The 124,146-nt window shown below is 39.3% G+C and overlaps 3 protein-coding genes and 1 long non-coding RNA gene across 8 annotated transcripts in view; 2 read left to right on the forward strand and 2 right to left on the reverse strand.

Annotated features, from left to right (window-relative positions):
* emp2 (epithelial membrane protein 2) overlaps positions 1–6,277 on the forward strand; it is a 6,797-nt gene extending 520 nt beyond the window's left edge. Inside the window, exons 1-5 of one of the 4 annotated variants that reach the window (XM_085934669.1) lie at positions 1,973–2,359; positions 4,628–4,833; positions 4,919–5,027; positions 5,111–5,251; positions 5,321–6,277. In XM_085934669.1, coding sequence (XP_085790795.1) covers positions 4,756–4,833; positions 4,919–5,027; positions 5,111–5,251; positions 5,321–5,490 — 498 coding nt within the window. In that variant the 5' untranslated portion in view covers positions 1,973–2,359; positions 4,628–4,755 and the 3' untranslated portion in view covers positions 5,491–6,277. Of the gene's footprint in view, positions 1–1,972; positions 2,442–2,485; positions 2,501–4,627; positions 4,834–4,918; positions 5,028–5,110; positions 5,252–5,320 lie in introns of those variants that run through there. The other 3 variants (XM_085934668.1, XM_085934670.1, XM_085934667.1) reach the window with 3 other exon arrangements.
* A 1,019-nt stretch (positions 6,278–7,296) lies between these two features.
* On the forward strand, positions 7,297–9,635 carry atf7ip2 (activating transcription factor 7 interacting protein 2). 2 transcript variants are annotated; one of them, XM_085934129.1, is made up of 12 exons: positions 7,297–7,375; positions 7,561–7,640; positions 7,866–7,934; positions 8,011–8,076; positions 8,157–8,200; positions 8,292–8,323; positions 8,403–8,455; positions 8,572–8,617; positions 8,743–8,789; positions 8,897–8,974; positions 9,087–9,274; positions 9,359–9,635. In XM_085934129.1, the coding sequence occupies exons 2-12, from the start codon at positions 7,569–7,571 to the stop codon at positions 9,567–9,569; spliced, it is 906 nt and encodes a 301-aa protein (XP_085790255.1). In that variant the 5' UTR covers positions 7,297–7,375; positions 7,561–7,568; the 3' UTR covers positions 9,570–9,635. The 2 variants fall into 2 exon arrangements, with proteins under 2 accessions (XP_085790255.1, XP_085790254.1); XM_085934128.1 differs by having other exon boundaries at positions 7,316–7,640.
* A 7,274-nt stretch (positions 9,636–16,909) lies between these two features.
* Positions 16,910–49,320, reverse strand: LOC147044458 (uncharacterized). Its single transcript, XR_015068432.1, has 3 exons — positions 48,905–49,320; positions 18,686–18,750; positions 16,910–17,312 (listed from the first exon to the last, which is right to left on the reverse strand). It is a non-coding gene; the product is annotated as an uncharacterized LOC147044458 (long non-coding RNA).
* A 6,837-nt stretch (positions 49,321–56,157) lies between these two features.
* On the reverse strand, positions 56,158–121,619 carry grin2aa (glutamate receptor, ionotropic, N-methyl D-aspartate 2A, a). Its single transcript, XM_085933801.1, has 15 exons — positions 121,469–121,619; positions 112,436–112,940; positions 81,159–81,325; positions 78,539–78,967; positions 75,440–75,554; positions 71,321–71,523; positions 69,644–69,815; positions 69,163–69,316; positions 67,874–67,999; positions 67,397–67,626; positions 66,044–66,204; positions 63,075–63,164; positions 62,088–62,185; positions 60,712–60,950; positions 56,158–60,141 (listed from the first exon to the last, which is right to left on the reverse strand). Exons 2-15 carry the CDS (start codon positions 112,916–112,918, stop codon positions 58,177–58,179), a joined length of 4,632 nt encoding a protein of 1,543 aa, XP_085789927.1. The 5' UTR covers positions 112,919–112,940; positions 121,469–121,619; the 3' UTR covers positions 56,158–58,176.
* Between the last annotated feature and the right edge of the window lie 2,527 nt (positions 121,620–124,146).

Here is a 124,146-nt window from a genome sequence, read left to right on the forward strand (position 1 = left end):
TTCTTTTGTTAACATTCCAGCTATTTTTTTTTTTGCCTTCTTCCATATGGCAACTCCATGTTCAACATGACATGTTCCCATTTTAAACTGGATAAAAGAAATCCCTTAAAAACCATAATGATTTACTTATCTATTTATTTGTTTATTTATTCAGTCAAATGAAAGTTTATAACGTGATTTAAATTTCCTAAAGGATTTACGTTTGACGAGACTGCGCCCTCTATTGGTGCAAATAATTCTATGGAGGCTAATGAATGGAAATTATTTTTTGGAGTTTGCAAATTGATTAACCTTGTGCCAATTAATTGAATTGAAAATACTGAAATAGGAGTGTAGTGTTTTTATTTCGACCCCAATAAATGAGAAATTAATTCTAAATGTCTAACAAATACACACCATTCTGATTACAACATATATAAAATAATTAATTGTTCAAAAGGGAATAACTATATTTCAATGTATTTTATCAAATGAATGAAACATTATTATATAGACTGGACAATTAGTATAGCTGATCTAAAGAAGGTTATTTCAAACTTTAGTATCCTGTAACATGATCTGGTCGGTCACTGCAGAATTGGCAGACTGTCCCCAGTTTGCCGGCAAGTCAATGTTAGTTTTTCCCATATTTTCTGTCATCATGAACTCAGCACGAGTGGAAAAGTGTGTAATATTTCTTACCGAGTTAGCTTTTGAAAGGTGCTGACTGATAAAGTTGATGAAGAAAATATAGAAAGTGTGCAGTGTGTGGATGGATGCTAAACAGAGATGGAGAGAATTTAGGGACTGGTCCCCTAAACCATGTGGGGGTCATTACTCAAGGCTGTCACTTCAGGAATGTCTATGAACAACACGTGTTGACTCAAACACATAGTAAAAACACGTCGGTGTCCAACACGAAAGAGTTCCAATGTCAGAGGCATCTTTTTCAACCCTGCAGGGAAAACAGTGGTGTACATGCGTGTGTGTGTGTGTGTTTATGTGGGCATTTGTCCAGTTTACAAGGTTCTAATTAGTGTGGACTACACACACACACACACACACTCACATGCACAACATCATTACTATATTTACTGTTAACATAAATTTTGCTCAGTGGATATTTTGTGAGCCTGTGATCCTGAAAGTTGATCCACAGATGCTTTTACATGGCCACTTTAATAATAATAATAATAATAATAAAGTAGTTCAAGGTTGGATATACACATTTTGTTTGCTCTTCCCTAAACAAAGCCTTGTATCGACTCAATGACGGAGAAGATGTACCTTTTGTGTTTTCACTAAAAATAGACCTTGCATTTGGTTGCTGCGTATAAACACCAACCACCTCAACTGACCCAACCCAACAAAAGATAAATGAATCATTCTGATTCTTCTTGGAAACAGTCCCAGTGTACAATGCAAAGTCCATAAATCATACATTTCAAACTGGATTTCAAGAGCACTCATTACTTGGGGTTGATAGTTTTTAATGACAAAAATATATTAAAAACCCAATTTAAATTGGTGCAGTCCAAATGTTATTCTTGGACAATACATTAAAGAAACAAAATACTCTAGAATGAATATTTTCTTGGAGTTACCCTACAATAAGTGCTTCTGAAAGAAGATTTTTTGCAAGGAATGTCACATTATTTTCAGTAGTATAACTTAATTTAGAGCTAGAGGGCCCCACTGGAAGATTTCATATCCACTTCCCCTTTTCTGTTCATCAGTTTTTCCCCAAATGCCAACTAGAGAAGAATTGGGAGAGCGGAAGAGTGAGAGAGTCGGGGGAGTGAGATCCAGAGGCCCAGTTAAGTCTGTGGCTTTGTGTTTTATGAAAGAAAAGGACATTAAATGTCAGCATTTTCCAGCAGTCGCACAGCGCACTCGTACGTGCACACACACACACACACACACACACACACACACACACACACACACACACACACACACACACACACACACACACACACACACACACACACACACACACACACACACACACACACACACACACACACACACACACACACACACACATGCAGAGTCCTCTAGCTTCCTATTATAAGGGTGAGTGGAACGGAGGAATGGTTGTATTCTGTTTCTCTTTGTCTGTGTGCGTCTGTGGAGGTGGCTGCAATAAGCGAACAATGGAAGAAGAGCTGCTTTAGTTCCTCGATTGTAAATGTAATCTAGAACTGACCCTGAGTGGCACAAATGGCATTCTGACTAAATTCGATATTGAAGTCTTTTATTTGTTTGTTGATTGACACAGAACAGCTGGCGCTTTGTGAGCACACGTCTACTATGACAGATAGATACACCATGAGATTTGTGAAAACAATGTTACGCATTCCAAACCGGCAAGGCCAATGTATGTGGCATGCGGACATCATTATGAGTGCTTATGTTTGTGTGTAAGCGAGTGTGTGTGCAGCTGCTAGATGGCGTCTGAGGTGAGTATTAGCGAATTCACACCTGAAATGTATGTTGAGTGATAGTCAAGGAAGTGGAGGTAAGTGCACAGTGTTTTTGGGTCAAGTGTCAAAGTAGCCCAACTATATCGAGAACATTTGCAGTTCATAATCGTTTTTTTTTTTTTGGTATTAATATTGGAATTTATATGCACAGTTTACATGTCTTATTTGTCAGCCTTAAAAAATTTTATTAATTTTTTTTAACTAAAGTTTGACATAACACCATTTTTTTTTTTACCATGGTCTTAATAGTTTTGGATTTTTTTTATTTTATTTTTTTATTTCAGTTCGAGTTTTGTTTTATGAATTCTAAAAATAAAAAAAATAAAAAATGTTTTTAGAGTAGGTTTGTTAGTAGTTTTTATTTTTCAAAACATGTTCAGTTTTTTGTAGTTTAATAGGAGTTTTAGTGTTTTTAAATAGATTTTATTTTGTTGGCTTTTGTCAACTACCATAACCTTGGTTTCTACATGTGTGTATCTGCATACCAGTGTATGGTATTTTCCCTCCCATGTTACCCAATTCTGTTTTCGTCCTTCTTTTTGCTAACGTTATCAGCAGACATGATTACATTGGTGTAAATGTGCACGTGTGCGCATGTGGGAATTCTCCTGCTGTTCCAAAACATAATTTCAGCAGGAAGGAATTAAAATCAAAGAGTCGCGACGCAATAAATCCTACTCTATCGAGTCAGCTTTGCTCGGAGAGGCATTTATTACTTTGAGATTTATTATTGTGCTTATAGTTAGCATTGGTATTTAAAATTATGATGGTTTAATATTGTGGTTTGTTGTTTGGAAGAGGGGAAAACTTGGCTTGACTATATTATGTACATATCGTGCAAAATGAATACGCCTTCATGAACCGGTGGTAATTTATTCCTTTTTTTTTTTTCTCAGTCCACCGCGCTGTCCTGTTTACTTCTCAGAGTTCAGTGATGACGAGCATTTACCAAAAGCACTTGGTGTTTACATTCCTATCTGAATCCTCAAGCCAGTGTCACATGATTCAAAGCCACTTTTGAGATTTCGTCTGTCTTTTCCTGTCCTCGCCACCTCAAACAAGGCCAGTCCCATCTTTTGGCAAAACCCCCATAGCCACATGTGCTCACACAAATTGTGGCCTGCTTCCTGTCGGCGGGAGGAGTCTGTTTTTACTACGATTCCATTTTGGCGGCGAGGGCTAATTCCTTTGCTGTCTGGCTTGTGTGTGTGTGGAGAACTTTGGTTTTGCCAACTCTGCTCTTTTTTAATGTTCGCTTTGGGTGGCAGTTACCAAAATCGAAATGATGTAGTATGTGCATATCAAGGTTCAAATTCAATCCAAGTTGATTTTTTTTTAAGCATTACAACAATTAAATAACACTAAAGAGGTTCACATAAAACGCAAGATCGGTCAATTAATACAATTAACACACAAATGTTGAACCGGCTGTCAAATTTCAGGTTGGAGTAATTCACATCTGCTGTGGCATTTTTAGGAGTCCCACCCAAAAACCTTATGTTGGCATTACAAATTAGGTAATTTTGGGTCCTGCTCACATAATAAAAGTAGAAAAATCCACATCTCCAGAGGAGGGACCAAAGTGGAAGCAAGGAAAAAGAAAAGGGGACCTACAACAGAGCCCTGTGGGAAACCACACAGGAGGAAACACAATCGTTGAGGCTGACACAGAGGTCTTGTCAGCCAATTATGGCTTGTAGAAATTTAAAATTGGATTGGGGAAAAACCTCAAGAATGCTGTTTTCACTAGCTAATCAAAATACATTCGCTAAGAATATACTATCTTCCTGACCAGAGAGGAACTTGATAGAATAAACTGCAACAGAGTAGAACAAAATAATTTAACAAATATTTCCTCTTTTATATATTATTATATTCTCTATATTATTGCAATTGTGTTGTGAGGTTATCCACAGTGACACAACACACACCAATTATATTTTCTATAATTTGAGGGGTGACTTTGAGGCGCCGCGTATTTGACAGCGTCTCATCAACAATTCTATAAAAAGCTGTTTGTATAATTGGTCGCAGATGAGGCAATTTCAACATTTCCACATTGGTTCACTTAAAAGATCTTCAATTGCTACACTAAATTTAGAATTTAACACACTTTAAGAGCTTAATCTTGTTTTTTCTTTGTTTCATGTTTATTGCTTCAGACTGACTTCCTTTATTGCCAGAGGCCCAGCAAACTATCAGCCTACAAACTTGACTTCCATTCATAGAGGGGGAGAAAAAATATATATCAACTACGAGAAGACGACCCAACTGAAGAGAGGAAGCAGCCATGTTGATCATCTTAGTCCTCATCATCCTTTTCCATTTGGCTGCAGCCGTTCTCCTCTTTGTTGCAACCATACATAATGTGAGTTCTTGCAAGATGTTTCACAAACACACACAAAAAAAATATATCATTACAGACCAGGACGTTTACACTGCATATGTTACAGGCATGGTGGTTGGTATCAACACCTGGACGGGATGTGCTCTATTCGGACCTGTGGTATTCTTGCAATGCCACTTGCTTTCCTATCGCCAAGAGCCACACTACTGATGCAGGTTAGGAACGTTTACCATTCGTTGATGGTGCAAGCGATGTATAATTTTCTAACATCTGTCGGTTCCTTTTTCCCCCTCTCCAGCCTACCTGCAAACGGTCCAGGCTACCATGATCCTGGCCACCATTTTATGCTGTATTAGCTTCTTCATCTTCATTCTTCAGCTCTTCAGGCTCAAGCAAGGGGAGAGATTTGTCTTCACTGCAATTATTCAACTGTTAGCTTGTGAGTGACACAAACACACTCAAATGGTTAACAAAATGTAAACCATTTGTAATTCTTTCCTCTTTTCAGCTGTGTGCGTGATGATGGCGGCGTCCATTTACACGGCTCAGAACAAGTCCTTCCATCATAGCAGTCTCCACGACGGCTCGTACGGCTCCTCCTATATTTTGGCTTGGGTCAGTTTCCCAATGACTCTAATTAGTGGTCTGATGTATCTGGTGCTTAGAAAACGCAAGTAAATGTCAATTTATGGGGGATAGAGTATATAAATTGAAATCCTTGGATGTACAGCAACCCCGAGAAGACATTTACGTGCCGTTATTTTTGCAAATAAAACAACACTCAAGATAGATCAAGCATTGCCTATCACTCTTGTAATGGTGAATACAGTTAAGGATGCATTTGATGGCACTTCCTATATACACACACACTGATAAATGGTTGTCATTTAAGGAAAGCTCACTGGATTTCCAACAATATTCAGCGTATATTTTAAAACGTAAATGAATGGCTGGAAGGGAGAGCCATGTTTGTTTAATTTGCATTTCAAGTTGGACAAGTATCACGCGACAGGTTCATTTGAATGAAGTCAAAGTGTATTTAAATTCTCATGAAAAATTTAAAAGAGGAAGAACTTTTACAGTAACCAATGATTCTTTGTGTATTTAATGAGAACGTATCTCGTAATTTGTGTATGAGCTGGTCATCCAAGTTAGAAAGATCCACAAAACCTCTTATTTGTTGTTAAAGGATTTAAAAAAAACAACAACAAGAACACACTTGTGACTCTCTCTTTTACTTCTTTTTATGGCTCATTGTCATGCAAGCCCATGTGGGAAATGTGTGTGGGTTAAGTTTAACAAAAAAAAAAAAAATATATATATGGGAGATTTTCTTTCTGGGTCCACATTTGTTTTTGAGAAGCTATTAACAAATAAAACATGTTGTACAGATTTGCTGTGTATGTATAGTTAAACCTATTGTTGACTGAAATACTAATGTGGTTAATAACAAAAAAGTCGAAAATATGATGTTAATCTTAGCTTCAAGAAATGTAGTGGTATAAATTGTGAGATATTATAAATTGTCTTTTGCATCTGTTGGTGACATGGTGAAATACACAAACCAATGATGTGCTGTGATGTTTGGGATTCAAATGACAACATAAACTTGAAGTAGGAATGTTTTGTTATTTCTGTCATGTTATTGGGTTATTTTGCTCTTTTTTTTCCCCAACAAAAACTGGGACAAAGGCTATTTATTAAACCAACTATAACATGTTCAAAAATCACAAATGAGAATGAAATGGGTCATTTTATTCTATTGCCATGATCTTATGCTTCATATGGAAGATTATTCCTGGCTAATACTTGCTCATAAAAAAAAACACAACTTTTAAAATCACTATTTCTTGGCGTTGGTGTGGTTTTTATAGCAAAAAAAAATGCAATGGCCTCTTTCAGTTTCATTTATGGGGACAAAGAATGTAGTCTTTCTCTAAAATGTGCTTCATTATCAAAATATAAAATATGAACGTGAACATTAAGGTGGCCTATCTTTTATAGTCTAGCGCCATCAAGTGGACTACTAGTCAACTACACTTTGGAAAAGTACTTCACACTCATTCAGGAGTTGCATCCACACTTGTTTTAGCCTCAAACAATTACGGTCCTTTACCTCAAACCTTGAAGTTAACTTCCGTAATTGTTTCATGAAACATTTTCCTTTGTTTGTGACAACTATTTTCTTTCTTTATTAAACATTTAAAAGTTTGTTTCACTATATTGTTAATTCATTTTATGTGCACAAATCTCGATAATTATGTTGATTATTATTGTTCTTAAAAAATAATTTCGGAATAATTGTAGTCATACCACTTCAAATGGAATTGCAAACTTTAATCTGACACTGATTGCAAAACTGTCTGTATGCATTACCAAAATTCTCCAGAGGATGGTAGTAAACAACTAAGTTGGTTGGTAAACGGTAGAAAAATAACGAGAGCGAGAAAAATGTCACGGGTCGGAAGTGTTTCCACCCGGAATAAATATGAAGTAACACAAAACAAAACACACACGACTTCACAAAGAGCTTTTGCTGGTTAACTGTTGTTGTTTTCTCGATGTGAGTTTTATGCATAATAAATTCGGTTAAATTGAATCTCAGTTAGATGTTGAAAATTGCATATTTTGTAAAACGCCAGAATTGGTAACAACACAATCTGAAAGTTTTTTTTGGGCACTCTGTGAGTGTAAAGCTGCTATTTCTTTTCTTCCTGCACTTTTTTAATATATATATTTTTATATAAGATTGAAAGATGAAGCGATCGGGTTCACCTTTAGAGTCTTCTGGAAGCTGTAGAAAAAATATACAATTATCCCAATCTGAAGTAAGTGAAACCCTTCCGTTGTACCAAAAGTCAACGATTCAGACACGATGATGATGATGATGATGATGATGATGAGGTGTCTTCAATTTTTGCCTGAGATGGTGGTTATTTTTCTACACATGCAATTTTAAAAGTTAAAATTTCACCTGCATTAATATACAGATTCAGATACTACTGAAAGACGAAATCCAAAAAGCAGTGCAAAAGAATAATACCATTTTGCAGGTTTTAGCCAAAACTTTTCAACATCTTCAACATGACATGGATTATGAAAGAGCCATCCAAAAACTTGAGGTTGGTCAACATTAAACTTTGAGCTGGCTCATGTACTTTTTATCTACAGATGTTAATGTGAATTTTTTCCCCCCAGAAACGCTTTGAGAAGATTACAAAGAGAGCAGAAAGAGCACTCACTGCCCTGAGGTCAAATGAAAAGGTTCGAATGACATTTTGCCAGCACATTTTTCTAATTCAATATCATTTCTGTGTATATGACAAAAATGTGAATCTCAATAGTTTCAGAGTTTGCTGCTGTCTCATGATGATGACGAAGTCATTATGTACGTAGGACAAAAGTCTTATTATTCAATATCAGTTTGCATTTATGATGAAATTTTGCAAGTTTTTACAATGTCATGTTTTCCTCACCAGGATAGATTGCGATGATGAATCGGTGGCACAGAGTAAGAGCTCAGTACTATTACAACTAGCTGTTGAGAATTTGAAAATGGCTATTTGTTTCACATATGTATTTATCTGCAGAAAAAAGCAGCAGAAAGGAGGAAAGAGAAGAAAATGGGAACAACAATGTCATGGTGAGTCTAAAGTAGTTTTCATTCCAATCTGATTATTTGCATCCAGCCAAGACACTGAGTGATAGAAACTCTACAATCTTTTGTACAAATAAAGCAACTCAAATCTTTCTTTTCAGGATACCACCGAAAATATTCCAAAGGACTTGAATCGAACAAAAGAAGGTATGGTTATTATTGCTGAGTGAGTTTTTATTTTTCTTTCTCTGACTCGTTCCTATGCCTAATCCAGCGATATGGCCTAAAAACAAAATATCAAATTTTTGAAAAAAATTCCATATATCGTCTAGATCTACCACATATCACCGAGCAGTCTGCTCCTCCTCCTAAGAGTGAGGTAAGATGCTTTCCATGTTCATATCCAAACATGACATGCATATTTTGACTAAATATGACTTTTGCTTGACATTTTCTTGCTTGCAAATTCATCCCTTCTGCGTGAAGCTACAGACGACGCCGATGAATGAAAAATCCATCTCTGGCTGCCATGGCAACAACATCCAGCACACAAACCCACAGCAGGTAATTTATTAACACAATAAAGCCAGATTTACACTGAAGATCCAAATATTAATTTTCAGTTTAATTCCTTAATATTCAAACTTATCACTCTCCTTCCTCCGCTTTCCCTTAGAACGAATCTGGGTATCCTCCTTTGCTCATTAACTCTTTCCCGGCTAATTTGACCGTGGAGGCTTTGTCGTACAACATCCCCCATAAAGTGAGCGTCCAACTGGCTCTTATCGAAAATCCCGCCAGCCTCTCAGTGATGTGGACTGCAGAGGAAATTGAACTTTCTCTACCACAAATGCAGAGCTACAGGTAAAACAAAAGTATCATGGAAGGCAATCGTATCGTGTTTTGAATTGACATTCCATGTTGTCCTTTTCTCTTTCTCAACACTAGTATCTACTTCACCATGGAAAAACTCAAGGGGAGCGGAATTTTGCCAGACTGGAAATTGTTGGGCAACGTGCCGGCTAAATCTCTGCCCATGTGGGTGACCATCACTAAATACAAAAAGGGGCACAAGTTGTGTGTCGTCGTGGTAGGCAAGGACATTTTTGGCCGCTACGGACCCTATAGTGACGTCGTGGCTGCAGTCGTGCCCGAGTAGCCCCAGAAGACCTCATGGAATCAAATCTGAAGTACACGTATATGTTCTGCTTTTGCTACACATTAAATAGAGTTTCTTTTTAAATGGTCTATTGTGGTTCAATCCTACGTAGAAGGTAGCAGTACTTTTGGCCATCTTTTTTTGTGGTTATTATTAGAAAAAGAAACGATCAATACATTCAACATTTTGTCAACGAGCGAAAGTTCACACACGGAGAGAGAAACCGTCCTGCCGCAATACCTGCGGGACCGCTTTCCCAGCCAAGACGGCGCTAAAAAGCCACGTGAGGATTCAAACTAGCCATAAACCGTACACCTTCTCAACAAAAGACGGCGCTGAAGCTTCACTTGAGGAGTTCTCGGAAAGTCTTTTTTTTTCTGTTTCCCGACAATCTCCAATAAAGACAAGGTGATGGTGGCTTATGAATGGGACATTTGTCCCTGCAATAAAATGCTAGGTTAGCTAACCAATATGGCTTCCCCGTTTATTAGGAGACTCGCTGAACTTCTGCACAAGAAGCCTGATTATTATGCTGCGTATGACTGACAGTAAAATGAACCACAGTGGATGTCTGTCCGACCTTAGCGTCAGCGATTGCGCGTCCCCCCACCGGACCAGTAGGTCCGGTGTAATAGCGGAGCAGAATGATCGGCCCCTCGAGACCACTTAAAACAGTCTTCCACACTGACACACAAACACACTGTGGCCTAATCGGAGCTGACAGGGCTTATGGCTGAAGAAGATGGGCGCCGAAAAATAGTGCCGAGTAGCCAGATAGAAAAAAAGCAGAGGTGGAGTGATTAAGGAACAAATGTGCTCTTTAAAGTTTTAAAGTCAAGCGCTTGGCAGAATGGCAGACTCCCTCTTTAGTCCCTTCCCTCCTGTAAAATGGATGATGTCCATGGAATATTAGACTTTGCATGAATGTGCGCTTTAAGAGGTTTAGACTTGTCATCTTAATCTTATGCGACTCACCACTGAACTCTGCACCCTTAAAATTGTAGAATTACAAAACTAAAAAAAAAAAAGAAAAAACATTGATCAACCAAAATGTGACCACTACTTTTTGCAACAATACATTGTTGGTCATTTTAGGTCATAGAGTTCTAATTTTTTTTTTTTTTAGTGTATGCTAAAAGCCAACATAGATACACAGGAAAATGAATTCTGTTATGCAGTGAAAAGTAAATGGGTCATCTAAAAGTGAAGATCCTCACAGCGCAATGTGACGTCACACGCAATTCTCTCATTTACCACTAGATGGCGGTGTTTAACAGGGTATCTCACCGTGACAAGCTTGAATGAAATTCATCATGGGGAAAATATGATGCCTTTATGTGTAAATAACATTTCACAGCATTCTCTCACCATAATTGCCTATTGATCACCAGAAAACAAAAAAACCCAAAAAATAAATAAACAATCCAGCCTCCATTTCAATTCATCCGTGAATTAAAGCCGACATCAAAATAACCTGAATGCTAAAAATATTTTATAAATAACATTTGTCATTCTTATTGTCTGTATGTGCAAAGGACCTTGAAACAAATGAACACACACAAGCACACACACACATGTATGATGCAAGTACACAAATAAACGCATACACACACTGACAAGAGCTAAACATCCTCTTGAGAAGACAGGCTTAAGTCCTTTTACGGATGACTCACCTCCGGTTTGAGTTATGCAAATTATTTATTCATAGCCACATCTTCACTCACTTTTGCTAACCATATGTTTTAAAGGTCAGGGAGTATTAAGTGTCCAGAAGTTTTGGAAGGTTCAGGGTGGGGGATCATCAAAGTCACTGAGATTAATCCACTTGAGGGCATACACAAGCATCAGGAATCACACTAATCCTCCTCCATAAAGGTCTACATTTTGAATTTAAAAAAAAAAAAAAAACATGTTACTGTAGTCCTCACTGGATAACTTCATCTTTGACCTTTATTGTAAAAACACTCTACACCATCCCTGCTTTCAAATGTGACCCAAAATATAAAATATGGAATAAATGAAATTTTGCATTTCCAATGAATGAATCTTTATCAATTTTTTGAGGGAAAATTTCAGAGTCTATAAAAACACATTTTCTGTTTATTTTGCAGACCCCGCTAAATATACTTGGCCCCCCTCACATGACCTCACTAAGAAGAATTCTTCCTCCGTCAGTGAACAGGTGAGAAACCCAAACGCCATTTTTATTTTTATGTAACTAAGTGAGAAAGACACTGCAGCTTTGTCATATTTTGACAAGTTTGGTTGAAAGCAAGGCATGAAATTTTGATGAAAACCACATGTGCCGTATACGCTTTTATGGCTGATTGTTTCGAACATAGACATATTTCCCTTTATTAAGATGTCGCTTTCAATTTTTAAAACATATTGGCTAATGCGTTGCCCAACGAGCACCGCGCTTCAAGAGAGACGACTTCTTGCAGCCGAATTAGCAACACATCAATCTTTCATGACTCGTGTTTTTAAGTCGCATCTATCTCTCTCGCCCGCCCGCCCGCCTTCCATTTGATGCGACTACTTTTGCCACATTTCACATTCACCGAGACAAACAAGCACCATCTCCTTCCATATTCATTTTTATCCTGTTCTTTCGTTTCATGTCAAACTTTTCCAGCGTGGGAATTGAACATGGGCATACTTGAATGCCACAGCAAATATAATTACATCACTGGTCAGAGTTTAGGACAAGAGGGGAATACGTTTTATAATAGCTTTTAAAATCTTTTTTCAAACATAACTTCAGCATTAATAGAATTACAAACTCCTTAAAAGTAACTGTATACCCTTCACTGTTTGTATCCAGTGAAGTGGGCTCACAGTTTGAATTTTTTTTTCCTTTCTTTACCATCATAAATATTTTATTTTGAGTTCCAGAAGGGTTGATCCAATTGAAAGTGCAACAGCAGCAACAACCACAAAAGCATGCTCCAAAAGAAACAGCTTCTGACATGTGTCATTAAGTAGAATTAAAATTTTAAACTGATTAGATTGACATCTACTGCTCTTAACTATGCCTTTCTTTTATTCCCGCTCGGCTGAAATTTGTCAAGTGTCAATTAAAGTGGTTGATTTAGCTCATAGTGTGAAAAGCACCTGAATGTGACTCCATTTTATAAATGAGATGTTGACTGTTCCCGAAGGCTTTCCAAAAAAAAAAAAATGTATTATGAATGTAGCCAAATGAGGATGTCAACTTTATGGACACTCATTTTTTTTTTTCTCCCCCTTCGGAAACCAAAACAAGAAACATCAAATGGCACATTTCAATGCATATTAGATTAGTCAGGTTGATTTGAATATGCTGACTGTGTGTCTGTGCGTGTGGTGTCCTGGTTTTTGCCTTGCACTCTTTGAGGTCAAATAAGGAGCGAACATTCGGGGAAGGAAGAATCGTAGCCACGGGCACACATAATTAAAGCGCATACACACACACATCACAGCGCAATTAATTCGTGTTCTAAAAATCACATTGGTTATGCTGTCAGGACACATTTTCATAGATGCAATTAAAACAACACATAATCAATGACAGCCAACAAAGCAAAGTGCCCGCCAGGCTGGTGTGAAAACAGTCCGCACGCACACCAAGACCGGGAAAAAAAACTAGCCGGAGAAAACGTAAGCGCGGCCACTACGTTTTGGAATGAGTGTCCATGTCACTTTGAGAAAAGAGCAAACATGAGGGCAGCGGAGAGAGGCGTGTCACATACCATCACTGCAGAGAGGTCAGTGTGTGATGACATCGCCAAGATGGACACGACTGCCAGCAGGTTTGTACGCACACGCGTGTACGCTGGCACGCACGCTTTGGGAAGGCCAGATATCATGGGACCTGACGTGGGCTCGGGGTTTACGTCTGATTGGCTGTCAGATGCACTCTGGTTGTCCTGACAACGCTTGTCCCTGCGGGACACCGGCGGCCTGAGCTCGGCAGACGCTGCTGAGCGAGTGGGGAAACTTCTAAAGCGCCGTTTTCTTTGTCGCGGCAGTGATTTTTTATTATTATTTTGGCTTCATCTATGATCAAGATTGGACAGCATGTCATCATGATGTTTTGGTATTATTAGCAAGAGAATACAAAGAAATTGGATATTTTAATAGATGTGCAAATTCGCAATAATTTTTCTTTATAGTCATAATTATTTAAAAAAAAAAATCTAAAGCAACTCACTACCATTGACGGATATAGACGTCAAAGATGAATTTGAACTGAGTTAAGATTTCCAATCACCAAAATACCCAATGGTCATATATATATATAGTTTGTCAGTCGATCTTGGGTCATAAAAGGTCGTACTCTCCTGGGCTATAGTTTGGAAACCTAAGTGGCATTTGCCTCGATGTGATATCATCAAAGCGTCTGACTGCTATTGATTGATGTTGCTGCTCCTCCTCGGTGAACATGCACCCATTTGCGCATCAGCACAGTGTGACTATCTATTATTGTGTTGCAGGATTGTAGGAGTCATATTCACGCCAACTTTATTGCAAATTAGGAATAACCACTCATTGATTGGTTAGCCACATCATCACATTCAGGTAAGAAAGTCTCATAAAAACAATAGTCAGGATTACTCCTGAAAAATGGACTATTTGGGCGGAAAATGTGTTTACTTTTGTGTGTACGCAATGTCTTCTTCTCTCATATCTTTTCATTTGGCTGGAAATAGCCCTATTAAAACGGGATTCTGCTGCCTCAGTGTGTTATTTTCAGGCTTGGATAATGAAGCCGCAGGAGAGCCCCATTCACAGCCGAATTCAATCATTTTTCTCTCACATGTGTACGCATGCACACTTTCAATCATTTAACCTATAACCTCTCATATTGTACCAATGAGAACATGCTTGATGGCTAGAAATAGCACCAGAGAACACGAGTTGATTGGGCATCACAAAGATAAATGACTCCACTCAACATGTATTTTACACATTTTTGTTCCTATAATCTTTATTCTGTATTTAGACAATTCATGTTTTTGCTATTGCTAACTGTTTTTCTCAAGCGTTTTTTTTTTTTTCTTCTCAACCGGGCGGCGACGGCAATAACAGCCGGTCAATTTTGCTGTTCCCATATCGCCACACTTTATGGATACTCATATTGGAGAAAAAGACCTCCAAAACATCATAACTCACTTTTACAGACTGACCTTTTGTGATTTTGTCTTCTCCAGGTCTCAGTTCACATTTTTGGGTGGTTCCATGCCGTCAAGTCTGGAATTTTGTTGTCTATTTATATATGTAATGGTCTCATTATTCATCCAAACTTTTTTTTATTAGATTTTTGTTAAAGCAGTTTATCCTCCTGATAAAAATGAATGCAGACAATATTTGGATTCCCGTTTTGATCACCCGGCAGTTATTTGACATGAGACTTTCTGCTCCTTATGTGTGGGAGAATTGTGCAATATCCTCATGGTGTTTCCATTATTGTCTCTTCTCCCCTCATTCTTACAAATAGTTGGATGACTGCTGAGTAAACACATTTCATGGTTTAATTTTTAAAATTTCATTCCTCCAAGCTCAGGATTGCTGAGCGTGCACAGCATACAACATCGCAGGCACACAAAAGAACACCTGCACCTTTCAGTTAGCAAACAAACATCTCAGCTGGCAAGTGCTTCACTTAAAACAACTTCTAAACATGCAAGAGAAGGACCGCAGATGCTTGCCTCCACACAAAATTGTCAACCAGGCGAGCCTCAAGCGACTTTTATTTTGCCCAATTTCACCGCTTAGGGATTAACAGTGCTCTTATCATAAAAAGGAGAACATTCAGAAACGACATTTGTCACCTGTGACTTTTTCGAATAAACAGCTCGTCTAAGATCTTAATAGCTAGTAATTCGTTCTTTTTTTTAATAACCAAAGGAACAACATAAATAGTAAAGCAGCTATGACAACTCTCGCCTCTTCTCATAATCAGCTATCTCACATTAATAAAATAAATACAATTCTAAATGAATTCAAATGTACATTTCTGCATAAAATCAGATTTTTAAAATAGTTTCTGACCTTGCATGCACATAACATATATTATTTGTACAGTAATATATTTATTGTCCATTGACTCAATGTTGTACAATGTGTCAGTTATGTGACTTTTTTTTTTTTTGCACCTTTTCTTTTTGTAGCACCAGCCAAGAAATTGACAGCATTTATTGTCCATGACAGCTCAACTTGAAATTGCAAGAGCAGCTCCAACAACACATCATTTTTTTGTTGAAAATCCCTTGAAAAATTAATGACATACATTGCAGCCTATTTTTTTTTTTTTTTTTGCGATATGCAGCAGTTGGATTAGATTCCTTTTCCCTCCTCTTTAATCTCCTGCATTTACATAGAGTAAAATTCTTTGGACAATTTACATTTAGCAAAGATCTACATCTACACAAAAAGATAATGTCTCTGCGTAAATTGTAAACTTTGCACAACACTTGAGAAAACGTGTGTTTGTAAAACGTACCCTAACATATTGTCACCATGCATTATTCACTATGTCTCCACAATTACGGAAACATGCTTGAAATCAATTATATAACGTGAGAGGCATTTTGTGCTCAGGTGACGAACGGGCTATGTGTAAATAGTTAAAATCATGGCAGGAAGGAGAATCACTCAATTGCATACGCTTGAAATCAGAGCTAAGAGCAGAATTTGTTTGCAAATCATCTAGGAGAGAGGAAAGGTTGCATGTTAGGAGAAAAGGAGGCAAACAGGAAACAAAGGGAGATGTACATATTTGTGTGTGTGTGTGTGTGTGTGATCCATATATAGGGGCCATAAGGGTACGCTAGTTATAGCATAAGAGAAGGTTATGTCAACATTGATTTCTTCTTCAGTGGAGTTCTCTTTCTCTTTAACCTTTTAATGTTCAACCTTTGTAGCCTCAATCATTTTCCGTCATTTCTTATTGCAATGTCATTCCTTAATAGGGACTGTTGGATGGAAAGTCGTTTTCGCTAATCAAAAGTAGAAGAGTTTAGTAGTTGTGTCATCCAATGGAGGAAAAAATATGGAAATTCTCGTAGGGAAGGGCTTTGTTGATATTATTTCTTTATTATGCAAACAACTGCTGTGGCAAATAATTAAGCAGTTTTTGTTGGTGACTAAGCATGCATTTTTTTTTAAAATTGATTTATTATTATTATTTTTAACAATATAAAAAAGGAAAGAAAATAAAATTAAAGAAAATAAATTAAAACAATAAGAAAATAAAAACAAGACACATTGTTTGAAAAAGGAGTGGGAAGAAGTATAATTCTAGTTAACAATAGTTATTATAATAAACAATATTTGCTTTGTTTATTCATCACTTTTTACCAGGTATATGTATATGCTGGCCAAAACTTCATTTTTTTCCGATGTGTGCGAGCTCAGATGAACATTGGAAAAAGTAATGGATATGAAAAGGTGTGCATGCTTCTCAACAACTCATCAGTGAGCCTTGAAAATATTTTCATTTTGTCTTTGGATCTATGGAAAGAGCAACGCAAGAACGATCAACTCGGGAACTGAAAAGTATTTCCTAAAAATACAGTCGAGAGAGCGATGCCAGTATTTGATGGACAAGATAGCGATGGAAGAATAAAATTGATTGGGATGTGAATCCTAATAATGTTCTTGAAGCATTCCGGGATCTCTAGATCTCACCTCCTTCCATCCCTCCCTACTTGTCCTCTTTTTTTCAATTCCCACCTTCATTTCTCTGCTGCTCTTATCTCTCTGCAGAAACAAACACATTAGCAGAGATCAGGGAGGGAATCACGTCATCTTTAAGTCCTCCGCACCCCTGCTGTTGCCCAACAGAGCGTTACGCAGTGCAACATCAATGTGTATGAGTCTCGGCTTTTTTTTTTTTTGCGTTAACACATGATTAAGCATGCGCATGCTTATTCGTGCCCAAAATGCACAAGTTGGAATCTGTGTGTGTGTGTGTGTGTGTGTGCCCGCGAGAAGAAGCTATACAGCCCTCTCCCATGCTGCAGGCATTGAGTGGGGGAATGTGCTTGCCACTGCAGTAAATGGGGGGAAAAGGAGGGGGGGGGTTGTAAAACTTGCTGAGGCAAACAAAAGAAAGGAGGGAGACAGTAGGAGTCTCTCATCCTTAATTAGACTTTCCACTCTTCCATCGTTTTTTTTTTTTTTGGGGGGGTAGAACTAAAGCATGAACTTTTTTTTTGTCTCCTCTATCTTCTCCAAACATTTGTTGTTTCCCGTCTGCACTCATCACACACCTTTCTCACACTGCAAGAAGGAAAAAAAAGTGTTCTCTCTGGAGGTTGCAAGGAAAGAACATCATTTCTTTTCTTCCAAAATTCTTCCAAAATTTCTTTTTGTTTTCTTGTACGGCACCTGACAGCTATTGTGTTATTGGTCAAATATTTGGAAAAACAAAAATGTTTTTCTCGCTTTTATACAGATTTGATAGTTGCATACAAAACTAATTCTTGCCACCTTGACAAAACATGTTTTCTGTCACTTAATAAAATTCACCAGCAAAATCTAAGATGACGGTTCTCAAAGTTTGGTATGACAAAATCACTAAATAAATAAAAACTTTTAAAATATAAATGTGAGGGGCTCCTTCCATTAGCTAAGCAAGTCAGCTATGATCACACCCCCAACGGCGCAGATGCCCATCTATGAAAATATCAAATTAAAAAAAACAACCTCCAGTTAGACTGCCCGCTTGATACTTTAGTTGTGCAAAAATGTTTCCACCTATTAAAGCACCACTATCACTCACAAGAAGACTATTAATATCCGAGCTCATTGGACACGTAAATATTTGATCGTTTAAAATCCTCAGGCTATTTCATGTCATTGGGCTAATAACTGATTTTAGTCAGAGTCAGTCCCTTTAAACCTTTATGTGAGCGATATATCCCTCGGAAGCAATTAAAAAGTTTGACGTCTTATTAAATGTTTCTGTTTTTCTCCAGGATTTCTAATTAGAGTGCATAGTTTTTTTTTTTTTTTTTAATCCCACACAAACAAAATGTTTTAAGGTCCCTCTCAGGATGTAAGAAATCCCTTCAGAAGAGGTTAGTCATCAAAGACAAACAAAATATATAAATAAATGATGAAAATATGACCTTGCTGTTGGCGGCATCATGCCTGACAGAGCTACTTGACCAAATGCTGTGATCACTTCTGCACTCTGGAAAAAAAAAAAGAAAAAAAAAAAGGTATGTTTGTGAGACCGAGCCCGGAGCATTAATGGCAATGCTGAATGGTTCAAACAAGGTTACGAAAACAAATACAAAACTATTTTCTCCACCTCAAAGTTAAAAATAGTAATAAAAAAATATATTAAAAAAAATATCAAATATATAAATTAAATTGGAATATTTTATTAGATTTTCTTTAAGTTCTTGTCACAGTTGCCATAACACCATGTTCCATTATTCCGAAAATAAACAACAAAAATACTGTAACACATACATGTGCCTTTAAGGGGCGTGGCCTAGTTAGTTACATCCAGAAGTCGATGACCCATTATGACTATTATTATAAAGCCACAATAATGAAGCAGATGAAGTCTTAATAGAAGTTACGTAACTTTTTCAGATTTATTTTCTTCGAACATAATGAACTCAGGGCACATAAAGAAAGTGTAGCGAGCCGACAGGTAACATTGCAGCCACAGACAGCCAGGAGACGATGTGAGTTAATAACATGTCAAGTGAAATATGCCTGCTAGTGCTGGAGGCCTTTGTCAAAATCATATTTCTCAATTGAGGTCCTTCCAGCAATTACTGATCATCCATTAGCAGTGTGAATCACTTTTAGTCTGAACATGAAGGCTTTCATGAACATGTGATTCGATTTGCCCGGTTCCTCTCCATCTGATTGACGGTCGACTATCATCTCAACGTTATGCAGCGACCACTCGACTAATATACAGTTCTGATATGACTGACTTCATTTCAGATTCACAGCATCCCCCCCCTCCAACTGGTAAATCCCGATAAGTGTGTGGAAGGACACACGTTCATAAAGCTAAAAGCTAAAAAAAAAAAAAAAGCGTAATGATTGAAAAATATTGTCAGGTTTGAATTCCACTTGAGATAGATTTGAAATCAGAAATGTCATGATTAGACCTCAAGGCAAGAAAACATGCGGCCGAATGCGACTGAAATGAACAATCGCTATGCAATTACAGTCGGTGACTCCCGGCCGGCGTGTCTAGCGCATAATAGAAAAACTGCAATCTCTGCTGTTCTTATCGGTTAACAATGTTTTGAGGCCCCTCATTTACTGGACTGTATTATTTTTATTGAAGGATAAATAACATAGCACGATTGTCAAGTGAGAAGCTGCTTGCCATTACCACTTATAATAAACCATAGATGAAAAATATAAGAATAAAAGAGATGGTGGAGATACTTTTGAGTAAATCATAAGTAATTAAACACATTGGTGCGTTTCAGCAACAGAGACTCTCCACGCTTTGCTTTATTTGCCAGCTTTCCTATATGCAGATTCTTTAGCAAATGACAGGAACATACAATTAGGGACAGATTATATATTGTATTTTTACAAACACAGGTAATGATCAAACCTTACAGAATTTTAAAATGGCTTAAACTTTTTAAAGACAATTCTACTCAATACATTTATTATATACTGTACAGTGCATTTATTTGAAATACAATCCATTGCTTTTAGTCTCTAAGAGCTTTTTTGTTTTCAAACATTTAAATAGATAATCTAAGGATCTTTTAAGACAAATTATTTGGCTTTATTTAAAATGCTGGCGCACGTATTTGTTTTTAGGTTGTAAAATGCTTGCGTACCACACCACTCAAAAAGAGACAAGAGTGTCGCAATTGTATCAGCACCAATTTACTGCTTAACACACATTTTGCTGCACTTTCTGCAAGTGGTCCGAGCAAATATTGCTATACTCAATCTGATGAGAGGATTTTTTTTAATAAAATAAATGAGACATGGGTACAATTATCTTGTAAATTGCAAAGGAAAAAAAACACAATCACTAGAATAGTGTCGGAACACTTAAAGTTTTCTTATCCTATTCTCACAATGAGTCCCATTCTGCTCTTTAATTTGCCACGGGGGGGTCAGTAAAGTCTATCTAGGGTATATATCCATTTTATAGTGTTTGGAGGAGCAGTAGAACCGCACTGGACCATAGGATAAGGTATTTCCATTTTCTTTGTGATCTTAGTCTGCAACTTGAGAGGAGCAAAATATTAGAAACAGCTTAGACACATGGTTAAAATAATACCTCTCTGTTTGCCAATGAAAACGGAGCATGATTAAGTTTATTATTAATTCAAATTAATTTACGATACAATTGACCAAACTAAGCCATAAATTAAGTTTTTCTCATTCAAGGATGAAATGTGTCAATAATCTCAAGAAACTTTTTGGATGACTGTTGACTTATTCCGAGGATTGAATAAAATATTGATGATTAAACCATCAATATTTATTGATCGTTAAAAGGCTCAACTTCAAGGTTGATGAAATTTTAATCCCCCAAATCAAAGACTTGGGCTCCATTTTCTACTCCAGCGCACGTTTTTCTTTCATTGAATTTAATAGCCACCTGTGTTCACACCCACAACGGCGCAAGTGCCCTTTTCGAACTGCAGTCATCTGCAAAACATTTGTACTTCATTTCCTTGCGCTGCCTCGCTACAATTTATGCAAGAAAATGTGCAAATGAATAAAAACATCGAAAAATTCATAAAAACAGACGAAACAAGAAACCACTGGCGTACAGTTTAAAATACACACGTGTACACGGTGGGGGACGTCTCTCCACCTACAGCTGAATTTTGGATGAAACTTGCATTTACCCTTGAGGCTGCCTCCACACCCTGTTAATATTCTCCCCGCCATTAAGATGTGATTACACTCCCCAAATCCCCCCCCTCTTCCCTTCTCGACATCCCAGTGTTCCCGTCCTCCTTATTTAAATAAGTGTTTCAGGTAATAACTCTGGGTTCTGCATAGACTGGCTCTTTTTGTCATCAGAGAGTAATTACCGGCGCTATTTTGTGCGTTGTTCACATTGCGTGTATGCGAGGCTTTATTGCTCCCAGCTCTAATTACATGCTCTTGCTCCACCGGTGGCCTTGTTGGGGATACTTTCCATCCTGATTAGCTTGGACGTTGGTCAACTATAGCTCAACCTCGGTCTGACATGGACTCCCACGCTTATTTACAGTCCCAGAACAAAGTATCTGACAGCCGCAGCAGTCCCAAGCAGCGGCAGTAATAATCAGGGTCAGAGGAAAAGGTGGTTATAATTGACCCAACCTGTGCCTCACTGGGCCGTCCAATGAAATTATTCACTGTCTTCTCCTTGGTCCCCCTGCCCCATCCCGCACTCATTTCCTGCCCTCGGAACCGCCAATCCAGCACTTTGAGACTGTTCGCTAAAGTTTGCCACAAGCTCTTGTCCGCACCTACACGGTTTGACATCACCCCAGGGACCGCTGCTCGAGTAAACTGAAAATTGCATTTAGGCACTTCTTTCATGCCTGACATAAAAGTTGCAAATCGCACTGAAATCCGAGTGTGGGCTGTAAGAGTCATCTTAAAGACGCTTCAAAATACAAGTGAGATGAAATTAATCTGATTAAATGAAAAGTAATGCACAGTCCATCATAACACTTCTATCTTGTCTATATGTCTATGTTTGTCTATGTTTATCTACGTCGTGCTCTCCATCTATATCTAGTATATCTATCTCTCAGTCCATGTCTATATTTAAATCTTAATATGTATATCTACTAGATCTAGAATCTTTATTTACCGTATTTTTCGGACTATAAGTCGCTACTTTTTGCATAAGCTTTGAAACCCAGTGCGCCTTATTTAGGGATTTGGAAATTACAGAAAAAAATTAAACATTAGACCAACTGCGGCTTATAGTCCAGTGCGGCTTATATATGAACAAAACAGGATTTCCCCCGAATTTTAGCTAGGTGCAGTTTACATTGGGGTGCAGTTTTTGGTCCAGAAATTACACTATCTATATCTGGCTGCACCATCCAACCTTGAGTTTTTGGGGCTTTTGCGCAAGGGATTTGTCGTGCTCTTCTGGCATTAGTTGAGATACTTGTGCATTTTCTAACAAGGAATAAGAGTGGGCACATTCCATAGAGACTCCCCCATGCTCCTAAGTGCTGTATAGCCAAAATCAACTCATTTCACTTTTCCTTACGGACCTCTTGCAACTCGGTGGCTTTTTATTTTTTTTTATTTTACAAAATCTTTATTATCTGTGATTAAACTCCTAGCTTTTGAGAGTTTGCTATTTTACCAAAGTTTGTTGGAACTTTCCTGTTTCACTGTCATAAGCACGTCCCCTTCACATTTTTCTTTGTTTGCTGATGTTGCACCTTTGTTTACCACCTAATTATCAGTGACTATAATTTTTTTTTTATGATAACAGTGATTGGCTTACAATTCATGGCATGCGCACACACATACAATGCACACAAACTCACGCAAAAAGCAATGTTGTTAACCGTCATTGTTTTTATTATGACTTATTCGAGCATTAATTCAACGATGAATAAAAACAACGGGGACTCTGCACAGAGAGATGATCCTATAATGTCACATGGATATTTATCTTTCTTAGATGAAATAAAAATGAAATATAGCTTAATGAAGGAAGGTAGTGGAAGACTTCCTCACACTTTTTACAACCAATAATAATGTAACTTTTAGTCTCATAGCAGGAAAACAAATATTTACACATTTTGTATAACCGACGCACTGTTTCCTTAATTAAGAAAGCAGTTGTCATCCAAAATGAAATACAATTATTATTAGAATGACTTGAATGTATTGAGAGAAAATATAAGTAAAATAAAGTGTATTATGATTGATTCCATTTGCATGTCAAATCTTTTCTGGTGTAACACAACATCATTTTACTCCCCGTTGCGCACATCTCTCTTGCTCATGTGTGTGTGTGTCTCCGCCACACAGTCTGACAGCAAGTTGACACCAGATGGGTCGAGACAGACTGAGGTGTGAAGAAAAGAAAGTCAGATGTGATGAAAGCTGATTGAGCTTATTCCCAGACTGCTTACTGGAGACCTGCCAACATTTGCTCAAATGTGTGTGACGTTTTACAAAATGCTGCAAAAATAATCCGTTAATTTTGATACATTTCATATCAATGTTTCAGAAAAATGGGAACCTAGTGGATTCTACGTGTGCCTCACAGCTGACAGGTTCTGGGTTTAAATCTCAGCTGTGTGGATTTTGATTCACTATTTGATTTCATGCTGAATTCCACTGTGATTCTCTCAAACCTTGTTGACATCTTGTATACAGCAATTTTGCAACCTTGGGACAGGAAAAAAATGCCTCACAAATGCTTCGTATTTCCACAACGTTGGCCTATTTTACTCCTGGGGAAGAAAAAAAACAAACAATCCCCATCTTGCATTGTATTGCACATACAGTTTTTAGAAAGGAACTACTGAGTATGTGCTGACCAGGTACAGTTCGCGCATATCTTCACTTATCCCTCATTATTGTCTGCAGGGGATCTTATTTCATTTATTCACATCAGTAGACCTCTTGTAATGACGTTTTATTGTTTTTATATATATATATGTAAATATCTATTGTACACTAGACTACACAACACACACAGGATAAAAAAAAACACACATTTGCATCAGTGAGCAGGGAGGACATGATGCGTGTGAAACATGTTTGTTCTGGAATGCACGAATACATTTGGGACTTTGTGTTAATTTGTGAAATGTATGTGTTTTTCCAGCGGGTATACTTGTTATGTCATGCTGACACTTTTTTTTTTTTGTTCTCTGATGTCCAGACCTTTATGTCACCCCGTTTCCTGTTTTTTTTTCCTTTCTTTTTTTTGTGTGCATGCATTTGTGTTTACTGAGTAGATGCTGCTGAGTACCACTAATGGCGTTTTAAGGGCAATCCAGAAGCAACTAGGCCATGTGTCTAAATTATTAGTATTCTTTCAAGTCTGTCAATATTTAATGTCAGATTTCAGAGTTTTTCTTATCCTAATGAATTCCCTCTATAAATTGTACATTCTCCTTTGCTTGACTCTCTGAAGACGATTTTTGGATTGTTGGAAACAAAATGGAGACTAGCAGAAAAAATAAATCCCATTTAAAAAAAAAAAATATTTTCAGTTCAGTTCTTCGTTTTCTGCATAGCTAATAGAAGCACTCCATCTCTCCTGTCCTGCATTATTTTTTCAGGAGCTGGAGGTATACAAACAAATGAGAAAAGCATGTATTTGCTTTAGTTGTCTCTTGTCTGGTAATGTCAGTTATGTACACATATAAGCTTTTACTTGACTCACATTTAAAAACCTCCCTGGAGAGTTTGTGCTGAATAAGTGGACTATAAATGCAAAATAATATCCAAAAAGATGTGAGGAGGAAGAGGAGGGTCAACCATGCGTGAGTAACTGCCACTCTTCCATTTCATTTCCCAAATTTGACTCATTTGGATATTTCCTTCATCTTAAGTGTGTTTGTATTGCTGCAGAGGTAATGTGTATTTGATCAATTATGCTTCGTGCACATCAAAAGGTTACACGTGCAATTTCCAATAGACAAAAAAATGAAGACTGACACGTCACATTTGTTTTGATATTTTGAGTAAGCATGATTACTCCAGTCATCAAAACATGGAACAAGTTATACAATTAGAAAATAATCAATGCTTATGTCCAAACAAAAACCCATTACCTTGACCTTCTCCAATAAAATTCTGCTGCTCAGACATCCCTAATGGCGACACTTTCAATCGCATTAACTCATTAAAGAGCTCATGAATTAGAAAGAAAAAAAAAAAAAGACTTTGGCAGATGTTTACCCCGGTGAACCGGTGAAGCTAAGTCAATGTCAAAGCCAACAGCTGTGTCTCGTCTCTTCTTTGCTTGAGGCGACGATCTATTCGTCTTCGTCCCTCTGATAATGCCGAGATCTAAAGTGTTCTTTGAGCGTAATGTTGAACCTGGACGTAATCTGATGATGTTATTTAATACAAGACAGACTAGCAATACTGTTTTATAGTCAAGCTTCATGAAGCTTCAAACCTAGTGGTCAAAAGATGAAAGGGGTGGGCTGAAGTAGTGGATTTTGAACAGTAGAGGGCACTTGTTGTCACTGGTTGTGTGACTAGTGGGGAGCGAGAGGGAGACTGGCTGAGGAGTCAGCAATGGGAGAGAAGGGTGATGTTTGTTTAATTGCTAACTAACCCTAACTCTTGAATCGTATGTTAAAATATAGCAGGAAGGAGCTACAATGAATACAATTTTGACATTTTTATTCTGTGTAGCCTTTCGCCATCTTTTGCGGTGTTCCTCAAGGGTCAATGTTAGGGCCATTCTTTTTTTTTGCATTCCAAATGTTTCCTTCCAGAAGCTTTGTCAGCAAATTAGAGGGGATTTTACACCACTTGTGTGCAAATGCCTCCAGATTGGTTTTTCTTCTAACCCTGATAGTACTGATGAGGTAGCTAATGACCGCAATTAAGGGGCTGCGGCCAAAACTCAAGCATTAATTGTTGTCCCCGACAGCTTAGCTCCTCAAGTTACCACGTGTTGAGAGACGCTTTCAAAAATGGAGTCAACAAAAAAAAAAAAAAAATCAGATGGTCTCCATTTTATTCAGAATACCACCGCTAGGAATTTGTCTCAATCTCAGATTTACCGATCTGTGTTCATTTTAGGATTCAGTGGAACATTTTAACAGACCCAGAATCTTTAGCAGTCATTCTCCATACTCAGTGACTCTGACATCATTTTAATATCTCATTCCTTTATTATATTTTATTGGACTTTTTTTCCCCACTTTCTACTACTACTACTTTCGAATGATTCATATCCGATATCACTGTGCTCGTATTTACGGGACAGTTACTAACCTCTGCATCACTCCACTGGCCGACGGCCACCGTTTTCCCCTTTTAATAGTCTCTGCACAGTTGCACACCAGACCTTTGCTGCAGTTTTCATTCATCATTTCATCTTCCAACACTGCATATTAAAACTGTGCAAACATTGGGAGAGTAAATCAAAATTTGTCACATGAACAATGGAGTGTAAATTATTGACGTCGGGCTCAAAAGGGTGGAAACAAAGCACAAATCAAGCATGGTTGAAAAAACAAACAAACTGTGCAGTGCTTATGCAAGATCAGTAGAAAATATCTGGAAGAGGAGTTAAGATTGAAAGGAAATCAGTAAAAAGTCTTAACCTAATTTGGATTGAAATGCGGAAGGTTTGGAAAAATCTCTCGTTAACAAAACGACTCTTTTCTCCCGCTGTCTCTCCCTGTGTTGATCATGATTTCACGCTCAGCGATTGGAAAATAACCCAATCATTGCTGTATGAAATGAAGACAATTGCCATTCCATCTGCCTCCTTCTTGTTACCATAGACGGGCCAAAATTAACAATACAAATCAAACACATTTGTTACATTTACATTTAAAATATATTTCACAGGCTAAACATAGTCATATTTAATAACAGGCTATATTTTAGCTATCAAAGAAACCGGTTAGTTGACTCGTGTAGCCAAATGTTGAAAGATTAGCTTTAAAAATTTCAATTTGAAAAATGAAATGTTACATGGGAAATAATTAGACTCAAACAAAAATAAGCTCAATGTGCAAGAAGTGGGTACTTGACTCATCTTCACCTCCATCCACCATAAACCAGGAGGTCACTTTTCCAGTTGGTTTGTCCCAGTCACTTTTCCATCAGGTCGCTGATGTATGAGCCACCTGCATGCGCATGTGTATGTGTGAGTAGAAGATGGACAGGTTCATTTGTCACTTTTATTCCTCTCTTGTCCTTTTTGTGCTATTCTGTTGTGACCCAAGACGACACTGACAGACAGAAGAATGATATTTAAGACATTCCGTCTCTCTTGCACACAAACATGAACAAGCACACACAACTACAGGAAAAATAAAAAGTTGTTAATAGCCTCTTCTGTATGCGTGAAATTTACAAGACATTACATTTACTTTACACAGTTGTATAAAATACTAAAAAAAAAAACTACATGCATAATTGGCTGACATAATACAGTGTATATAAATATGCAATTTACCATGCCTTAATGTGTTGAAATAGCCACGAGCGCTTCTTTTCATATAAATCATCACGGGCGAGCTGCGTTGGCACACCCAATTTAGACTACACCAATATGTGTCCAGTGCAGATTTAATATGAAAGTTATCAGGAGTTATTATCTGGCCGTGGAAGAGCAGGAGTTGCAGCAGGAGCTGAGAGGCTCTATAAAGAAAGTAATCCAGTGTCCATAATGTTATCTCCCTGCCGCTGAGGAGCAGCAGGTAGTGGGAGGTGAATATGTGCTTGTTAAAAAAAAAAAAAATAGAAGCGCTCATTTCTCTTGTGTGAGAACGAGCACCGAATTAAATGTCAGAACTCTTGATAAGTAAAGATTTCATCAAAAAAGATGGGACTAGACAAATCTAGATTCACTAAATTTACCCTTTGTGGACTTGATTTGTAGGTCTGAGGGAATAATATTTTCAACACATTTATTTACAACTAAGACATTTATTTAGGTTACAGAAGAGGAAAAATAAACTGGACCCAACAGATATTGTTCCAGGAGTGAAGTCATCTGACATTTAAGAATTAGCCAGTATGTATTTGTATATGTGTGTTTGGGAGTGCAGTGTGTTTACGTGTAGGGTCGGAAGAGCCCAGGAGGCATGCAGCTCAGACAGTCATTATTTAGTGCCACACAAACACAACCTTAGCGGGAAGGGACACACACGCGCACACACAAATTCAAACACGCATAGGCAGATATACTATAAGTTGTGTGCAGGCTTAAACGTGTTACATAGGTAAAATCCACAAATTCAAACATGAACTATAGTTATTTTTTTTATTTTATTATTTATTTTATTTTAATTACAATTATTTTAATTTATTTTAATTACAGATTTTGAATGCACTGAAGTGCAACGATCACCTCCAAAATACCACGCGAATAGAAAAAAAAAAATACTCCGTGTCCGTTCAAAAAAATAATCCTCCCATTTGTATTGCTACACAGCAAATATATATATTTTTTGATCATCACCTCAAAATAGACCACAATTTCTACCGCCTCTAAAGGTCAAAGATCATCGATGTGTTGAGAGTTGAATTTCGAATCCATTCAGCACTCATATCACAAGCATGATGTGAACCCTTCATGACCAGACCCTGGGAGAAGCGACATGGTAAACACACAAGCAAAACAGACTTTGCTGAGGGCAGAGGTTGACGTAAAGCACCCTCGTGATCATAAGCCGTCGGCGTAGACGAGAGAAGTGGCGATCCCCGTCGAGTCAGCATAGCTAAAATTACAACCATGTCACATTCGTTCAGTGTTGATGACCTCGTGTGCATTTGCACACTTGTAAGCAAGTGCAAGCAAAAGTCTCCAGTTTGGCTTTGCCCAAAGACATTGGAAGAAAAGTAAACAAACATTAATACACACATTCACTTCAGACTGGACACACAAGGCTTGCCATAATGGTGCCATCCGGTCATTAGTAGATTTGTGATTTGGACCAGAGAGTTTAAAAAAAAAATCGACAACAAAAGCCCGACGGCTTTAAAACAATTCCAGCGTCTGTACAAAAGTGGCTTTTACTAACTGAAGAAAGGAGTCATATTTTATTAATCCGGCATGATGTAAACATTGATTCCCACTTTCACCGCCGGATTGTCCAACTGTGTCTTTTTTTTTTTTTTTTTTTTAAAGACAGCATTTGCCAAAAAGATGCTCCAACTTTCCACTTTGCTGCTTCCACAACTTTATTTCTAACATCTGTCTGATGGTCTCTTCCACTTTGTCCTCTGTCTCGAATTCCACTTCTGTGTTACCATTTGACAATTACACACGCACCAGAGAACCAATTTCGGGGGGATAATGTGAAACCATTCGAGCTGAATTTTCTGACGACGTGTGTTGCCAAAAAAAAAAAAAAAAGCCAGCACATAATCCGCCCCAAAACACATTTTTGGAGTACAAACACATTATGTTTGATTGAAACCCCAGATAGGAAAACATAAATGAACGGAATGAGAATTGAACACATTGGAGGTGCATCTGGAAAGCTTTAAACACTGTCACACCAAATTGCAGTTCAGTGAGGATCAAAATATGTGTTTTGCTTCAAAGAGACATCGTCAACAATAAATGATCAAATATGTCATCAGCAGTAAAATGATGCATTTGAGTAACATTAAATCTGTCTTCTCTTTTTGGCAAAAGCAGCCGCCAATAACGAAGGCCTTCAAGTAGAATGAAGCACGGAATTGACATTTCCTCTTTACGGCTTCACAAATCGCCAGCCTTGTGTGTACCTGCCGCTCACCCTCGTTTCATTTATGAAGTTTTACATAATCGATTGCGATGGAAAATTGCCCGCAAATACTTTTTCAGCCAGAGGCTCCAAGTAGACGCTCTACCCAAGACAATGTATTTCCTTCTCTCTTGCGTTTGACCTACACGCTGTCCGTCCTCAGCCTGCTCGTATAAAATAAAGAGCGCTGACAGTAATGAGTTTAAGAAAGCTCCCTCTACCAACGAGGTTATACGATTGGTTCGCTTATATGGCTGAAAAGAAACTTAAGGTTATTTGAGTTGAGTCGCAGGCAGTGGCGGAGCTAGAGTGGGGGCAGCAGGGGCACGGCCTCCCCCCCACTGAAAAATGCTCGTGCCAGGCCAGATAATTGACTTTTGCGTATTTTCAGATTTTTCTGGGATTCTTTTCCCGCCTCGATAAGTTCAGACAATAAATCTTTATCAGCATTTTTCTGAAGATTTTTTTGGGGCTTTGTAATTTTCTTATTGTATTTTTTGAATCACCTGAGATATCCAAGAAGGAAAACAAAAAATCCTAACTCCACCAATGCTTGCAGCCCTATAAATCAGATTTTGATTCTTATTAAAGTGGCTGCTGAGTGCGTGTGTGTTTCTTGACAGTTTCCTATTGCAGCACAATGGACAATCACTCAGCAAAAAGATCTTGTGTGTGAATCTGTGGCGGTATTTGTGTGTGTGTGTTACGTGATAAGTAGATGAGAATGAGAATGGATAGCCTAATTTACTTTGCAGCTCAAGCTCTGCTGTTAGCTCCTTATGATTATTACACCGCCGCCACGTCTCATTAAATGAGCTCTTAAGTGACAATTTGATTGGGCAATATTTATTCATTGTAGATATTCACATTGACACTCATCGCTTCACCCGAGCTCGGATATGAAAAAGAATACGAAGCTCCAATATCTGTCATTTAAAAACAACTCCCTTTTGTTTTCCTCATTTTCCTCATGTAATTGCTCATGACATCAATAAATCAAAGTTGAACGTAGAGGTGATGAGAATTTTTTTATCATTGACATTCAGTCCTCGCGCAGCGCGAGTGGAAAGTGCACGACCTTGCGAGAGCGAGTCGAAAGAACAAAGGCATGATGATGAACTTTGAAGAAGATGCCAGTGATGCAGATACTGTTGGCGTGAACTCATTCTCATCGATTTGCCCCTTCAAACAATTAACTGTCTTTTAAAAGATCAGCCATAATATAATAAAGGAAACAAATTCGTAGTGTTTTTTATTTCTCTTTTGTAGATTTAATTTTAATATTTGATTAATTGATAGAATTTTCACCAAGATTTTTGGATACAAAAAATATTCACTAGCTCTCGTAAATGTTTTATTTTTAACATTATTTTTTATTTAAATTTATTAAAAAATATTTTCATAATATTTCTCAATACAAAAAATATTCAATCGCTCTCGTAATGTTTTATTGCTTAATTAAACCCTTCAGGTCCCTTGGGTTAACTTGCACAAAAAAAAAAAAAAAAAAAAGCTTCTCAAAATTAAAAAGCACTTTCTATTCTTCAGACTTCACTTGACAGCTGCATGTGATCCGTTTGCAGTTCTGTCAGCAGAAATCCCAAAAGAAATGGCTTTTGCGTGTCTGTCAACAGTGACGCTGCTTTCCAGTAATGGTAAAACAACAGCGGATTGTGTTCTCTGCCTCAGCAAGTGTTCAAATCACACACACACATGTTCCAAATCTCCACTTTCACCCTTATCTTGGAGTCATGAAGCTTTGTAATGCTCATCACCTTTACTCGCTTCAGCCTTTTGTTATTCTTAAATGGCTGCCCCATTGCCTCCCGTGATGTCACATTGACCTATCATGTGTTTGTCATCCCTCATCTGCTCTGGGTTTCTCTACCTCTCAGCATTGTTCCCACCGCTTGCTCCCCCCCCCCCTTACTCTTGTCTCATCCTTTCATCTCTGTTGATCTTCCACCTCATCCATCGCCTCATTTACGTCTTTCCCTTTGGCCAACCGCTGCTCAAACAAAGTTCCTCCAGAAAGTTGAAGAAGCGAGGCCTCGCACCAAAATATCCAGAGATACAAAAAAGCTTTCCGCTTCACTTCCCATCCCGAAAAACCGAATTATATCCGGAGGCCGGGAGATGTGTCTGTTATCATTACGATGGAACACAAATATGTACGATTTTAAATACGTTCCGAGGTTCTTCTAGTGAGTGAACACGGGAACGACGCAAGGACGTAACTGTCTTATTCCAATAATTGTAACATACGAGTTTGCTATTCCTTGATCGAGTACAACAAAAAAAAACAAAGATATTTTGCGGTGAGACAAAAAGGAAACATTTCGTCAACAATCCAGCTTCCCTTTATTCCCAGCCTCCATGTTTTCTTCTCTTCCCTTCCCTTCCTTCTCCTTGACTCGATTCCTGATGAGATCTTTTGTGACACTGCCACTGGCTGCCGGTTTCTCAAGCCATGTACGACGCACACACACCGGAATGCTTCTTCACAACACAAACTCCAACATGTATCCCGCATTAGGTGAAAACAAGTCAGCTGCATCACTGAAACATTTTCTTCGCCCTAACATTAGTGCTGAAGCCGTTTTATCATGGGCGGGTAGCAGGTCAGCCTCGCACTTTTCTGGTCGGGGTTTGAATCCTGGCTTACTGATTCCATAAATGTATAGAATTTAGTTTTTATGTACACTTATCAAAGATTGGAGCTTTTGTTATGATTACACAACTTAAAGCTGAGGCTGCCAATATAGCCATAAACATTTTGGACAAACATCATCTTGACATGTTCAAAACGTGTCATCACACTTCATTTCACGCAAAGGCATAAATCGATCGACCAAGCGACCTTCTTGCTTTTTTTTCGTCTCTACTACGAAGAATGTGCAGGTTGAAGCATATCGCTCCTGCATGTGTGACCACGCCAGATGGAAGACAGCTCAAATCATCTTGTCAGCATCTGCTTCTGGGAAATTTAGTCGATGTGCCGACCCAAAGCAGATGTTCTATTTATCTATGTCTATCTTGTGATTGGACCATAAGATGGATCGATATTAAGTAAAACAAAAAAAAAGAATAATAACATCTGGAAATTACTTCAAATGTACCTTGTATTTCAAGCTGTCCTCAGCCTTGGGGGGGGGGGGGGGATACTCTCTAGGAACAATTAACTGGCATTTAATGTAATGTAATTTCATGTAATTTAATTTAAACATGTGACATATGGCCAAATGAAAATGATGCACTCTTATTGAATTTGTAATGATGCCAGCAGCAGATACTCATAATTGTGTGCACACACACACACACCAAACCCGATGCACGCATCAAAGTGTTGATGGCATCTTGTAAAACATTGACATTCAATTTCTAAGGATGAATGTTCAGCTTAATATCAGAGAAGTCAACCTCATCCTTGCTAGGTGCACATTTTGTGTTTATGTGTTGCAAAGTGAGTGTTTATATGCACCCCCCCCCCTCTCTCTATCTTGTATCCAGTGAATGATTTTGCTGACTCTTGTGTTGTGTCTATAATCGCCGTGTCTATGTGTAGCTGCAACCTTTCCAACATACGCTTTGGATATCTTAAGTGTTTCTACTTTACGCAGATCTACTACGTGCATGCAAATCTTCCTCCACCTGCACATTTAAGAACACCATTCCCCCATTCCGGCACTTAACTTAGTGGCCCGATTAAAAATGTACTGCTTGGAGTGACAGTTAATCCATTGCTTCGGAAAATGCAACATTTCAATGTCTTTAGGCAAAATGAGCTTCTGTAACAGTGTTGGTAGATGGCGTCGGATGCGAGAAGAGCAAATTCTCGGGAGTGGTGCGATGAGTCATCGCTACAACTCACTTAAAGTGGAACGATTTACTTTCATTCACATTCTAAAAGGAGATTATATTGCAGTTAAGGTTGCTGCTAATAAACAGGACTACTATAAACCATTTTTTTTTGGCACACTGTCTTAAAGTAAATGTCCATAATTTGTCTTTATAGCTTCTAGTGTTTTACACAATATTATGAACTCATCCCAGCATATTTTATATTTCTTTTATATCAACCTAAAAAAAAATTTACACATGTACAATTGAACCATTTGTACATATAAATACAGAAATATGAATATTTGCTAAAGAGATCCTCTAACCAAAGAATATAGGAGCACAACGTGTCCAATTGAATGAGGCTCAATGAAACGGGAATTATTTCTCTTATATGTTTTAAACGCAGCAGTGCTTCGGTCAAACCAGACGCGGCCGATCTTCACACATATATCCTGAGATGGAAAATTACGATATGACACAGCTGACATGGCAAGCATCAACACAGCTGCACAGTCACCGACCGTATAAACTAACTTCAAAAGAAACACTTAGCACATAACACATATTGCATAATAGCCCCAGAAAGCTTTTATTTTGAAGGAGGCCCCACAGTGGTTGATTTTTCTTGCCGACATTTCGACTTTCAAAACAGCAGAGTATTCGGTCAGAACTGGTCATATTCTTCAAATGGCAATTGATGATTATTATTCAACGTCCCCCCCCCCTTGATTCTACAACTAAGACCAAAATTTATTTCTTAGATATATAAAAATAAATATGAAAGCCAGCAAATACATATTGCAATCACATACAATAATTGCAGTATTTTTTGTTATTATTTATTATATCATAAATATTCATTAATTATAATACAATTACAAATATTAAATATAAATATTAAAACATATGAATATTTATTAGCCTTCTTTTGTTCAGACAAATTATGTAGGTCATACCTTAAAACTTTTTTAAGATTATTTATTATTTATTTTAATGTTTTAATTAGTTACCTTTTTTTCTGTTTGGCATAGTTGTATTGACTAAAGTGTTCTCGTTCTATATTAAACGCTTTTTTAATTTGTGTGACTAATTGTTAGTTTTTAAGACATACAAGGTGTGAAATTAGATTATTTATTCCACCAAAGAGTGCAACATTTGGGAAAACATACCATACATCCATAAATACTCCTCCAGGGCTTGAACTTAATGTGAACTTCAAACTCTCTGATGACCTTTACAGAAACACATTTACAAAAGGGCTTTGGAAAGCCAGATTGGGATTAAAACCAAAACAGGGAGAACAACGAGCACTGCATTTTTCAGACTGGTCCACAAAAGTCGACTGTGATAAGAAAACGAGTAAGCAAAAGTGTGCGGGGAAGGAGGAAGGGTGTGTAAAGGGGTTGACAAAAGGTTTTGGGAGAAAGGAGGGGCAAAGTGTTGATGGCAATCGGGAGCGTGAGGAGGATAAATGTTGCCCCCAGATGGAAACAAAGGCATGACGAGTATGGAGGAGGCAGCCAATGCAGGATGTATTAAAGTCAATGTGTGCTGGGGATGGGCTGAACGGAGCAGATAAAAGCTACAGGACAAAGGCAAAGTGAAACCCAAAAGAATGCAGCATGCATGTGTGTGTGTGTGTGTTCTTGATAAAAACACCTGCATACCCTAATAGGCTTGTGCATCATTGTAAATCTCTGTCAGCACACATATACTTTTATTTGTGCTTCATCGAATGTGTGTGAGGGTGTGCGTGATGGCCTAGAATAGTAATGTATGCCTTCTCCTCAGCTGGGTTGATCTCATTGTGTCAAACTCAGTGCTTTGACTAATCACTCTGAAACAAGAGGACTCAGCAAACAGACATGCACAGCCCCTCAATCGTGAATCTATCTTGGTATTTTCCCCTACCAGTCTTTTCTTTTGTGTTGTCTTGTGTGGTTGAAGCTTTCCTGTGACTCGGTAAATGTTTGCCAGATGTTTATTTTGCTTTGTTGTTGCCTCTTGGCACTTTTTGTCTTATTAGTTTTAATATGATGGATGCATGGGTTCGTATGTCAGCCTCATAGATTTTCTTCTATCCTGTAACTTGTTGGTTTTGCATTTTCTTCAAATAAAATCATGGCTATTAAAGTCGATAAAATCACTCACACTGGATTTCATCTATATATGCTAAAATTACACTTTCGTGGGAAAATTTCAAATTTCCTATGCTCATACTTTGTCACACCCTGTAAACAGTTCATTATTCAGCTCTGCCCACAGAAATCTCCCATCATAAATCAAACAGATCATAACTCCAAATGTTCTCACAAGGTTCAAATTGTCTTTGAAAACAAATAATTAAGATTAAGAAGAAACCGAGCCCGTATTCATCAGCTAAGTAAAGTAACCCTTTATATGCTGCTGTGTGTAAATGATTGCATACAGCCAATGGGAAATTAATAGTCAATTACTTTGCCTGTCAAGTTTTGCAGACATCTTTCAATAACGTGTGAAGCAGGTGCATGACAGCTCCTATGTGTGTGTGTTTGGGTGGAGGGGGGTTGCCTAATGAATGATTGCAGTTCGACCTTTGCTGTTGGCAGCCTCTACTGGATTGTGTTCAGATCAAGATGGTGGAGTGTGTGTGTGTGTGTGTGTTTTGATGGATCATGTCTGTTTGCTTTGTGGTAAGCTAACACAGCCAAGTCATATCACATTAACACGGTTCCCGCCCTCCCCCTTTCTCCCAACGAGTGAATGACATGCTGATAAAGAGCGATTGGAAAGAATCCTGCTGGTGGTTAATTTCATTTCATTTCATCTTGCAACTTTACAGCAGCTTTGCCCGCAATGAAATGTGAGAGCATAAACTCTCTGCGCAAATACAATATTGAATAATGTAATAGTCGGAACAGTTTATCTGGTGTGTGTCTGTCAGAAGTGGTAAAAGTACTCAGACTGAAGTGGAAGTAGGAACACCACTAGAGCTTTACGTCATTCCACAGTGGGGAAGTCACGAGTGTTGCTTTTGCTGCTGCGGCTGGCAGAAGCAGGCTGAATTGCAATTCTTCCCCAAACCCGATTGGGGCAGTGTGAGCCACACATTAGTGCTGTCCAAGTGGAGCAATCAGCAGCTTTGGCAGTGCAAAAGTCGATTTTTTTTTTTTTTATGCGTTGGATGTTGTTTGTGTGAGAGTGCTTGGATTCAGCATCGAGGGGGCCATTCACACTCAAGTGGCCACAAGTGATAATTAGTCATTCACACCACTTATCGCCAATCAGCATCCTCCTTAGCATTAATTTAATGAAGACAACCAATCTGCAATCAGTCACAAATTCAATTTTGATTCACACTGACAAATCTTTGTTATTGTAGCTTGTACTGTCACTGTATCATCCCTGTAGCCATGATACCCATTTCACTTATACGTGTTATAATTATCTACATAGAAGGGGGGAAAACTATTAGAAACCCTCCACATCGAGGACACGGGTATTAATTGTGTAGAAAAACAAAATTTGCATGCGACTTTGTAGAAAGGCAGTCAAAGGCTTTTATTCAATTCCAGAGGGAAAATTAAGATTCACAAAGAAAGTGAAACCTATTTGGAACAAATTGTTACTCAGGAAGAGACTAAGAAAAAGAGGCTAACAAAGAAACACACACACACACACACACACACACACACACACACACACACACACACACACACACACACACACACACACACACACACACACACACACACACACACACACACACACACACACACACACACACACACACACACACACACACACACACACAACAACATGCTCATTTGGGAGTTGGGGCCTGGTCATCTCTTTCCAGGTCAGTGTCTCCACAAGCAATCACTGAAGGCCATCAGCAGTGAGCATGTGCACTTGCATCCATGATGGGGAAATAAATAGCCATGCATGAGAAAACTATGGCGGTCGAGGAAACATCACCCCTCCCTTTCCAGCTTTATTTGTGTAGTTTTACTTCTTTCTTTTCGTCTTTGCTGCTCTTACACCCACACACTAATACGTCCTATGTCATCAGGCATCAAGAGCAGTTTGTCACATTAGCTCCTCGCTCTCTTCTGAAGTGAGAGGGTGGGTGGAGGGGGGGGGGACAAGCGGTGTGACCTTGCTGAAGACCAAGCTTTCCGCATCTTAAACAGCCAACGTTTGGGCTAAGCCGAGTTTGCAGATGGTTGCGCTCCGCTTAGGCGGTAAGACAATTATCATGTTAGGAGCCGATGTCACTGCGGTCGGTCAGCGCTCGTCTCAGGTGTACGTGCGTATGCGTAGGTTCATTAATATTGAGATTTTCAAAGAGGAGAGCGTTTTCAGACAAGATGTCATTTGCATACATAATTACGGAAGACAAGATGCGGAAAAAAAAAAAAAATCAGCCGGGTGCAAACCTCTGCCAACGATGAATAAACTAAACGTGTCAATCTGACTCTTAAGCAAAAAAAAAAATAAAAAAATAATAATCTAACAACAATACATGTATTTACAGTATAGCTCAACTGAGAACACAGAGCTGAATATCATAAAGGAATCCATTTTTCAGGATTATCAATCAGAATAAATTCCTCAGCAAACATTTAAGTTCATTTGAGGTTCAACAAAACTAATCGAGCACGGGTTCGTGTCTAATAGAGGTAGGTTAAATAAGTCCATAAATTAAAAACGCTAACATCTGTTAGGAAGTGTGAACATCAATCGAGGAGTAAAATTAATTGAAGGACTGCAACAGATGCTTTGACGCTCGAGTGTTTCCGCACACCCGCTTTAGCATTCAGTTTGTGTGTATTTGTTTCCCGACAGGGTATGACAATGCTGATTGAACCAAAATCGGACAATGAATACCAATCTCTGCACTCCAAATTAGTTTCTCCTTTTTGTCCTTTTTTTTTGTGATGAGACTTTTAGTAGCGGCGGATCGACAGAAATTCCAAATATGCTTTAGGTGCCCTTCAAGGACAAAGCCTGCATCAAAACTTTGTAAATGCATTATTTGTTGCACAATAAATGTAAACTATAAATGAATATAAATTAGAATAAAATAAATTCTAAGTTAGGATGTGAAACCAGATGCTTCAAAAATACTATTTGGTTATATGATGCTTTTACATTTACGCTACAATTACATTTAGCAAATTAACAATACATTCCGGCGCATTCTCAAGACAGATACACGCATGTTAATTTTTTACTTGTCACTGTCCATGTTTGAGTTGACGCTGATACTTTTACAAGAATGTTATATGGACTTATAAAATGTACTGGTGGAGCTCACTATTTTACGACTGTTTGCTTTTGAATCTTTAATGGCATCTTGTTAAAGCTCTCTCTCCTACATTCCCTTCCATACCTTTTAACTTGTCAGCCTTTAGCCGTACTTGTTTTTGGTCCCTTGGATGTCAGAGCCACTATGGACACCGTGATGTATACATAAATGCAATGGGTAGAAACGTTTGGGGTAAAAATAGACGATATATAGGGTAGTGCTATTTGGATAGCAAGATTCAAATCATCCACGTTCTCATTTTTTTTTTTTTTTTTTTTTTTTTTTTAAACGACAGAGTACAAAGGACTTTTATGCATCGTTTTTACCCTGCGGGGAAGGAATACAGATGGTAAGATGCTCCACTCCTCTTTCATCCTTCACTTGCCCATCCAGTACCCTCTTTGTTTCTCCATCCCAAATTAATAAAGAAGATTAATTAGGAATGAAGATTTTAGATGAGTGCGGGAAAATGAGGAAATAAAAGGAGGGGGCAGAGAGTGACATACAGTAGTTTTTTTCAGACTGGCTGCAACAAATGTAAACCTCAGATGAGCATAAAAAAATATATTGTCTGCAGCCTACAACTACAATGTTCTGATTCATGTTCCATTTGTGGAATATGAATTAAACAGACAAAAGCCAACAGTTTTTATAGATATCAGAGGACGGCCATTTACCACTTACTGTCGACTGAAAATGACATCACAGTTGCCAAGTCTCTGGTCACAACCAATCACAACTCACCAGTTTAATTCATCATTTAATTAATTTGGATTTAGATGTCTGTTTTGCATGTCAGTCTCTTATCGCCCCCCCCCGTCCCCCCTCGGCATCTCTCTCTCTCTCCCTCGGTTGCTGTCAGTCTGCTGCTGTCTGTCGTGCTCCCCGAGGAGATACAGTACAAGTGTTTTTGATTTGGAGCCAACAAAAAGATGCATCCGACAGCAGCCGCTGTGTGTCTGTCACTCTTTCTTTCTTCCTTTCACACACACACAAACAAAACTCATGCACACTCACACACAAGGACACGTAGGTGGTGAGTTGTTTACTGCTGTTTCACAGCAGGTAAAATAAGTGTATTCCTACAAGCACTTCCAAATATTCAAAATTTATGCCTCTTGAACTTTTAATACATTTTGTGACCTTGCAATAAATACATGTATTTTTAAAAAAAATATATTTGATGTGAAGTGGAACAAAAACGATTTACCGTTTTCAAAATTTGAAGCAATTTTAAGCAGCTCTTTGTAATCTAACAAACCTAAATATGATATAATTCAATGCACCTCAGAACATTGATGTCCGAAAGAAAGAAACAAAGAAACATCTGAGCTCAAAGGAAAATAAAGGGGAAGATCACATAATAACGTTACTGCCGATTAACAGACTTTGATTCAGAATTCAAGAGGACTATTAGAAGATAATTTCTTCAAACATGCATTTCAATTCTGGCAGAAGAGCAAAAATTGATTAGGTCTAATTAAATAAGGGGGTGAAAATGGGAAAGCAATTTGAGCAAATTAGAGCAAGATGGAACAAAAAAGAAAGTGCACATTAATGGGCAAGTCAGTGAAGTTAGATCCTGTTTTATAATGCTATATTATGGAAATGTAGGCAAATAAACATTAGCGTGATTGGCAATTATATTCCAAACTGTAAAAGCTAACATTTCAAAGAGTGTATCGCTTTTAAGCTTAACGTGTGAAAAGAACATTACTCTGTAATAAAGATAAACAGGCCAAAATAGACACATTTAACTTACTCTTTGTAATATTATAGCAACCCGATTTTTTTTTTTCAATAAAATTTTTCATCGATTCATTCCTCAATATTTGACTATTCGCTTTAATTTGAGTTTCTCAATATTAAAACATGATTCCCCAAGCAAGGTTGACAATGAGTGCGGCATTTGAAGTAAAACTAGCTATTTTCAATTTACACAGCGGTGATACTTCCCACCTCGCACAACACCTCGGGCCGCCATATGCAAATATGACCCTGTTTCAGTTTTACACCTTTCAATACATATTCCACATTAAAAGTAGTCCAGAAGAGTCAAAAACAACCTTGGATTATTTGTCGATTGCATGTGTGCTTATAGGTGCTGTTTACAACTCATGGATGTACAATATGCGTGAGGCCGTATGTACTTTATGCCTTGAAATCTGTCACATCATCTCCATACCATATAAGGTCACGCATCACGACTCCGCCAGTTCCCCACGGCTTAACGTGCCGTTGGTAATTACATCATACAAACAACGATACGCAAAGAGACAGCGTAGCACGCGTGCACGTACGTATTACACGCACGCACATCAAACAATGTCATAATGTTATCGCCAGCTTGAGTGTGCGTGCACTGTTATATTTACATCCTGTTGATTCTTTGCCACAAAATCTTGAAATCTGGATTGATTATTCAAATCACATAGGACCAGGGGTGTCAAACGGATTTATTTTGCGGGTCTCATTGTAGTCATAGGTTCTTTTGGAGGGCCATTATGACTGTCAACCCAAATAAATGTATGAGCACCTCATTTTATACAGTAAAAGCTACAAAACAAACTGACAAATAACTCGTTTTCAAATCAGACGAGTATAAACTGGTCAACTATTAAAATATATATATATATATATATTATTAAAAGTGAAGACAATTTGCAATTCTAGTAATGACACGAATTTGATGCATAATTTGTCTTCGCGGGCCACATAAAATGATGTGGCGGGCCGTATCTGGCCCCAGGGCCTTGAGTTTGACACCCGTGACAGACTATTAGAAGTGATTTTCTCGACAGCTTTTATGTTCCCAAACTTCAAATCAATTAAAATTGCACATTTCTATCCTATTTTACATGAACAAGCCCCTGCAGTCGATCAAGTAAGCTAAAAAGGAGGAAATGACATTTGGGCTTTTTAATAGTGTCATTATACTTTGTTGTCTTGTTATTGCTCATGGGGGAAAACCAAAACAAAAAACTGATAAGCCGCTGTGTGTTTTGCGTGGATGCAGATGAATGTTTGCGTGTGTGCAAAGCTCTTGCATGTGCATCATAACGAGTGACACTGCTGTTTTGTTGCACAGTGATAAAAGCCAACACTTGCCCTGCTCCCGTATCTCTTAAAGGTATTCGCCTCAGTGCTTTTTACTTTCTCCTCGATTGTTTCCAATTATCTTTCTTCTTGGCTCGCACACATTACAGACTTTTAAAAGGGAAACGGCAGACTGCGGACATATTCGCTGCAGTCTTGAGGGAAAGTCGAAAAGCAACGATGCAATGTTGTAGCGACTGTAGCGCAGGCAGGGATTTTTTTTTTTGGTTAGGTTTGCATGCGATTCCTGATGAGTGACTCAGTCATTGGAGCAAAATGCACAAAAGTTGAAATTTTTTTTTTGTGTCGTCAAAACAAACCTTGGCATCAGCTAGTTTTGCCAGCCTCTCAAAAGCAGGGATACAATATTCAGGGTCGCTGTGTATTCAAATCCTCACAAGGCGTTCGAATAATTTTTACACAAACTTAGCCGAAAGGATGTAGCCAGCAGGGTTTATTCTTTACTGGAGGACATTTCATACCCCACAGTGCTATTCTGCAGTTGTTGTTTAGAGTTTTTATAAGCTTGCAATTCCCAGAAACACATTTGCACTGAACAATAGTGGTAATGTTTTTCTTTTTAAAAAAAAAATATTTGTTATTGACTGCTACAACCAGTCACAGCTCAGCTTCAGAAAACTGGTGAGCTGTGATTGACTTGTTATGACTTGAGACTTGACAATTGTGATGTCATTTTTGGTCAACAGCGAGTGGCATAAAAACAGGTGGCTTTTGCCCGTTTTATTAATATTCCACAAACATAACCTTAATCAGAACATATTTCAGCTAGTCGGGCTACACAAAACATATTTCAAAGAAAATAATTTGGGGGTTGATGTCTGCTTTAATAAAAATGCAAAAAACAAAAACAAAATCACAAGCAACGGTTATGACCTTTGACCCATGATGTGGAGTCAGACCCAGGTGCTGAAAAGTGCTTTGTTGTAATAGGCAGCAGGTGTGACTGCTTCCTCTTGCTCGAACTTTCCGTGCACCCGCCTTTACTCGGGCATTCGCTGGCATATATGTGATAAACGTACCATTTGGTATAGCTTGACTTGATGCCATCTGCTGCTGCTGCTGCGGTGTGACAGCAAAATAACTGGAACAGCATATGTGGTGTCGACATCTTCATAAAAGTCTTTCCAACCTCTAATTTTTAATCTCTTGAGAAGTGTACACAAAAACACTCCATCAGTTAATAGTGTTGTGCTTTCTTCGAAGTCTTCAAGTGTGACTAATAGGTTTGCTCTTGAAAATGCAATTAAACATCCGGCTTGATGAAGGGTGAATTATGTAGAACAAAAAAAGTGCAACAAAAAATCCATAATGAATCATCATTAGTACAAAATAGATAAAGACGGAAGAAGGGGGGCATTCCAACTTGAACGGGGACATTTACTGGGAAGTTAATTTACAAGGAGTCACTGGACCTCAAAACATGGATAGTAAATAGAAGGAGGGAAGACTTTGCCGCAAAGAATGAGCGCCCGTGTAATTAGTCACAAATAATAAAGATTTAGTTATCTTCGCCCCCTTTTGGCTCATGTTGCGGCACACACACTGATGCATCGTTGCTTCAGCAAGCCCACAGAGAGTCATGATGCGCTTGTCGGTATTGACTGCGCACGGACAAAGAGGTGTGACGATCAAGACATAATGAGAGACTGTGTGAAAAACAAATGACACCAAAATCGATTTGCAAGTGAAGATTTGGTCATTTATCTCCTGACATTCTCTCCAGCTTTCGGCAGTGGAGAAAGACTGATAAGCTAAGCTGGGAGGGGGAGGAGGTGGGGGGGCAGGTTGAGAGGGGAGAGGGGGGCATTACTTCTTCCACAGGCAGACCTGGCTAATTGAATCCAGAATCAACACTTCTCCGCACTGCTTACACATTACACATTTTAAGTAGCTCCATTAAAGAGAAAGCCAGCATTGAGGAAGTGAGTGCAGCAAAAAAAAAAAAAAAGCCATTTATTCCCATTAAGTGTTTAATATTTAAATGCATTTAAATTGTCCACATAATGCATAAGAATAATTGAGATTGAGTCAATATTTCTAAAGTTCAACGCTTTGGAGGTTTTAATAATCATCACAAGGAGACAGATATTGAAGGTCAAAGGTCATGCTCACTGTGACTCTACAAAACACATAATTGCCCTAATTATTATTATTATTATCAGTCACACTCGCTAAAATAAATATGACTAATACATCTGCAAACATTCTCAACTGCAACCGGGCATGCAGAGGTGACGATGCAATTACCAAATGTTTGGCGCTTACCACGTCGTGTTTTGTTTTGGTTCTCAGATGAGAAATGTATTTGATGAATAGAAATAAACGGAATGGTCTCCTAGCGACTGCTTGATGTTACTTTCATATCGAGTCAAGCCAGAGTAACATGTTTGAATGAGATACTGTTGGATGCGAGTCCAACAATGCTCAGCCCTACTTTGGTCTGCCAAGTACTTAGAAAAATATCTGGGTCTATTTAGTTGGCAAGCTGTTTGTCTTTGTTACGCAGCCACTTGCTCATTTTGGCTTTGTGCCTTGTTGCTGGCCAGGTATGGCGCAATGGACTTGAATGAGCTGGCGACCTGCTGCTGCTGCCGCCCACAGTTTAGGATGAGCTGGTGTTCTCTCATGGATACATTTGCCGTGGCAAAAAAATAAAAAATCAGAAGGAAAATTCGCACTGACTGGCTGGCACGACTTATCGACGACGTTACACACGGTCACGGATTTTTACACTTGACTTGGCCTAATTTGCATAAAACAACAAAATATCCCTTTCTATGACCTGCTCTTTTCCAAATAGTCTATGAAAAATTAAATATCAATTAAGGTAATCCACTTGAAACCACCTACACTAGAGTGTGTGTTCTTTTTGTTTAATGTATGTTGGCGAATATTGTTGTCACATACCAGGTCATATCCCAGACATTATTGATCACCTTATCGAGTAAATAATCATTAAACAACTCATTATTGATCTCCCCCAGCTAAGTGACATACTGAATAACAAACACCCCTCTAGTTCCTGTCCATCAATATCAGTCTTCCCTTTTATAAGCTGACATTTTCCAGTTGCTCCTAATCACTCTTCAATGTTCCATTGAGCCTTCCAATGTGATGCCATTTCAAATTTGTGTTTATCAATGAAATGACAAAAAAAAAAAAATATCTAAGGTTAGTGCATGCCAATATAACCTCCATCCATATATGTGACTTCAAGGTTACAAACGTGCAGGTGACAATGAAGACAGGTAGAGGACACAGATCTGAAGCAGCAGCTGTACGAAAACGACACTAAACGGGCGACACGTCAAGGTGACTTTTCGTTGGGTTGTCTCGAGCGCTTAAGAGCACAATGTGAGCAGGAAAGTCGCAGAGAAATAGTCAAGTCTTACTGGTGAAAGAAAAAGAACATGGTTGAAAAGGGGCTTTTGCGCTGTTGTGGGTGTGAACACAGCTGGATTACTTCCTGGTCAATAAATCTGTCCTAGTTCAATTAATTTCCCACGCATTCTTTTCAATCTAAAACATTAAATGATAATTCCCGCTATGGTGTCTAATGACACAACACATTAATTGTCATCATGACCAATCACAATGATTGACGTACGTGTCTAGTGACTGAAAAGCCAGCCACTGTCGGAACATTCAGACCACTGGCAGAAGTGGTAATTACAGAAACACAACGAGGTGGAACATTACATGTCAATTGAGTTAATGGAATTCTGGATGATTTTTTTTTATTTATTTTTATTTTTTTTTTTAAATCAGAATTGATCGTTTGGATTCTAACATGTGGTCACCATTGCACCACGTGCTACTGAAACTGAACAAAGTCTTGACTTGACTTGAAAGGGAGCAAGAAGAGAATGATGAAAAGTTAAAATGAGAAGACTGTAATGGTTTGAATATCTGTTTATGTGTGTGTGTGTTTCTTCTTGTCAGAGTATATCCACTCACTTGTCATCTTGTTTCTGTCACAGTGCTAAGAAAAGCTCTCAACAAGATGGCTACCTGTATTACTTGACTAAGAAGTGACATCTTCATATTATGTAAAACCGTGCCAGTGTTTAGAAATATAAATCAAATCATCTCAAGAGTCAATTGAAACGGCAGCGAAGATGAAGCGTTTGGCTGCTCATATCTCCAACGACCGAATCAAGCCTGAGGGAGCATTTCAACAAACGCAGCAATCTGTTCGCCCAATGGCATGTTTGAAGATGCGAGAATCTACGAGAGGCTTTGTTTCTTTCTAAGGTGAGAAATTGAACGTCGGTGGACGACGGTGACATTTTAATTTCATGTGACATTGATGATGCGTCACATGTGACCTCCAGGAGCGACACGGCGTGCTTCATCATGTCGTCCATGTTGGGAAAATATTAATGGAGCTATTGTGCACACAATACAACTATTTTTCTTCATGCTGTCTGGGATTATTGTTTTATTTTCTAAAGGAGGAATCCTGATCATTTTACATTTCTATACACTGGGTTCAAAGATCTTACAGTATTTCAATGCTCTACTTTCCCTTTTCAATATTTTTTTGTTCTCTTCTGGCACTCACTTGTGCTTTAACTCATCTTCTCTCCAACCTTCTTCCACCTTATGCTTTTCATTTTATATTTTGCATCTAATCCCATCTTGTTTCTGGTCTCTCCTGACATGACCCACTTTCCATCCAGCAGCAACCATCACTTAATTCATTCTGTTCTTTACAAGAAATAACTTACATTTGAAATATAATGAATAGCTCTGTTTGGATCTCATGTTAGTATTTGAATGTATTTATCAATTTGTTGGGTCAAAGGTATCAAAATAAATAAATTCATACATTTGAGGTCCTGAAAGACTTTACCTGTCATACTTTTCAATTGCACTCTTGTTCTTTTTTATTCTTTTACTCCTTCACCTCCGTTGTCCTTTCACATATCCCTTTTACCATATTTTATCTTTGAATAATTTCCTTTGACAGCGCTCAGCCCTTTTTATTTCTGTTAATCACCTGTCACTTCTTCATCATTTAGCAATCTCTCATTTTTGCAGTTTTAGCTTCCAATGTAATTCGACTCTTAGATAGTTGGTACAAAAAATTAAACGAGGGCGAATGAACTTTGAGAAAAAAGTTGCTCAAAAATAAGTCACATTTGTTCCTTCCGTTAAGGTCACATTGTTGCGTTCTTTGTCGACAACCTTGCCGTCTTAACAATCCCAGTCAGCGTGCCTGATTTTACGAAGGTCGGTTGTCCAAATTGAAGAGAGGAGTTGATAACGAGGATGCTTTGTAAATGACCTCCAAACAGTGTCACCTCTGTCAGCAAAAAAAAAAACACGTCTTGGCCCTATTTAGCTTCTCCATATCTGCAGCTTGGATCTATTTGCCCTTGCCCGAGTCAATAATGTGATTTTTTTCTAATTGATTTTTGTCATCAACAAATTACACGCATTATAAATACAAGCACATTAGGAATGAGACAAGAGTACAAATCAGATTCCATAGACAAAATTCAACAGCAGGACGAGTTGAGTTACGTAAGTAAGAGGAAATATTCTGATTGGCAGTTTGTCTGACTCTGCAATGTCTCTTTTGGTTATTCCTTGTGAGTGTGTCTGAGCATATTGCCAAACAAGTTGCCCTTGATAGCGTGCGATGGTGATATTTGAATCTCTTTGTTGCTTGATGATCATGCCAGACTCTTAAGTGCACAACAAGAATTAATGTCTTACTTCTTTCCTAACCAAAATGGACATACTGTGTTGATTTTTTATGGCAAACAAAAACATCTTTTAAAAAGGTGACAGTGCATATTTTTTTGCATTCAATTAAATGAGTTCCCTGGCAATCTCAGAGGAAGAAGAAAGAAAGAGTTTTTGGATTTGCACAATTAAAATCCATCCACACTGTCTTTTCCCTCACTCATTTTTTTCTTTTCTTTCAACTAACATCCTCCCACCATACAGGCACACGCACGCTCGTTCTGCTGAAAATTTATATTTGGTTCTTTTAAAATATTCATGTCACAGTCATAGTGGTGGAACCATGAATCATACATCTGAAAAAAAAAAAAGACTGGAGGAACAAGAAAAGGGAAGTCGGAGACAAGGGAAGGCATGAAATAAATGCGAATGCAATGATGGGAGGGATGTGAAGGTGGGCCCATCATGCAGTGACGAGGGCTGAAGTGCAAAAACTGCAAGATTACAAAAATGAAAAGAGATTTACAGTTAGAGCGAGTCCAAGGTAAAAAAGATTAGCGCTAGACATGGCGCAGGAGGAGCCGAAAAACAAAGGTCCAAAGAGATGGAAGGGGGAAAAAAAAAAAGGACAAGCCTGTCGAGTTAGGAAACAACAGATATAAATAGTGCATGAAGCTGAATGTGCACAGTGTGAAGAAATGGAATGTGAAATCACACTTTGAAGTTTAGAGCAGATCTATAGGTAAGAAAATTTGATGCCCTGTGATAAACACATTGTATTTTTATGTAGCTTTTTTTTTTTTTTTTACTCACAAATTAAAAAGAGTGGGCTCTGGGTTCTATCAATGTCTGCTTAATAATATATATATTATTTAATCTCAAAGTTGCAATGCTCCGGAAAGTGGAGATCAAAAACTTCACACAGCGAGTAAAATCAAATGAAAAACTAACTTGAGCAAGATGAATCGCAGTCTTACCTGCGGCCCAGAGCCTCTTGTCATCCTCGCTTCCAGTTGAAATCAGCTCAGCGCTTACAGTCACAGCTCCAATTCCACTCCTAGGACCGAGGTCCACGGTTAAGCACGAACTCCTTGCCATTGTCTCCAGCGTTGCCGGAGGTCCTTTGAGAGCTTCCCGATGGTTCTGAATGCCATTCTCTACAAGCTCCTATGTCCTGCTGAGTTAAAGAACGGCAGCCTGTAGTTTAGGGAACTCATTTTTGTCACGGCCTGCATCATCGTTTCCTTTGGCGGGCTATTATCACTGGCAATATCAATAAATGTATGTATGTCTAAATATTATATACAGCAGGGGTGCCCAAGTCCGGTCTTCGAGAGCCCTGATCCAGTCTGTTTGAGGTGCAGCTCTACTAGAGAACACCTGATTATTATCAGCTCATCAGCAAGCTTGAGAAAAGGACCTTGAGCTTGAGTTTTGAGGACCAGACTTGGGGACCCCAATATACAGTCAAGTCTACACAACAAACTGATGAATAACGAAAATTTCTAAAAATGCCCAATTTATTTTTAAAAAGATGAATGGTAATAAATCTTGCTTGCAACGTCTCTATAAGTGAAGACGATTTGTAATTTTAATATTGACACAGATTCAATGCAGAATTTGTCTTGGCGGGCCAAATATAATTACACAGCGGGCCAAATTTGGCCCACGGGCCACAGTTTGACATTAACAAATCAAGCTGAACTGTACTCACTCGGTAGAAAATACGAGTCAGTGTTTTGTGTTTGCATTGAAAATCTCTCGCTGATCAGGGTGGGAGCAAACGCGACAGTAAAACCCCAAGTGGAAGCAAGACTTCCTCAAGTGTTACAAAAGATCAGCGTAAGCTCATCCGTGGAAGAATGAGCAAGAAGTGAAAGGCCAGGTGAAACCAGGTCATCTTCTACAGATTCTTATAAAGCTTGATTATCTTCAAGCCATACTCACAGCGTACATCTGAGCATAGGTATGTTTCCCTCCCTCGCTCTTCTACCGCAGTCTTATTAATGCTGACATTCAGTAGCTGGCGGCTATGTGCTTACACTGCCCTCTTTCTAACTCTTTAAGTGAAGGCGGATCACAGACAAGGATAGCAAACACACACACACAGGCAAAAAGCAACATTAAAGATATCTGTCCCGTGAGCGTTGTTAAAGACAAACATTGTCTGATAAGCAATTCTCACACACCTCAACAGTGTTTATTGTGTACATCTATAGCAGTGCGTCTTCTTTGCTAAAGGCTGTGTGCTGTGTGCCTACCTGGAGTTTGCCTCTTTTGTACAATAAACAGTTTGTGTAACTAAAAGTCGACTCCAAAGCACTGAGCGGAAGATTTCATGGTCATATAAAAGTTAATAAAATGAAAACACTCAAGGGCTTTTTTTTTTTTTTACTGATGCCACAGAGGAATTCAGATTGGGGGATCTGCAAGAGGGAGGTCTGCGTGGTTGTGGGAGTGGTCACAGTTTTCTAACTTTAGTACAGAAGATGGAATGAAAAGGTGATCTATCTTGCGGATGTGACTCATGGATGACTTTTATGGAATGAAAAGGTGATCTATCTTGCGGATGTGACTCATGCATGACTTTTTTTTTTTTTAATCCTTAACTTTTTGATGTTGAAGCTCCTTGCAGCGTCAAGTGACCTTACATAACATTCACTGTATTGTACGTTTTCTCTTTGTAATGAAAATCTTTGGTTGGATTTTAAATTAGCGCAATAATGAACATTCTACTTTAGAGATTCCACAATTATAAATTACTAGATATAAATATGGCCTCTGGGCAACATTGGCATGACATCAGAAGAATCTGTGATCAAGTGCGTGCTTTGATCTTCATGCGTGTCATGGCATAACTGCTTTTCTGAATATGATTCTGCTTTAGATCTTTTAACAACCATCATTTTGGACCATCAAATGATGTGGAAAAAATGCTCACCTGCATATTTTGTTTTCTTTTTGGAGGCATTACGAGATGGCAATTCTTTAACTGCTGTGAAAATATTTATTATTGAGCAAGGCTTGCTACAGAGACAGGATGTGAGTGTGAATGCCTGCACGGCTCAGTCAGCATAAAAAAAAAAAAAATAGATATTTTCTAGTCACGTCACGTCACACAGTAGGACTGCCCACCATCCAGCTGCAACCATTTTTTTTGGAAGGGGGGGGGGCAAAAAAAGTACAGAAAATAAAATGATTACTGATTATGATTTACATCCAAACAAATAACCAAATGAAACTGTCAAGAACTTTTTTTGTTCACATTTTAACTGCAACATTTACAATTAAATGATACATTTCATACAACCTCCCCGTTCACAATATGAAAGCATCCCCAGACATCTTAATAAAAGGTGTGTGACATTCTTCTGTCAGAAATCACAACGGGGAAATGACTATAGCACTTTAATATCAATTTTGTATGGGTACAGTTCTCTTATTCAAATGCTGAAGTGCAAAATAAGGGTTACTCAATATAGCCAACATATTGTCAGTGCTGCAAATAATTGATGCTTCAGTAGAACCGCTAAACAGTAAAAAGTCAGGGGCCCACTCTAACAACTTTTATAACACTTCTACGAACCATTTTACATAAAAGCAATTTGCAAAATAGCTCGTCTCTCTTTGCGCTGAGTTCCGGAGACTCCCTCCAGAGCAGGAGATGACAAATTATATATTAGCTAAATTGCTTCACAAATTTCAGAAAGGCTCGCTCACAGACAGGCAGATACTCCAGAGAACAAACTTGGACTTCTTTATAGCTTTCATTTGTATCCTAAAAATCACAGTTTTTGTTTTTTTTCCACCATAATGCACAATGGACCTCCGTCAGCACCATGGACAGCGCTATACCAAATTCTCGACTCTCCTCCCAACTTTGAACCAATTGCCCCCACCCAGAAGAGCAGAAGGGTGTCCTCCCCTCCAAAAAAAAAAGTCTTCACCGGAGAGCTCTCTGATGTGAAGTGACGAATGAAAGGAATGATGCGCAAAAACGGAACAGAGCCCAGCTGAGAGAGCCGAGGTTTCATCAAAGTTGTCCCATGTGGCCTTAACTTGTGCAGTCGCTTGAAAAATCTTCCAGCAGACTCAGGGAACTCAGACAGAACTAAAAATGAAACACGTCGGTCGCTCCAGACTGAGGCTTTCAGCCCACTTACCTTTCCAGCTCACCATCTTTCAGAAAAGAAAGAAATCGCATGACACAGTCTATATTTGTGTGTGAATCACAGTTTAAACTTTAAAATATGATTCTACAACCTAGGTCATGACATCATATAAGGAAAGAGGATTTTGAAGACTTTTGGCATGACTGCTGTGGAGAAGGTTGATGCTTTGGGGGAATTTCAATATCTTTTTTTTTTTTTTTATGTAATCTTTTCATCCTCTTCACAAGAAGGTCAGCGGCCCCTTGAGGTGATTTGATGTTTTTAAAGGACTTGTTCTGTGAAAAGTGATGTGTCCCCCAAAAACACACACACACACGCACACGCACACGCACACACACACACACACACACACACACACACACACACACACACACACACACACACACACACACACACACACACACACACACACACAATGAGCCTCGGGTTGTATATAATGATACATAGGGTCATGATGTAGTTGTGGCTTGGAATTCAAAAGGATAAAGTGAAGTCAAATTCTATTTCACTACACAACACAGATGAGGTCAAAGAACAAATACCCCTGCTCCATCCGAAGAAAAAAAAATAGCCCCCGCTGAAAACAGATGTAGCTCGCTTCATTCAAATCTGCATTGACAGAGTACATGCAGATGCTCAACTGCATTGGGCTTTTGTTGCGCAGTTTTGTTGCCTTGTGGCCTTGAGCTTTTTTTTTTTTTTTTTTTTGTCCGTCTGTTCTCTTCATTGCCAGTGGTGGGTGGGGGCGGGATAATACGTTTAGGTTGAAGAGAAACTCACTGTGTCCATTATGTCTGCATGAAAAATGTCACTGACCAAAAGACTACATTTGCAAAGAAACACTTTTTGTTTTTTTTCAAAATGAGCCCAATTTGTACAAATAACAATTTTTATCTGAGTTCCTCCTCTCTCTCTCTTTCTCTCTCTCGCTCCGAGTGAAAGTGAAGCAGGTAGCGTCGCTGCGGCATGTTGCTCAAGGACGTGTTAAGCAGGACACATGACTTCCAGGTGGTAGAAACAACATCCATGTCCCCCAGGCAACATTATGCCACTATTTATGGTCTCAGTCAGGTAATATGTTATGTTCAGCAACTTTTCAAGATATCACTTTGTTAAACAAGCAGTTAGAATCCTGGTTATCAGCGATCCATTCCAGGCCTTACGTAAGCAAATTATATAACCACAAAATCTTGAATTATGTATCGAATAACTCTGGATTGCTTTTTTGGTGCCAAATTGAACACCAGTGTCTTAATCATATTTTGGAAAGCTCGAGCTCGAATTTTTTTTTTTTTTTAAAAGGTCTTCAAATTACTTACATTATCTGAATAAAGTAGAATAAATTACGATAATGAAACAAACTTGGTCTATTATTTGCGAATACGTCTTCAAATATAAAGGTCTGTGAATGCGTCAGACGTTGAATGCTAAGAGCCTTAAATTCAATCTTGTGTGACTTGAACATGCCCGAAGGTCGCACACACACAGCAAGGCAGAGCAATACCAATATTTTTTTTTTTTAAACTCTCTGCTCAGTGACACCTGCTATAATATGCACACACAACTGTCTAAGTAGTAATAAAAATAAAAGTGAAAGATGACACAGAAAAGAAAAATGATTGTCCCATGAGCTGAAGTGTCTCAAGCTTGACACTGCAGCAGCAATTCATTGAACTTTTGAAAGGTCGCAAGAAAAAGGCACAAAGTAGCAAATGTAATTTAAACATTTCTATACAACACAGGGATGTGAATCAAGTATCTATCTTTTTTTTACTGTGATTAAAAAAAAAAGACCCATGCTGACATTTAGGTCAGAATTGGGGTAATGCGAGTAGAAATCATTGATGTTTTATTATTTTGACATTTCATGAGATGCGGTTGGACTCAGAGTTGAAGTGGAAGGAATCAATGATTGGAAAGTCAATATGGATTATTACAGTGCAATTGTGTTTGTTAAAGAGCAAAATGCTTCCTGGGTGAGCAAGAGCAGATGGATTTAACAATTTTATGGAGCGGGAGATAGGCATCCAAGTCCCATGGAAAGGAAAGGAACAAATGAGGCAGATGGTAAATGTAGCTTTAGCTCAAATGGCAACATGATGCTCAGTTAAACTGACACGCATAAAAAAATAACGCATACAATAAGGACCCACATGTGGAAGAAAAGGTTGGAACAAGGCCACGGTGGAATGGAACACGTTCACAACTCTTGTCATTTTTTTTTTTTTTGCATCTTATTTGGGTTCAGGTCACAAAAGCAACCATGACCTCGGCAGCCCTATTCTTCTAATTCCCACAAAGGTACGTCGAGATGTTTCCAAGCCAGCAGCATCCCTACAGCATGTCCTAGTTGTGCCTCAAGGTCTCCTCACATTTTTCCCTGGAGGCAAGGTAAGGTAAGACGATAAGAAGATGCTCAAAGCACAGAAGCAGACGACGCTCAATGTGGAGGATCAGCAAGTCAACTCCAGTCCCTTCCCCGGATGACTGAACTCCTCACCTTATCTCCAAAGGGTGAGCCCAGAGGAATAAGCTCATTTCAGTCTCTGGGATCCACGATCTTGTCCTTTTTGGTTATTACCCAAAATTTGTCGGAGTGGAAACGTAAAGCAAGCGGGAAATTGAAAGCTTTGCTTTCGGACTCGGCTCGACAATCCGGTAAAGCGACTGCATCTACATGTCAATCTTACAATCCGTCGGTCGAAAACCCAACAAAACCCAGGGATGCTTGGAATGTCGAATAAAAAAAAAAATCCCTCTAAAATCGATTATTAATGTTGGTGTCGATTAAATTGATTAGGCTTCAATCAATCGATTACATTTCTCTGAAGCATCTGCTGAGCTTTTCTTGTTTCATACATTTCTCAAAGCTTTTTGATGTATCCAATATTTTGATTATTTAAATTTGCCACATTTCAAACTATTTTGGAAGCGGTTGCATATATTTGACATTTTTCTAATATAAGCAAGGATGCCAAAAATGGATGAAATGTGAATTATTAAAGCAGTAAAAAAAAAACAAAAAAAACCCAGATACAAATAAAAGCCGGTTGGCACGTGTATTTAGAATTCTGACAGGACAGCGGATCTTGTGAATGGTGACGTTTTATTCTAGTCGCTCTACATAAAGAGAGAGATAGCAAGAGAGAGAGAAAGAGAGAGATAAAGAGAGACAGTGCACAGAAGAGCTCCTGTGAAATTCACACAAAAAATATTGTTTTTACTCTTTATCATTTATAATTCTCCATGATAATGTATTCCAGTATGAATTTACAAGTGATGTTTACAGGTGTCATTTTCTAAGTATATTCAAAATAGTTCCTTAAAAGTCTTTTTGAGTTTACCCAAATGAACAATTTTTAAAAAAAGCTTTTCTTACAGCAAACCATAAAGAAAGAGGTCTCGTATCTTTGGAGGGTGAGCGGACTCAAAGGTCAAGGGTTGCTTTTTTTTTTTTTTTTTTTTCCTTTTGTCTTCTTCACAGTTGAAGTCCTGACTATACATGAAGGAGTGGGAAGAGAGAAGGAGAGCTGGTGATACATTTTCAATTCTCACCTGCCATGGAGGAAGAGCAAAGATGTCCCACCATGCCAAATTAAGACCTGACCTCTGACCTGTAATCCCATTGGGCAAAACGGGGCCTGATAATGACCCCTCACACCAATGAGTGAGTCGGAATACACCTCCTCCCCCAAAAGAGCAGCAGCGTCTTCATTAACATAGATAAGAATTCCCCCTCAATCTCTCTCAAATATGTATATACGCACGCCTGGTTACAAAGCATTAGTGATCATAACAATCATGACAAAATGAAACTAAACAGAAAACATTATTACATCTGGGGTTGCATGCCATCACCTCATTATTTATCATTAAATGTAATTAAAATACATTTTTTTTGCCATTAAAAAGAGCAGGGTTGTCATCACGAGGGTGTGTTTGGGTGCCTTCCAACATAAAACGGCATCAGTTTACATGACAGTTCTGCAAAAGTAGAAAGAATGAAAAATATCGCCATGAGTCCATCATAAAATGCAAAAATGCAAGGGTTCATTATATATATATATATATATATATATATATATATATATATATATATATAAAAATAGCATTTTTTACATTTGAACATTGTTCACTCATCAGCTCATACAAGCAGCATGTGGAGATATATATGTTAATAATAAATATGCATATAAGAAAAAAATAATCAGCAGTCATTGGGTTACGCTGAAGCAATAGAAGGTAGTATTACAAGAGTAAGAAAGGGTGATATGATGTGGTCATTGAGTTTCAACTGAATTCCAGTCAAATACCATCATAAAAAAAAGAAAAATCAACAACAAAAAAATGCATTTTCACAAAAGGGTGGCTCATTTTTTGGACATTTAAGTAACATCTTTCTTTTTTTTTTTTTATAGTGCACATTTTGGCCCCGAGGTGAAACAGCAAAGCCGCGTCCTACTCCATGAACCCAATCCCGTTTTCCCTCCTCAACTGGAAGACCTTGACACGTCAAAAGGAGCCACTACGAACATTTTGGGTTCGTTTTGGACAAAATAGCCACTTTGACGCTCCCTCAAAATGCTCATCATCCTGAGGTATATTTCATTTGGTACAATTTCTCTGTGTGAAGCCAATCAAGCAAATCAATGTCAGATAAAAATGTTTTTTTTTTTTCCAACTGTACTTGTTGAACAGTACAAAAATGGGCAGTCAATTGTACAATGGGTCAAAATGACACATGACTTGCACCATACCATCTTGCCTGGCTCACATCATCCATCCATCCTAATTCATGACGGGGAAAAATAAAGACATAACCCTGCTTGACTGTTTATGAAAATCAATTGATGACCAGCTTCTACATTGTTGAATGAAGGTAAAGAATTAAGGAAGGGGGAGGTTTGATCGAGTCACCTGTTTTTCAAAAAGAACTAGTACCCTGTAAGTCATCTGCAAGGAGGTCATAGAACAATAAAACATCTTCATCCAACCAACAATTCCAATTGATTTCATCATTTTTTTCTTCTTTGTTCTTGTTTACCATTCTTTCTCTATTGCAGCAGTAGCAGAAGCCTCTAAACATGACACTGATATACTAAGGTCAAAGGTTCGATTGTACAAACGTCCATCCACCAAATATGACGGGAAAGGGAGCCCCTTTGTCGTATAAACAACAAAAATATATTTTGCAGAATGTGTGTTTTTCTCACCTACAAAAAAAAAAAAAAAATCCCATGCAAAAGAAATCTACCGCTTTTCAGAAAGCACTGCTTTTTAAAAACAATTGAAAACTAACCATTACTGTGCTAACAATTAAGCAAACACTCAAAGCCTACAGGTGAATTCCAGTGGCAGAATCTCTAAAACTATTTGAATAGAATAAAAAAAATATAGCACTTTGCTTCAGTCTTCTGCTTGTCTACCATGTTGTCATTTTTTTTTAATCAGTCTGTAAACATTATTCATCGGTAGCACCTACACTACTCCCGCCACAGCTTCAGCTTGAAAATGGTCGTCAATCCTCTCATGTCCATTTGATCTCACCCACGTTGTGCTCTGCCAGGCATCACAATAGCCACATTTGTCAGTTTAATAAGCAGCAGACTGTTAGACTGGCTTATTGTGGCATCCTGCCCTCCTGAGATGGCCCTAATTCAGGTCGACACGTCTAACGTGCCAAATATAGTCTCCCTGTAAAGAATCCCTACAACAGCAAGTTGGAGGAATATGGATCGGGAGGATCTTCTGATGTTTCTCCATTCATACAATCACGACAAATCTTTTCTATTCTGAAACCACCTAAAGTGATGGAGCCCGATTTTTTTTCTCCTACCAGGTATGGCACAACACATTATGGCAAAGTACTCGCTTCGAAGTACTCAAGTGATCAGTACATGGTAGAAAATAAATGATGATATTAACCTGCAAAGACAGAAGCTGTACATTTACACCCAAACGGCTGAAGGTTCGTTCGGAATAGAATGTGGAGAAAACAAACGTGTGGCTATGACATCCCTCGGTGTTGAACAAATTATAATACAAATTTCAGGGATGAGAACATATCTGATTTGTGACTAAACATCTGACTCCAGACTGGGGATTTTTTTATACACTCGTCTATTGCTGAGCTGAGCTGAGTTAAGGACGCCGCGTGAGGCTGGGTACGCACAAGTCTTATTGGCAGCGTAAGGCATGACATGCTCCTTTTTATACATGTCGTTAGCTATCCGCCCATCCCGTGAGCAATATGAGGTGGTGGATTTAACGGAAGAACGGAGATTGTTCGCGTCGTTGCATGTTTTGATGGGAGCTGCTCCAAGAATCGCTGCCGGCGAAGCCACGGCCAGCTGTTTGTAAATATCGGAGGAGCTACGCCCGTGGATCAGTCTGCTGCTGGTGTCGTCCCTCAGCGAGTGGCCGAGGAAAGGGTTTTCCGAGCCATGGGCCGGGTACAGGGACTTGCTCCTTTTGCTCTCCTCCAGGTTGTGATTAAACATCATCGATTGGGATCCGCTGCCAAACAGTCTGCCGGAGTAGGGACGCATGCTGAAGAGGTTGGCGTAGTGCGAGTCAGCCGTAGAGTCCAGAAAGCGATCTTTCTCCTTGAGGCTGACGCTGCGCGCTGGTCGGCCCTGATCTGAATCCTTGGGCTTTTCTAGCAATATGTTGTCAAAGGAGTGCTGACGATTAAGCCTCAAGCGGTTTCTCTTCTGGACATGCGGTCCGTCCGTTTGCGGCCAGTATAGACCAAACATTTCATCGGGTTGCTGCTGCTGTTGCTGCTGCTGCTGCATGGTGGGGCTAACCAAGGTATCGGCGAGAAGCTGGTCCTCACTAATGTCGTACAGGTTGGCCGTGTGGAGACACGCTTCGCATCGATTATACGGGGAACGGGTAGAAGAAGCCGAGGCGGATCCCGTAGGGGTGAAAGTCCCTCCTGGAGGGTAGCCGGCAGTCGTAACCTTTGACAAACAGGAACGGCAGTGTGTCTGTTTGTAGCGATCCATTGATTCGTGTGGGGAAAGGTTTTTCTCTTTCATGCTGTAGTGTTTGCCGTACGTCGGGTCTGGCAGAAGGTCGGAATCCGTGTGGTGCAGCGGTGAGGAGTTTAGACGGATGATGGGTTGATCACATTTTCGATAATTATCACTGTGGTCAGAGTATATTTCAGGGTATTCCAATTCGTCGGCGGCTAGGCCCCGACTCTCCCGGTAGTGGACGGGGTCCGAGTGCAAGCTCATTTCTCGGTCGGAGTCGATCGTGTAGATTTTCTCTCCGGCACCTCTGACAAGTTGGTTGGTTCCGCCAGTGACCTGCTTCGTTTTTAGGTAAGAGAGCTCCACCTCACTACAGTCTCTTGGGTATTTGGAAGTCACGGGTCTTTTTTTTAAATTGTCCTTGGGTTTCAGGTGCTTGTTGTTTTCTGGGTCCTTGTAGGAAGCTGCTCTGCTGGAGCAGTCAGAAATGTCAGAGTGGGCCGCATCCTCGGGTAGGTAACGTTGAGTCTTCATTGACATTCGAGGGTCCGGCATTAGCATGTCGGGCATGGGCGAAGTTCCCGGCGGCACAGAGCGGAGCGTGTCGACCGATTTTTTCCACAGGGTCCGAGGCGGTTTGGCGTTGGTCTGGACCGTGTCCGCGCTAACCGCCACTTCCACCGAGTTGGGATTGGCATCATTCAAAGTGAGAGGATGCTGGCCTCCCTGGAAGATGTAATTGTTCAGGTGGTCTTTGTGGCGGGTAGCAAGATACGACTGCAAGTCCCCCGTGTCACCGTACATCACGTCTTTGGGATTATAGCTTCGGTTGTCAGCGTAAATGAAGTTGCCCTTCTCCGCCATCATGTCCATGATCATTGGGCCGGCCGAGTGCATGAACTCACGTTTGGGTGAGTTCATGTGAGAGCCGGCCAGGTTTGACATGTTGGTCATGTGCTTGGCTGACTTAATCAGCTTCAGCATCTTGTCTTGCGGGCTAAAGTCCAGATCGGTTTTTTTCTTCATGTCGATGTGAACTCCGTGGATGCAACTCCAGATGCCCTGCATGGTGGCAACAGATTGATGAATACGTGGCACGGATATTGTTAAAACGATGAGTCATAAAAACACAATAACAGAAGACACAGAGGTGAAGATATCAAAAGATAACATGAAATGAAAAAAGCACAAATTGAACATAAAAAAAAAAAACAAGGATTCAGGCAAAATGAGGAGAGATGAGAAGAAACATCATTATTTTGTTTCAAGCCAAACCTGCTGTGTACAGTTCATACAGTTGGCAGTGACTCAGCAAGTCACTTTGTATTGAACTACTACTGACTTTTACACAAAGAACATTCATCTTTCTCCACAGATTTATTTTTTCCAGCGTTTGGAGGAAAATCAATCTTAAATACTGAAAACAAAAAAATAATAATGCTGTTTCATTGGGGTCATAGCTTAAATATTAATCGAGTCTCCGGCCCACCGGGGCATGAAACGTTTATTTCCTCGCAAATATGTATACAAAACGATTTAATGCTTCAGAACCTTGGCAAGTAAGACATTTTGTATTGAAAGCTGAGCAACTGAGGGTGATAACCTCAACCTCCCGCCTCAGAATTCTCTTACCCGACTAATGCTGAAGAGAAGACCCGGTCTGCCAGTGCAGACCCCGGTGAAGCAGTATCTGAGCCTCCAATAGAAGAGATGCTCAGAGACAAAGGTGATGAGGGACAGTCCCATGGCAGTGGCTAGCATGTAGAAGACCCCCGCCATGTTGTCCACATCCAGCTGGCTTGACATCACCTCATTCTTCTCGTTGTGGCAAATGCCCGTTAACCACTGAGCCTCCAATTCTTCCATTTCACCTGAGAACCAAAAAAAAAAAAGAATCAATTGATTTTTGAAATGCTTCGGCTCCGAGGTGCTCAGGGGTCCTTGATGGTCTTTCATGAAGTTCTCAGCAAACACTTAATTTGAAAGGTCCAACAAAAGGAGAAATCTGACAAAAACCAAAGATGAATAGTATTTGACACTTGTCAATGGCCGCTCTCCATTATTTTGTTTCCCCTGTTCCCGACTTGAAACTTCTCAAGCTTGTTTCACAAAGACCTTAATTCTCTCTCTGGAGTGCGGCAATAATTAAATAAATGCAAGCTGTAAAACGAAAGCTGCAACATGGTGCTCAGCGGTAGACCACTTAAATGTTTGATAAAGTTTTTAAGCCTAGAAAAAAAAAGAACAAACTCAAGATATCATTTAATCAAAGAAAGTGCTTTCATGCTCACATTATGATAAAAGGTTTAGGGCATTCACTTATTGCTTGCCTTGGAGCTTTTTTTTTGTGTGTGTGTAGAGGAGCCGAGGAAGCTGCTCAGAATTTATCGCCATTCAGTTCTTCACTCTGTAGCGTGTGATGAATTGTTGACCGTCTTAAGAGTCAAGTTAAACATAAGCACATAAGGTAGAAGATGCAACCATTGCTTGCATCATAATTTCGATTGTAATCCCGAGATTAGTACCTTCAACCTTTACCGTTCCATATTTAATTACCATCAGCTAAAGTACGAATGCAAATTAAATGCTTTACTCGAATGATGTGTACGGGAGCATTGTTGATGCTGTCTTAAGGCCAAGGTTTTATATATATATATTTTTTCATATAATAATACAATATATAATATAATAATACATATAAAAATATATATCTTATATATTTTTTTAAAAAAAGAAGAGAGATTCAGTTAAATTACATAACACAGACTTAATAGTGCAGAGAAAGCAATACTGCATTGGAAACATTGCACACTCTTAAAAGCAGCCTTCTGTGTCCAGAATAACATCAAACGACTATTTATACTTCACCGCTTCTCCTTTGTGTTGTCAGCAGACAAGAATTTTAAATGTGTGTGTCAAGGAATTACATTGCTGGCAAGAAACAGGAGCAAGAATCCCCCCATAGCGTTGGGTTGAGTGTGAAAATGGGGCTAGTGAATGTTTCTCACCATCTCCAATGATGGCCAGAATAGCCAAATCCACCTGGCGTTTCCAGTAAGAGCCTTTTTGGAGAGCGATACCATATCCAGTGGTGGCAAAGATGTACCTGAATGCAGCAAGGTCCAAACGAACGCACACAAACACAAATACCATTTTTTTTTTAATAGTCATGTTGAACTTGACTTAGACCAGATGCTTTCAATCGATACAAGTGAATTGTGATGACATCAACATGCACGGGAAATCAAATTACATACTGTACTGTTTTGCTCCAGAGCTCCCCCTACAGTTGTACAAATCAACAACAGTAAATGTACATTTGTTAAGAGGTGTCAGGCCTACTCGACTATGATTATAGATCGGAATGGCAGCAATCTTTTTTTTTTACAAGCTTCCAGAATGATCTTGTTATTTACTCCATATTGCTGCTTTAGAGTGAACATCCAACATGGTGTTTACTTCCTGTCAGAGCCAAGGATAATTGTAGTTTATCAAAGCGTTAAATCCCTCCGTGTCAGATATGTTGACAATGAAGCGGCTGCTCAGCTAACTTGCAATTCGTCTGACACCAGTGGTGCTGTGTCATTGCATTGAAAGAGAAGTAAAAGGCAGGTCACATAATTCCTCTGTGAACTACCAAAGAGAGGGAAAAAAATAAATACAAATACTGCTCCGAGGCTGGAGAATTCGCATCCTGGTACATGTCAGTGAAATTTAAAAGCTCTCTTCTTCTCCATTATTTTACGACACATTAAATACAGATGTTAATTTTTGTTTTGCCTCATAAAGAAGAGATTATATCTTTATTAAGATGATTAAAAAAACAACTGTTGGGATGCATAAAAGCGAAGCTCAAGCAAGAACGTAATATTGAATGAGGAAAAATATAAAATTATCCTAGCATGTAATTACAATTGAGAAACAAAATATAATTGAGTTTTACTGTCAATAAAGTCGGGCTCAGTGAAACAAAACATAAATAAAGTTTCAGTTACCCGCTGCCAATGGTCACCAGCTTACATCCCTCATCTCTGCCAGCCATGTAGTTCAACACTGCGGCATCATAGATGAAGGCATCCAGTTTACTGCAAGGAAGGAGCATCAGAAAAAAAGGGAGGGCATAAAGACAACATGTGAAGGAGTCAAATTGTTTTTAGAGAGAGAAAGAGTGAGAGAGAGACACCCTCCAGAATGTTCTGTTGGCGTGCGGATCAATTCACTTCTCTGATAATAGGGCCTTGGAGGCACATGGGCAAAAAAACTTTCGATAAACATTCACACATCTTTTTTTCTCTCTTTGCCTTTGACCTCTCGCTCACACATAAATGCACACACATCCTCAGCCTTGACATTTTCAGTGTAACTCATACCATCACGCACAAACAGACCTGCTAATAGTGTGGCGACCGCCTGGCATTTACGGATTGTCAGATCAGCCCTTTAACAAAAGCTCACAGGCATATAGTTAAGCTTTGTAATTAGCTTAAGCCACCGGTGGCTCTATCCACACCAAGATTGTGAGTCTGCAGTCTAGGATGGGAAAGTAAATGCGAGATTGTGTTTGACTATAAAAAAAAAAAGAATACTGTTTAGTTTATACAAGTAAATTTTTCGTGGGTTTCATAATAATAATAATAATAATATCAATATAAATAATAATAATAATAATAATGATGATAATTATTATTGAGACCCATTATTATTATTATTATTATTATTTTGAGACCCACAAAAATAAATAATAATTCTTATATTTTATATAATATATATTATATATATTTATGAATATTATAATAATAATTATTATTCATGCTAACAGAGCCTCTCAGAACCCCCTAGGGACAGCATATAGAGAACTAAATAAGAAATAATATTCAAAACGTACAGCTAAAAATTACACGTAAAGTGGATTTTCATTATAGCAGTGGACCTGGATGACAGAGGAGATAGTTGATGAGGCCGAGGACAGAGCCTTGGTGAGCACTCGATGTGCGGAAGTGTGAAGCGTGCTGGAAATAATTTGAGTTGTAGGAAATGAGTACATTCAGGCATGCAACATTAATGGAATAAATTTGGGCAATTAGGAACAGAACGACATAAAAAAATGCTTGTTATTTCAGCTTTAGGATGAATGAATATGAAGATCCTGTGTTGATCCACAGCCATGGAACATCCTTCTACGGTGTAGCTGATATAACCACATCAGTTCAGGATTACTGTAAAAAGAGAAGCTCTGTAAACATATTTGGCCACAGGGCCATGTGAGGATGAACCTTCTTCACACTGTAATTGCATGGAACTGTGCTCCATTGTTTCAGGCCAGGAGCTGAGAGAAAGAAAAAAAAAAAGACCATCTAGGCTGCTATTATGATGTCCAGGTTGGGTTAGCAAAATAAGTGTAGACACGCATAATAATGTATCAAGCAGCAAAATGTATTCCCCCTGAAAGAATCCTAACTTTCCTAAATATTAAGCGATTTATATTTCAAAGTATACGATCAAATGATTTGAAACTCCCCCTGCGTGTAGTTTTACTTCCGACGGCTGTAGCAGATTGCGCGTGTAAAGCCTGTCAGCATTATGTGTGATCAGCGCTAATCCAGCCATCGAGCCTCAAACAGCTGAATGCTGCAGCATTGCTCATCTGCTAATGCCGCCAAATAGAATTATCAATGAGGGAATTAGTGCAGACGCAGACCCGCCAGTTCGCACACCAGCATATACACGTTTGCTTTGTTAAGGCTTTTTTTTTTTTTTTTGGCTTGGAGCTTTGCAAATGTATATTTGAGAGAGGCTACTTATGTATTCTCACAGATTGATTTAGGGCTGATTTGAGTAGTACCGTATTTTTCGGACTATAAGGCGCACCTTCAATGAATGGCCCATTTTAAAACTTTGTCCTTATATAAGGCGCACCGGACTATGAGGCACACCATTAATGCATTCTCCATTTTATCTTTTTTATTTCAACTTCAGACGCAACAAATTACTTTATAATCACAAAATAAAGAGCCATTGTCTTCAGCGGGCCACTTATGATCGATTTCATGACACAATGCTTCGGGCCAGTTTAAATTGAGGAATTTGGTCCATATATCGACTATTTTAGGTTTTCAGGTGCGCCTTATAGTCCGGAAAATACGATAGTACCTCATGTAACTTTGCTACTGTTCACAATTTGCCTACACTTGGTGAAAACACACCCAGGAAGACAGAAAAAATAAATTGATGCGGCCATGAATGGCTGTCAGGCCCTACCGGGAAAAAAACCAAACATCTTGCTCAAGGACTCTTGGACATGATCACCAGACGTGAGGATTGAACACACCACTTTTTTTTTTTTTTTCAGCCTTGACTTTAAGCACCCCACTTTCCTCTTCTTCCCATGAAATGGTAGGATGAGTTTCCAGCTGTATTTTTCCTCTTTTCCCCTTCACCATCTTTCCCTCTAATCATCTGGCCATTCAAGCACGCCACTCTTCCAATATGTCCTTGATTCGCTATGTTCTAACCCTTTCTCTCCCTCCCACCCTTTAACACACACCAAGTGCAGCCAGTCTCATTTTAGAGACCAGGCACTAAAAATAGATCCTGCTGTTCCCAGTGAGGAGCCTCATTCATCCTCAGTCTCACAGGAGCTGTCACATACGTAAGAGCAAGCACACTGGTAGACATGCAATTACGCACGCACACACTCACACACACACACACACACACACACGCTTTGTATGTGAGAAACCTGTGCATTCACATTTGAGCATGTTCTTGATCATTTGGGTTGGCTTTTGTACAAATATAGAAATAAAAAAGAAAAGAAAATTAATTTTATTGAATAAAAAAATATGATAATGACCGAGCCTTTTTGTGTGGGTTCATTAATTTGCTGGTAGTAATGAGAAGCATAACAAAACATGCGAGAATCACCTTGCAGTCACACAAAAACACACACACTGTGTCTCCATACCCAGATTTTAAGCTGACAAGAGCATCCTGAACTCCTGTTTGGTGATACTTGACCATGTACTGGTGCATGGAAGGGTAGTTCTTCCTGATGTTCCTCTCTGTAGATCCGTTTGGAACCGTGCCAAAGCGGAATGGCGGTGAGTAGGCATACGGGTTCTGAAACTGTAAATATAATGAGGAAAAAAAAGCCAAAGAAGAAATTGGTTTATGTTTCAGGCAAGAAGTGGAAGAGCTGTCTCATATTTGAACCTTTTTATTCCATGACTAATTTTGCCCTGGTAATTAAGAAAGTGAGACATGAGCACTTTGCTTTTGTAATGAATACAGCTTCTCGACTCATTTTACACAACATTTCTTCAATGGATTTTTTTTCATTTGGCCTCGCTCTACTTTCTGTTTTGCTGTTACGCAAGCAAATGACACCCCACATGAATGCTAAGTTTGTCTGTGTCTTTGTTTAAGTTGAGACTTTCTGTTATCTCCTGTGCCAATTTCAAACATTTAATGTCTGCAACATGATACAGTTAACACATTCCAATACCGGGGATGTTTTTATTTAAAAATAATTTTAGACTTCTGTTGTAATTAATAATGTTAGTCCATAAAAACCCAATTCTATATGTAGTCTGGAAAAGAAAAAAAATAATTCATCACTAGACTTGCACAAGATTTGGCTATGCAAAAGAACTTAAAAAAAAAAAGGACACTTTCACTGTAGCGAAAAGAGACATGAATCCATTCAGGTGTAACCTTTGTAAGTCTTAAAAAACGTATGAGGCTTCTTTTCTGTTAAGTAGATATGTGACCTTCCATCCCCTAGTGGTTAACACTAAAAGCCTTTTTTTTGTGTGCATGATGGGGGGTCACTGACCAGGAGCTTAGTAGTGAATTTTGCTTGTGTTTTTTTTTTTAGGTCAAACACAGTTTGTTGTCCAATCCTGCTGTGCAAATGTGCCTTAAATGGCCTTTTAGTCTTTATTTTGTCTGACCCTCCCATTGCGTCTCCATTTTTTTTTTTTTTTTTACACTTGCCTCCCATATGTCTTTCCTTCCTCCTTACCTCAGCCATCAAAACATGGCCCATATCTGTCCGCCTGTTGTCTTGCATCCTCTCGCGTGGCCCGGCCTTTGACAATTCCTCACGCCCCCCCTCCCCCCTCCTGCCAGTTGCCACTTCCATCCCTGCACCACCTTAAACGTTGTCAGAAGCTTCTACATCAATCTCCTGCACCTTGGATTTAATCTATATTTAACCTTTTTTTTTTGCTTGCTCCTCATTTATTTGCTTGAAAATATTTTCTCAAATCGATTAATGGACCGATGTCTATTTCCACACAGTATATCTGTCTTTTACCTTATTGTCAGAAAGCCCAGTGACTTGGTCGACAAACTCTTCCTGAATCATGAAAGCGGCCAAGTTAGCAGTGTAGGAAGCCAAGAAGATGACAGCGAAGAAGGCCCACACGGACACGATGAACTTGCTGGTGGTTCCTTTTGGATTTTGCACCGGGACGGAGTTGTTGAAGACCAGACCCCAGAGAAGCCACACAGCTTTGCCCATGGTGAAGGAAGGCCCGTGGGGGTCTGGATGACGGTGTCAAATGATTAATCGACTGAGTTTGTAATGTGGCATAGCGAGTAAAAGCATCGGAGGTATAATTCAGGCCAAATGATTTTACTACTTGGCAACGTCCAGCAGCAGGCATTAATTTAGACTTAAGTACTTTAAAGTTAACATGGTTGTTGTAAAATAAAATGAAACAGATGAAAATTCACGATTCGAACCATGTCTACATGACTGACACTTCATTTTTCATTTTTGCCCGCTTACCTTTCCCTTGCGCCAGGTTTCTGTTGAAGCCGAGAGGACTGATGTATTCAAACATGAAAACAGCCATTGCAGTCACCAGTAGGAGCATCACAAACATCATCACCCATACTGATGCACTGAACGGCTCTACGAGAAGGCAAGAGTGACATAAGATGACAGGGATTTAGTATTAATAAGACACACTGAGTCACACTTTCAAAAAATATTACACATCACTTCTCGGGATTCATGCTCCATCTCATTCTTCCTTTTCCATGATCGGAATGTGGAAATCAATTACGCACATGAGCTGCTGAGTACAGTGCTGCATCCGACACGTTTGCGGGCAACACTTTTAAACCCCAAAGCTCTGTGTGAGTGTGTGTGTGTGTGTGTGTGTGTGTGTGTAATCCTGCGTATACGCAGGCAGATCTCTGGTTTGACAGTGTGAGGAGGCGTAGGAAGCCTCGGTGTCAGCAGTTCTCTCCTCCCTCTGAGCCAACAACACCACTGCAGAGATTAAAGCCAGCCTATAACGTATGGCGGAGGGGGCTGCAAGAACGCGTTGGCGAGCAGCCATCATGGGGCGTTCCAGCTAAGCCCTTTTAATTGCCACTTTCAGGGCAGCGTGATACATACATGTTAAGCGTGCGTGCGTGTGTGTGTGACTTCATGCTGGCGTGAGCAGGAATAAGCCTGAGCCGTGAGCTTTTGCACTTCTATGCCTATCTATGTGTGTCTTCATACCAGCCTTAAAGGCTGTGTGGCCTCATGTGGACTGCCTGAAGCTGGGAAAGTTTTTCTTTTTCAAACTGGGTTGCAAAAAAAATAAATACGATACATATACATATATAAATTAAAAAAAATATATTTTTTAATTAATATATTAATTTTATATTATATTAATTTAAAAATACATATTAAAAAAATATATATATATTTTTAAAATGATTACACTGGCTGCCGTGATATAAAACATCTGTTTTTTACTGACCTCAATTGTTATTTTGGGGTGACAAGGTAAAGCATTGTTCAGCAAAATAGTGTGTTGCCGTTAAAGCACAGTATAATCCCTCTCAGGAGGCCCCAAGTACACAAGTAGGTGTTGAGGTCAATCCCCACAGATACTGTTAGAACAGCAAGTATCGACTTCTGGGTAACAGAACCGGGCTGTGTTGTCAGCTTTGTATCACAGGGAACGCTCACCTCCGAGATGATGACACTTCACACAAACCCAAACAAGACATCATTTTGAAACCTTTCTTGGTGGGATTAACCAAGCGGAAAAAAAATCATCAACTGATGCTCACCAAGAAAGGCTGAAGGGGACACGGTTCCATTACTACGGGACACCATGACGCTGATCCCAGTTTCCACGAATGGGACGGAGAAATCGATGACCTCAGAACGCTCCTCATTGATCGTCAGAGATCCGACGGCCATGACGGCTTTCTTATAGACCACCTTGTGGGCGGAGGGGCGGGGTGACAAACGAAGAAGGCAGAGAGGCAAGGAGATTAAAACGTATGATGGAAAAAAAAATAAAAAATCAAAGATTTTAGGTAAAAATAAAAATGATGCTTGACATGGAGTCCCGCTAAATGTCTGCTAATCTTCAAGTCAGCGCTGCCTGCTGTTAAATATACACTCGAACATAATTAGCTGTCTTAAATTGACCTCTGGGACGTCACCTTGAGACTAAAGCAATTATTTAAAGATATGGCAATAACTATGATTTGCGCTCGTCTTGCTCATCATCCATTGTTAGCTGCAATCAAACTCTCCTCTTACCTCTCCCACCATCCCATTCCAGACATTGTTAATCTTCTTTCCGTGTTTGCCATTGGTTACTAGGTACAGGTCATAGGTGAACTTGACGTATTTGGCTATCTTCTTCAAAATGTCAATGCAGAAGCCTTTGCAGCATTTTTTGATGTATGTCCCTCCAGCCTCGGTTGTGTTGCTGTCGAATCACAAACATACGTCACATTAACAGATTGTTCCTAATAATTAGCATTTTCACCTTAGGTTTTCATATTAACAGCGGGTATCCTTTCTTCTATTTTGAACTCACGGTGTATTCTCAAACCTTGTACCATCTGCACATCAACTCGCCTGCCACCTGGGACTCTCATTTAACTTTTAGATGAGTGCTAATTAGGACGATACAACCTTGTATTTAAGTTTTGCGACCTGAACAAAAACTTAAGAAAAGGATGAGAGGAAAGAAAGGCGGGAGGGGGGGGGGTAAAAACTTCCAACATTCAGTCATGACTGCAGTTACCTTTGGAATTGGAACACTGTCACTTTGGAGGATTTATGTTGTGTTGGAAGGGAAATGAAACTCTTACTTCCGCTGCAAACGCAGTTGTTACAATCACTAGCTGTCAATGTGACAAAAATGATCTCAAACAAAAACGGAATTCTTGCCCGTTCTTATTTCCGTCATGTAATAAAAATGGTAAGTCGGTGGAAGGGCTATTTGTGAGATTTTTTTTCCCCACTATGTATAAAGATGAACCCTATTATTCGTATTATTATAGTGATAGCTAACAGTGCAAAAATAAAAAATAAAAAGAGGTCAACGAGATTGGCAGGAGCAGGTACAGCGCTAACCTCGAGTTCAAAACCATAATAACTGCACTCATGATCACAGTGCCCACATTTATCCAGCCAGTAGAGAGCATGTGATGTTAGGGAAGCTCTTTGTAAAGCTGCCAGGCCAACTTGATATAGAACCACTAAAGGCCTCCAGGGAGGGCAGAGTAGCGATGTGTATGGAGGTTGTTCTGAGGCCCAGCCTGGACAAGTAAATTTGCAATTCTGCATGCATGAATGGTCTTGATCCCATCCCAAGCTCCCCTCTTACTGTGTACTTCCCTGCATCCATCCCCTCTTCCTCCAAATAGCCATTGCGGATGCCTCAGTGGGAATTGCGCAATGGGAGGCAGAAATCCACTGCACTGAGCGAGCGGACATGTGGTACAAGTGAGTTTATATCAGATTGACTATGTGTGTGTGTGTGTGTGTGTTGCTCCTTGGAGATGCATTATCCTCCGCCCTACTTCACAGTGATTCTGGATGAAAATCTCTCTCTCTCACTGCCTCTTCCCTGGGACTCCATTACAACTTAATCAGCTGTGTTTGTGTGAGTGTGTGAGCATTCATGTGCATAGTTCTAGTCGCTAATGTTGGACACACATGGATGGCTTGAAGTGCGTAGCGTGCACAGCAATCTTTGTTGAGCCTGCGTGTGTATGGCGAGAATTAATAATGTGGCGCCATCAAATAAAAAGCTTTGATTACGTATTATTTGATGCCTTCAAGAATGGAGCATAGCAAGACAGGCCAGAGTTGGGAGAAAGAAAATTGGAAATGAAGAAGTAAATTGCTGAGTTCAGCAGCGGGTGGGAGACAAGTTGCTGCATCGAGATAGATTGCTTAGAGTTGAGAAAAAGTCGGACGTACTCTTTGATATGTTTCCTGCAGGGCACAGAGTTCCTCATGCAGGTACCGGTCAGTCTCTCGACATCCTCCACGATGACAAACGGTTTCTCCTCTAAGGTGACGATGGACAGGTGGTTGTCGTCGAGCTCGGCGTCGCCGAAGGAGTTGAAACGAGGCCAGACTGGATACTTGAGTGTCAGGCTGCTGTTGTCCAGCTTCCCCATCTGCGGGGATGAAGGAGCGCAGGATGCAAGCGGCATTAACAGTCTTGAATTATCTGTGTTGATTTTTTTTTTTTTTCGGAGTGAAAACAGCCGCCAGCCACCATCGGACAACTTGACACACGTTGTGTTTTTGTATCTTTGATGTATCGAGTGTGCGCGACAGGCTTAAATGTTAATATTTGATCAAGTTTTGAAAGCCGTAATGTCACAGATTCTCTTATGGATGCTCTCTTTCCTCCCACATCTGTCTTAACATGTAACGTGCGTGTGCGGTCATACCATGTTTACTTATGTTTGTGTCAAGCCAGCGAGTAAAGAGGCCAAAAAAAAAAAAAGGCTTTGCTCCACTCTCAATTATTAATACGAAAGGAGGCAGAAAGAGGCAAACCTTGCTTTCACTCACTCTCTCCATTTAAAACATTTTTATACATGCTCTTTTCGCAGTGCATTTGTAGTCAGCATCGGTTGATTTGTCATCTTGTGTAGCGACTTACACAGTTGCATAAACGTGACTATTCAGTAGCAAGTGTCTCAAAATTGACTCCCCCCCCCCAAAAAAAAATGTCCAGTTGACTAAAAGAGGAAAATTGTGATCGCTCCCCTCTGACCGTGTACTCATATGTTCGTTAATGAACATACTTTAACGTTACTGTTTAGCCTGCCTGACAAGTCATGTGTAGGAAATGAAATTAGCATTTTAATTGTTTTCCTTTGAGTGGTTTTGTATCCTCTGACAAGGATTAGAGACGCCTCAGTCAACTGCCGTAGACACCTCAATGTGTGTAGGATGAATTGTTTTGGACAGTACACAGTTTCTTGTGTCACCTCGTCTCTCCAGGGAAGGGCTGCATTTATTTCCCCACAGCTGTTTTTCACTAAACGTGTGTGTCTCTTTTCAGCAAAATGAACATTATATCAATCTAATCAATACATAAATGTAAGAGGACTGTCATACAAAAAAAAAAAAAAAGAAGCTCGGACGAACATAATCAAAACAACCAAGACACGAAGACATTAAATTGCCATGTCGGGTGTTTAAGAACGCACACGTAGCAAAACAAAAATGGATAATTCAGAAGTAACTCGTTGACATTGCAAGATGCTTTGAATATTCTACGTAGACCCCATAATGGGAAAATAAATTTATATCTGACAGCATCAACTGAGCATTATTTTTCTTATACAGCATTTATTGCTAAAGTGGATCAAATCTATCTCAGTGGGATTTAAAAGTTTGGACACCCCCCCCTTCTTTTCTTCTACTTCCCTCTAATTAGAGAAAGAGGGGTTATAAATTAACACTCAGCAAGGAGTAGAAAAATAAGATGCTCTCAAATAACCGAGCGTGCAACACAATGTTGGATCTCCAAACCCCAACGCCAAAAAATCCGTGCCAGTATTTCCTGTTGCTCCACCATTCCTCCTCGTTGCTCTTATGCTTTTGTCTGACCTATACAAACACAATCCCAATCAAGCGCATCCATGCTGAACATGAGAGCGAGAAGACTAAAAAAAAACAACAAGGGATCAGATCAGAGCGCTTTTCACCCTGTACCTTCTGTACGCACGTCTCACTGGGAGAGTTATAGCTGTGGCAATTTGCATTATGGGCGAAAGAGTCCCTAATAGCGTGGGGGAAAAGCATTCAGTCATAAAATAATATCTGTCACTTCTGTCAGACAAAATTATGTCGAGAAAGTCGAGCTTGCGCTTCCTCTCTTGCTTTGTGTGTGGTTGTGCACGCATGTGCCAAAAGATGCGTGGAAGGAAGGAAGCACGTGTGTGCTTGTGAAAATGAGGGCAACAAGAAAGCAGATGATAAAAAGGAGCAGGGAGAGGAATTTGAACCCGTGATGACCGGGGTTGGTTTTTTTTGTTTTTGTTTTTAAAAAATGCATAAATCCTTGCTGTCTTCAAATGCGTGTGTATGAACAGACTTTTTTTTTTTTTGCAATTGTCTCCACTGTGATTTTTCAAGCACAAATCCCATGCTGTCTAAAACAATTATTTTGCAACTACTGCAGCAGTTCCTTAAGTAAATTACACAATCCATCTACTCAGCAGGAATGAAGCATAAAATTGAGCTTTTTAATCAGTGAATACAGTTAGGTTAATGAAGCTATAAGACAAATAAAAATAATAATACTCGACATCCCTATCAAGACTATTTCGAGTGCTTTACTAGTTTTTATTTTTCCAGAGCTCTTACACTTCTTGCCTATCTGCCTCCATCTCGACTCCCTGCGCTTGCCCCGAGGGAGTACTCATGCAATATTTTTTAGTTTATAACCATATTTTTGTGCTCTTTCAGAATTTTGGTCTCTTGATCATCCATAAAAGTCTTTCATCTCTGCGTGCCACTGACTCCCGGTGCATTGGGTGGGAAGGCTGCACCAGTCAGAGAGCAAGAAAGAAAGTGACATCAGCTCCCCAATTATGTTTCCTCTTTGAATCTCCTTGCCTCTTCTCTGCAACACAGTGCTGATCAATTTCACAGGCCAGCAACATTCTATCTCCATATAGCACATTAACATAGAATGATGTGTGCATGCATGTGTATGTGGGTGGAAGCACGTCCGTAAGAAATATGGAAACGGTTGTCCCCACCAAAAAAATGGGTAGAGACTTTGCGGCAAGTTAAAGTGAAAATGATAACACATATTGTACAATTGCGACCTGTTAGGAAGGAAGGAAGGAAGGAAGCAAGGAAGGAAGGAAAGAAAGAAAGAAGGAAGGACACTGTGTTACTCGAAATGCATACAAAAAAGGCATAAGACATTAAATCGTAATTGGGCACTTGGACCTGCGGTGTAAATCCAGCCTAAGTAACGCCGGGAGGAACAATCAGGCAGGATGATTAATGTAGTGAAGAGAGGAAAGGAAGGAAATAAGAGTAAAAATAGTAGGTGGACAAAAGTAGGCAATATACCAAGAAAAAAAGGACTGAAGGGTTTATCAAGTTGAAGGAACTAGAAGGAAGAGTTATGAAAAGAGGAGAAGTAAATAAGAAGTGACAGTTTGCAAGAACATGACGAAAGGAAAAAAAAATATCTCAAGTAAGGAAGGGAGGGAAGCAATGAGGAGGAAAAAAAGTGACAAATATGGATGAGCCATATTTGTTCATTTGGAGGAAAAATAAACAAATTAAGAGGGCATGTAAATCCAGTCAAGCTCAGAGAGTCAAAACCAAAGAAGCACCAGTTGTCCTCCTCACATCTTGTTTTCATTGTGACCATGGTCACCTCTTACGCTTTATCTACACAACTCTCCAGCCTCAGCCATGACCAAACGGCCTATTAAATATGAGGCATTTAAAAGCACGCGAGAAGCGGTCGGAGATGCATGGCGTCCATTTAAAGTCCATTACAATGGCGCGAATCCTTAGCGATTTACAGCGGCCATTCATTTAGGGATGCTCGCTCAAATGAACTAGTTAAGGCAATCCAGAGGCTTGATGGCCAATGAGCTCATTGCTCAGCTAAGGCGGCCAAAATAACACACACGTAGCATTGCAATGGTGAGCTCTGGCCTTTGTTATGTTTCTTTTCTCCTGCAAAGGGATTCTCTGAGATAACTCGTCAATCAAACAGGGATGCTGTGATGCCTTTTTCCTTGTCGTTTCTGAAGGTGGCGATAGATGACGGTATCTGCTTATACAAGAAACAAACAGTAATGATGAAGAGAAACAATGAAAAGTGAAACATGACGCCCAAGGCATACAGAGAACTAAGAATTACCGCTGCGCCGTGACTAAAGTTGGCTAAAACATTTTAGAATGAAAATATAAAATGTAATTTGTCATTTTAAAGAAAAAAAAAGAAAAACAAATAAAATATAAAATAAAAAAATAAAAAAATTATAAATCAAAAAATCAAAATAAATAAATAAATGTGACATCGAAACACACAGCTCCTACCTTCTCCCACTCTCTCTCTTTGTTCAGAACAATGACCACCAACTTTGGATGTTCTTGATATCCATCGTCCGTGAAAGACAAGTCTCTGCCTTCCCATGTCACATTCATCATGTACCTGAGACAGGAAGGGACAAAATATTAGACAAAAGTGTGTCGATGCCCTCCCGCCCCCTCCCACACACACACACACCGATATTCCAATATCTACTCCAAAAGGCTTGTCCCAGGAGTTATGGTCTAACACGACATCACACACTCACAGAGGCTGTAATGAGTGACCCACGTGGCAGGTTACATTAGCTAAGATGGAGGGCAATGGGAAGATATTCTTGGAGGAACATGGCCCCCCACATTAATCATAACTGTCCTTCCTCACTCTGGCTTTTTTTTTTTTTTCTGTCAGTGGTACCAGAAAATCCTTCCCAGAAAAAAAAAAAAAAGGAGGTGAGCATCTGTTCCTCCAAACGCATAAACTTTCAATGGTCGTTTGAAAAAAGAAGATTTAAGGGGCCGGAAAGTGTTTTGCGATCAAATCAAAATGATCCAAGCAACCAGGTGATTTTACTGGAGACCCAGCGAATCAAATGATGTGCGACAGCGGCAGAAAAAGCTTTGCCAAAATCAATGTCAGCATGCAGGCCACTCTTTTAGACGACAACCCGGTCTGCACTTAGCGGCAGACTAGGTATCAATCGCACACTCCTTTTCTGTTTTGCTCTCTGCTCCTTTCCTTTTCATTCCTTTCTCAGCATCAAACAACCTTTTAGCAAATTCTAGGATTGTAAACAAAACTTCTTGTGACTTGCATGCTACCTTATGATCATAACCCATCACCCTCTTCTGGATCCAAGGTAAATAAACAAGTCTGATCCCACAAAAGAGAAAAGAATTAAAAGACGATCTTGCGAGATGAGAGCTGGATTCGGAAAAACAAACCCATGTAAAGTTGATAAAATGATTTGACACCAACCTCCGCAGACTTTGTGAGTAAAATCTAATTATTAAAACTCCATGTAACACTCCTAAGTTGTTTTTATAGGTGCTCTCGGCTATCCAGTTCTATTTAGGTAAATACTTCAACCTGTTCATGAGTGTTGCTAGGATACGCACATCATGAGCTACGTGCAGCAAGATGACCTGAAAGTGAACTGTATGAATGAACATGCACGTACGCACACATAAATGACTTGGCCCACCTCATCAATTTGCAATGCAATGCTTACGTTCTCTGGTTAAAGCATGATCCACCAGGCTGCAGCAACCATTAGAACACTTCTCTCCATATTAATGAAAACGGGGGCAGAGGTGAGTCAACAGTGGAGTTAGGGTCACCCCCCCGAAATATTTAGAGTGTAAATGGTGCCAGACAGACGGAATGAGAAGTAGGGAAAGTATGACGAGCCAAGCCTTAGCTGAGTTTGGATAAAAATATCCTCAATGTTAGTGCGTCCTTTTCTCCACTTTTGGACTTCCTTTTTTTTTTTTTTTGTCCTAGCATAAAAAGAAAACAAATCTTATTTCCCTTGTAATATTTTATTTTTTGTACAGCAAATTTAATTTTTAAAATTGTACAAATGTATTTATTTATTTTAATTATGTTTTTACAGATTTTATTATACAGAAACTTGCCGCTACATGGCAAGCATTATATACTGAAAACAATATTACGATACTGATTAAAAAATAATAATAATAAAGGATTAAGATAAACTTAGATTGTCAATCTTTAAGCCTTTTTTTTTATTAAAAAAAAGAGCTCAACATCATTCTCAGGAGATCAGAATCCTCATTATTTTCACTTGAAAGTGGAATTAAATGTCTGCTTTTTCTTTGTAATGAGCCATTGAATGCTCGCACACAGGCGCCCGACCGACCGCCCGCCCGCCCGCTGTTTGTGAGTTATTGACTTAATTCAGCGCCTCCCGCTCTTTCTCTCAGACGGTGTTACCTGCGGGGTAAGCGACAATAAAATCACTGCCACACAAAACAATTTACTTTTGAGGAAGTCGCGTCATCCAACACATCACTCACGGAGAAGACATTTATCTATTATTACTTGTACACCAGACCTTAATTAGGACTATTCATCATTTATTCAAAAGTATGAAATAAATCAATTCTCCTCTTAATTTAGCAACATATTTATTAGAACTGTTGTGCATTTTTTATGAATGCATTTTCCCTTGCGTGTGTATTCTGAGATCAGGGGGTAAAAACTCCAAACATGACAAATGTATTATTATTTTTTTTTATGTAATCCTGTAAATTATTACAATTCTTAACCATTTGATCTATGTGTCTGCCTCAGTTTAAACCTTTTTTTCTCACTGGCCATTGACATACTGACAACTTTTAATGGCCCACAGCGCTGACCTGGGTCTGACCAATCATGTTCCTCAAGTCCGGGTCACGAGGCCTCATTGGCTGAGTTCTCTCAACCAGACAGAGCCATCTGTGGCCCCTCATCACCTGGGAAACAACCTGAGGCAGATGAGCATGATGGGAGTAAAGTCAGCTGGCTCTGATTTACAGCACTCGCATGGCCTGATTTCTCTCTTTAATATCATAAACAATGCTGAAAAAAAAAATTAATATACTGTACAATATTGCAAGGTGGGGCCCCTGAGTGTGTGCGTGTCTTCTGTGTCATATTGTAAGCCAGACGGAAGCTGGCAAGATGTAGAATATTTCCCACTGGCTGCTTCACAGCTATAAAAAGGTTAGAAGGAGAGCGTGGAGATGTGGGACAAGAAGGAAGGAACAGAAGGAGTCATCAAGGGGCTCTTGAATTTTGGAGCACAGCATCCCTCAACTACTCATTTCTCCATGTCTTCAATCCCTTCAACATGAAGTTCAACTCTCAGTCACCTCTTTATCAGCCTTTTTTTCCTACTCCCACCCTTTCTTTAAATTCTGGCGCTTGTTCATGCATCTCGCTATGCTCTACTTAAACAGGCTTGAACATTCTATAATTATCAGAGAGGACCAAAAGGAAAATTATATTGTTGTGGGTGTAAGAAAGTGAAAGAGAGGACAATGAATGTGTTTTTTTTTTGTTTTTTTTTTGACACAGCTAGTCAAATTTGAGGTTTCACTTACTTGTGTAGTGCGCTAGGTGGCAGCTTGCTGGTTTTTTCCATCTGGCCGTAACAAGACGTTCGAGCTTCGGGGATGTCGCCGTATTCATCCAACATGGCCGCCGCCGCTGACGTTATGATCCCCAAACCATCACGTACGCGAGCCTCCAAAGGATAATCCCAGTCATCATAGGAGACCGAAATCATTCCTGATGGGAATGCTTCAGGGGTTATTTCCGGGTTGCCGGTGGTCAGCGAAGGTACGATCCAGATGTAACCGAATCCTGTGAGGCCCAGAGAGCGAGCCTCCTCCAGGATGTAGACGGCCTCGTCCTTGGAGCAGTAGAGGAGAACGACCGGCGACTGGACCTTCTTCAGCATGATCTGAGAGCGGCTGTCTTCCTCTACGGCATCCAGAGTGATGATATTCTGCAGGTCCCAGCCAACAAAACTGCAAAGAAGGGAAGCATTGAAATCTATGACAATCTGGTACCAAGGACAGTTCCAAGCACTAATGAAAGCACATAATGAAACTTTATCAGCATTTTTATTGATATTTTTGGGGTTTGTAAAAATAAAATAAAATGTTTTACAGACCCCATAGGATATCCTTGCCTCCCCCCATGCCTGCCCCCCCAAAGGAAAAAAAAATCCTAGCTGTGCCAGTGACTGGGCTTCTAAAAATGACAAGAAATTTAACATTTTAAAAATTTAAAAATATATGTACTCAAAGAAACACATCTGTCTTCATACCACCATTTTTGGTCCACCATTGGGACAAAACCTCAAAACCATCTTGCTAAAAATAGGACAAACTTCAATCGCCAAAGATCAGATAACTTCCCTTTTTGTAATCCATCTTTCTAGAAAGTTATCCGAAGTGAGAGGTAACAAGTGCTCATTAAAGAAAAGACTGATAAGATCATTTATCTTTCTTATCTAAAGGCTGATTTAAAAAAAATGTCCAAAGTGATAATATTCAGCAGAACCCATTACACAAAGGGGAATTGCATGGACGGAAAAATACGTTATGATTAAAGGCACGATCCGTAACAAATTGATCGAAGGCTTTGGCATTAGACGAATTTCACCCTAAAGCTAATATAATAAAAGACACAGAGCAATAATTATGTGAACATTAAACGAATGATTTTAGGTTTTGCAAAGTCTTCATCATTCTTGGATCACTCTGTGGACATTGAACACCATACATATTGCAATTTTTGTCTTTTTTTTTTCAGGCAGTCATGATTTCATGTATCATGCATCTTTAGCGATAACACCCCCACCTTCTGGTTCTGCAGTATCTAGGCTGCATTTCATGTAGGGCTCCTGAGAGTACCATAACATCTGCCAGCTCAGCCTTGACTCACTGAGCTGACTGGCCCATTTTATTTTCACTTGAGATGATAGAGGTTCTTTGCTATTAAAGCTGTCTGCCCATGACCAAGCCCCAGCGAGCAGGTCGAACAGCAACACGGGAACTGGACAGTTAATTATGGCCACTCATGCAAATTATTTCATCTTTAATTAATGATTTATGAATATTCCTGTATTGAGGTCAATAATCAGAGGGAATAAATATTTCCATTTCCACACTAAATTACACTGCATGGCATTACTGTGTACTCGCAGCAGATAATACTTCAGCTTTTCTTCTTCTGATATATTTGAAAACAGCAAGTATAAATATTGTTTGTACTAACATTAAAATTCAACCATAGGTGTCGAGTCATAATCAAGTACATTATTTCGTAATAGTTTTAAATGAATACTTCATATTTTGGCACAGAGAATTTGAAAAATGCTAAAAGATATAAAAGAAAATTCGGAGGTAGAAGAGGAAAAAAACTTAAATAATATTTAATAAAAAAATACTAAATATATACATTTTTTTCCTATACCACCTCAGGTAACATAAATAATAATGGTGATGATTATTATGTCGTATCATCCTCATCATCGTTGTACTAAAACAACACAAACACAGTTTGGGTCAACTTAAATTGAAATAATGTACAGACTACTAACCATCAGCATCATCTCAGAATTGCTGAAGCATTTATTTAACTCGCAGCTAAATATTATAGGCTGCTGCGCTGTTAAGCATTTGACTACAACATCAGTCAAAATGACCTAGAGGTGTGGTAGACAGCAAAGCTGCAGGAATACTAAACCAAACTGTCAACCACATTAATTTCAAAAGTGCTGCTTAAATCCTTGTGGGCTGCTGAGTTTGAAACCAATATGAGGAACGGAGATGAAACATCCAAGGCCAAATACTGAGTGCAGTAAGTCGCCAAGACAGTAAACAACCTCATTCACCGCAGGGACATCTGCTGTGATGATGGATGAGATTACGGTACAAAAATGGAGAAATTATTCTGGAAATAAGATGCTGGGAATCCACTGGAGTCATTTTTAAAATGAGGTAATTTGGGAACTATTTGATCAAAGGAAATCCCATTGGTGTGTTTGTTTTTAGCTTTAAGAGCAATTTCATTTATTTTTGAGAGAATTGTATCTTGCTGTGTGACAATAAATATCACAAGCCTTGTTTTGTTTTCATATTATGTTTTCTGTCAAATGTATAGTCAAAATGATTTGTCCTGCGTTTGTAATAAAGGTAAAATAAATTATACCTGTTGTCTACTGTCGTTTTTAGAATGTTGATGAACTCCTGGTAGCCGGGAAACTTTGACGTAACTATAGAAAAGATGTGCCAGTCGTACTCCTCCATGATGTTCAGCATCAGCAGAGCTTCCTGCTGGATGGAAGCACCAAACTGGAAGAACGTTGACTTATCGTCCTGAAAAGACAACAATGAGAAGTTTTAGTAGGTGTTTGATCGAGAAGTCAATTTAACCATTTGGTTGAACATTCTAAAAAAAAAAAAAATCTTTCTCCGAACAGATGGACTTGTGAAGGCAGTTTAATGTACACGTGGTATATACACTGTATGGGTGTTCTGAATAATTCAATTAAGTCCAAATTGGATTGACGCAGTGCAGGCAAGCTGCAGAACTCTCCCAGGTCGAGTTGACTGGGAATGAGGGTTTTATTCACGCTGACTCGCTCAAACACACTCCATTAAACTGAACTCTGGATTGTTTCCCCATTTAATTTATTCCAACATTTGATTGGATGCCACTGACAAGCACTACCGCAGGTGAACAAATTAACTCCATTTATGTCGGCAGATTTGCACCAAATGACTCATTTGTGTGAGGACTATTATACAAGGTGGAATGAGACAAAAATAATGGGAGAGGAGCATGGGGGAGTGAGTATTATGTTACCAGACACCCCGCCACCCCTCCGGAAATATTCGTGGATTCCCAGGTACCATGTTTGGGTAGAAGGGAGTATATAAGAAATCTTTATGAACATTTTCTGAAGAATTTGGGGAAGGGTGTAAAAACTGAGATTTTGGTGGCGCCCCCATGTCCCCCCCCCAAGAAAAAAAAAAATCCTAGCTCCGCCAGTGTATGGTACCCTATCTAAATCCAAAAAACTAAATGTGAAGAACAATTCACTGGGGCCTAAGATTATACATGATGATCCAATTGACGGAATAGCATGGAGTGCAGCGAAGTGCACTTGTGACCATGTGAATTTTCTCAGCTACGCTACATGCATGACCAAGCATTCGCTTCCCCAGTACGATGATGTGTGCTCAATGTTAGCAATAATTGTGCATCTTATTTGCCTCTCCTATATGAAGACTGTTTTTTCTCTCCCGTCCAGTGTATGTGAGCTTGTACGCTTTAATGTCATAGAAACTCGAGTAATACTGGAGCATGGTGGCTAGGCAAGGAGGTCATGTTGTAAGACTTGTCACTTTTTGTCTTCATCACAGCCGTAGTCAACACTCACACTTTGCACCAATGCGGGGCTAACTGGGACTAGCAGGGAGATTTAGGAATGTTGGCTCGACAGTATATAAAGTATTTATTATGCATATTTTGATCCTCTCTTAAATGAATAGAGTTACTGTTATAAAATGATAGATAGCAGTTACTGATTGACATGTGATGCATTTTTTTATGCAACAGTTGGAATTTGTGTAGCAATTCATGACTAGCAAAAACTATTTGTACCAAATGTGTGTGAATTGTTTTTTGTTTGTGGTGTATACGTATATATTATTTATATTTTTATGTAAAATTGTGACTTTTGAGATTTCTGTGGTATGAACAAACAATCATGAGAATTTGAAACAGGCAGTTATAAATAACTCCACGAGCATCAATCAGTGTTTGGTTTATTAGTACACATGCACAAATGTGCAGACACACGTGCCAGCATGAGTGTTTACAGGTTTATAGGACTGCTAAAAATCAAGAAGCCTTTAAATACATGTCATATTAGGTAAAAAGATGTTTTCATTTGAACGGCTGCACTAGTGTGACAAACAGTATGCTGAGCTCTAAAGCCCGCCAGTGTCCACTGGAGGAGAGCCTCGGTGATATGACAAAAAAAAAAAAAAAATCCTCTGTTGCACGTTGCTAAATATAACCAGACATGGATAGAAATAGATACGGCAAAACAATACAGATGGATTTTTTTTCGGGCGGGGGTAAAATACCAAATGGACAATGCTCACTCAGAGTCACCACAGCCAAATAATAAAAAGATGCATATTTACCAGACTCATCATTTCCGTGCATTTTCCATTAAAAGTGAGCCTATTATATTTATGCAAATTCGGTACTAAAATTTGGAATGTGTTTTGGACACCAAACAATCCAGTGGCCTTCGACTGTTAGACTAATTTCCCCCCTCATACATATGTTGAGAAAATCCTACGCATGATGTCAGGCGAGTATTTTTGGCAATAGATTTCCATAGCTAAAATACACTCAGAGAGGAAGAAACTTACTCTAAGTGTATAGCACGGGGGCAGCATTATATATATATATATATATATTAGCGTGTGTGTGTGTGTGTGTGTGTGTGTATCACTGCTGTGGTTTCTCTGTCAGGATTTTTTAACAAGCAGCCAAGCCCCCCACGGGGAAACACTGACAAAATAACATCATCCCCTCTTTCTCGCACACCCCCTCCCCATGCCTCTATCTTGGTCTATGCATTTGCCTCGCTCTCCCACTCTAATAAGTCCAATATCTTCCTCCCAGTGTCTTCCTTTAGTTTCGTTAACTCACTGTCCGGGAGGTCTGTTTTTTTTTTTTTTTCACCCTTCCCCTGATCTAAACTGCGCACTCCCACCCACACCTTATGTACCGTAATTTTCGGACTGTAAGCTGCATCTAAAATTCATGCTTCAGGGTTCATAATTTGAGAAAAAAGTAGCGACTTATAGTCCGAAATTTACGGTATTCAATAAGGCCGATATTTTGCTGCACTCCTCTGGGAAACACAGTTTTTTTTTTTTACAAGTACGCATCATGAGTGGATTTTTAAGTTTATCCCAAAAAAAAAAATCATAATACCAAAGGAACTTCAAATGAGAGGCTCCAAATGTTTTGTTGTCGTCATTCCCGGGTCATCATTACGAAAGTTGTCAAGTTGCCAGCAGCAGCAATAGCAGCAGCAGCAGCAGCAGCAAGCATCGTAATTATTCTCTTCATTTTAGCTGTCTTAGCCGCTCGTGCTGTCCTAATCTCATCCTCCGGCATCGCCTCCTTTTACTTGCAGCTTCTTTCTTTGCTGCTTTCATTTGAAGGTTTCTTGTCCTACTTTCCCTCTTTGCTTTGTACCCAATTATCAATTCCTAACTCCTAACTATCGTTCTCTGCGGAAGCACTTCTGCGTCTTAATCCTTCGGCACACATTTAAAAGAATACATCGATAGCGTGACTTAAATTAGCAAAGCTACGATCGAAATAAAACTAGAAATTAGATGCAGGGGAATTTTTTTCTCACTAATCTTTTGATAATTATCACTGATAACAATTTAAACCCTATTTATACCTTCTAAAATGATCCCCAAAACATTTTAATATAATTTTTCAGACACTGACAAAATTACATTTAAAAAGTAATGGGTTAAAGATCGATGAATGAAATAAATGCACCAGAAGTACAAAAACGCCAGTGTGTCATTGTTGCGCAACACACAAAGACCAATAATTAGTTTCCTATTCATCATTGTCAAGAAGAAAAAACAACAATCAAGTCAGAATGAGAGAAAAATCACAAAATTTAATCATGCAATTTAATCAAATTATTTTTCAATTATTTACAATTTGATTAATGGTAAAACGATAGAGCCATGATAGCTGGACTCGTACAGAAAAAGACATATACATAACATTTGTCGTTCCATCGCTCATCTTATTACTCCCGCCGGATCCACTTTGACATCCAACCATGTGGGGTTAAATCAATAACGCATAATTTGCTGATCGCAAAAGCTGCATCAGTCAGCTGTTATGGCCGTCACTAACTATGCCGCTGACAGTATCAGTGATTCATCAGTGCAGCCACTGACAGACACGCAACTGACATAGAGAGAGAGACCTACTTTCAAGGAGGACGCAAACCGAGCTGGGTGGCGGCCGGGATGCCATTGGGATGGATGAAACGAGCGACGGGAAGATAAATACGGAGAAGAGAGCGAGAGAGGATGGCCAACATTGAAGAGGGAAAAAGAGAGCAGGCGGGAGGATGTATTGGTTGTGTTACAGACTATGAAGAGCAGCTATAGTTCAGCATGACTGAAGCTCGCATCATTTCTTTTATTGTCACTGGTAAAATGAAACAATCCAGGTATTGGATCATTTCATTTTGCTGCATTTTTCACTTCTTTAATTCGACACAACTAAATTTTAAATGTCTCTTTAGAGAAAAGCAATTGAATCCTAATTAGAAGCAGTTGCAGTACTTAGCTGTAATCACTAGAGGTGCTGTTGATTCAGCTTCAAATACTTTTGCTGCTTCCCTCCAAATGCTTTATCATTGCTTACCATTGATATTGGAATGAGTAAAGGACACAAAGATTGAAAGTGAGCTGTTTTCCCATATGGATCCAAGCAGTAATGCAAGCGCATAGATTTCCCCTTTACATTGACAAAGTGCACAGTAAGTGCTCTTCCCCCGAACCCCATCATCATCTCTAAACTTTCCCATTTCCAGTTTGATTGGATGCCAAGCGAAGCCTTGCAGAGTAATTGGCTGCTTTCAATGGCCAAACAGAAGGACAGCACCCCTGGGAGGAGTCCATCAGGCCAGATCTGTTAACAAAGTGCAGAGTTTTACACCCAAACAAACTCTGGGCTAGCAAGGGACAATCATAAATTGTGATTTACATCTTTAGGTAGGAAAATATTTGAATTATCCGTGACAGGAAAGAGCTCACGGATTGAATGCGGCTGATATAAGTACTGTAAATTTCGGACTATAAGCCGCGAAATTTTTCTCAAATTTTGAACCCTGAATCACAAATTTTAACCGGTGCGGCTTATCGTCCGAACATTACGGTAATTGTAGGGAAGATAGTCAAAGTGCAAACGGTCACGGAGCCCCGGCGAGCAACTTTGACGGAAAACAAAAATGAGTCAGCGATGACGCCGGTTGGAGGCAAACAAACATCTTGGAGTATCGGGGTCGTCCTCACGCAGCCTCGCTGGAGGAGCGAGGACGGTAATGTTATCTGACTTGAGTCGTGAGTAGATACAAGCATCTGTGGCTCTTTGCTATTTCAACAGAGAGGGAGCGACTCAACTGGGTCAAAAACACATTTGTACAGCCAGGTTTGATTAGCACAGCCTCTCTGGTGGGCCACCGACCAGAACATTTGGGCAATGGAGCTGATAAACCATAACAAGTCTTCTCAATTTTTATACTGACAGTGAAGGAAAGCCTTGAACATAAAGGCTGGGAGGGATGACGGAGAATGATAAATATTTACCAGATTTTACACACCATAAGTCACGCTTATTTTATTTCGGCCGGCTGGTCATGTGATGCGTTTCTGTTGCCAACTCGAAACTATTATTTTATGTGAACCATAAAAGATTCAATTGTCACATTAGTAAGAATAAAAAAAAAAAAGAATACTGTTGATGACATTTATTGGATCTGATAAATTACGATCGCCTTCACTATAGGGTTAACTCATTCAGTGCCATTGACGGGTATAGACTGAATGTTCATATAAGGCCTCAATCATAGATGATGATTTCTTGTAAGTGGATTGACAATATCGTAAAATATTTCAATAGCAAACATAAGTTTTCCCTGCTTATTAGGAACAAAAGCTTCAACCTTCAACTCATATTCATAAAAAGCCGTGTTCCCAAAAATATAAACACAGCTGCAAGCTAAATACATAAAAAAAAAATGTCAGAACTGCTTTGAGAAAATATGGACTTAAATATTTCCTCAGTTGTGCAAGGCCTTATCGGCAAGGGAAAAGGAGATGACCCACTTTAAAGCTCCTTTGTAGTTTCAAATCATCTTTGGAGAAAGAAAGTCGTGGCCGAGAATATAACGTGGACATGAATATATATATATATATATATATATATATATATATATATATATATATTTTTTTTTTACATCACCTAAAGATGACAAAAACACTTGCTGTTGTATCTGACATGTCAGCTTTGAGTTTAATCTTTTTATTTGGTTTATTTGACCAATTCCTCCCTGATGTTCTCCTATTTTCTCTCTTCTCCGCTCCCTCCGCTGCTCCGCCTTTATTTCTACCCAACCCTTTGTCTCTCTCTGCGTCTTTATGGATCATCTATGAGCTACGAGTGATTTGTTTGGGAGCCTTCTCCTCAGACCCCCTGTAGACTGCTGCAATATTAATGAACGTGCACATATGCATACTGTAGATAGATGTGCTTGGCATCTGGGAAAACCAAAAAAAGGGGGCAGAAAGAGTGGAAGTGAAAAAGCACTAATTTGCAAATCAAAGACATTATGAGTCACATATTTATAGGCGCTTCAGCCAAGGGGAAATCTCACACTCTTTTTCCACTTTTAATTTTCCTGCTTGTCTCCATTATGTATCTAGCCGCTTTGAGTGTGAATGGCTTTGATTCACATTTGTTATGAAAGGCTCAATTGGGAACGTCTGAAGACGTGCGGCGCCAGAATGAAATGAAAAACGTGTGAGTTGTATGTTTTGGTAAATGATTAGACGGCTTTCTTTTTTTTGCTTTTCTATGTGACGCATGAGAAAAGTGTTTTTCCTTGTTTATTCAAATATCTACGAAAAAACACATTTTTAAAATGTTCTTTGGGTGTTCTTGACTATGAAGCTATGTGAAGAAACAAGTGATTAAAAATATAGCAATATTATTAAATATTTTATAAATAATATTAAATAATATATTTAATATGATTAAAAAAATAAACCAATAATATGGGAAGGATTTGTTGCCATGTTTCTAATTATTATTACAATTAACAAAAAACTGTATGCATGATTATTATTCGATTTAAGAGTGGAGAAAAACACAGGTGAAGTGGAAATAACAACCATCTTGCATTTTCCCTTCTGGAGTATTGTCACTAAAGCACAGAAACAAAACACACATTAAGCAGTGCACATTTTTGCAAATTATGAAATGCTTCAATTTTACCATTACAGCACACGAGTGGAGCATCTATTCTCCCCCAATGTCCGCAGGCTGAAAACACCACACACGCAATCATGTCTCAGCATGCAATGAGAAACCACGCTAGGGAGAAAGCTGCCGAAAATAAAATATGATGTATTTTTCCCTTCATGAATTATATTCAAGGAATTATTCACCAAATAAAATGCAGAGTGAAACAAAACTTTTTGGGTCTGGAGGAAAGAATCAATGTCTGAACTCTGTGGAACCGCACTGGGATATGTTGATGATGGATTCGCTAAAGACTGAGTCAGTGGAGTCCTTCATCAGAGGCTGCCTGAAAGTGCTTTGGGCTTTCTGATCAAAACTGCAAGATCGAGTGTGTTTTCTGGATTGATAAGGACTTTCCAAGTTCATCTGGATTTCAAACAACTGATGAATTATCAAACTTTTTTTGTACCGATATCAGCATCGGTGCCGATACCAATCTTATGTTAAGGTTTTGGAACTCGTGGAGCCCTCTTGTTGTCATTATATGATCAGGACCTAAGGGAAAATATGTCTGACAGACACCCATTAAAAATGTAATTTCTGTAGGTATATGTTTCAAATAATAATAATAATAATTTCATGCAATTTCTAAAAAAGATTCAAATGCATACATAAATAAATATAAATATAGTATAAATAGTCACAATACAAATATTTTAGATTATTATGTTTTGGAAGGAAATATTTATGTACTAAGAATACTAATTACTATTGGAATCGGTTGCCTTGTATCGGTATCAGTGACTACTGGTATCGGTCTGAAAAAAGTAGTCTTGAGCATTTTTACACTCCAAATTTGACCACAAGTGCACTGAGCAGTTTGATGCAATTGACTGGACTCCCTTTTTATACTTGCGCAGTGTGGTGATATCTTTTATTAAAGTCAGCGATTTCAGAAAATGGTACTTTCCAATGAAAATAACACCGGACAGCTTGTAGCAGAAGATGGTGGCTAAGTGGTGGAAAGCTAAACTGGCCAATCTGACATGAGTGATCAGTGGAGTGTAAAAGACTGATTTGCGCGGCCAAAATTGTTCATGTTCATGTGTGTCAGGCCCATTTTGTCCTATTGCTTGGTCTCCCTCGTCCCCTATCGCTTCTCCCACATTAGCCCCTCCCTCCCCTGTTTCGCACGCTCCCACTGCAGTACAGTCTTTATCCTATTACAGCCTCCTTGCTTCTGTGGAGCACTTTCGCTTGTCGACACAATGAAAACTGGCAGGATGCATTACTTGGCACACTCTTCTCTGGTTCTGCCTCCCACCCACCCTTCCTTCCTTCCTTCCTTTTCACCCCTGAGTCTTTTTTCCTTTCTCGCATCCATGGCAAGTTTGCTTGGATGCTCACTTGTTTTTTGCTCTGTTAAATGCATCATTCTGTTTACTCACACATCCAACATCTGTTTGTCAAAACCACTTGTAAGAACAATGCTTTGCCAAGCTTTTTTGGAGGAGCTGGGAACTCCAAAAGCCTTCTCGAAAAACTCCCCTCAGGGAAAGATTAGCTTTACTAAACCCTCTAGCCCATTCTGGGTTCATCTCAGGATCTCCAACTAAAGCAAATAAATTTGAAATTAATTGCAATGTACCGTGAAGATCTTCTCATCAAGGCCCACAAGGGTCTCTAACATGGAGCAATAACAGCGCACTTTTTATTTGGAATGCATCCCAATGGGGTTCCATTCACTCTGTTCCTCTTAGAGGTGCTCCCGTGAGCTTGGCAAGGAATCAGAGAAGCCCCCGCTGATGGGAAGGGCTCTGAATAAAGCAGAGGTTTTATTTGAGGAGCCATTCATATGAGAACATGATGGCCTGCTGGAATGTACCTTCCATTAAACATGCCATTCAAAGCTTTAACAGCTTTAATGCTAAGGTGCACATTCTCCTCTCTCTCCTCTCATTTCTCCTCACATGCTAAACTATCAGTAAATATTCCCCACTACAAGATTTAATACACAAACAAATATCGAGGTGACATTTTGAAATCGAGACGTGCTTATCGGTTGACTGTGTCCCAATACAATCAACTGTTTAATCACTTCCTCGTATAATTTCAGTTTCTGAGCAAGCTGCATCTGAATCCGTTTTTTGTTGTTGTGTGCACGCGCCTGATCGAGGCAGATTGACACCATTATGTCTTCTCTTACTCCCGCCTCGCCATAAGCCAATTCACCCTAATTACTCAACTATTAAGCAGCTTTGGATCGGTACAGCTATGACTGTAATTGTGGGGATGTGAGTACTTGAGTGTGCAGAAGGGAGGCGAGGGGGGGGGGGGGGGGGGATTGGATGGGATTCTATGGAGTGGGAGAAAGAGCAAATTTCATCATCTTTCGCCAATATCTCCACTGCTTCACCTTTGTTTGCTCCCTTGCCACCCACTTCATCGTCGCTCAAGCTACGATGGTGGCAACCAAGCGTGAAGGTTTAGACAAAGAAAAGACAAGTGATCCATTTTTGAGGAATGAAAAGACTCTTGTTTGGGTTCATTACAGATAAACAGTCCCAAATTATGAAGTATTATAAAGTAGGTCCGTGTGTTAGACTCCTCTACATCAAAGATCTCTCTCATCTTACTCGTCGTCCTTCACGAGATTAATGTGTTCCATTTTTCTACATTGCCTCAAATGTGGATCTTGCCACCTAATGTTGTCTTGTCATGCAGAGGCGGAGCTAGGATGTTTTTCTTGGGGTGGCTAAGGGGCCAGCAAAACTATAGTTTTATTTTTTGGGATTTTGACAAAGCCAGGAAATTCTTCAGAAAACACTGATAAAGAGTCATTGTATGTCCCTTAAGGAAATGTTGAAAAAAATCCCTGGAAAATACCCAAAAGTTACTTGTTGCACCAGAATGCATCGAGCATTTTTTTGGGTTTCATAACTATGACTGATAAATGGCCAGCATTAGAAATGAGACATTATACCATATGTGTATAAAAGTCAAAACTATTCAATATAACAATAGTCTAAATTGTTAATGATTTTGCTTTTCGAACAGAATATAAAATGCACAAATCTCAAATAATGTTTTCTGATGCCGTGCGAGTGATTCAAAATATACACCAATCGTCTGGCTGTGTGCAACACAAACAATGTCCGAGATTTGGAAACTATTCCCATCATCAAGAATAAAAGTTGAAACAGTCTGGATTCATCTCGTATCTTTAACCCCCCACCCCCACCCTATCGTTGACTCTCTCACCCATTCCAAATCCTGTCTTATTACATCCTGTCCTCCCCCCCAGCTTCTTCTCATCATCCCACTCAAACTCTTTCACTAATGAGTTCCTCCTACTTGGCTTTCCTCCTCTCTGCACATGACATGGTTTGTTTCAGTTCTGTCCTGTTCTGTGAAAAAATAAATTGAAACTAAGGGAGGTGGAAATAGGGGACACTGACTGCAGAAATGTGACTAATTACGTGGAAATGGTCGACATTTGTGTTTGGCATTTTGCGGGAGGTCAAAAATGAAGCAGAGAAACCTTGAAGAAAAATGATACCAAAATAAAGACGCCATTATAAGGAACGTTATTCAAAGTGGCATCGAAGCTTTCATTTTAGTTATGTGACTTTATGGGTCAAACCTTCAGAGCACAGCTTTTCTTTATTTATTTATTTTTATTCCTTTCACATGATTCATACTGCATTTAACTTGTCTCTTATCTTCATTCAACACATCCCTGAGGCTCGAATTCAGTTTCTTCATTGATTTTGGCTTCTAGCATTTCACTTTAGTACAACAAATTCCCAAATCAAAAATTACACCCATGTACTGTAGCTAATAAGTAAATCAACATTTTACAAAGACTTGGGAGTGTAATGATATTGAGCGTTACGCTACAATGACACATGCAAGCAAAAACACGTCCAGAGAGTATAATCATTATCGACAGACCTCTTGTTAACTTTAAAACAATATAATGGAAGAAAGCAATGGTTTGGTCAGTTCTTCCATTTTGAAAATTTGAAGAAACATCTCTGTCACCAAACCCAGAAAACAGTGATGCCTTTCCTCTCAATCACCACATTGCTTCTTCATAGCAACCTTTCCTTTCAGTCCAATCCCATCGCTATTGATCAACCTCGCTGCTTTTGTTAAATGAAGCACTGGACCAGACCCGATGGCCGAGTCTAATTCCCTGCTCATGACACTCGTTCTTTGCTAAGCTGCAACGGGCTAATTGAGTTTACAGAGGGTGGGCACCTGCCATGAGGGGATGGACAGGAGACTCAGAAGAGTTTCTTGATGAACACTGGATAGAAAAAAAAAAAAGGTCAGCATGATCAAGTCACGGCGGCCTGTCACGTCCTCCGTTCCCTGATGAAAGAAGCTGAAATGATAGAAACAGCCTTCCATGGCAATGAGGTTAGCGAAGACGTGGTAACGAAAGCGTTCATGCTTATCTCCTCCTTTCTCACATAGAATTCAAGAAGGCCTGCATGGAAAATTCACACGAGGCAGCCAAAGGTGGGAGGGAGGAATTCTCATCAGCTGGCTGCCCTCACGTGAGAAATAGTCCCGTGGATGTATTTTCTGCCGAGCGTGTCATTAATAACAGCGTATGTGCCTATTGTAATAAATGTCAACTTCAAGTTGAGCCGTGATTTAAATTGTGACGTATTTGCACTCGGAAAAACATTCATCTCATCTTGTATGTCGGACGATGAAGTGGTAAGATTTGAATCTGTATTGTGGAGCCATATAAATATATTTTTACACACACACACACATGGATGACGTATTTCTCTGAGGTCATTTCCCGCGTCATACAGCTTTTGCCACAGGGAACAAAACATGATAACACCCTTTTTCATCTCAGGATGTTCCTACATTCAACCAATTTTGCAATTTCAGAGCTTCTTCTGGATGACATCAATGCACGTTGAAAAAAATCCTGCAGCGGAACGAAAATATAGTCACACCTGGACTTATGACATGACACGGTCTATCTGTTACGGAATTCCACGCCAACACAGATAAGCCAAATAAAAAAAAACCCTCAAGTGCTCCAAAATATTTGGCATGTCAAGCTGGCTCAGGAGATGAAACATATGTTCTGATCATATATTTTCCATCAAATTGATCAGAACACAACCACGGTACTGTACGTGTGAGCTCAGGCAGATGTTCCCTGAAAATATCTGGCCTACCAATCTGTTCTTGTGTGTGCTCTATCGATGTGTTATTTTCTGGATTTACATCACGAGATACAGTGGTCAGATTGCATTATCCGGGACCTGCTCCTGCTCAGCGGAGGGACAGCTGCTGCCAACACGGAGACAGATTTGCAGTGCTAGCCTCCACTTTCTGGCATGGACATATGTGGGTTGCCGGGGGCTACGGCTGTCACAGGCTGTAGCTCTTCACCGAGCTAGCTGATGCGAGCGGATGGGGTCAATGTGATTGGTTGATAAGAACACAACGGTTTGGTGTGTGTGTGTATGTTTGTGTGCCTGCTTTTTCTGGGCTTGTCTGTCTGCTTGACTAGCTTTCCTGTTTGTCCATCTGTCTACATATCTGTCTGTATGTGCAGGTCTTCCTGACCGCCCGCTTGTTTATTTATGCCTCCTTCCAACCTGCTCGTCAAGTCTACCTAGCTGATCGTCTCGGACGATAAAAGTGCCATTTCTTTGAATCGGTTAGCTGTTTGCGCCATGTATACTTTTTCGGTTCGTCAAGAGACGTCGCATCGGTTTATTGGATTGAGGATGGACGGAGTGTATGGGAAATACAAATGAGGGGCAGGAAGGATGATGAATGAAGAACAGATGAAGAAAGGAAGGAGAAATGAAAAGGAAGATAGATGTAAAGAGAGAGGAAAAAAAAAAAAGGAGGGAGCAAGAGTGCTGCAGTGTGACACATCAGCATTCTGAGCACAACTGCGGAAAGCGGCGCAACAAACGCAACAACCGCAATCTCTCACTCCTTCACTCTCACGGTCAGGCGTGCACGCAAACACACACACACACACACACACACACACACACACACACACACACACACACACACACACACACACACACAGAAGTAAATGGTTTATCTTGTAAAAACACACACACACACACAACATAAAGCTCATTCAAGTGTCCGGTCATTAAAGTCTGCACTCGTGCACACAGAGTGCTGCAAAGCTCCTCCACAGAGTCACATGCCGCTCAGGATATATTAACTTGATGCTTGATTGATATTGATTGTCTGACTGATCGAACCTATCTTTGATTGACTAGGTGGAAAACTGACACAAAGCTGTCTGGACGTCCAACAACTAGATAGCTTCATGTTAGAGGCTGCGGTTTGCAAAACACATCAGTCCATTATTAATGAGAGATTAATTCATTTTAAAGAGCAAATTACTGTTAGTGTGTGTCCTTCTACAAATCTTAAAATAAAAAAGGCTCAATGCTATCCTGTTCATTAGCATGCACAGGGGGGGGATAACACCATTGCAATATATAGAAAAAAAAATATCATCCACAAAATGTGATGTCGACACGAGCGTCATATCAACATATTGTTTTGAATTCCTCATGTGCTTAAGAAAATCAATCAATGAGGTCAATGAATGGAGTTGACTGTGTTCACGCCCACAGCGGCGCAAACGGCCATAAGATTAGTCATGCTAACTAGCACACCTCTATAAAAATACCAAAACTTCATCTAGCCTGCCCCTGCATTTACACCGCACCTCACGCCAGACTTGCTTGAAAATAGACAATAACAATCATCTATATTTCTCTGAATCATTTTTTCTTTTCAACACAAATGTTCCATTTCAGGGCGAGTAGCACACGGTCACATTGAGCCGATTCCCAGCCGCGCTCTCTGCAGACAATGACAGACAGCAACGTTCCCCAAAGACATTTCCCCAATCACTCCATTCCATCCAACTTGTAGCCTCGCCGGCACCAGGCCATTTTTCACACTGATGGCCGTGCCACCCAAAGTGGGTTCTTTCAAAAACAATAAGCTCTGTGGTGATGCACGGGGTTCAATCTGGATGCTTTCCTTTCCACAAAAGAAGAGAGAAAAAAGGCTCCTCAAACGGTAAACAAGTATCTACTTTATCAAATATGTGAGTGCGTCTAGAAGTGTTTTGTGTGTGAATCCGTGAGCACATGCAGAAAACAAAGTTAATCAAGTCAGAAACGAAACAGAAGTGTTGTGGGTGGGTGTTATTTTTCTAAAGCGGGAAAAAAAAAAAGAAATAGGTCATCTATTTCTTAAACACAGACACACACATCGTTTTCAAATGACTTGGGTTCCCAAGTGCTTCTTTTATCGTATTGAGTCTTTTCACGAGTTATGTACGCTGTACAGTCTTTTAAGAATGAATGTCGGTCAACTCACCTTAATAGATCTTTTTTTTTTTTTCTACCTGGAACTGAATTGTGCTGAAGCTTTAAATCTCATTTTTCAGGAAACGCAGTTTAACAGAAAAGTTGACCCCATTCTGTCAAACACTTATTTGGATTTTTTTTTTCTTTTCTTAAACAGCAGGAATATGAATGAATTGCTGAATAGCGCTTCGAAGAAGACTATTTTTGTGGGGAGACAAAAAAGAAGACACAAACCTCTAAGCATCAGCAAAATTATTCTGGTTCACTCCCCTGATGTTTTGTATGATGAGAGCATAATTAATGAGGACATATGCTGAGACCCACATTTTCTTCTATTCTATCTCAGCTCCATATTCTTTGCTCCCTACTTCACCTCCCCATCGCTATGGCTTGGCCCCAAGAGTGAGAGCCAGATGGCAAGCCAGGTCCACACTAAGGTGAGACCAAGAGACTTAACAAAGGAGCATGGAAACGGGGTCACCAAAGATTGGGGAGAGAAATGATGGCTTGAGAAGATGAAAGAAGGAAAGGCGATGGTCAAAGAGCACAGAAATCATTCCAGAGAACACAAAGTGTACAATCCCGCCTGCTCTCCAATCTCCACACGAATGCAGAGTGATGTCTACTCATGCATGTGCACATGGCTGTCATTCTACTAAGACATTCATGGACCTGTGAACTTCATGCCATCCCCGTGCAAGTGCTCAAACCACACGCCCAACCTTTCAATCATTGCAAATGATTGTCAAACTAGTCTTGACATGAGGATTGCATGAATGCATACTATTTATCTGCTGCCTCCCTCCTCGTTTATGTAAGAGTGCGTTTTATCATTTTCTGACCCACACCATGAAACTATAACTCTATGAAAGTTAATTGCTTCCCTAATACTAAAACAATAAGTAATAAGTGTATTTTTTTATTATGGTTCAGGATCTTTCATATCTGCATTTTTCTTTTTCATTTTTTTTCCAATTTATTTTATGATTTATTTATTTTTCAATTATTTTCAACAAAGTGTCCCCCAAGCCATATATTAAATGGCTTGTTTGGTTCAAAGGGTCATCTGAGAGCGGTTGGCCTGGTTGGTTTGTCAATATAGAGCACCTATCGATTACACTCTCATTGATTTTGACAGCAGTGGGTGTGGCGCAAACAGGTTGCTCAATCATGCACTTGACAATACGACAACAACTGTATAGATGTCATTCACTGACACCGACGACTAGTCATGACAGGAACGCTCACTCATCGAAATCAAAATAAAACACGACTAGATTATCCGGAAATATTCGGGAAATAAAATAATGAAAGATTGCTGTGGCAAAGTTTTTCTGTACATCATCATGAATGTATATTTACAGGAATACATTAAGCAATGCAAAGGCAAGCCAGGAGTTAAAAGCTCATTTGGTGAAGGGGACAAAAAGTCGAGTGAGCCAACACTGCAATCGATGGCCCTAATGTGATTTAATAAGAAGCCCTCGATACCACAGTGATGTCTGTGAGCCCTTGATAGATATTTTATGCGGCTGCTGTAGCAATTTCATTTGGAACAAGTTCAAAGCCTTGCAGTGGTTTTGACAATAGTTTTGGAACGTGGGAGATGAGATGAGTCAATGGTTTGTGTTTGAGATGCAGTGTTAGGATATTAAACCTCGGGTTGAAATCCATTTGACACAATAGTTTGGTTTTCTTGAGTAACCTTATTGACGGATAGGAGCACACAAAAGGGAGCAGAAAATATTGTGCTGTTATTTATGTGTGCATTTGTACAGTAAATATATGAAAATGTGTTAGTCTGGATATGTTTGGCACGTGTAACGTGCCAATGAGTTGTGTCGGTTCCGTTCACGGCGATTTAAGTGAATTATTCAACAGGATTGGGATTACAAATCATGGCAGGATCAGACAAAAATGGAAAATGTGTTTGGGAGCAGCATGATGGGGTTGAGCGTGAAGACGGGTGAGACGATGGCGGGATTGCATTATGGGAAATGTAGGAAATGCTTCCAAACATACATTATGGATTTTTAATCAATTTTCATGAGCAATTTATGTCATTAGTATGTTTTTATCAGCTTCAAAAATGTTGCGGTTGAATAATAAATATGCATCAGAATGGCTGTGTTACATAAATAGTGTAAGGAGACTTCATAAAAAAAAAAAACAATTATAAATATAAGGAATAAATAAATCATCTGAAGAAAAATAGAAGGGAAGAAAGAAAAAAAAAAGAGAGAAATTTACTGCAGCATTAATGAAGGTTTCACTTTCTTGGGGTCTCTTAAAAGGTGCTCCCCTTGCAATTTGCGGGCAAATGAAGCAAACCCTTTTTTTTTTTTGCAGTGGCACAAAGAGAAACATAACTCCACAGACATGCAGAGGTGCGTCTCCAGCTGTGCTTTTAATGAGTGTGTGAGTGCGGCAGATGGAGTCGTTAGTTTCCCGGGCCACCGGCCCAGTCCTTCACTCAACCATACATCACGGGTGACGTACAGCCAAACTCAACACAGCATTACCTCGTCAATGACCTTGCCTCACTCACATCAACTTCAACAAAAACAAAGTGACGCCAGAGAGGGAGAGCGAGAGAGAGAGCGAGAGAGAGAGCGAGTGCACTTTACACTGCACTGCACCATGCGCCTTGCGCATACGCCCAAGCGCAAATGCGTAAAAGACGCCCGGACGTTTGCACATGCTCAGTTGAGAGCAATCGAGATTGAGAACCCGCTAACCAGTTGCACAGGATAGATTTCAGAAGGAACGGGTGCTTATCTCGACAAAAGAAAACCCCCAGACAAATAGAGTATATGTAAAATAAATAAATAAATAAATAAATATGTGTCACTTTCCGTTTTATATTTCAAATATATATTAATATATAAATATCATATTTCAATATTCCAAACCCCTTTTCCCCAAAAGATGCAGGCAAGCATTAAAAGCAAATATAAAAGGAAAAACCAAATAATAGATGCCATTATAAAGCACCATTTGTGACCAAATAATTAGATTTAATTCTTCAAGATTCCCAGCCCTATTTCAGCCCTGCTTTTTGTCGTAAAATGACATCTCCCTTTCAGCCTCGGGGTTTCTTGATGGTACAAAGGAGGCCATTAAAGCAATCCGCATATTATTTGATCATTTTTCTCAAGCCTTCATCTCACTTGCACATGATCTCATCCTTCAGTGGGTCTCTGATAATCTTTTTCTGTCATCACTCCGCCATCACATCTTTTGAGCATATCAAGCTGTGATGGTAAACTGCAGCATCCATCATGTTGTCAACCTCCGCGACCCCCCACCCCCCACCTTCCTATAATCTTAATGTATTTTACTCTGGTCTCTTCTCAGCAAATTTTCATGATTTTTTTGCAGTCACTCATTATCTTGCATTTATTTCAGCCCTTTAATTGTTTCTGTATCTCTTTCTCACTGGCGTTTGGAGATGATCTAAGTTCTTCCCCCGACTTAATGCTGTTCACACATGCACTCACATATACAAGGCGGCATCGTTTATCCTACGACTGGCTTCACACCCCTGCTGACTTCATGGCTGGCAGTGTTTCTCTGAGTGACGCCATTAGCGCCAGCACAGCACACTCACACAACACCTGCACACAGACAGCATCCAAATTGCACCTTTTAACACTTGCCTGCAGCTACCGGTGACCCAGCTATAACAACTGTAGCGTACCATCATCGGTTATATGCTAGCAACGCTAAAATGACATCATCAAAAATTGATTAAAAACTTCAACATGCACAATTGCCTTTGAAAGGTCATCAGGATTTGCAACACAGTAAATCCAATTAAATGTTTTTGACCATCTTATGTTGCCACCTGCAGTTCCGTCCATAGCCTGTTGGCGGTCTCAATGTAGCTTTATCATGATTTGATACTGATTGTTATTAATTAATTGCTGAATTTTGGATTAATTCTTTGTGATGCAATTACGTTAGGGCTGAATTTCCAAAATAATAGCCTAAAATAGTTTTTGGATGTAAACATGCATGACCTTCCAAAGTACTGTAAATCCACACAGCTGTAAATATAACCACTGTCTTAATAAAAGAGTCACTTTGGTTCTTGTTTCTTACTCAAAAGTAGCAGACTCAATTGCCTGAAGAGATTCTGGCATAGAGTTTAGTCGAGTCCCGCGACAGTCTTTGGCCATCATTGTTTTATTCTGTGATGATTAGCCATTAGGCTCCAACACTGTGACATGCCTCTGAGGCCTCACTTCCAACTGCTCTAATTTTAAGGAGGGATGAAAGTGAGCGACGAAAGGGGGATTAGTGAAAAGATGAAGCACTTACCCTTCCTTTCCTAGGAATATCCCCAACTAACATTTGTCCAAAAATAAAGAATGTCATCCTCCCGCGAGCACTTCTTTTAATATATTGTACTTTGCCTTCACATGTCCTTCATTTTTTTTTTTTTTTAAAGGTCTCTGCGGGGTTGTCGAGACTGAGAGTGCTACGACTTTCTATAAGAGTGCCACCTTCCGTGCAATTTTGTGTCAAATGATTTTACTTTTTAATGCTGACAGCTCAATGCTGTTGATTTAGCATTATGCATGCCAATGAGGAAATCCAAGAGTGCTGACTGCAATTTAGTTCAAATCTACAAAATGCCAATAGAACAGATGATACCCGGCAACCTTTGCTTAGATTCCAGCGATGAATCGATTATGCAGATTTGATCTCAATCAAGATGCACCACATGCCCCTGAAACTATTTTCCAGTCTTTAAAGTCACGAACTCTGAACTGGAAAGGAAAACAGAGCCCTTAGGAGACAAGACTTTTGAAAGTGTCATCCGTTATCTTCGATCTCTCCCGTAGGGGCTTGCTGACAGTTTGCTTGTTTATTGGTCCCGAGACGCAATGGCCCAAACTTACAAAAGCGAGAAGCTCCTGTAACTGTGTCACATCTTGCCCGACGGAGATTTGAGATTTGTGAATCCTCCTATTCACCGGGTTTGGCTCACTTTTCATCTCAACAGACTGAGGAAAAAAAAAAAAAATCTCTAAAAATAGAAACCACCTTTGAGATTCCAATGGATTTCACTTTATTCATTTTCTGAGCATCAAAAGATGGATGGATTCATTTCAAATTTTGAGAAATTGGCTTGGATTGATTGAGGATTGAAGAATTTGAGTCATTAGGAATAAACCCCCCCAAAAATAGTTCCCCAATCATTTATGTAAACATTGACACTAACTTTATTCAACTTCCAGATACTTTTATCATCACATGTTCAGCGAGGACATCAGGAATACAAGTTCAGTGAAGAATTTGCATTGTTCGCCTTTTCGTGTGTGTGCGAGAAACTCAATCTCTATGTAGCACGAGACCTCGCTGCGGTAGTGTGATGATGTAACGCAACCTACATTTGCATCCCCGCGTTGTGTGTATGGGCCGGCCCGTGATGTATACTGATGTGCGTGTTGTTTTTTTGTCATGTTTAATTTTGTCAATCAGTATGATTAAAATATACACTCTTGACAAATGTACAAACTATGTGCTTCACGTTTTAGAATGATTTGATGTTGTGCTAGCACTCGAGAAAAGTGGCTATTTGCACATCACTTTTCAGACAAGCCAATCATTTGCGCTGGTGGGGGGGATGATTAGAATAAAGAAAAACATTGCTGCACTCAAAAGATTGAAACAACATCCCAAAAAGTAGATTTGCCAAATTGCTCATCACTTTCCCTCTTTGTTGCTGATTGAGATTATAGGAAACCAATATCCACGGGAGGTCAGTCATTTTCTCCGAATGCAGCAATAATGGAAGAGGTTAGGGAAAAGGAAAGATTGGGAATCAAATATTTATAAGAAGTTTCATCAATTCACACTGGCGCTGATACAAAAACGCACACTTTGAACCCCCTTCCCTGTGATTGCATTCAATGTCGACTCAGCAGAATTGTTTATGCAGCAACAGACGCATTTGCATTTCGCTTCTTCGGATTCTGCCGGACATTTCTTGACAGTTGTCTTTAAGTGAGGTATTATTTTGTCAAATTTTATGTCATAAAAAAAAAAAAAAAGAAGGACCCATATGTAATGAAATATTTACCTTTTGACATGCAGTCATATTTCATGGAGTGTATTGTTCAAGAGGGAGATGAGAATGGGAACGTTGTATTCCTTTCCAATTCCAGAAAAATTGGTTTCATGTGTTTCGAGGCGGAATTGTTGTTCCCGGGCAATAGTTGTGTTGGTTTTAACATGGGAGCACCGTCTCACTCTGCCAACAAGAAACGTGCAACAGAACTAGGCCAAATCGAACAATAAAGTGAAGCTAACCAAAAGATGGCAATAATCCCTTCTTTCATTTTGCTACTTTTTTTTGCTTTTTTTTTTACTCAAAACGCTTTTGCAGGGTCATGCAAGGGGCCAGAACCAATTCCAACTGACAAAAGGCAAACTAAACCCAAAGTTGGTCGCGGCGGTCATTGTGAACGGGCTCTTGAATGGGAATAAATCTGACGACAGCTTCATAATAGTCAGCTATGCGGACCATCATGCTAACATCTTGCTTTTGAAATATATCTAATATTAGATGCTTGAATGCAAATTCAAAATGCAACCCAATGTCATTTTTAACCATTTTGTTTGTTTGTTTGAGGCAATTAATACTATAAATTGCATGTAATATATGCTAAAGCGTCTCTATATTTTGTGGCTTTTTTTTAAAGTTCAATTATATTTATAAAACCATAAACACTTAATTACAGGCCATCTTTAAACTTGCATGTTAACGCTTTTTCTTTTTTTAAAGGCAATTGGCTGTGGCATAAACTCTACATTGGGCTCTAAAACAGAAGTTGAGCTTTACATTTATTATGCAATCTTGTGAGTTTATTAGCACAACTGTTATAGTATTGTGAGTCTCCAATTGCTGCAGTCTGGAGCCAGCTAGTGTGTTGATAGTCACTTCAGGCTAAAAGAGATTCTCGTCAATAAAACTCAATTTACTGTATATGCAGCTTTACAAACTGTTGGCAGTTCATACACATGGCCTTGAATCTCAGAGTGATGACATTCACAAAATATCATCTAAACTCATTTTAATCAAACCCGTTGTAGAGCACATTATTTTTTTTGGGGGGGGGGTCTTCCATACTCACATTTTAGCTAAAGGTCTTGGCTGATTTCCATTAGAGGCAGCAATAAGTCTCAAAGCAATCACTTTAAAATTGACTCTGGGTGGTGATTTATGAAGATAAATACTCATCACGATAGGACACACACACACTCACACACACTCTTCACTTGGAGAGGCAAGTCGAGAGGGTGAGAGAGATAACGACAAGGGGCGAAGAGGGTTAATGACTCCAATACAGAAAGAATGCTTGAGTCCGACTTGAGTGGCACATGTGCAGCGGCTAGTTTGATGCAAATGAGTTTTATAAATTAATGAGGCTGCTGACACTTCACCTCTTTTAATCTTCTTCCATCTCCTCATGTGATACATCTGCTCATTACTTGCTACTTTAGGGGCTGGAGTGTTTTTGGTAAGGAGGTAGCACAGGTTGTCAAATGATTAGAGTGGCTTGCATTTTCGACCCCGAGCTCCCCCCCCCCCCCCCTCGGTGTGATGATGTTATCGGACGGGAAACCCTGACTCGTCCGTGATGACTCCGTGTTTGTTTGTGTGTTTGAATGCCGCCTCTGACATCAGCACACTAATGCGGCTATTTATAGAAGATGTGGAATCAAAACGCAATGGCAAACAGCAGGATAGTGAAGTGCTTTATAAATACAGCCCCAATTTGTCTTGAACAAAACAAGATGTGTAAAGTGACACGCTAGATGATGTGTTTTACAGAAGAAGAGTTTTACAGAGACACACAGGAAAGAGTCGATACAATAGCTCTTGGCACTTTTCACTTAGACGTGATAGGTGACACACTTTAGGCCAGAGAACTCGAGAGAAATATCCTAGCGGAAGCTAGTGGGCATTTGAATTCCGATAAAATTGCTGCAATCTATTCAGGGACTGCAATTGTTTGATTTTACAGATGCTGATTCGTCAATTTTGAGTGATGATGATGATCAAGGTTATGTTTATTTTTTATTGTTTGAATATGACGAGTTTTAAAATGAGCAAATTTTGTCCATTTTTTTATTTATTTTTTATTTACACAATGCAATATACAGTCAGACATTCGATTATTCAACCCTTAAAAAAAAGCAGCTTTTCTCGGTTTTCTCTCTTTAGTAAGGAACAAAGGACAAAAAAATAATAAGCTATTTGATGTATTATTCTATTTTGATTGATAGGTTATCTGAACCATTTTCTGGCATATTTCAGAATCTAAAAAAAAAAATCCATATTGGTTTAGGCCCTGAGCAAGAGACTGAGCTACATTGACAAAGCATACATATGAAGCCGTGTGTGTGTGTGTGTGTGTGTGTGTGTGTGTGTGTGTGTGTGTGTGTGTGTGTGTGTGTGTGTGTATGGGGGGGCCTTTACCGAAGACCCTTTCAACACAAGACTACAAAACAGCTCATTAACGTCATTCCCGTGTTCCCCATCATCTTTTTTTAACAAAAAAAAAAAAGATCTGGAAAATGCATCTTCTTGTGCGAGCACACACACAACCACATACCGTCTTCTCTCCTGGCTACCCACCTTCGCTCGTCATTGTCTCTCCTCGGCTGTCCTTTATCTAATTTAAAGTGAAAGTGACCTTTTGCCAACATGCAACTGCAAACACGCATGCACAGCAACGACACCCCTGTGTGTGTGCGCACGAAAAAATACGTGTGCGTTTACCACGACAGGATACAAGATGCAATTACATCTGTCCTTGGGAACATTTCAATCGCTCTTCGTGGTGGACTTCAGGCAAATTACCTGTCAAGGCTATCACAGGTACAAAATAAACCAAGTATGTGTTATCAAATCCAACAGATTGGTTGAACTACCACTTAAGAAATGCAATGACAACTGCTCAAAAATGGTAGATGTGATTGAATTGTATTTATTTGCAGTAACACTGCTGCATAATATCCACATGACAGCTATTTAAAAGAGGCAAAGAGAGCAAAGGACACGAGAAGAAGCTGGGAGACAGTTGGAAGAAAGAAATAAGAGACACTCATGCTCTTGTGGAATAGGCAAGTTGAAGCCACACAATGCAGAGTGACTTCAATCGTGTTTCCGCCGTCCCTCAGCCCATCACCGCCTCTCAATTAAATTCTAATCAATGGAAAAGCCTCATTATCCTCTCTGCCTGCAATGCTGCGGAATTGATCTCAGTCCCGGTGGTACTGTTATACAATACGAAATTGTAACTCAATGGTCAGAAGTCACTGGCGGAGCTAGGATTTTTTATTTTTTTTTCCTTGGAGGGGCAAAGGATAACTTAGGAGGGGTCCACAAAAATCACCCAACAAATCTTTTTACATATCTAAGAAATTCTTCAGAAAATGTTGAAAAAGAATCATTATATGTTTGTTAAGATGGACGTGTGGAAATGTTGAAAATAATTCCCAGACACATCATAAAATACCCAAAAGTCAATTTCAGGCAGGGGGGACTGAATATGTGAAAATGGTGTGTCAGCATTTAAAATGCTCCTAAGTGACTTTTTGTTGTTGTTGCTTCAGTTAATTTATTTGAAAATGATCTGTAAAATGAATTGCAAATTTGAAAATATATACAACATGCCCTTCCTTCCATCTTTAAATAACAGCACCTCAGTGCTCTCTTTGATTCCGCAGGTAAAAAAACCCCATTTCCTCGTTCTCTTTGGGGAGCGCTGACCTAACTGTCTGCTCTCCCTGGAGCCACAGCTACACAACTCCTCAGACCCATTTGTCAAAGTTGACCCTGAAACACCCCATCTTTCCACGGACCCCCTCGATTCATCTTCCCTTTTGTCCTCTGGTACTTTTTTTTTTTTTTTTTTTTCAATCTTTCCCCGTGTACATTCCTTCACTTCACACCAAAAGTTGGATAACATTGCCGGAAGAGAAAGATAAGAAGGAAAGGACAGAGGGGGAGATGAGGAATAGATAAATCAAGGTGATAATCTATTTGGAGGGTGCTCGAAGGCAACAGGAGTCCTACGAGCTGAATCCAGTTATGATAACTTGTCTGTCGTGAGCCTTACAATTGCAGTTTGGATCTAAAAAGCATTTCTCTTCCTAATGTAAAGAAGTCATTGGAAAAAGTTTCTCATGGGCAGAGTCGTTTTGTGATACATCTGAAATTCATCACATCAGTGCAAAAGATGTGCTTGTAAGAACTACATATGAAAAACTCCTTAGTTGAAAGAGTGCTGAGGCAAGATGCAAATGACCTGAAAACTAAAAATAGTTTTTTATGGAAAAATTCGTTCTCTGCAGCGTTTGCTTAACCGGCGAAGACAAAACCGTAGAGACGTACTTGTAAATCCCAAAGTGTGAGCGGCTGCATTATCAACATTCTTCTGTCAGACAAAATATAGCAGACATGTTACTTTGCAACATACCTTGCATAATTCATATTTATCTAACATACAAATGAACACGGACACTCAAGTTTCTTGTTGAGCCTGACAAGACCTCTTAAGTTGTCTTTGGTGCTAATGGATGCAGCGCAACTTTTTTTTATTAGAGTCAGCAGAGCCAAGTTCTTATATGTTCCCTGGGTAGAGAAAGAGACAGTCAAATAAATCACATATCCAATAAATCATGAATAATAACAGTTTCTTGAGAGCCTACTGGCACACCCGCCGAGTGCTTGTCGCAAGGGAACATTCTCACAAAGTATTTTCCTGTCCATCCCAGCCTTACTTCTTTACCACAATTAAAAGTGACTTTATGCCCCACTGACTTTTCCATCATAGCTTACTGGAGGCACGGGAAACATGGAAAATGCTCATCTTAGCAATATTTAATTCATGTCACTCCCACTGCCTGCGTCTCTCCATCCACTGTCTCTTAGCACAGCTCACTCCCCTATGCTAATGTGAAGTCAAACACAGAGGACGATTGTAATGGAATTGCTACACTAGAAGAACATTGGTGCACTCTATCTTTGTCCATATTTTCAAACTGGAGCCTTGGAGGAGTTCATCTTAATAACCTGAGAAATTTACAGCTCATTTTCCAGTCTATTCTCTTTATCAGTCCCAAGGCGTCCTCCAGGGGTCAATGCTAGGTCCTCTTCTGTTCGTCCTCCTCGTGGGAAACAAAAGCCATCATCATGATCATCCTTTCCAATTCTACACCCGCCACCAAATCCATCACTTTCTCAACCTTCTCCACACTAACCAACTATCTAAAGACATCTGATATCAACTATTTCACTTATTTACATCCAAAATGTCTCCATATCTTTTCATCAGCTGGCCCGCCTTTGTCTTCCTGTACAGTCCGAGAGGGCAGGAGGTCCGTTTTCTTCTTTGCAGCTTGTCTAATGAGATCAAAGTCAGGACAAGCGAGTGTTGCCTGACCTCTGAGTACAGTGGATTCGTATTCTAATCCCAAAGTGGCTGAAAGGGAAAATGTTGCATCATTATAAAAGTAACTAACAAGCCTGGAGAATTTACTACATCAATTCTTGGAGGACACAAAAAAAAAAAAAATCTATAAACCCACCACAGAAGCAGAAAGACAGACTAAAATGAGGAAATAAGACGATGAAAATGTCTGCGTATGCACTTAGAGAGTTCTAAAGCAATGTTCAACAATGCCTGTTCAATATTATCATGAAATCTTGCTGATGTCATATCGAGCAATTAATAGAGCTTCATCTGCCTCCATAGGTTTGCTAACAAGCATTCCAGTTCCCACGATCCCTTCCCATTTTTAAATATTGGTTTGTTATTTGATCTACCCCAGAGCCTGATAAATTATAATTACTTTTGGGTTTGCCATTTTCCTCCATTCATTTTACTTTGAGAGTGCTAAAAATCTCAAATCACCCAAAATTGCTGACTTACTTGAACACCAACTGGCTTGTTGTTTTTGCACTACTACTCAGTTCCAAAAAAAGAAAAACATTTCCACTTTTCAATCTTAAATTCAAAATTATAAGATGCGTGGCGTTAATCAGCTGATGTTGCTCATGAAAAAAAAAATTAATAATAATCAACTTGTAGTGAGTATAAGGATTTAGACACAGGATTCTGTGTGTGAGGATAATATAATCCAAAATGTCTTGAATAAAGCAAGCTTTTTAATTTATCCTCAAACTGATGTCTTTTTTGCATTCTACAATCACAAAGAAACCTTATCAATCTACTAGCCAGGCTTAAACGCAGATGACAAAATTCCCCCCAGCAGGGTGTCTCTTTAGTGTCGCCTTGACCGGGCTCACTCTATATTTATTGGAAGCTTTGCGTAGCGACTGACAAAAGAGCAGTCGAGCAGATCAGGAATTTAATTAAAAAAATGTGGGGATAATCAGCAAGAAGTGCATAAGAGAATGATAGGCGGGAAAACATACACAAAGAAGTGTCAGACATTCACACCCACGACAAACAGATGAGGATTAGTGTCGATGTTTGCCAGTTTGCTTATTCTTGTTATGCACGAAAGCTGATACAGCCGTTGCGCTCGGGCCAGGCAAACACTTTGCATGGATGTTGGTGGTAAATTGTTTCATCTGCGACCAAGCATTGAATCCAAAGAGCCAGATGAGTTTGACTTGGAGAGAGACCAGCTTGTCTTTTGAGCAAAAGCGTGAAACCTTGATATTTATTTGAGTTAACAAAAAATAAGGAAACAAGCAGTTATTATTGAAAAGGAAAAAAAAAAAGTGAAAATGCTGTAGAAATGGAAACGTTTCATTTTTAAAATGCACTAAAAGAGATTATAATTCTAGCACATAAAAAATGTTTTTATTTTCTTCCTAAACTGTAAAAAAATCATGCTTTTACAATTGTATTTTACTTTGCTACATTAAATTACATTTATATTCCATGCATTAACAAAAATACAACTAAATTAAAACTTCATAAATCATGTTTCCCCCAATGTAATGGAAAGACCCACACCGTAATCTTTGTATTGATATTTTCTAATGCAACTTCATCCTTTAAAACGACTTTATCTCAATAGCTTTTTACCTTCGCCGACTATCATTGTCTGAAAACATTATGTTCATTCGCCAAGGTTGTCAGCTTCTTCGCTCATCTTCAAAACAAAACGAAGTGTGCTCCGAAGAGAATGACAGCGACTAGTCTAACACGATTGGCCCTTCCATCTTGAGCCCTTATCAATTATTAACAAAACGACACTAGATAAGATAAATTTGATGGAGATGGCTCATAACTTTTTCAGTTAAACCACGTCAGGGCAAGCCATTCAGCTGATTTCATTACAGGAGAAAGGGCTGTTATAGCTGCCGACCCGGCGGTGCTGACAGCATCAAAATGCAGCCAAAGAGAAACCAAAGAGCCAAAGAGAAGAATGATGGGACACTCACCGGGATGGTAAACGTCAACTATGGATAGTATTTGAGAGAAATGTCCAGAAATATAAAATGACAATCGCAAATGGTTCTATTTCGTAAAATAAAATAAAATGAAATAAAATACAATAAAATACAATAAGATGGATGAATGAATGAATAAATGAATGAATGAATAAATAAATAAATAAATAAATAAATAAATATAGAATTCTCATACATATATGTTCGCATATTTTTACGAGTGACACTCAAATTTAAAACAAGGAGCGCTAGGAAAGCTAAGCGTTAAGTGCGAGAAGAAAACTGTGAGAGCAGCACCATGATGTAATTCGACACAAACACGCACAGCCAATTATAAACGCACTCAAACCCGCATTGTGCGAATATTGATGAGTACGTGAACACAAAAGCAGCACACGCACACTTCCACAGATGTGCACGTGTGTGAGGGAGCAGCAGATCTGGTGCAACATCGGCAAGACAGTGGGAGTTGAGCCAAATGAAAACAAACGGCCCCAAAACAGTAATTGGACATAAATCATGGTGCATTCACTCTCCCCTCAGTCTCTTTCCGATTTATTTGACACACAACAACACAGTAGAGCATCAGTGTGCATCTGTTTGTGTGTACATGTGTGTAATTACGTTGCCTGAGGGGAGACAGACACAGAAATGGATAAATAATGTTCTTTGATCACACACGAACACGCACGCACACTTACTACAATCGACATCAACACTGCCGCAAAAAAAGTTTTTCCAGCCTCGAGCGCTTTCATGACAACAAGGTACACGCACGCATGTTTGCATCCACAATTGAGTCGTATGGCAAAACTCCAGTTTCATATATTTAGAAAATGTTCAGACTGTCAGACTATTTATTTTTTATTTTTTAAAGGTTATCCTTTAGTTGAAAGATAAACGCATTGAAATTGAGGGTAAGAACTAGATGTTATGAGCAGTTTTTAAACTCAGCAAGTTCAGCTATTGCGGCCTTCAGAAAGAAAGGTCAGAGAGAGGGAAAAAAAAACAAAAAAAAACAAAGTAAGAACATTTCTTTGTGTGAAAGAAAAAAGTCAGATTTTAAGTAGGTGAATAAACTATTCACACTGCACGGCGCTATTCAATGATGTGCCAGGAAAAAAAACAAAACAAAAAAAAAACCTGTACAAATGTGTTCCCAAGAAGCTCATTGTTTTTAATCAAAGGTATCGTAATTAACTTTTTTTTTTTTTTTAAGTTATTGGGTGATTTGGTTTGTGCTTTTGAGTCTGTAAACTTGTGACATAGTTGGGCTGATTAGTTTTATTTTACTGCTAGATTATATTCAGTGAAAAAAATTCCATCAAAGTGTATTTCATGTGAAAGTATTAAGTCATTCTTTGGCTACTATAAAAAATTTGCAAATTAGGAACCAGCCGGCTTGGCAAAAAAAAGATGCGAGCTCTGTGATATAACAATATTTTCCGTACCTATCCGGTTTGAAAACAATTTTGTCAATTATGTCAACCTTGACAGACATCAACCCACACAGTCAAAACATTGAAAGAATGAGGCCGTGCAATAATTAAAGCGTTGATGCAAGAAAATAACTCAAACATGAATCCAGAGAGTCAAAATAAAGAGCATAAAGAAATGAAGAAAAAAAAAACATGAAAATAGGAGTGAATCCGTCAAACAATCTCACTCAGTGATTTAAAAGAAAGAAAGAAATGGATATATTATTTGACAAAAAAAGGTTACTAGATGTTTAGAAGTGACAAGCACAAATAATAAAAAAGCAAATAAATAAATAAAAAAAAGCATCTCTTTTTTTTTTGAAGAGGGAAATGATCTCCAATCAAAATCTCGAGAGCTTTGACTCAGTTAAGAGATTGAGCCCGCATGTGACAGGAAGAGGAAACACTCACTCACATGTGCATACATGAAGTGCATATGCAAAGCCAATAAATCATAAACGCGGTGAAATTTCACACACACAGCATGAAGGCGTAATCAGCAAGAGACAAACACACTGAGACTCTTACAAGGCGTAATCAGTCGAGGCGAGCGTCGCCTTATATTTCACATGAGGATTAGGGGGAAAATCTGGGTGGGGAGGAAAGACTACTACTTTCCCTTGAGAGGGAAAACGTATAGAAAGCTTCACCCCCACCTATGGCGTATAAAGATTAAGGAGGCAAGGCGATATGGGGAAACCAGCAAAGCCAACGATTCATCACAGTGCACGCTGGGAGGATTGTGTGATGGCTTCATGTTCGGAGCACACATTTTAACAGCTCGCAAGTTCTACTATGACAAAAAAATATATATATATTATCCTTAAATGTTTGGACTGCTTAAAGTCATTTTTCCCAAAAGACGGCATCATAACACTGGCCACTAAAAATTGGATGTATCAGATGGAATGACCACAAACACAAATATGACTCACGGGAATTCCACACGACTATACAGGGGAAGATAAATAGGAGCTTAACCTAGAGGCAAAAGGGGATGTATGTGTGGGTGGGTGTCTAATACACTAGCCAAATTGGAAGCCATGACATCACACTCCATGACATTTGGAAGTAAAGCTCATCAATGAAGCTATGAGGGGAGGAAGCCAAACAGAAAATAAAAGCACACAAAGGTGTGGGCTGAACACATGGAAGTGGATAATTCCTCGCTTGTCTGCGCCTGCAGAAAAAAAAAAAAACTTGCTGTGTCAAAGAGCTGAAATGCTTCACTCAGAGGATATGAGGCTTTCAACAATTTGTGTTTACTCTTGCAAGAGGCGTCGTGTTTGCTATGTGCCAATCAGAATTTTGGGTAATTCCTTTTCCCTTCAGCCTCGCCTCTGGTCCAAGGGATTATTATCCTTCTGCCCTTCATTTCTCTGCTTCGTCGCTCCACCTTGTCACACTTCTCCCTCCCTCCCTCCTTCAATAACCGATTAGCACGGTAACTTTAAGACATTTGTATATTTACTCTAAACAAAAAAAGACTTTCTTGGTTAAAGGTCTGAAGGTACTCGAAACTGTTTGTTTTGTTCTCTGTTCTGTGTCTGTTTAAAAATGAATATAATATTGTGAATAAATAAATAAATAAATAATTTATTTTATTGTATTGTGGGCCACGAATTTTGGAGCAAGATGAAGGTCAGTACTCCATCTCATTGGTGTTTGATGAAGTCAGTATTTCACAATGTTACTGATGAAGAAGAAAAAAAATTTGAAACATTTTTTATATTAAAAGGCATATGACAAAAAAAAAAAAACCTAGCGCCCTCCACTGTAAAAGACAACATAATGGTCCAACAAACACCCAAATCTGCAACAGAGGCAGGTGTTTGCGCACTCTTGCATAACATTTTCACCAAGCGTCAAACAAGTTTTCCGACCTTTAACTCCTGCTTTGGAATGCCTGAATTCATTTCAACCTGTGCGCATTCATTCAGCAGAAACTAGAATAACATTTTCTCAACTGAAATGCCTATTGAGCCATTTGAATCCATTTTGAGTGTAACTTACCTTTCCTGCTTGCCACATATCATCACAAATATTTGATCATTCACAGCAGCCTACCTTATCTGCCATGATCATGGACGAGCCTCCATGAATGCCCAGGATGGGTATGAGCGTCTGCGAGGAAATAAAATCCAAAATCTGGGCGATGGCCTCCTGGTCCGTGCCATCCCCAAACACCACCCCGTGGATCTTTGTCCCGGACATCAGGTCACACATATGGGTGATGATGCTTTTGGGGTCCGTCTCATTGACGAGCAGACTGACCACATTGACGTCAATAGGTTCCTCTTTCCCCCACAGTGCCCGGATGTCTCGGTCCGAGATGTAGCGCGTGCGGCCCAGGATCACGGCGATATTTAGGACCGGCACTTTCTCGGCGGCACCTCCACTTCGTTGTTTTTGAGCTACCACCGGGTTGGTGATATAGGTCACCACCACCAGTAGAGCTAAGGAAAGCAGCACAGCATGACCGCCGCTGCCACGGGCCCAACCGCTGCTCCTTCTACTCCTCCTCTTGCTTCTGGTGCTGCTGAGGGACATACTTCCAAAACCACTTCAGCCTCTGCACGGAAGAAAAGACCATTTGTCAGAGTTGGCTTCTTTTAAGGAATGGTGTGAGACACGTATGAGTGAGGGAGAGACGAGGCTTGAGAGAGACATACAAGATGACTAATAAGTTTTCCGGTCGTAGTCACGACTACTCGGATAGGTAGGATGATTCAAACGGAGGCTGCTTGGGTATTCACATTAGTGACATGGAGAAATTGATTTTTTTCTCCAGAATCGGGTCCCAGAATCGGTAATGGAATCAAAATAAGTCTTGTGAAATAGGAAAGTAGTGAAGTAAATTGGTGTCAAGTGATACACTTTGACTCTGAGACATGGTGGAGGGGGGGGGGGGGGGCTAATTGTAGTCTGGGTCGTTAGTAGAAATTAGTCATGACCAGATGCAACACTATTGGACATCATCCATTTAACAAAAAACAAATGTTTTGGTGGTTGTCATACTTGAATAAAGGGATTTTGATAGTTTAATTAAAGTTACCAACACACAAGAGTCGGAATGTTACCTTTTAAAATTCAAGGTTACAATTAAAGCACCTCCACTGATTAATTTTCCCAACCAAATCTGTGAAAAACGGTTCCATCATGTTCCCGAGGTGGTACAGATGGTCGTGTTTGGTGTGGGCTTTGTCGGAAAAGTATGATAATATGATGAGATGGCGTGTGAATCAATATGGTAAGACATGTAAGGATGACATCAGCGACTCTGGACCAACCGGGGCAGAAAAGTACATCGACATCATCGTCTCACATGCTCCACAATTTACACCTTCATCTCCTTCGAGAGACATCCAATGCTCACAGAGCATGAAAGATTGAACTTCTGTGTGCGTGTGAGCGAGCGAGAGAGCGAGAGATGGCGAGATTGTTGTGCAGATGCTGACAATTCGCAGTTGACGGGTCGACATATTTTGGTGTCATTGCAGAACCAGTTTGGGTCTTTTATCACATCTGATAAAATTAAAGATGGGATCACGGGTTTTATAAGCAACATGGCGTCATAGATTCTAATTTCCGTTCACAGGAGCGATAACAAGACTCAAAAGTCTCGGGAGCGACCGTGTGGGTTTCGCACTCATCAATGAATCAGTTTGACCCCTGTGAAGTATAATTTTGTTTACAACTATGGCCGCAGTCGAGCTCTAATGACGCTGTGATTATTTTCCCAGTGACGGGTGAATCAATCATTGACACAATTACTTTTCTCCGTGCGGTGAAAGCAGCAGAGGTGCTTACCCTGAGTGGAAATTTTCAAAAGAAGTGTACTTTACTTTTACTTGCATGATCTTGTTTGATCACATGACTCGGGTTCAACCAATCCAATGTGACATGGAAGTTTTCAAAGTGACCTATTTACACGTCAGAAATGCTTCTTATTATATCGTCCATATTTTTAATAACAAATTCTTAAGTCTGCTTCAAATAAAACGCTGAACTCCAAACGGCCGTAAAAGGAGAACAACGCTGCCATGCCAGCATGCTGAGCTGGGCAGAAAAAAAAAAAAAAAACTGTCCAATGAAGAACAAGCTAGTGATCCATTAAAATATGTGCGCTTCAAATTCCAATACAGTGTCAGCATTTGGCTCAGGACAAGTCTGCGGCATCACATCGGAGCTTTCCGAAATTTATAGGGAACAAAAAATGAGCAGAGAAAGTTGTAAAAAAAGGGGCTCACATGCTAGGAACGAGAAAGAAAAGTGAGCCAAATGGGATTGAAGCAGTATGGCGTCACACAAAGGCTCCCCTACTTTTGGCAAAACAACAGTGGAGACATGTTTGGCAGGCACAGCCGTAATCATGGATACCAGTCACGCAAACACACTACCACCGAAAAGAAGGAAGCAGTGTGAACACACACACACGGAACAAAATCATTCTATATCACTCCACCTCCACAAAGCCTATTTTCTAGTTCACACATAACCAGCATCAATAATTCAACTTGCATTAGCTTTACATGCTGATTAATATGACCGCATTTACCACCGCAGTCATGATAGTTCTCGTATCTTCCTACGTTCTTATACATCTATGATTTATTTACAAAGTGGAAGCCAAGATGGTTAATATCGGTGGATGTTTTACTCAGCCAGGTAATTTTATGGCGTGATCCGTATCAAGTGTGCCGCACTCCAAGCGAGGTCAGAGGTAACTCATTTCACAGCCTTTGTCCTTCCCTGGGTGAGAGTCAATAAGCTCCCAGGTCAGATCAGCTGTAATTTGTCCATCTTTCTCTGGGTGAGGGCCAGACGGATGTGGCTGGATCATCTCCAACGAGAGCAGCCTGAGGGTTTCACCTGAATCAGACACCTTTACCATCTCGGCTAAGCAGCGTCTCTCCTTCAAGCAAGCTTGACGTTTACATTAGAAGACAATTTTAAGATCCTAAAGAAACGATGGATTGCTTTGAAACAGAGAATCACAAGGTGCGATTCAGTGGTGTGGATCCTCGTAGCAGCTACTAGCAGTAAATCACCAGTTACAGTTCACTGATAAGGCGAGAAAAGGCCTCAATCCACATCAATACAAAATTATCCAAACCATGTCTTGAGGTCCTCTACATCCATCTCTGACATTTATTTTTTATTTTGTATTATAGAGCCTACCGCCATGTTTGCTGAAACAAACAAACCACAAGAACATGACGTCTGGCTCAGTTGGGTTTAAAAACCAAAATGATCGCAGAAACAATTGAAAAAAATAAGTAATAAATAATAATTATGTTGTTTTGTTTTTTTGCAGGAGTGGCGATACAACTTGGACGTGTTGGCTACAGATGTTGCCCCAATACATGTGTGAAGTACTTTGCATAGCTAAAGAAGTTTGCGCAATGGGCAGACATGTTGAGGCGTAACAGACGATTACTTCCGCTGGGCTTGTCATGGGTGCTAATGCACATTGCGCAGAGCAGATGGCAGAGAACAACAGAAGAAAGAAGTTCACTTACAATGCATAAAAGTTTTTTTTTTTGCTGTGCTTTGGAGATCTTCAAAACAATGCTATCCAAATAAAACCAACGCTCGGAAGAGAGTTTAATCTAATCGGCTGTAATCCAATTTGAAATAGCTGCAAGGAAGCTAATTTGATTTTTTGTCTTAAATTAGTTTTCAGTTGGGACGATTTCAATTGATTAATTGGCCACTAAACATGTTATTAGTTTACCACAATTAACACAAAAGGCAGTTTGGATCATTGGTGTGATGATTCCATCGAACGCAGTTTGGAATTGAAGCAGTTAGTTCCAACTTCAGAGTAGAGTTATCAAATAATTGAACCTATTGTCATGTGCTAATTGGACATCGTTTTACGTTGGCTCCATGTTGAAGCTTTTGTTCATGAATCATTTAGCATTTCATGGCATTACAGTTGCAAACAGGTTATTTTGACACTATATAAATAATGCCGCAGTGTTGCTTTGCCCAAAAAAAACAAAAACAAAAATTGTTTCTTTCCAGAGTGCTTTCTGAGGGTCTGGCTCGGAGGTTACACGTCATAAAATATATGGAACACGGTAACCACATCATCCCTTCTGTTGCCTCGAAAGCACTCGATTGGTGGAATTAGTGGTCTTCAAGCAAATGATTCGCTACTTTGCATGATATACATTGGGATTTGATGAAATGCCATCATATATAAGCTTCTCAAGCTTTTTTCTCAGGTGAGCAGGGAAAGCAGAAAGCTTTGGTGTTGGGCCTCAATCTACATGAGGGGGGAGGTGTTAATACTTGATTTCCTTTTTCTGTCAAAGAAATATGGATTGGCCCTCCATGGGCTGCAGCTGACGCCTATTCTGAAAGGGAGGAGGAGAGAACTGCGCTTCTACAACGTGACTAGAGCCCGAGAACAGGGGATGATGAGAAGAGAGGAGGTTCAATTCGGTTCAATCAAGAGAATACAATACAAGAACGACCCCTGCTGGTCAATATGGGGACTGCGTTCTCCCTCCGCGGTGAAGACACTTGTGTCGACTTAAAACATGTTTTAACACCCATAAACGATTGCATCACGTTCCCTTGGCGTTAGATAAATGACTCAGAACTGAAATAGAGTTGAAAGTAAGAAAAAAAAAATCACATTATTGTTCATGATTCTCGGAATGAGTCGTGCATGAATCAAAAGTTATCCCAGAAAGGTGGAATAAACTCATTTTGATATAAAGTGGAGAATTAAATCATTCCCTTATATTTTTTTCAGTAGTTGATCTATATTTCTTTAAGTAGTCCACAGTTTTATCGAGTTGGACGCCTCACATGAATGAGGACGAATTTGCGCAACCGTACGTGAGATGCGTGTTTTTTTTTGGATTTTCCAATCAGGTGAAGGGTGTTAGAATGATTTTAAAAGATTAATGTACATACAAGCCTACACGGGGTGTTGTTAAATTGATGCACCTCCAAGCAGCCCGCGCACTCTTCACTGCGCAACTGGATGAAATATGAGCTAATTACCAGCGCCAATGCTGAGGGAAAAAAAAATATTTTCATTTGCAGCATTGATTAGATTGTTTTCCTTTCTAGTGAATTAAAATCAGACTCTTGTGATGTGGTTTAGTGCCGCACTTTGGCTTGGGGACTCCTGTTGGGGAACCCGCAGAGCCAGAGCGCATCGGCAACGGGGTGTAGAAGGTGTTGCATGGGAGCCCCACAGTGTAACATGAAGAGAAAATAAAAACTACTTACAACATCTCCCTTCCCCAGAGCTCCAAAATAGTAGCGTGAGATGACATTGCAACAGTCCCCTCTTGCCTCTGAGAACGCGTGCAGCCTCGGATGGTGCTTACTCTCAAACACTGCACAGCAGGGGGGGTGGGGGGGACTAAGCACCCGATATCTGGAGAGCAATAATTTCCACCGTGTCCCCCAAAAAATGACAAGATTGGAAAGAAATTCCACGATGTTCTCACTTTGTGACGGCGCCGCTGCAAAGAACATTAATGTTGTAGTAATCCAATCTTCATTGTGCGTGCGCCTGCGGCTGATTCTCCACTGCAATCTCTGCCGGCCCCGCGCATGATGGGGGGGCTCAAGCAGCCTCTATGAGATCACAGGTCTCGGTATCCGAGATGTCATTGCCGTCCCGGGGCTGAGGAGAAGGATGAGGCAGGCTGGACGCGCACATTCGTGGACCAGTAGAGAGCTCCTGCAGCCTGCAGAGCGTGCATGCATGGGACACGCTTTCTCTCGCTCTCTCTCTCCCTCCCTCTCTCTCTCTCTCTCTCTCGCTACCTCGTCGTGCGCATTTGTGTTTATGTGATGTGTGCACTGAATGTGCTCTGGTGCGTGAGTCTATTCCTCCATGCGCGCTCACTGCAGATACGGAGGCAGCTGGACTCTTGGTGGTTCTCTCCCGTCTTCTGTTAAAGCTCCATCAGGATGACGAGAGTTGGGTAAACGGCGTAAAACCCTCATTCTCTTTTTTTCCGCATGCAACCACGTTCTGCATTGTTTCCTTTTCGGTGAAGGGGGGGAAAAAGATGCCGTGTCTTTGGAGATTTTTTTCTTTTTTTTTTTATGGAGTCAATTCAGCTGGAAAGTGGAGCACATGCAGCAGAGCTGATAAATGGTGCAAAGAAGCAATGGTGCATAGAAAAGGGATCAATGCTGATCAAAGTCAACTCTTGCTTCTTGAGTACTGGGCATGGAAGGGGCTTCATGAATTCACCATAAACTGCAAGATGTGAACATTCATTTTGTTGGCATCTGAAGTTCCTTTACAAAAAAAAAAAAATCTTTGAAAGATTTATTCCATCAAAGCATCGTGCTTAAAAATTCTACAGACCACTGACTGCCACATTTGTCTCAGAGACTGTGCAGCATTTCATTTATCTATTAGTGTTATACTATTCCAAACAGGAGTGATACATTTGAAATAGATTAACCCTTTAATGCCACACACACACAACCTGTATGCAGCAAAGTTGTGTAAAATGCCACGTGCTTTCAACAGCTCACTAGAACCTCATTACAGCCGATCCCACGCCATTGCAAAAATATTACAACCTCACTACCCAAACAGAATCACACACTAAAGGTCTGCATCAGTTCCCATCGATTCAATTCAATTGATTTCTTCTCCATGCACCCCGATCAACCACAACAATGAACTGCAAATGAATGAGATGGCAAAACTTGATCCAAATGTCATGTTAAGCGCAATATTTTTTTTCCACACTGTAAAGCTGGTGTGTCCATGTCACTCAGGGTCCCTCAATAACTTGTCTAAAGAAATGTCTACTTCTGGACAACCAGTGTGTGTATGTATGGAGCTGCCAACATATTTTTTTTCTGTCTGCGACATCCGCAAATGTCTATGTGTGCATAACATACGATGGGAGTGGGAGTGCGGGTATTCCCGGGTCACCAAACAGCTGTCTGGGAGACGGAATGGCCGTAAGGGTTTTGCAGTGTACACACACGCACGCACGCATTCCCACCCAGAGTTCCATGCGCAAAGCAGTAATGTGATGAATCGATTACTGTTTAATGACTCCCTTTCATGTATACATATGATGTGCCACACACTATTCCTATCTATCCATCTCTATTTTATTCTCTTAGCAGAGAATCTCATATTTGAGTGATAAAGAAATGAGAAGGAAATGCAAATGTTTGAAGTTTTTCTGGATTATTTATTTTATAAAAATGTATATATGCAGTGCAGGACTGTAGCCCGTTGCTAATTTCCATCTGTAGTCCCCCCTCAGGATGATCCTTGAATAAAATAAATCAATAAATCCCCAAAATCACATCAAATTGGCATAATTAAAGTGCAGTTTAGATGATATCAGATTAGGCTGACAACTTTGATTATCCACTGACCAGATTTAAAAATAACAATGGCTGAAGTATGAAGGGGTATTCTCTGTAGTTGTAAAAAGGCAGAACCATCTTATTGGTAACTCATTTAGTGAATCATGAAGGCCGCAGCCATGGGTTCAAATCCATTACAGATGAATAAATACATAGCAAGGAAAATGGCTTTTGGGCTAGCAGCATGTGGACAAGTAGTTAAGATGCATCTTGGTTCACATCACAGATATGTGTTAATGATAATAAAGGTTATTCTTATTTTACACAACTGTAAAATTACATTTTACTGGCTGGATGTAGTAAAAGAGTCCTAGTGCAGGTCAAGGTCTTGCCAATGTTCTCATTTGATCTCTGAAACACTCCATTAAGCAGAAACAAACACTTTTTGGACGTTTCAGCACTGGACAGCGACACTCAGATAAATGCTTGTCAACGCAGACAGCATCCCCAAGCAATCTAAAATCAGTCATTGGGTGTAACTAAGACAGACTGAGTTTGCAACCACAAAAAAAAAAAATATTGATTTTGGACTGTATGCCTGAAGCAAGTCTCAAAGCAGAATGAAATACAGACATTCATAATAAATGAAACATCATTTCTTAACGAAGGAAGCGACAGAATTTGTACTCGCTTACTTTATTTTTTCTTGTATGTCTGTCTACATGAGTTGCTGCATCATTTGTGTTCAAGTCTCCATTACCTAATAACTAACACAACATCAAGGTTAGTTTTTGTGTAGTCCACGAAATAGTTGAATTACCATCTTTATGAAATTACTCATCCATATTTCAAAACTCACATTGACAAAAAAAAGTCGAATTGACTTGTATTGGAAGAATCTCATTCAAACTATAATGTTGTGGCTCAAGGTGAGTGTGTGCGATGACGGTGTTCAGAGCATCATACAAATGGCAAAAGTTGGTGCTGAAGTGCAAATGCAGGCTGGAACTGGGCAAAAGGCTTGTGAGGAGAAGAGGAGATAAGCAGGCAGACACATACACGATGGAGATGAGTAGGAGCCAATCTTTTAAAGTCACACTTCAAAGAAAGTTTAAGCCCAAAAAAGAGAACTGCTTCTTTAATGGACACTGCTGAAGTCAGCTTCATCACTTTAGCTCTGACTAGTGTCAGATATGGAGGAGCAGAGCTGCATTTTAAATGAGCTCTTTGCTTGTTAGGGAGACCCGATGTCCATTACAAACACAGAACGTGTGTGTGTGTTTTTAATAGATTAAATTTGCCACAGTGATATCATGAAATTAATGTTGCTCGTTAAAAATAAAAGTGGTGCAGACACAATCATTAATCTAGATGTTTACATTTTTTTTTAAATGTTTCTTGTTTGTTTTTAAAATAGTACAGTGTCGGGAAAAAAAAAGCCACTCAAGCATTGGGGGATCAATCAAACAAGACCCGAAGCTGAGATTTGAACCTCCAACCTCATAAAATAGGAATATTGTGCTTTCTAGTACTTTTTTTTTTTTACCTGTATACATAATTGATGCTCAAATACTGCTATCTAGCGTTCAAAAGCTAAACTGCAGTGAACAATGACCCAATTTCAAACAGTGACAAAACTACTGCAGCTTAATTGGCCTAATAATGATAATGAGTTTTGCCCAGCAGTTGCATTTTAAATATTTTCAAGAACATCAAGGTTGTTTTTTTGCTCCTGTAATTATATTTCGTAGAAAAGGACGATTGTTAGTCTTTTACCTTGCAGCTCATCCACGTCTCCACAATGTTCATCAACCCAAAAGGCTGCTTGTCATTTCACTTGCCATCAAAAGAAAACAATTATTATTATTATGGCAGATTCCATCCGAGCATGCAGCAAAACTTATGCTGTTCTCCATTCACCCTGTTTGAAAAACCACTTTGGCCAAGTGAACAGGTGACAACACCTGTGCTGACGTGCCGCACCCTTATCACGTGACATACATTCCACATAGAAATTAATTCACCAGGAAATAATTTTTTTTTTTTGTAGTTATCATTGGAAATATGGAAATACCAATTGAACAGCGTTCCATAATTGGGTCATCAAGTGTAACTGTGTGATTTCATCCCATGTAAGGTGACATATAATGGCAGCTACATTTCACATCTCTTATTAGTGGGATTAAAGTGTAGTTGGATTTTAAAAAATAAAACAGACAAAATGTTTCATTTCAATGAAAAAAACTATTTTTTTTTTTCTTTAATTGACAGGGAACATCTTCCAGGACAGTGAGGCCGTCACACAAAAATCATCAAAGATACAATATGGAGAGTGCCTCCCCTTTCCCTTCCCTCTCTCTCTCTTTCTCTCTCTCTCTCTCTCTCTCTCTCTCTCTCTCTCTCTCTCTCTCTCTCGCTCGCTCGCTCATTCAGGGGTGGAAATAACTTTATTGCAGACTTTCTCAAGACACCCACTCCCCTCATTATAAGGCCTGGGGGTTAAAGGGGTGACTGGGCCAGCCACTCAAGGGGGTTTGAGGAGGGACAAAAAGACGTCGGGGTGGTTTGTCCCATTCGGATTTGTAAAAATTTCAACGCTTCTGAATCATTCTCGTATTGAGGATCGCCAACTTCACTTGACGTTGAGGCTGTTAGAGGACATAAGGGCTTTGGCTAGTCCTAAGTCAAATAATCAAGTCACCAGTAAAGTTCTAATATGAGGAGAGTATGAGGAGGAAAAGCTAAAAAATATTCACCTTAACTATTAAAGAATGTTAGTTCTGAAGAACAGGACCAACAGATTTCCATATTTTGCTATAAAACTGTAAAATGAGGAGGAGTCCTCATACAGCAACCACCCAATATTGCATTGGACAATAAAGAACGAGGTCTTTTTTTTTTTTTTTTTTTTTTTAAGTTGGTATGATATCAGATACCAATTAATTACAGCCCAGTGCTACAAATGGAAACAGTTGAATATGCAAATATTAAAAGCTCTAAAACATCCAGATAATTCTTTCCCAAAGGTTTTTTTTTTTTTTTCTTCTAAATTAGAACATGCAATAGTCCTAAACTGCTTCCTCAAAAACAGGAGTTAAATACTGAGATCCAAAGATCTGTAAATTGTAAAAAATAATAATTTACCCTCCCCCAAAAAAATGATGCAGTCACTCTACCAAACCAAGAAGTTTGCTTATGGCAAAATGTAGATTAGATCGGACTGCATTAGGTCCAACAAGACTTAAGACCTCGCATGAGCAACAATCTGTGCAAGAAGACATGAGAACAAAACAGAACATTTAGCAGAGAGTGTTTGAGCAACAAAACCGAGTCCATTGTTTAGCAACAATATCTTCATATCATATTTCAATCGTCCATGAGCCATTTATATTTTAGACCGTACATACATATAAAGAACAAACTCCAAGAACAAACAAGCCATGGTCACAGATTGACCTGCAAGACTACAAAATATGACTTATTCTTAATTTCCTTATCTGAAACCACAAACGTATTTTTTTGTTCAAATTCACGACTGGAGAATAGCAATGGAACAGTGGAAAGTAAATGAAGATTCAATGATAATCAATGACCACTGGCGGAGATAGTTTTTTTTTTTTTCCTTGAGGGGGCTATGGAGGGGGCATAGATATGAGGGGTCTACAAAACCTAAAAAAAATTACAAAGCCCAAAAGAATCTTCAGAAAATGCTGTTTAAGATTAATTATAATTTTTCTTTTGGTTAACAGTGGAAATGTGGGGGAAAAAATTCTGGAAAAATTGGAAAATACCCAAAAGCCTGATCTGGCACCTGGGAGGGTGTCCAAGAACGAGCCCCCGCTCTAGCTCCGCCACTGATTAGATTTAAAACCTTTTAAAAAGATGAAAAATGTCCAATTTTAAGGCATTATTTTAAAAATGTCTCATTTTCTAATCGAAGGATGAATGGGTACAAATGACACAATCCAGACGTACTGTATGATGCTTGACAATTCTCATTACTTGAATTGATAATTGTTTGCAAACATCTGTGTTCAACTTCATTGTTTTTTTTATTTACTCATTCATTTCCTTAAACAATTTATAAATATTCTTGCTTATGACTATGGACAAAATGAAATATTATACAGTATATACATATTGTGCTTTGCCATGTACTGTTTGGCTTAGGATTTTGTTCTTTTTGACTGCCCGTTTATAGTTTGTGGCCATTACATCTAAAAAGCTTGGTGCAATGTGTTCTCACAAGAATTAAGCAGAACACTAAACAAAACAAAGAATGAAGATGATTTTAAAATCCATTTCCTAGCAATATGAGCATCATTGCGGCTGTGTGAGTCCTGCTCTAACATACCCCACAAACATGCTGCTTTGAAAATGCTTTGAAATAGTTTGCCACCAAAAAAAAAAAGAAGAGTTTCACCAATAAAGCATTTTCAAGTAAACAAATATGT

This window comes from Syngnathus leptorhynchus, chromosome 16 (assembly GCF_054491065.1).
Source record: "Syngnathus leptorhynchus isolate UIUO chromosome 16, UIUO_Slep, whole genome shotgun sequence".
NCBI lineage: Eukaryota > Metazoa > Chordata > Actinopteri > Syngnathiformes > Syngnathidae > Syngnathus > Syngnathus leptorhynchus.

Excerpts from the sequence above, each read along its gene's own strand:
- grin2aa (XM_085933801.1), bottom strand. The coding sequence starts at position 112,918 with ATGTCCCTCAGCAGCACCAGAAGCAAGAGGAGGAGTAGAAGGAGCAGC. Across the intron at positions 75,555-78,538 it reads CCACCTAGCGCACTACACAA|GTACATGATGAATGTGACAT; the intron begins GTAAGTGAAACC and ends TTCCTGTCTCAG. Across the intron at positions 62,186-63,074 it reads CTGGTGACCATTGGCAGCGG|GTACATCTTTGCCACCACTG; the intron begins GTAACTGAAACT and ends TGCTGCATTCAG.
- atf7ip2 (XM_085934129.1), top strand. The coding sequence starts at position 7,569 with ATGAAGCGATCGGGTTCACCTTTAGAGTCTTCTGGAAGCTGTAGAAAA. Across the intron at positions 8,077-8,156 it reads CCCTGAGGTCAAATGAAAAG|TTTCAGAGTTTGCTGCTGTC; the intron begins GTTCGAATGACA and ends GAATCTCAATAG. Across the intron at positions 8,790-8,896 it reads CTCCTCCTCCTAAGAGTGAG|CTACAGACGACGCCGATGAA; the intron begins GTAAGATGCTTT and ends TTCTGCGTGAAG.